Source organism: Lepeophtheirus salmonis, chromosome 11, assembly GCF_016086655.4.
Source record: "Lepeophtheirus salmonis chromosome 11, UVic_Lsal_1.4, whole genome shotgun sequence".
Taxonomy (NCBI): domain Eukaryota; kingdom Metazoa; phylum Arthropoda; class Copepoda; order Siphonostomatoida; family Caligidae; genus Lepeophtheirus; species Lepeophtheirus salmonis.
Window position 1 is genome coordinate 6,393,936 of NC_052141.2, and position 144,045 is coordinate 6,537,980.

Below are 144,045 nucleotides of genomic sequence, written 5' to 3' on the forward strand. Positions count from 1 at the left end.
GGGCAGTGTGCAGGATTGTATTTTGAGCAGGGGCTTAGTTTTTGGATTTTTATTTGAAACAAAGTCCAAACATAAAAAAATTTAAGAACAATTTGTAAAATTAAATTTCCTTGGAAAAAACTTTCAAAAAATAACATCAAATATTAAATTTTTTTAAATACAAAATTTCAATATTAAAATTTCTATTAAAAAGCAAAAATTCCTTTATATGGGGGGGGGGCTACAGGCCCCAGTCCAAACCCTTGCGGACACCCCTCCTCTCTTTCTGTCCAAGACAACGCACACATCCAAGAGGTTCAGTTCCGGGTTGCTTGAGCGCCATATTTCCTTTGCCCAAAAGACAAAGGTCTTCAAAATGTCTGTTTTTTTCTGGAATAAATCCAGTTTTCCAATCCACTATTTGTACAAATCCTGCCAATTTAAAATTCTAGCGTGACACTGGATCTATTAACATAAATTTTATGTCACTAGTATAGTAATCTATGTAGTTATTTGTGCTCTTTGGCGTGTACCCGACACAGACAGACACAATAATGGTTGTACGGCGTTTTTATTCGGAGGACATCTAAAGGCTTTTGTATTTTTTTATACAGTTTTGTGGGTATAATCCGATGAGCACACTTTTATCAAGATGTATCTTAGTGTTGCCAAAGTGATTGAGGTCTAAGCTTGTTCCGGATTTAAAATCCCCACCCTATAGTAAATCCCTGACGAAATTATATATGTGTTGCGTCCACAATAAAACTATTTTGAACAAAAGTCAAAACAAGACAAAAACCCCAATTTATTTATTTACATTCAACCGTTCAAAGGATTTTGAAGGAAAACTTTAGCATAGTTATAACGCCCCATTTTTTGGCTTTTATTTTCCATTTAAAAGCCTAGTTTCCCCTAAGTCTATTAAATTACACAAAGTGGGAACCCAAAAAATTTGCAGGTGCTTATTTTAATTAAGATAGGCCTGATTTTTATGGAATTAAAAAATAGCTCATTGTACAAATTTGATTTTGGAAGCTTTGTAAACTCAATAATCTCCTTGGGCATGCCCCCCGGCACGGGTGCACATCATAAGGGATCTAACTTGGCTAAACTCATTTGAATTTCATAGTCTTCAAGACGTCGCTCTAATACCTCAGATTCTGATGCTGTGTGTATCCACGTTCATCCTCTCAAGCCAGTTCCATGATAGAGATACTGGGGTGGTCGTCGAAAATGTCATCAAGGGCCTGCAGGAAGTCTGGACTCCATGCATACCTTGTCAATATTGTAAACTGTTTATTTCGTTCACTCAATAATCACCTTGAGTGTACGCCCGGCACGGAGGTGCATCATAATTGATCGAAGTTTGTTCAACTCATTTGACCTTCATAGAATTCATGACGTAGCTCTTGCACCTCAGGTCGCAAAAGAAGGCCGTTCTGTGTTCTGTGAATCCACGTTTATCCTCTCCAGCCAGTTTCATGATAGAGATACTGGGGGGTCGTCGGAAATGTCATGCAGGCCTTTAGGAAGTCTGGAGTCCTTTTTAATGTTTCAGACTGATCATGAGTCTTCTTTTAAGAAGCTGTTTCCGACACATCAGACTCCCTGAAAGCATTGTCAATATTGTAAACTGTTGATTTTGTATATTCAATCATCTCCTTGGGCGACCGCCCGGTATGTAAGAAAACAATAATGGCTGCATAGCATTTGTATTCGGAGGGCATCTGAAGGATTTTCTATTTTTTCTGATACAGCTATTTAGATTGAATTTGATGAGCACTTTTTTTGATTAATATAGATTTGAGGGTTGTCAAGATATTATGGTCAAAACTTGTTTCGGGTTTAAAATCCCATTTTGTATATAGGTAGAAAAGCCAGACAATGTATATTGTTTACCTTGAAGTAATTATAATTTATTAACCTATCCAAGGAAACAAATTATACAAAGGAGGTCAAAAGAAAAACCCATTAGTTAAAAAAAAAACACTTTTGCACGACATTATTCTCAAAAACAAAGTCAAGGCTATTTGTACCTAAAAAAAAATAGAAACATAAGAAACCGTATTTCCTTGACCAATGTGCAAATGATAATTATCTTATTTTCGCAAGGTCGTCAAGAATGATTTGAAGGAGGGAGGGGATATTAATATGTGTGGGTACTGGGCATTAAATTTCGATAACACAGCTACATCATCCTTGAGATTACCTTGATGATTATTTTTACAAAATATCTCCTTTAAAGAAGCTTGGTCTGTACACGGGCTCAAAGAAAAATTTGGTTTATATAAGTTTCATAGTAAAGCACGATCGCAATCTGTCTTACAAAAAAATCGGTACGGATCGGTCTCATCTACAATTCAGTCTACATCGGGGATATAAATGATTTTTTAATGACGTCAGGAGTTTTTTAAAATGGTGAACATTAATCTACAATAATGTCTTATAAAGTTAAATGCATTGTATAACCCATATTTGTAAAACTCCTAAATGAGGCTGATGGGAATTAAATCGGCAATAGATGGACACTGAGAAAATTGGTCCTATTTTTGAAAAGGGTTATATCCCGGTCTATTATCTATAATTGCAGTCTAGACCGAAATATCCGTCACAATCAGTCCAGAAAGAATCCTTCTTGAGCAAACCAATAAAAACTCAATGTTAAATCTAATTTGTAAATTGTCAAACTGATTATTTATAAGGGGTGGTATGGTACCGCGGCTCGTCTTGGTACGCCCCTTACGGTTTGTTAAGTTTAAGCCCTTTGTACGGTACGGTTACATACATATCTATGCCCACATATTCAATATTTTGGTATTATAAAATTTTGATTATAAACGTCTTTATGTATGTGTTTCATTTATGTATAAAAATCGATTTCGTTTGAATAACCCCCACCTTTACAGAATTCCAAATACACAACCCAATTTCCCTCTACTTTTCCAATAAATTGTCCGATATTGCAGCAATTTTAAGTTCAATATTTTCTCTGAGATTTTTAAGGTTGCTGGATTATTGTTGTAGACCAATAACTTCACGCAAGCCCAAAGAAAATAATCTGAAGGCGTTAAAATGTATAATCGAGGCAGCTACTGGGGTAATTTCTCGAAATAACGCGCTCACCAAATTTTCTTTGCAATGAATCGACTTTAAAGTTTACTGTGTGACAAGTGGAACTGTCTTGTTAAATCTAAATGTTTGCCAAGTCCATAACCTGAAGCATTTGTGAATTGCTGCCTGACCAATAATGCCTATTTTGCTTATTAACAAAGCAACTGGGGCAAAAATGAGCTTCATCACTGAATACAATTTTGCCATGAAAATCACATCATTATTGAACAGTTATTTTTATAATAAATATGGTTAATTTGCAATCGCTGATCAAGTGTATCTCCCTCAATGATGAAACGTATCCTAATAAAGTTTCTAAATGTCAAAGGAAGAAAAGAAATATGGCCGCTGTAGAGCCTAGAACTCAGCCCCCCTAGACTATTCCATCTAGGTGCACGTATAGTCCAAGTCCTGTAAGAGACACCATAACAGCAACTGTTCCCTTAATACCTCCTTCAACAAGGCCTGGACCTCCATAAGCCCTGAGTACACATCCAGAGAGTCCACAGCAGCTTCAGTCACTCTCTTGAGCTCACCATCAATTCTAAGGGCAGATACTTAACTAAAACATGTTCCTTTGGGTTTCAATTAATAGTTAATAAACTTCAATACTTTGTGGGTTAAAATGGGTAAATAACAACGGGTTGCCCGGTATATTGGTCCATATATAGCCCTTTTCAACCATAAAATCTATCTATTTTTCATTCTTATTTTGTAACGATCAACTTTGGGTACTTTAAATGCAATTGGCGACGTACCCCAAGGGCTATTAATAATTATTTTTCACTACAAATTTACGAATGTTTGTGGAAGAATAAACTAAACTTTGAGAAAAAAAAATTCTAGCCTGCTTTTGTATTGACCAGCTGCATATAATATCAATTTATTTGGAAAATAGTAAGAATATATTTTGACAGTATGAATTTATTGACTAATAATCGAATCAAATGAAAAGATATGTCTCTTCACACTCTCTCTTGACATATTATGTATAAAATAACTATTTACATGCTACGCCTTTGTTAATCTTTTCGTATAAATAATGTCTCCTTGAACTAAAAAAGAATTATATTTATGAATGTATTAATGTAGATAATTGTATATTTTTGAACAATTTTCGATTTAATTATATTTTACCAAATAAATAAATTATAACTTTTTCTTCTATTTATAAAATTCAATGAAAGAAAGAAAAAGATGCTATCAGGGACAGGCTTTGGTAAGAGTATTATTCAAGCTACCATAACTAGGATCTTAGTAAAATAAAATGGCGCCGAGTATCTATGGAAAATACCAAGTTCCCTAAAGTATTAATTTGTATTATATGAATCATTACTTTTTCTATAAGGTTCTTTAACCTTGAGGATTGATAATTATTAGTGTTGAGACTCAATCGGAGACTAAACTTTTTTACGATTCGGTCTAAACCGATTATTTTTTTAATGTTCCTTTAATTGGTTAGATGGAATTGTACTGATTAAGTTTAAGTAAACATTATAGTATTACAATTACTCTATTTGACCAAGGAATCTTCTTTGAAGTCCATATACAAGAAGCATATTTCCTTCTCTAGGAACGACCGGGGCGCGAACCTACGAACATTAAGTTTAAGAGAAAAATTTCCCCCAAGTTTATTTAATTTAAAAAAGTTCGGACCAGAACGTTCTTAGACAAAGATTCGATCGTGTTTGTTATTACGAAATTTGTCCCATTTAAAATTCAGCCTAGAATTCTATAGATGAATTGTTTATGGGGTTAGTTGTATTTTAAAATTGTGAATATTGACCTACAATATCGTCATATGTATTTAAATTTGCTTTAGACTGTTCTGCCTCAGGAAATTTTGACCTAAAAACCACTTTGCAATTAAAGCAATTTTGCTTCAAGGATATTTCATCTTAATATTTCAATAAATGAAGTATTTACGTCGTAATTATTGAATTTTGGTTGAAATTGATAATCTCATTGAGTATTTTTAATCAAAATATGTAATATTTATTACAATCAAACGCATTAAATATTTGTTTCCAGTTGGAATAGCAATGGTTTTTTAATTTATTCGTATATTTTGCCTGTTCGTCAATCCATGAGTCTTTTCTAGGATAAATAATCCTTCGTGTCTAAAAAAGAAAGAAAAAACTCTTCCCTTAGAATCGTTGCTTTATTAATTTTTGTTTTTTATATTGCAAATTTTATTACCTATTTTGTCTATGATTCGAATTCATTAGATAGTGAGATTTTGTTGGTGTATGGAAGGAAATTTTGAAGCATGCTTCCATCATTTTTCCAACCAAAAACAACAATTTAATGCATTTTATAGTGTTTATAATGTGTTTTATATACATATTTTGATTAAATAATTCAAAGGGAATATTAATTTTAACTAATAAAAAATACGTATAAATCTCATTTATATATATGAAACTTGCTAAGGATTACCCGGCGCTGCTCGGGATAAGGAGGGAGAAGGAAATCACATTGCAAATGGTCAAATTAATTGAGAAAATAAAAGAAATATTCAGAAATACAATTATTATAATATAAATGTCTCGTTGTTGTCTAAAAAGATCCTGATAACTCTGATTCTATTTCTCTTGGATTCTTCAGACTATATCAATCCGGTTTAAGTAAGGTTATTTACAACGTCTCATCATAGCAACTCCCCTCAAAAAAAAAAAAAAAACAACACAAAAATCTCTTATTATTTCCTCTTGTAACCTAAGTATTATTATTATGAATATAAAAAAATATTTTTTTATAAACTTCAAATACCATACCAACATATATGCATTTAAAAAATTGTATAAATGAAAAGGCAATTTTCTAAAAAATTCCAAAATCGAAATTCGCAAAGTAAATTGCAAAAAACTTTTTTGCACTACTTTTGGAAAAAAAAAAGTGAATTGCATTTATAGTAATTGTAAAAGCAAAACAAACCTACCAATACTTTTTTCGTACTTGCAAAAACAAAAAAGTTATGAAGAATAATGTTGTCGAAAAAATAACACTCTATAACTGGATCATTTTTCCAAATATTGCAAAAATTATTTAACAAAATGTTCTGGAAATTGAAAATGTTTCTTTTAAGACTCTTCTTTAGAAACTCTAAATTTAAGTCCAAAATGTATCGTTTTGTGGTATTTCTTTTAAAAATATTGAGAAGTGACGTTTGATGAAAAAAAGTGGGGGAAAAGAGAGGGAAAAAACAAAAAAAATAATTATTCAGAAAATAACAGATATTTCAGTTAAACATCCATTTTTATTTGGCAAATTTATATGCAAACCAATTTCCAGACAAATTTCTATAAACTTTATTTTATTTACTAATTCAATATTCTATTGAATGTTCACTTTTTTGCACAGGAAATGAACGAAATTGCAATTGTCACCGATTTCTTTTTTTTGCCCATAACTTTTTTGATTTGTATTAAATTTAGAAAATGTAGTTTTTCGTATAGTTGTTTTTTGAAACGCTTATTTCTATCTGATAAATCACTCAAACCCCTATCTAGTATCCATGAGCTGCAAAAAAACGATTTTTGTGTTTTGGGCATAGTATAAGTACCCAAAAATATGACCCCCCCCAAAAAAAAAAAAAAAAAAAAAAAAAAATCAACACCCCTGTCTTAGCACGTCTGAACTCAAAAGAGGGATTCATGCAAAATTTCAGCCCCTAGGCTCAACGGTGTGGGAACGTATAAAAAACAGACACAATCTTTCTTTTATATACAGATTAAAACGAAATATTTGTGTTAATTCATGAAAATGAATCAATTAAATTTTAGCCTAACTTTTTGAATGAAAGATAATCTTTGAAGCACTCTGGAAAAAAAATAAAAAATATTTCTACCAATGGGGCTACAATTTCATTTTTTTCTTTTTTTCAATATAAGGATTATATTTTTAAACATCACTTGAGAAAAGGGACTTGATTGAAACATTTAAAATTCAAACTTCTGAATCCCTTTCCGTATAGAGAATTTCGTTTAGAAATATTCATGGTCAAATACCTACAGAGATCAAAAAACGTCATTTGAAGACGGAAACTGTATTAACATAATTTTTCATTAGAATACAACAAAAAATGTAATTAAAAGGTGACCTTAAAAATTGGACACCATCGTACACATGCTAAAATTAAAATTTAAAAGAAACTTTTTGTGACATTTGACCTTTTTATGGCCTTAAAATTGTACTTTATATACTAAAAATGTTATATAACTTTTGCTTTAAGCATTAAAAGGCTTTCATGATCACAACATTCACAAGATTCTTCATATTACTTTGAAAATACATAAAGAAAAATGCATTTATGTGTGAAAAAGTAATTTTTGAGGTAAGAGGGGGGGGGGTTGGCCGGAAATTAGAAATTATTTTTTTTAGAGTGCTTAGAAGAGATGCACTTGCATCCGAAAAGTTGGGCTAAAATTAAATTTGTTTTTAATACCCTCCCCCCCCAACCTAAGGAAAAATGTCCTAAAGCGAAATGGTTTAAGGTAAAATTGCCAAGCTCCATGTTGCATAAATCCGGCTGATAGGGTAAAAAAGAAAAAAAAAGGGATCCAAGTTATGAAAATGGTTACATTTCTGTCTAACGTTATTAGATCATGGTCAGGACGGAAATATCAGTCCAAATTGGTCTAACAAAATTACTTGAGAGTAAATTGATTAATAAAATATGTTATCGGACTGAGTTTCAATAATATTAGTTACATTTAGTTGGCAAATTAGGTCACTCCTATTGGACGAACCTTTGTTTAATGGCTAGAACGGATTTTCACAACTAATAAATGTATTTAATTCAAATTTAATAAATCAGCGTTAAGATAAGGTATAAAAAGAGAGAGTAAAGTTTAAGCTGACTTTAAAAATAAACATTCAGTGTCTAAATATATTTATAAATTGTTACTTTGGAAATTTATAATGTGCATTTTCTATCTAAAGGATCAATTAATGTTTTGAGAGTGAAATAAAGAACAAAATGACTTTCTTGGTATTTAAGAAAACCAGGCTCGTGGACGAAACACAGAATTGAAAGACATTTAATGAACAGTACAGAATTTTTTTTTAAATGTTGAACGCTAAAAATGAGATTTTAGCGTTCTGTTCCAATAGTACTTATAAAAAATTCAAGAAATCAAAGTTTATCAATTTTTTTTAGTTTTTAAATATGATTGAAATGGCTGATAAAACAAAGACTATTTTGTGGCCGTGGGACAGGGGGTGGTGCTGAGGGGGCAGTTTTTGAAGGTTCTTAATGCAGACATGAAATTTTCTAGTACTCTACCTTAGTTCGAACATTTTAACTTGTTCAGTCCATAATTCTGAATCATGGGGCCGAGGCTCATCATTTGCCCTTGAATGTAAGCAAATGGGCCTCCAAAAATAATATATTATGCTTTTGTGTGTTGCAAGGGTCTCAGTATAGCCCTGCTGGAAGATAGAATTTCCCTCTAGGTAGTTCACTCAGGGCAAGACCACCTCCTTGAAAATATCCTGGTAATCAACGGCCCTGATTTTCAAGGCTTTCGGGAACTATTCCCATCATCATTGTGGATGGTAAATACTGAGTCTGGTTGACCTCTGGAATCCTCAACGAATGCGTAGGTAAAGTAGCGGTTGTTCCTGGAGTTTTCTTGGCCTGTCCACGGTCCAATTTTTCTTGACTTGTTGCTGTGCATGGCACCAATTAAATTGGCTTTACTTTGCCTTTTGCCCTCAATAGCGACAATGAATGAACCGACTTTAGTCAGTTGTAGCTCATTTGAACACTCATATTCACCGAATTATTGTTTTACATAATCTTGAAACCTAGTTCTTAAATGAGGACTCCCTGACACTTTCAAAGTGGAAGTTGCGATTTGCTGTTGTACAGTGCATATGGTACTAGCTTATAATTGGAACGCGGAGCAGAATGGAAATAGTGGCTGAATGATGAATACTGAAAGAAAACAAACATTGAATGGAACCCTGAACGGAACAACTAAATAACGGACTGCTTACGAGCCTGAATAAAACCATTAGATGATTATGACTACATGGATATGTGTGATTTCCTTGAAGCAATATACTTTAATGCCTTTGTTTTTCTTTCCAAAAATAACAAGACAAAGAAGACCGTAATGCAAAAAAAAAGCCCCACTAGGCCAGGAGGTTAATCTATTTTTGATTATGAAAAAAATGAGGAAAATATATAACGAGGTGTCATGACGGAGTATTCTCCATCTATTTGTTTTTCCTTCTCTCCAATCCATTCTCGACGAAACCTCTCAGTAAATTAAACTAAACACATTTACATAATCAATCATATTTATTTGAAAAGCTTCAACTCATTAAATAAGACTAAGGTATTTACACAACACTTAAATCAGACGCTCAAGCCAGACACTTGGAATAAAATTATCTCGAATACTCATTTATATATCGCGGATCCTTGATCCCACTGGTGTTATCGTTGTATGCTACGACTTGATTAATATCATCCTTCTTCATAAATAACGTGATCACCAACTGAATGAGCCAGTATGTCACTTCCACAAAAGTGACCAAACTCACTCCCGTAAAGAGCCCCAGAGTTCCACCGACAGCAGATATTTGATCAAAGATATTAATTTTCATTTCCAATCGAATTTCCGTAATGATGGGAGTATCAAAAAAGAAGTTAAGGATGGCAATGTCCTTCTCAAATCTGGCTTGAGCATATTCTTTATCATCCTTGAGACCAAGGGTAAGCTTGGTGAGGTTTCGTGTCAATATATCCCCTCCGCCATGGGTCTCTAAGAGATAGGAAGCAAGTCGTCCAGTCCCGGTTTTGGAGTCATACCAAAGTTCCTCATTCGTTTCAAATTTGTCCTTGAAGGAAAACTTATTCTGCGAGGAAAAAAAGTGAACCATTTCGCAGTCTGCCTTACAGCCACACTCCCCACGATCCACCAACTCATCGCTATAGGTGCGTATCTTCTCTGTGAAACATTTGAATCCATTCCCGGCACATATGGGAAGGGCCGTTTGGTTCATGAACCAAGGAGAGCAGGCACAGGCGGCGGAGATTTTGTTTAGTTTGCACTCCAGGATGCAGTTGTTTTGTGTATAAGAGCCAAAGAGGCCGAGCTCTCGGTCCTCGTTGTAGTAGCAAATCTTCTTCTCCTTGTTCCATGCTCTAAATATAGGAGAGCTGGTGATGATGTGAATGCCGTGAAGAAAGAAATTGTATTCTCCGTGGAAGGTTGTGTCCACAGTGAATGGAACTTTATGAGTGACAACTCCATTAGCCGTGATATAGATCCTGTAATGAGAAGAATAATATGTAAGGGAATCAGGTGTTGCGACCTAACATTTATGTGATCTATATAGTGACAGTAAAAATGGGTTGACATATTTGTAATGAAGATAAAAAAGAGAAATAGTGGGAGGGGAACTTGGGAGTGGGATATGTCGTACAAATGAATTTAGAGTTTTATTGATATCAGCTACTTGTTATGGTGCTATAAAGAGGAGAATCTTTTACATTTAAAATAGCATTAGTCCATGGAAAATAGCGTAGCTATAAATAAATTCATGCAAATGGTACATTAATATAACAATTTAAAACAAAGATAGGCGAGAATGCTCACTTCAGAAGGAGATGTCAACACACCCACGATTTATAAAATAATCAACAGAAAAGAAGAAAAAGCAAATAAATAAAAAAACTTTATCCATATTTCATTTTCAAAATTAGTTTTTTTCGTTTTGCGTCATATTTTAGTTGTCCACAATATTAGAAGGAATAAATTTTGTTCTAACGTCTGAGATCCAGGTCTTAAAAAATTCCATCACAACATGAATATATAAATGGTCAATTTGAATTTTTAGAAGTGTATTTTTTTTTAATTTAGATATATCAATGAATGTTATGATTGTTCGTGTACCCAACAATTTCGGTCTTTTAAAGACCTGAGGATTAATTTTTGAGTAAGACAACTAACCATTCTCCTAGTTGGACTTTGGAGATAATAACACAATTTTTTGGTATACAAAAATATATTTCAATCGTTTTGTATCTGGATTTGTCTTACAAAAAAATCGGTCTGGAATTGTCTATAGAAAATTCACCCTGGACTGATTCCTCGTTGAATTTTTAATGAAGTCAGTGGTATTTTAAAATTTAAAGCTTGGATCTACAATAATATCATATGAAGTTAAAATGTTGAACAATTCAAATTGTACAACACATAAATCAGAGAAATGGGTTCATAAATTGAGCCAGGGAATAATTTTTGAAAACGGTTAAATTTCGGTGTACAGTATTTAATTGCAATTATCACTTCAATATATATATGATTTACATCTCTGCTAAAGTACATAACAACAAGGAAAATATTATAATTATATTTAAATTCATATATATTTATGTTATTTAGTATTTTCAAAACAATTTAAATCGAAGATAGGCAAGAATGCTCACTTCAGAAAAGAAAGCGTATACGCGACAACCATTTTTCCTTTTCTAATTTTTAAGGGTTGCTTTTTATACATACATGTCAACTTTAATAACAGGCAAGGATGGGATCTTTGTAAACAAAAAGGTAAGTTTAACAATTAGATAAGAAAAAAAACAGCTATTTTTGTGTGTTTTTTTTTTTTTGTTCCTTATTTAATGGGTTGGTGTGGTGTTATTTCCTCACTTGAATGAAGAATTCAATTTATTTTTTACATAGTTTATACTGAAAATGGTGCATTTTGGTCTACGATCTAAAATCGCGGTCTGAACGGAAATATTGGTTCAAACCTATTTAAAAAAAATTATTTTCCCACTATAGTTTACATTTCTACTTTTATATACGCCAACTTACCGAAAACCCTTTGGGCTGTGCATTTGAAATGATGGAATAAGGTAGCTTGTTTACATCAATTGCCAGCTGTAGGCCCTTGATTTTACCACAGCCTTGTACTTTTCTTAGTTCATAGAACCCTGTACTTTTGAGTGTCTCCATACCGAGTTGATTATTGTTGAAGGAATAACAAAGACCATCCTCATTAATGGTATTTTGAAATGCATCACAGAATCGAATCCGGGCATCCGTTGCCTTCTCACTTAACTCACCCTAAGAGTAATAGAACCATTTTAAAATATAGGTAAAATAAAAGAAAAATATCCCATGGGTCATATTTAAGACTACACTGAAGATTATCCCATCCCTAGCTTGTATGCCTCAGTATAACATTGAAGAAAGAAACCCTCAGCCATGAAAAACAAAGGAACGACTTTAAAACAAAATAGGTAATCACATTCACAGAACCTCGATTGAAAAATTCTTAAAAGCACTTATAAATTTCTTAACATGGCACTATAAAGATATAATAAACCACATATAATCAGATTTAATAATTCAGGTGTACCGGTAGTTGCATAAATACACGGACTATTTGTGGCAAATAATTAAATGTCTAATAAAATTCGTACGACGTATTTTTTATGAAAATTATATACTAGAGAATTTATTCTGATATAAAATTTAATATAATTACTGAATATAACCGCCATCAGCTGCTATGACACCCTCCAAGCGCCCGCGGAAGGCCTTACACACATTGATGATGTGATGGTCTTCCATGGCTGCCCATTGCTCATTGACATTGGCCTTCAATGACTTCAAATTCGGTTGGGGGGTAGCACAGGCCTTCTTCTCAATTTGCCACCACACACTGTAGTCAAGGGGATTCAAATCAGGTGATTGAGGTGGCCAAATGTTTTTGTTCTAAAATGGCATATTGGCAGCAAGCCAATCCTGAGTAATTCCAGAGGTATGGGCAGGTGGATCATCCTGCTGGAAGATAAAGGGGCCCATCAGAGATCTTGAGGGCCTATGGAAGGACCTGGTCCTTCAAAATCTCCAAGTAGACGGACCTACCGTCTGCAGAGGAGAGTGGCAACCATATGACGTTTGGCCTCGTCATTCATCGTAAACGACTTTGTTTGATGCGAGTAAGAAAAACAAAAACAAAGGCACAAAGTTTACCAGTTACTTGTGATGGAATTTTTTATTTCTGGTCGAGATATTAGCGTGGAAAAATTAGTCTACGTATTTACGCAATTGCCGGTATATGTAAAAGTATTGTTTATTAAATATATATTTATAAGAATTATGGAGCATTTTTACAAATCTTGGGGTGTATAATATCCCAGTTTACTAACAGAGGGTTCAAATGTGTTGAGCATATAATTTATTTGTTGAGATTTGAAAAATGGGAATTCATTAAATGAATATTCATATACAATATAATAATATATTATAGGTTCAATATGCACAGTAATAAATGGGTTTGCAAAAAAACCAAAATATCTACTTATATTCTTATTTAAAACGAGAAACCATTCATGGCACACCTCAATTAGTGATACTTCATGCTTAGATTTTTTGCATCTCTTTCCCAGTACTCACACACAAATACACATTTACAGATCATGGGTCAAAACTAAGGCATGGTTCAAAAACACATTTTTAAGGCTAGTTCTTATCTCTATTTCATACATTCCCATTAAGTAATTATGCATAAGCCTTTTTTTTTTTTCTCAAAATACACACTCTTTTAAATCTTTAGAGCAATTTGATAAAATCATATTTATGATCCATCAACATAAAATCAATCTGGGCCAAAATTTAAGAAAAAGAGAATATCCCATTATATTTGAACTATTTTGAGTAATATTTCATACACATTTATGAGTCAATTATCGGATTTCTAATTATTATGATAAGAACAAAGCATAAGAAAATTAACTCTCTGGATATCAATTCTAAAAAACGGACGGACATCACTATACATATATCCACTTTAGTTTGACTTAAACTTGCCCAATGTTGATAGAAGTACAAGGTAAGACCATCATGTAATCGGACTTGCTTGGCACAACAGGCAAATTTTGACAAAACACGCAACCACTCATAGTCTTTGACGTCACTATGCAAGAATTTTTAATTTAATATATCATACCAACTGCTGGGCAAGAAAAACAGATTTTGACAAACCACACAATTACTCATACACTATGACGTCAATATTAAAAGCGTGGTGGAAGTCAAACATCAGTCGTATACGCGTTATGATATATCCTTGTATTTCTATTAAACTTGATATAGTCTAAAAAAATCACATACATTATAATAAAATGCGATCTTTAATATCTTAAAGGTTGTTTTATTTTATACAATAAAAATATAATTATTTGGTCCGTCAACACTTAAAGCAAGCTAGAATGATTTTTCTCGAAATTGAGTATACATTTGTATACTTGGACGGCCAAATATCGTCCATTTTGAGGAACAAATTCTTTTTAATATCCCTTTGAAAAGAAGGCCAATTACACTTACAGTAGCAAAAACTGACTGTTATAATAAAAGAGCTAGAAATAGGCGAAATATTTGGTTGAGTACAAGTTCCAAACTCTGTACAGTGGAGAAAAAAAGTAAATGACCCCTTCCAGACATTGTAAGTTTGCAAAAAAAAAAAATTATTGTATTATAGAGAGAAAAAATATCAGTACAAAAATGCGTTGAAGTCGTTTTTCCCCTTAGGGTTCGTCCATTTATTACATCCAGTTGACGAGGGAGGGAGGGAGGTTTGGAATATTTTGGAGTCCACTACATTAAGGAAACGGATAACTGTTTTATTGATCAACAAAACCTTTCAATATCAAGTATATAAGCAGGGGTGTTCGCAGAGGGGTGGGGGTTGGGGGGGGTTTAGCTAGTGTTTTGTCGGTCCTTATTTATTCATTCTAGTCCATTCTAGTCTTAGGACCGGTCTTATCGGTCCTTAGAACCGTCAGCCTTTGGGACCAGTCCTTAACTATCAGTCCTTGGAATTTTTTTTATAAAAATATTGATGGTTTATTGAGCCAAATAAGATATATAAAATATATACTAAGATTATTGCACAAATCTTGCAAAAAATGATATATTTTCCATTACAATGCGAACATAATATATTGTTACTTGATAATATAATTTATCATATTATATAACATAAGAATTAAAAGGAGGCAAAACGCCCCCACTTACGTCACAAGGGATCGATTTTACCTTTAGAACACCCCGAATGAACGAATTGTTGTTTTTTTAGTATAAAAATTTTATGAAAAAATTGAGCTTAAAATTTTTTTATAAAGATTTCCTTTCTACATAAATAAAGTCATTCTACAAAATCATGCAAATTCTGTTATTTTAAATTTTAAAAACCAAACCCTTCAACCCAAAGTATAATCCCGTGGTGACCCATGATCAGTGGTTTTCAAGATAACCCATATATTTTATTGGTTATTCATACAGGGGGCCTAAAAGTTAAGGACATCCAATCAGAGGTGAGTATCGAGTTTGGACAAACATAAACTGTTTTGAGGGTTCTACTAAGCATTTGTCATTCTTCAAGCACGGCAAAATTTGGGTATCACCTGATCACATCATTTTCTTCAAATCTTCCTCTGAACAGTTCAGGTGTTCATTAGCAAAGTTCAAACATATCTCTATGTATTTATAACATTCACGAAATGGGATTTTCTGTATTTTTATAATATTCTGTCACTCAATGGTAAAAAAAACCCCACGCTATTTAAATTACCAACTGTCATTAGAGCTAAGCTCCTTTTCTTCAAAAGATCCTTGAAATTATCAGAGTTACCAATTGATTTTCAGTTTGTTTGTTTAAAATATATACACGATTTTCATCAATACTAATAGAATTTTCTTTTTTTTTTAATGTTGGAACTGTTTACACTAAAAGTGTGGTGTAGGCCCTTATTTATTCGGTATAATGCGGTCTTAGGAGCGGTCCTTGGGACTGTTAATCCACTGGACTGTCAGTAAAGAACTGACTAAAAAAGAACGAATAAAGTTGAGTGTGGTTCATCTAGGTCTGCACTTTATAATTTTTTGGACAGATATGCAGAACTGAACTGGAAGAGACTGAGAATGAGTCTTCAGTCCTAAATAAGAACTGACACACTTAGCCCTTTACAGTACTGTACACCTTCTATCCCAATCCGAATCAAGTTCATATATTTTATGTACTAATAAGGACAATTTAATTACGTTTGTAATTAATTACAGAAATAAAGATCATTAAAAAAATTTTTTTTTTAAATATAAAGGACACAGAGTCCCATATGTTGTAAATGATCTCGGACACGATATGTTGTATACACGGCTCATTAGTCGGATTCAAGGTTTAGAAGGAATCTTTTATTTTTGATTGAATTTTTTATAGTTTATATTTGCTCTTCTCTTCCCAAAACTCACTATAAAGATGAAAACTCATTTGTGTTGTGTTATATATTCGGTCCAGTACAATCTTAGGAAATGTCCTGGAAGTTTTTGGGACCACTGCTTCGAATTTCTTCTAAAAAGTTGACGGTGTATTAAGATATACGAGATAAATACTGGGCAGGGCAGCAAAACGTCGACCGTTAACTAATGTTTATTTTCTCATTATTAGGAAAAGATTTGGTGTTTTTTTTTTTCATTCTGGTTCCACTGTCCTTTTTACGTAAACAAACTAAACTAATCAATTAGTCATTTCATCATCATGAGTGAGCAACAAGCAAAAAGGCAGTGCATCTCAGACCTCCTAGATACTCGAGTTGATGTGATGAAGATTACGGACATTGTTAATTGTTCTAGGAGCATGGCTTTTAAGTTGACCAAGATGAAAAAAAAAGTGGAGAATACCTCTTCAGGACGTCAGGAGGTGGAGAGGATAATTAAAAAGGGATATGAGGTTCTTGTCAGGTTTGTAGAAGAATGTAAAGGAGGATCCTACTAAGTCGATGAATCGCCTGGCCAACGTCAACGGATCCTAAGACCATCCGGAGTGACATAAGGCACAACTTGGGATTAGTTTCTTTCACAAGGACCCCACGCCACCGTCTGATTCAGGGCATTATATCGAGGAGGCTCGAGAGGTACAAGAATATCCTCCTATGGATCAAGGAAAATAAAAGAGGATTGACATCAGGACCGTTGGGAGGGAGGGAGGCGAGGGAAAGAGTTTAAAAGAGTTTTGCAACAAAAGGGATGGGTTTCTTTCATTGCTGGTATCAAGAGTGTGTTATTATTCATCATAAAGTTTGACCAAAATACAGGCAATTTTCCTAACTGGCAAGTTTCTCGAAGGCAATATTCCACGGGCAATTTTCCATGGGGCAGTTTTTTGCACACGTATTTGCCTGTACTTCCTTCCTCTTACGGCTGCTTGCAGCTGATCTAATAAAACCTTATGACAGCTAAGCTTCTCTCTTCCCAAACATTCGTGTAATTGTCATTTTCTGTTTCTTTTATTTTTACACACCGATATATTATCCCTCACTACTTATTGACATGTAGCATAGACGATTCTATAGGGGATACTTTGAAGTAACTGAAGTAGTTTTTAATCTATTTTGAAGTCTTACAGTTAGCCTATACAAATTCTGTGTGACTGTTGTGCAATTTGGGAAAGAATTAGGTTTTTTTGATTGTCCAAACATCTATTTTAGCTTGATCAAAATCTTGTTTTGGGGGACTCATTTCGCCCTGTTTGATGGGGTTAGAAGCTGTTCTTTGCGACATAATTCCAGCTATAAAGACTGTAGGTCTTTATTGATGACACAATAGACAGTTGAACAGGACGCTAAGTCAATGGTGTCGGCGATTGCCTATTGACCTGTACCATAGACAATTCTATAGGGGATTCTTTGAAGTGACTGAGATGTTTTTAACCAGTTTTTAGATCTTACCGTTATCCTATACAAATTACATCTAATTGGTGTGCAATTTGGGAAACAAGAAGGTTTTGTTAATCATGGAGGCTTCTATTTTCGCTTGATTTTCGTTCGGATGACCCTTTTATATATGTTAGACGGGTTTATAAACTGTCCCTTGCGACACGCATACCTGTGGTACCGTAAATCTTTTGATTTGATAACACGAAAGACAGTTAAATGGGACGGTACGTCAGTTGTGTTGACGATCACAATTATCGATTGGCCGGGATTCTTCTCATTCTTTTTTCCATAACGAAGCAGGATCAGACGATTTTGGCCGCTTAAGAGTACCTAAGCCTCCGGAAAATCAGCATCAGTTGTTACTCACCATCCTGTTCGAAATGTTGCCTGAATTTTTGGACGAATCAAGTTGTGCACCTGACCGATTTAATCAAAAACGCGTTGTCCATTTTTTTATTTGCACAACGTACACAAAAGCGCAAACACCTTTTTGTTCCTGATTATGTTGTCACGGTCATAAGGAAGTATAATAATTAACTTACGTTGTAGAGTGTCATTCATGCATTAGTGTGTTAATGTATAAAAACCGGTTTGTTGGGGGATCCGGGCCGTACGTAGGGTTGTGGAGGGAGAGGTTGACTCCCCCAAAAAAAAAAAAAAAAAAAAAAAATTAAAACAAAATTATCTTCTTTCCAGCAAATTAAATTTTTTCCAAATTTATTTTTGTGAATAGGTGTAGATTTTTTGGAATTGTTTGTCAAAAATTTTATTTTTGACCACAAGTTTAATTTTCTGTGAATAGCTATGGCTTTTGCAAAAAATTTCAAAAAATTTAAATTTTACAATTTTTTTTGCAAGAAATTTAGTTTTTTGTGAAACCCTGTAAATTAATTATTTTTTTCCAATAAAATTAATAATTTGAGATTAGCTATATAACTATGATTCTTATTTGATTTATATTTGACATATAATTTTTGAAATTTTTTGTGAAACGCTCTGAAATTTTGATTTTTTTTTCCAATAAAATTAATTATTTGAGAATAACTATGGATTTATGAATTTTTCTAAAATCTTAAATTTTTTCCAAAAATTCAATTTTTTTGCGAATGGATTTTTGAAATTTTTTTGAAATAAATTATATACAATTTTTTTGAAATATTATATTTGAAATTTTTTGAAAAATTATAGGTATTTGAAATTTTTTTCCTAAAAATTTAATTTTTTAATTAAAAAAAGCCAGTTAAAATTGCTAACATTTAAAAGAACTACCCTTTAACTAATTTTCACTTAACCAATCCACGTTCAGAACACTGATAATACCTAGAAAGAATGGATGTACAACTGACAACCTAATACACAGTATATTTCTGTGTTAGAATGCCCTGAGGTATAGTATGTAATGTTACGTGTAGGGGCGTTAGGCTCAATTAAACTTCATTACACAATAAAAATAAACGATTTCTTTCTCTTTTCTCACCTGGGCCGTATTTATATTTATGTGTTATTATTGGTGAAGGTATGATTAATTCAATATATTCTGGCCATGGCAGTGGAATGGTGATGATGCACTGGCCAATTATCCATAATAACCAATGCTCAACCTTGACTTTTACTTTCAAAATGGAGGGGTAGAATGAGACAATATTGGCTCTAAAAATTGACAGGTTTTTGCATCATATAATATAAACAAAATGATGAATTAACTATTCAATGCAAAAATGTCATTCAAATGCTAATGAATCATGCAAAAATAGGCGAGTTGAACATATATATCACTTTAATTTATGGCTATGACAGGTGCGTGAAAGAAAGAAACAAAGTGGGGCATCTATTAAATATTTCATTTCTGCAGTTTGTTAATGAGGGTCATCATTATGGAAGGCTCTTGGACAATGTAAAGGGTAGAAAGTTCAAAATTGTAGCCCTAGAAAAGACGATATATTTCCATTTCCTTTTGATGAAACCCAATTTTATTTTTTGTTGTAGTCAAACTTCTAGCAGGGGCGTCCACAGGATATATATTTTTTGAAAAAAAAAAAAAAAATTAAAATTTTTCGGAAAGAAATTTGAAAATGAATTTTTTCGAAAATAAATTTGAAAAATAAAAGTTTTGGGGGAAAAAAAATCAAAATCCCCAGCTGTTTACAAAAAATTAATTTTATAGAAAACAAATTGGAAAAATGTAATTCTCAATTTACTTTTTTGAAGAAAAACTATATTTTGGAAAAAAAATTATGAAAATTTAATTAAATTTTTGGAAAAAAATTATGAAAATTTAATTAAATTTTTGGAAAAAAAATTTTAAAATTTAATTAAATTTTTGGAAAAAAAAATTAAAATTAAATATAAAACTTTCTGGTAAAAACGATAATTCCTTAACTTGAGGGCGGCGGGTTACAGACCATCCATAGTCCCTTCCAGACGCACTTGACTAGTTGGGTAGTTGTTTACGACTCCCAAAGTGGATATGAGCCTTTGATATTAACCGATAGTGAGACAATAATCTTTAAAGGCTTATATCGAAGAGAGGTAGTACCATAAATTTTAAATGTTTGAGAGCTAAATTTAATGAAATGCAATTATTCATAATGATATCAGCACTTTATAGTAGGCCCGGACCTACCTTTTGCGGATCTGGCTTTACCATTTACGGTGGACTTTTAGGTCCTGACCAGACGAGTGATACTTGGCACAGACCTCATGATGTGCCCTTCCCCATAAAATTGGATGAGTTCATGTCCGGGATGTTTCACGTCAAAAATACGGCTTCGAAAAGTGGGGACATTTTGTGACCAGGACATCCTGAACTTTTTTGCCCTTTCGGGCTGGGTCACTGTATTGTTGGGCTACTCAACTATCCAGGGAATATAAACTAAAACTGAAAAATCAGTACTAGTACCAGGTCGACTGATTTTACGAAAGCTTCTGGCACCGGATGACCGAGGTTATCAAGAGAAGCAGATCTCATTATGAATAACTGAATGACATTAAATGTAGCTTTCAAATAATACAAAATGTATCGTTCTTAGGCCTTTAGTTCCTTCGTTATAAGCCTTTTAACATCTAGACCACCCTGTACTACCTACTCCACTTACTTAAATTAATTTTTATCACTACAGATTTAACAGGAAATCCGTAGTGTTGTTTTCTGACGAACGACAGTTATATGTTTTCACTCTGTATATTTATATATACACAAATATTGTGACTAAAACCATTAATGGAAGGTCAAGGATAATGTCCCCCAACATTCTGTTTAAAATTGAGATCACTGATGATCGTACTGATCGATCCTTTAGTCTAGCATGTTCGTGTCAAAATCAATTTTGAATGACGTGTGATGTTTTACCTATATTTGACAACGATATCATGATGTTTGAGTGTTATATGGAGGGGGGGTTTGGATGAACATGCTTGGAGGGGTGAGTATATTGACCTTTCGTATTCATTTAAATACTTTGTGTCTATCAGGTATTTATTCAATGACGTCAAGGATGACAAAATAAACTGATGGTTGTTTAATATAATTTATTTAGTTATTCAACAAGATGAAGCAATTTGAAAAAAGATGGCAATAAAAGATCAGCATATGTGGCCTTCAACATCAAAACAAGTAAGAATGTTTTTATCTTATAATTGAGTGTGTATAACAATTGAATTCTTTTACGAATTATCGTCTATTATTAAATTAGATATAAATAGATTATTTGACTACAGTTAAAGTAATCAAAGCTGAATGTTAGAGTAAAAGAATAAATAAATAAAAAAGGCCTAAATCGGCACAACTATGAGTCCCATGTATCAAATATAGGATTTAAACAATAGTTAACATTCTTGGGTATCGTAACCCATTCCACAAATGTAAAGAATACCCCTATAACTGACTGAAAAATGACTGAAATATTGAATTATACATATGGACTGAAAATTCCTGGGGTTCACCAGATGGCGCTATTTTTTATTTGCCTCATTTTCAATTTGTACTAACCTTCAATAGAGAACTGTCAAAATTTAATGATAATCTATGCTTTAAATTGTAAGTTATTGTTCAAAGTGTGACACAACTTTTATCATTTCAAAAGCAATTGATTTCTTTCTTAAGGAAGGTACTTCTCAGACCATTTGTTATATATACATTTATCAAGTTTTAAAAAATGCGAAAATTATAATTTTACTAATATTTGTTCAAAGTTATTTTTATGTTGACGCATTAAAAATATGATTTTTATTCCTGTTTGAATTATCGTCAACTCTTACTAACAAATTATTCTTATAAGCAAATTGAAGAGGCAGGAAATTGCACTTGAAAGATCAATAATTAATCATCACAATAAGATAATGAGAAATTGAACCATTTTATGGATGAAAGGCCCCATATTCGGACCAATATTTGTGCCTTTGGTTACATAACGATTTTAAACTATAAATTAAAATATTGGCTACATTAACTCATACCACAAATTCCAATGATAAGCCAATAATTGACTCAAATACGTCCATGAAATATTGGGCTTTATACATATATGATATATAGCTCATAATGATGATGTCGTGTGAAAATTATCTATAGGGGAAATAAAGGATTAATAAAATGTATTTATTAAAAAACCAGGTGTGATTAAACAGCTCCTCCACATAATTTCTAAATAAATAATTTTAACAAGGTTTTACTGACCAGGGATGTTAAAATATTGAAATTTGTCATAAATATATATTTTTTCTTGTTATTGGATATTAAAATGAAATTAGCATTAATTTAATGTTAAAATATGTGGGAAAATAAGTAACTGTATATTTTATTAATTCAATGTTGAAAACGTCATAAAACGGTTTAATTTTCAAGTTTTTTTCCGATTTTAATTACGGAAAAGTTTTCACGTAAAATTGCATTGTCCTGCTAGGTCATCTTTAGGTCACATATCTCGATTAAATTATAAAAAATTGCAAAAAATATTTAATGAATGAGTATATATATTAAGAATACATTTATAGCTGTTTTGCATTAAACAACTTTGATAGACCTTTTTATAGGCGATACAAAGTGTTTATTTCAGTTTTTATATAACATTGTCTTATGGAACATAAAAAAGGAAAAGAGATTTAATGATCCACATATAGCATGCATCTTATAACAGATTGGGGAAAACGTAATTTTGAATTTCCAGCGTTATATTTGACTAAATTTATCTGGCTTATAAATGATCAAATCGGATCATAAGATTCAGCGTTATAAAGATGTGAATGTATTCTACAAAAACTTTTTACAAAGTATTGCGTTTGGCCGTTTCAGTTGTGAATTATCATGCATATGGAAGTCTTATAGGAAGAAATTCGCCATACATTACGTTTTCACTACCTGAAAGGGAAAACGCGTCAAAAGCGACCAAAAAAATTTACAATGTTTACGGGGCCGGTACTCATTCGTTTCGTGTTGCACAGTTGTTTTTCTGTAGATACTTTTAAGCTCAATTATACCCTCTACTCTGAACAAGTCGACCGTTGGAAGCTGGTGAACTAACAGAAACATCCAGCATTAGTGAATAAGAGAGACAACAAGTTATCATGGAGACAATCCAAGGCTGCACACATTTTTGATGACGCGCCAATAGCTCTGGGAGCTCGGATGGGAAGTTATATTCCATCTACCCTACCGTTCAGACCTGGTTTGAAGGACTAACACATGTTCTTGTCTATGGACAACGCGCTTGGGGCACAAATTTGGCCTCAATAGAGACTTGGTTGTCCTAGTTTTTTTGCCAATAGGGACAAAGGCGTCTACGAGAAAGGCTTAATGAAGTTTCATTTATGTTAGCAAAAAGTTATTGAACTGAATTGGATATACTAGGCTTCTTATTAAACTTTGAAATAAAGCAAAAAATTATCTTTTTTATAACCTAAATTTATATTTTCAGAAAGGAATAATCAAAATTTTCTAGTTGGTTTCACTTTTATTGATCCATAGGATTGTTCTAGTCATTAATCATTAAATGTCATCTGTCATTAATAATGGAAAACAATATCAGCCAAATGCTTACGGTACTCTATACTTTTTATGACATTTTCCATCACCAAATCGCAAAATGGTTGTTGATTGCCCTCAATAGCCTTACAATTTCCATCTTTGAGTTATTGAATCGACGCTGGGACGTTGGCGTAGACCTTATCTTTCATGTGGCCCAAAGGACAAAGTTGGAATGTGTTAAATTACAAAATCTTGTGGCCAATTGTGATCACCTTTTCGAGAGATAATAACGTCCAGAAACTTTCCCCAAAAAATGGTTTCGTTGCTTGTGTGGCACGTAGTGGTATCTTGTTGACAGTAAACGTTGTCCAGATCCATACCATCCAATTCCGACCATAAAAATCATTAATCATCTCTCGATAGCGCAACTGTGATTTAACACCCTGGGACTTCTTCCTATGTCAAAGGTCGAAATGTTTCTCTCAAATATGTATTGGAACAGGCGTGGAGCCCTTTCTGAAATCCACAGCAGTTGTGAAAACATAAAAATTGCTCAAACTATGGGACTCGTTGAGACGTTCGTTTGATAGATTTGGAGTGAACTTGAGGCCTCTCAAGGTGATTTTGAGGCAACGCCCTATGGATAGAGCGAAAAAGTTTCAAATAGCTCAAAGACAATTTTAATGACTTCATCTCGTCAGACGATTCGCCTCCAAACTAGCCGGATCTGAATCAATTGGACGTTTGCTCTATGGGGGCGATCGAACAACAGACAAACCGAACCCCCTTGCAACACCAAAGGCGAATTATCAGTCGGATCAATAAATAATCCAGGATTTACCAAGGGACCAAAATGGCGAAGGCTCGGTTGAACTTTCGACATTCTATAGGGACTGTGATTAAGGATGGAGTTGATTTTATTTAATTAAATAATTTAGAATGAATCAGTCTTTCAGAATGTGGTTTTATTTTTTTGAATTTGATAACTAGTTGTAGATAAATTGTTGTTTAATAAATCCTCTTGCACATCCTGTATTTTCTTCTAAAATCTTTATATTAATTGACTCCAAAAACCTTCATCCGTCATGAAAAGAAAACATGTGATGAAATGCTGATCCCTTGTCCTTATAAACGTATTTTATTGGACATAAAAACATGTTCATTGTACGTAGTTCTAATGATCCTTGTTAAATTCACGGACAGTTGGTTGCATAGAGCTTGACTATTGGTATATATATTCTATACATATCTGTACACATCTTCATGAGAATAATCCTAATCTTTGAATTATTATTTGGGTGTTATAAATCACTGTCTCCTTTATAGAGAGGAACAGAGAAACAGGATTCAACGACTTTGAAGGATGATGAAAAAGATAGAGAAGGACTCATTCCTTCCTACCTTTACTCCAAATTTGGACTTTACATATGTGGCTCATCAACTTAAAAGCAAGCTATAAATATTGTTTCTCAAAATTGAGTAGGGATTACTATATTGAGGTGTGTTCAAAAAGTAAGGAGATTTTTAAAATTTCAGGGGCAACGTACTTTGTATGCTCAACTTTTCTTTTATGGGATTACTCTCGCCACAAATATATATTTACGTTTTCAGATATATAATAGGTTTCAGTCAATCAAGAGTATTATCTTGAAGTTGAAGCAATACGCAGAAAACGTTTCGAATTATGCAAAAACAATTCATGGCTTTGGCATCACGATAATCCCTCTCCTCACTCAGTTTTACTTGTGAGAGATTTTCCCCCCAAAAACATCACCAAAATCATGTTTCATCCACCATATTCACTGTATTTCGCCCATTGTGACTTTTTCGTCTCCTCAAAACTGAAGAGACTTATAAAAGAATGTAGATTTTCAACGTTTGATGAGAGAAAGACTACATCACTGGAAGAAGGAGTACATATACCGAAAAGTGCTTATGAAAAGTGCTTCGAGGATTAGAAAAAAAACATTGTATCACTTTATTGTATCAGAGAGAGATTAGTCGCCTTACTTTTTTAATCTACTTTATGTTCTTATTAGCCTTTTACTTTTGGTATGAATTCCACTCAAAGTAGCCAATATTGATTATTCCAATACATTGATTGGTTTTATTTAAGAAGGGACCAATCAAAGTCTTTTAAATAAAATAAAATACTTAATTATTGTGCCAGGTAAATTTTTCTCAGGACATTTGGACTGAAAGCCTTTTTGTCTCAAAGATATTTTGCCTCTATATATTTAAATGAAGCAAGTTTAAACGTCTTTATATTTGAAATGGATGTTCCCAATGAATTTTCAAATCAAGACATGTAATATTCATTACTATAAAATGCATTAACTGATTGTTTTCTGTTGTAATAATGATATAATTGTACTCTTGCCTCACATTATGTTTGTTCGTCAATCCATGTGTCTGTTCTATTACAAATAATCAATCATATCTAATGATAGTTATTAATAGAAGTGATTTGCTATTCTTCTATTCGAATAGTTGCCGTATTTATTTATTTTTCATTTTTTTATTATACTAGTTCCATTACTTATTTTGTCTTTAGTTCAAATTCATTATATAGTGAGATTTGGTTGGTATATGTATTGAAATTCTGGGGAGGGATTCCATCATTTTGCCAACAGACAACAACCATTTAATGTGTTTTAAAGTACTACACTTTAAATATTTTGATTTTAAAAATTCAAAGGGAACTTAATTCTAACTAAAAATAAGAAAACGACATACAATTCTCATTTATTTCTATATTTAGGCAATATATCCTAAGGCAAAATAGTTAAAGGAAAATTAGCTAGCCTGAAATCTTGAGGAACTTAAATCAACCCATAATTGCAATACAAAATTTCTATGATCTTTAGGGTGCATATCCTGAATAATCTATAAAAATACACAATAATACTTTACTTTGTCATATTTTTAGTTATTTTGGATAAAATAATCTTGATAGACATTTTTCTTACCAATAAAAATATTCAATTTTTTTTATTAAAATTGTCATACAAATCAAAAATGTGAAAAAAAATTAAATTTTTTTTTTTTACATTTTGACAATTTTTTTTCTAAAATCATTTTCTCTTTTTTCTCCATAGGTAGATTTAGCAAAATACTTAACATATATTTTTTATAGGTTAGAATAATGTCTTTCATAATTAATACATTATGTCAAAAAAGTACGGGGAATCGTTTAATAAAACACAAATTTCACATTTAATCATAAAGATTTATTTTATCCCCTTATAAGTAATTTTAATTGGATGCAATACATATATACCAACGTTTTTTTCCAGTCCTCCAAACATTTTTTATTGCCACTTTTTGGCATGACCTTTATCTCCTTCCACGAATTTTGTTTATGGATTTTTATACTCAAAACAGGATCAACGGAGTGGTAATTTAAGTTTAGGAACAAACGGAGTTAAATCAGGCGAATATGGTGGTTGATCGATGCTATTTATTGCATGCTTGGCCATGAATTTGCTCTTAATGGTGGCTCTGTGTGATGGGGTGTTATCGTTGAGTAAAAAACACGATTTGTTTTTCCTAATTCTGGGCATTTTTGACCAATTTTCAAACGCCAACACCCTAGTACGCCCAAATAGTACTACTATTTTTGACTGTTTGTCCCTTTGGAACGAATTCATGATGCACTAGACAGCAGATATAATAAAAAAACACAATGAGCATCACCGTGGCATGTCTTCAACGATCACACGGTCCTCTTTGTGCCACTTATATGCACGGGTTTATGATAAAACTGATTTTCCAAAAGTTTTTTTGAACATTTCCAACACAAAATTTAAGCCAAACTATTTGTTCAATAATTTGGTTGATTGTAAAAATCGTAGAGTACAAGTGAGGTGACTAACTTATCCTGCTGTTGCAAGCAACTGGTCTACAGATCGCACAAGATGTCAGGAAGTAGAGGGGATAATTTAAAGAGGGATACAAAGGTCTGGTTTATTTTGGAGTAGAATATAAAGGAGGATTCCAAAAAGTCGATGAATTGCTCCGCCAACGTCCTCTTTGTGCCTCATAGGACCATACCATCAGAAGGGCTATAAAGCACAACTTGTTATTAGTTCCTTTCACAAAGATCCCACGCCACCTTCTGACAGAAGGCAGGAAAGCCAGGAGGCGCGAGAGGTGCAATAAAATCTGTCATATGGATCAAGGCAAATGGGTCAATCATGAAAATTTTCTCGACCTGAAGATTTTCACAGTTGATCAACTCCACGACCACCAATACTACTACTGCTCTGTGGAAACAAAAGAAGAGGTCCAAGGGGTTTACTACACCAAATATGGGTGTAAATTGTGGCCTCTGATCGAAAGAATATGACTTCGTTCTTTTTCAAGGTTTGATAGAAAATCCCCCAGGACGCCTACTGTAAGGTCCTTTGGAACACCTTCTTGCCATGACTGAAAATCACCTAATCGGAGGTTAACTACCTGTGAACTCAGGACGATATCCCTCTCACAGATCTGCCAAGAGCCAATAGCTATTCGCAGATAGCATAGGTCGATTCTGGTACAATGAGATATAGCCCCTTCCTCAGCAGATTTGAGCCCACTGGACTTTCTATATGGGACACTTTGGAGAGGGAAACCAACAGGAGCTCACAACCAAATGTGGACCCACTGAAGTACTCCATAGTGGTTGGATTGGACAACTTGTCAGAGGAGTTTGTCATCAACTCCTGCTTGGCCTTCAGGTGACGTGTAAGGGATGTGATTGATTAGGCAGGGGTACATATTGAGTAAAATGTTTTGCAAAAACTTTTTCTACATGTTTTGTTGATTTGCCTATTATTTACAATACAAAATTATTGATATATTTATAAATCCATCTCTCGAGTTCACGTTTTGCTGCCCCATCCGGTATAAAATAATGTTAGTTAAAAAAAAAATTGGATTTTCTCCTTTGCTAAATTTTGTTAAAGATTGTTTTTATGTTGAAATACCATTATATGACAATCCCTCAACCCCCCAAAAATTGGCACCCTGTACTATCCTGACCATGTTCAAAAGAGGTACCCATGAAAAGTTTCCTCCATTTATGAATCTATACAATATTTTGATATATACATTGAGATACTATATACGAAAAACCCAGGATTTGAGGCGATGTTTCGGGTTTGAGTATCAACATAACCCATCCTATGGCGCAGATTTCCCAAAATAAGTCATTCAAAGACACATATCCTGGAACTTTTACAGCACACTTTTTGAAAAGAATAGGAAGATGTGATGAAATAATCTCAAAGGAGCCACTTTTCCATTAAGTTTCAAGTCTAATAATATTACATCCGATAAAAATAGGTTAGAAATATGAGGCATTTCCGTAAAATTATATCATGAAAAAACAGTGTCAAAACATCAATTAGAGGCCCAAATGTAAAAAAATAAAATAGCAATCATATAATTATATAAAATTACGTAATGATCCTCGCAAATATAATAAAAGAGAAGCAAATTAAATGAATTAGTCACAAAAAAATAACAATAATTATACGGGCACATTATCTTTAATCATAAAATTATGGCATGATTTCTATTCAAAACGATAGAATTGAAAATATACAACTGTGTTCGACCTTGATGAAGGTCATAATTGTATTATAATTATTTTTATTATTTTGAGTAGGTTATTTTATAGAGTTTCACATGAGGATGATGAAAATGCTACTTTTAATTATAATCAAAATTTGCTAAAGAATTTGTATAGCAAATATATTTTAATGGTTTGACTATGTTATAAAATAGATACTCAACCATGTTGTTATGAACAAAGGTCCAGTTAGACATGTTTGGAAATCTCCCACCAGGGTATTAATGATATTTAACAACCGGGGGATACATTGAAATCTGAACCATTACTAATTCAATAATTAACGAAGGTTGAGTGATGGAAATTAAATCATATCCCGATAAATTAAAACATAAATAATTAGTCAGAAAACCAACATGAGCTCATTAGTTTACGTACAAGTCGAAGCAGTAATATTGAAACTTCAACAAGTGATAATTAAAAAAAAATTTCAACAAAACAAATACTATAAATAGTATTTGTCTGAGCCCTTTTAATTATAAATATAACCGTTTTAGTGACAATGATAGCTTCCAGACTCTGGAGGAAGGCCGGGCACTCGCTGCAGATATAGTCCTCTATCAATACGTCCCAGGTCTTGCTGACAGTGGTTTTGAGGGGCTTGGTGTTTTGATGACGAACACTGCAGCCCTTCACATCGACATGCACCCAAAAGGTGTAGTTGAAGGGGTAGGGATAAGGGCTATAGGGGGCCAAAAGAGTGCAAAAGAATTCACAAGACTCATTCAAAATAGTCTCGCAACAGAGGAGATGGGTTTCTTTTATTGCCGGTATCAAAATAGGCCTCTCCATCCTGACAAGTCTCTTTCCACCCCCTTTTTTTTTAGCATTCTGCTCTGAAACTCATGGACTTGAGGGGATTAGCATGGGCTATTTTTTTTAACTTCTGCGTATCCAGTTTGGCCATTTTGACAGAGCTATTCTTCCTCTCCAACGCTTTGGACTTCCTGACCTTGAAGACCGTGATCCTGGAGACACCCAATTGCTTGGAGTGATTCAATGAAAATTTGTCATTCGCGTTCAAGTATCATTTCTTCGACTTGTACGTTAGCTTGGGAGCTCAGTTTTTTTTTTTTTTTTTTTTTTTGTAGCTAATTGTTAATGCTTTAATAGATAGAAATATGAATGAATTTCAATAGCTCAACCTCAATTAATTATTGAATTAGTAAGTGTTCCGATTTCAATGGACCTCCCGGTATAACGATATAATAACATATTAGTAATACATTTTTTGTTGGAAGGTGCAATTTTTTTCCTTGGGTTACTACATCCAGGTAATGTAAATTAAAAGTACAAAACCAGACCTGGACAATGGCAAAGCCGGATCTTCACGCGGTCATCCGAGCCTGCCAAATGTATAAACGTGCTTTATGGACGAGACTATGAATAATTGATTTCATTCAATGTAACTTTCAAATAAAAAAAGTTATGGTTTTAACCCTATCCAGTTTGTTCATTATAACCCTTACAAGAATTTCTCAATTTATCTGGAGCAACCAGTAGAGGGGATACCTTGCAGATAAAATTTTTAAGCCCATGCTTATATTTGACTAAAATATGTCTATGAAATATTGACTGAATATATTTATAAAATAATAGTCTGCAACTTTCTATTGATGACAATTTTCCCGCGGGTAATTCTACACTGACAATAATCATGACGGTCATCTTCCTAGAACCTTAATTTAATAATTTTTGTAACACTTTTACCACTAAATTTATTATCTTGTAGTCCAAGGATATATTGTAATTTTGAATATTTTTCTTAATTAATGAATATTACAAGTATTTCTAAAAAAAAAAAAACCCAAAAAATACTTAATCTAAAATTTGCATTAGAGTAAAAGATATAAATCAGACTTGTATATCCATAATTACAGCACACATATTGTAACCTTCTTTATTTTTCCTTATAAGGTCACTCCAAAAAAAAAAAATTGCAGACAATACACCTATTTATAACTTATACGTATTCATATTGAATCAATAAGTTATCCGTTTTCCTATACAAAAAAGGCTTTATGATAAAGGCAAAAAAATAAAATATTCATAAACATTCATCCCAAAAATTCCCACACAAGAATATATAACATAACAAAATTATGAATCTTATTAACAAGCTATTAGGCTCTTCAACATTGCCTTTTAATAATCATTCTATGAAAAGGCATTTTTAGATAGGTGATTACTGTATCTCAGATTTATTTTTTTCGGCAAAGATAGGTACAGGGTGTGATGGCTATTGACACCAATAAAAAAGGAAGATGTATCTACCCTTGAAAACGGGCTCTACTGGCACAACTTTAGTTCCAGCTGGTTATACATACTATGAGCTTTCGCAGGGCAATTTCGTTGGAGGTGTAACTATGAATGAAAGTGTACAGAAGGCTAAGAGATGGGTCATATCCACTGATTTCTGAGTTGGAGAGACCAATTCGGAGATCTTGGAACTCGACAATATTTTCTACAAGACAGTCAAGAACTACAAATGAGGTTGGACAAAGTGCCTCGGAGTTTGATGTGAAGAGAGCGAACAGGAAACGCCGTATTGACATATATGGCGATAGTATCGTCCATGAAATCCAGGAATTCATAAACGATATTGTATATAACAGGGGATGACGTCATGCCTTCTTCCTCTCCAACATCTTCGAATCCGATCTGATCTTAAAGGGAACCCTGATGTTCACATTGACGTCATTAAGAACGTGGTGGAGCCCTAAACGGATCAGCTAAAGGAAGGAGGCCTAGCTTTGCTATACAAGAATCTTCCCTACTACTGGGATAAGGGATTGCCGGCGGCCCTTCAGCCCCTCCCCATTTTGATCCTCTAAACTATTTTATAGAGCACAACTGAGAATACCTTATCACCTCTATCATGGACATGTTGACCAAGAACCTGCGATCATGTACAGTCCGCTTGGAGGAGCTCACAGCGATTTTATTCAATAAATCGAAACAATACATATTAGTAAATAACTTTCGAACATTTAAAGTGTCTATCATTATTTTGACAGGATATATGTAGAGTTTTGTAAAATGTTAGAAACTGTCATCAATAGCGATCGCACCCTATACCTTCTTCAAAAGGATTTGATGAATTGTCGGTGAATTTCTTTGAAAGGATTATAAAAGATATAAGGTATTAAAGGTCAAAACATGGATAAAGAAATATATGTAAGATAAAAGGTGTGTATACGGTTGAGCTATAGAGTTCATCAGACAAAAGAGGGCTGTAAATTCTATGCATTTTTAGGCGTGCGATTTTTGTTGTGATTGGTAACCTATATAGTTTTTGTTTTTTTTGTAAATCTGTTATCATTATTAGTTTATTCTCGGAGAGAGAATATATGAGTGTAACTATGGGTAATTGTTCTCACAAATAACAGAGAGGAACTCTGGAAAGGTTCAAGAAGATGTGTATGAATCACGTACTAGAAGGTGGAAACGGCTATTTATAGTTGGATTCTTTAAACAGAGGTTTCTTTTATTTTCCATTGGTGTTGTCATTATTATTTTAACAAATTGAAGACGAGTGTGGGAAGAAAATAATGATTTATAGACAGAAAGTAGAACAATTTTGAGTAAACTTTAGCCACACACACACACCTATTTTAAACTTCCAGTATCTAGTCTGCTTCAGACACTCCACAAAGGGAGGAAGATCAATAAACGCCAAGGCTACCTTGTGTGGTAAAGAAAAAGATGACTGATTCTCCAGAAAATAGTGAATAATAACCTTGCATATAATTGGTCAACTGCTACCGATTCATTGTAGGCACTTTTAACGGTTGTTTTTTGGAGAACAGTTTGCAAGATGCAATGAAAATTGCTATATAATATTTTATTGTACTTCTTGTGACAGTCAACACTTTTAATTGATTCTTATTATATGGAGCAATGGGCTTTGTGAGTGAGTCCTTTAACGTCTAGATGGTCAATTTGTCCATCACATCTAAAAAAAATTGTATCTCTTTTGACTACGTGCTTCTTGAAAGACCACGAAAATAATGAATTAACACTGATTTACTCAAAAATAAAATGATCCCACACTCAATATTCATGTCAAATCCATAGATTTTTTATTCCAATAATTAACTCCACTCTCATTAAGCTCATAGTGGGCATTGTTAAAAATACATTTTAGAAGGTCACATTAATTAATTATAGGCTCATATACAGGTAGAGATGTCCTACAGCTTTAGAAACAAAGATCAATAAACAATCATTATCCTTTGATATATATATATATGTTGTTGTTTTTTTTGCTTATTTGCCTGTCATATTATCTATTATGTTTATGCTAACTACACACTCACAAAAGCAGGATAAATGGATTTATAATTTCATTAAAACTACAGACAGAACGCCCATCTATATATGTACCTATATCCTAATTGTGTGTTGACTTTCTTTCTATTGGGGAGCAAACAAAGCGTATACTTTATTTTTATTTCTTTGAATAAATTAAAATTTGTTGATTAAGAAAATCATATTTTCAAAATGGCGGCTACTTGTACTAGTTGTAATGGTGACTGACGTCACACTTTGACAAACAAATAACTTATATTTTTTTTAAATTAAATATATCAATAGGGTTTGTATTACTCTTTTTAATTTGTGTAGTTAATATTCATCACTAACTCTTATTTGCTAATAAATAATTAGTGTTTGAACGTTCTACGTAAAATATGGCAAATTTCTGCCTTTGAGACCTATATACTCGACGAACGATTATTTGCCAATCGTAAAACTGTACGAAAAGTGTTTGTAGTATACAACTCAGTCCTTTACAACGCCTTATTGTATGATTTTATGTGACCAATGATGAACGAGATATACTTATTTTAAAAAAAGGGGCGGGAAATACGAAATTACTTTTTCCCCAAACTAATATACAATAAGAGAAATAAATATGATAATAAAGACTGAAATTATCACCATTTGATAGCTTTAAAAAAAAAAAAAAAACACTATATATGTATAAGTACATATACAAGATAAATAGATTATAATCCATCTGATAGAGCCCTTTCATCCTGTTCTTTTTGTATCATAAACCTACAACAAAAACATCCCAAAGAAAAGGGAAGGCAAGAGGAACTCAATGCCAGCATCAAAATTTACGACTTCTACAAACGGAAGGGTTATATTCATGTATCTAACAAAAACTTATATCATAGTTAATAAATGTACACCTGTTATTTAAATGTGGCCCAATGTCAAGAATAGGGTGGAGGGAATCAAACAAAAAAAAACACTAACAAATGAAAAGGATCACGTAACCATAACGAGTTATTAAATGAGCATGTTGAGCCATATTTTTGTATGTTGCTATATCCTACATACTATGTGGGGTGAGTTAACATAAAAACAATATTGAAGTAAAAGCAAGAAACACGTACCCACAGGGTGAAGGACTCCAAAATTAGAATCCTTTTCGAGGCCGTCTATCCTCAGTTTCAAAAGTCTGACAATCTCATACTTGGTGTCATTCAAAAGTGCTGACAAAAAACGACAATTCGGTGTTTGTTTTGTCTTTGTACGATCAAAAATGTCCAAACAACAAGCAAAACGGTCGAGGATGTGCAATCTCCTCCGTCCACAAGTCGATCTACGACAAGAAGCTCTTCACAGTGGACGCTGTGATCAGAGCTTTCATAACCAAACATCCAGTTCAGGTTATGGTCCTCGGTCTCGTAGCGTCCTACGGCAGCAAGCTACCTCCCTTCTACTTCAAGGATAACGAGATAGTTAACATGGATGTCTACGACAAGGTCCTCATGGACCATGTCTTGCTATGGTTGAAGAGCACGTTTCCCATGGACATTGGACAAGTGTGTGCTTACCCAAGACGGCGCTCTGGCACTTATATCAAAGAAGGTGTAGCATTCTGCAAGGAGAACATGGCTGCCTTCTGGACAATATACTTATGGCATTCGTCCTCACCTTACGTGAACCCCTGGGACTTTGCTGTTTGGTACGTCTTGGAAGGAATAAGATCAATGCTTCTCACTGGAATGTCAATTCCCTGAAGGCGGTGATCACGGAGGGTTGGAACAACTTATCCTGGGACTTAATCAAGAACCGCTGTACTTCTGTTCGTCCCCGTATTGAAACCATCATTCATAATGATGGGGAACATATTGAATACAAAGTGTAAAATATTGATGAATTACTATCTTTGCTTCAAAAGTTTGCAATAAAATTGAAACTAAATAATATTTTGTGGAAGTGAAAACGGCTTTTAAAATTTTCTAATTTTAAGACTTCCCCCTCTATGGCTCGTCAACACAAAAGCAGGGTAAAATGAGGTATCTTAGAATTGAATGTGAATGATCTTGATATTTTTCAACGATGAATATTCGTTGATTTCAATTAATAAATTACTCGATATACACTTTATACATAGATAGACTCTTGCCTGATTAAGTAATAACGATAACAGCTTTATGTAATCAAAACACTCTACAGGTTGCCAACAACCAAGAAGGCGCACGCTAAAAAATGCTTAGGATTTGCAACCCAACCCACTTGGTTTTCGACCAAACCTTATAATTGGCGAATAGCTCTTATTTAGGAGTCATTCTTGAGCTTATACTTTTGATTACATTTAATCCTTGGATATTCTCTCCTCAAAAATGAAAAAAATAATGATAACATCCTAAGAAATTGAAAAAAAAAATACACAATTCAGGTTGCCAACGACAATAAACTCGCACACTAAAAAATGCTTAGGATTTACAACCGTGTTTTGGTTTTGCATTAAATGGATATATATTGATAAAGTATCACCGTTAGGGTGTAAAATCTACATGTTTTTTCTATGGAAAATAAAAGAGAAACCGAAAATAAATAGGCCAACTCTGACTACTTGAATAATGTTAAGGAGGAAATCGGCTAAGCTCTACTAAAACTCCGAGTTACCCTTATATATAGGTAAATGAAGGATGTCTTTAATTACGAATTACTCCACTTTATATAATCAGTTGTATACTGAGTCTAAGAGGTACTTACATTTATAACTCCCCACGGCTTCTCAGTGTGACTCTCCGCCAGTCATCAGTACATAGACTCGGGGTTACTCTTTCTACTAAGGTATTATCTCTTCAAGCAAGAAATATTCAGGATAAAAGCTTTATGTAATATAAAAAACTACTTAATTTGTGAACAGCAACAAAACCTGCACGCTACAATGCTTTGGATTTACAAACTTACCAATGATCGTTCATTCATTGGCAAATATATACAGGTTGCAGTTTTACAATTAATAATTTTTTTAAACCGATATTTCTTGGGAGCCCTTAGTCTTACAGCTTTAAAAGCCAGTTTATCAGATTCAGCAGACAATTTTGTATTAGTTCTGTTTACAAAGTGTTGAAAATGTCCTCCGAGTACGGCTGTTGTGCAGCGGTCATTGTCACCCTCCGTGCAGGACCGGTGCCCAAAGAGATCCTTGACTTTCTCAAGTTGTCTTCTGCTCCTGTGTACAAAGTCGTAAAGAAGTTCAAGAAGTCTGACGGGATGGAAACACCAGCAAGGAAGAAGGCAGATCGATCTGGGTTCAAATTTGACTTTTGGACAATTTGGAGATGTTTTGGTCTAAGGAAATGTGCACCCCCCCCAACTTGCCAGACAGCAATCCTTTTGACTATTTCGTGTAAGGCGTCGTAGAAAGAGAGTCCAATCAGCGTGCTCACAGTAATTTGGCTTCCCTGAGAGCCTCCATTATTGAGGCTGTGAACAATATGAATAAAGATCACCTGATCAAGGCGGGCAGCAGGTTCCACCCCAGGTTGGAGGCCGTGGTTGAGGCTGAGGGGAGTTGGATTGAATGATCAGGTTCATGGAGGGTCCCTACGTTTGTTTATAAATGGATTTGTAAATATCTATACAAATTTAAGTAATAAAAAGGTTTATGTCCTGGCCTCGAAAATTCTTAATTGCAAAACCGCACCCAGTATTTATATATACAGGGTGCATGGACAAACCTGTCGCATTTTAAAGACGATATTACTCCATCAGATGATGTTTGATTCGTCTGTTTTTGGTATTAAAATTTTTCCCGGATCATAGGCTTCAGTTATTGTTTAGCACTTGTAGGGATAGCACCATTTTAAGGGCCCAAGAAAATAATAAATATTATGAAATAAGCTTGTAGTTGTTGTTTTTTTGAAGCGGCAGATTTTTTCCACGCACCCTGTATTAATAATGGGACGATTCCGAAAAAAATTCCAATTCTTTACTATTTTAAAAATGGTTTAAAAAATATCACATTGATATTAGGGCCGCCCACATGATTATATTTTAAGAGGGGCGGTGGAGCTTTTATATATATTTTTTTTTTGGACAAAATACCTTTTAAATTTTTAATAAAAATTTGTAGTTTGATGTTTAATTTTTTTTTTCAAAAATCCACAACTATTTACAAAAAATTTCAAAAAAGCAGGACTATCCAAAAAAAAAATGTTTTTGGAAACAAGTTTCCAAAATCCACAGTTGTTCACGTAATTTAAACTTTTGAACAAAAATTTCAAAAGTAATTCAGAAATTAAATTAAAAATTAAAAAAAAAAAAGTTTAAATATTAAATAAAAGGAAAAAATTATTGAAAAATAAAATTTCAAATATAAAATTTTCTAGTAAAAAGCAAAAATTTCTTTTTTTTCCGGGTTTGGACTATTTTGTTCATAACTTAGAAAAGTAATAAATCAGAATCGCAAATTAAAGCTTATTTTCTCGAATGCGGATCCGCATTCGAGAAAAAATACCCAAATCTTATTAATCCTCCCATCACTAATATATATCCTTTAGTCAAAATAATATGTAAACGTCTTCATTGAAACACATAAAACCCTCAATGTTCATGTATATTTCTTTCATGATCAATGCCACTACACGGACACTCACGGAAAATACAATTACATTACGTACGTCTCGAAGATTCTCTTGTACACATCGTCTTTCATTTTTGCAGGGCGAAATTATAATTCGTAGTATTACTACGCTTATTTTTGATTTTGAAGCAGTGGTAGACTCACGTACACAAAAAAGGTCAAGTTCACTTTCATGGTCCAAGGATTTCTACAGAGGGAAAAACACACCGTGGTGTCAGTTGTGCATAAATCCTACTCATTCATGGTCAAGTTGTCCGTAAATATTATAAATTAAAGATGGGAGGGTGGGTCTAACAACACCGGATGAAATTATATATACCCTGAAAACATATTTCAAATTTAAAGCAATACATTTTTAAAATATAATGTCTATTCATAAAATAAAGTTTCACTTTAATGGAGCTAGGTAATTTTCCCTCTGGGCATTCTGCATTAAATCAGGGCCGTCTGCAAGGAGTGGAGTGGCTATAACTCACCCCCAAGTTAAGGAATTTTAGTTTTTTAGTAGAAATTATTATTGTCATTTGGGCAAATTATGCAGGAGAGCAAAAAAATTAATAATTAAAGTTTTATTGTGAATAGCTATGGATTTTTGATATTTTTTTTTAAATAACTATTAAGGTTTGATTTTTTTCTCCAAGAAATTTAATTACTTTGTAAATAGCTGTTTATTTTTGGAATATTTTTCAAAAAATTTAATTTTTTCAATTTTTTTCTGAAAAATTTAATTTTTCGAATTTTTCTTTCCACAAAATATATCTTTTGGTGAGTAGCTATAAATTTTTGATTTTTTTTACAAAAAATTCAATTCCTTTGTAAGTAGCTGTTTATTTTTGAAATATTTTTCAAAAAAATTAATTTTTTCAATTTTTTCTACAAAAATTTTTTTTTTCTTCCATAAAATGTATCTTTCTGTGAGTAGCTATGAATTTTTGAAATTTTTTTTCAAAAAAATTCTATTTCTGTGAATGGTTATTGATTTTAGATCCTTTTTTCCAAAAAAAATATTAATTTTGGCGAATAGCTATGGATTAGGTATAGTAAAAATTTCAAAGAAAACCAAACACTCCTCCCCCCAACAAAAAAATATATATTTTTAATCCTCCGGACGCCCCTGTAAATCATTTCCCCTTCGTACAATTTCATCTAAATAGATAAAAAATGTGATTTATACCTTCATTTTTGTTATTTTTCGATCAAATTGATTTTCTCTTGAAAAATTTTAATCAAAATATATAAAGTGTATTACTATAAAAGGCATGAAATAGTGGTTTTCTGATCGAAAAATGATGGAACCATACCCCAGAATTTCAATGCATACACCAATAAAATCTAACTATGTAATTAATTTGAACCAGAGACAAAATAGGTAATGAAATTAGTATTATAAAAAAATGAAAAATAAATGTATACAGCAACGATTCGAATAGAAAAATTGATAATCACTTCTCCGTTAATAACTATGATTAGATATGATTGATTATTTATAATAGAACAGACTCATGGATTGACGAACAAACATAATGGGAGGCAAGAATATAATTATATCATTATTACAACAGAAGACAATTATTTAATGCATTTTATAATAATCAATATTGCATATTTTGATTTAAAAAATCATTAGAATTCCAAGCATAAATAAACATTAGCGATGTAGAAAATTCATATATTACATATTAAGGTATAATATCCTTAAGGCCAAATGGCGCTAAGGCAAAAATAATGGGCACTATTTTTAATAACATCAACCTTTGTTCACTTCAATTTAAAAGGATGTTCCATTAAAAAAAAATTGGGAAATTTCTTTAAGTGAACATGAGATACAGTTTGATTATGCAGTGAATTAATACAATTTTACTGAATTGAGTGGAGTATCTGTTGTTTTGTAATAAAATCTTCCTAAATGTCCTCAAAAGTATTTAACTTAAGAACCATTTAGTGAGTAAAAAATAATCTATGAAAGCACGTCACTGAGTGCTGTGTGAATAGTATTCCCTATTTCAATCACTAGTGCAGTCATTAAGAAGAGAAAATAGGAAATTATAATTTGCAGGGAGCACTGTATAAAATGAATGAAATCTCGCACGCGTTTATTTCAACTCATATGTTAAAAAAAAAAGGAAAAAAAGATGGAAGTACTTTAATGAATGTGACTTTTGATAAGAGCTAAGGTACACCCTGGTTCATCAATTCATATTAATTTGTGTTCTTTTTTTATTCTTGAGGAGAGAATGTCAAAGTATTGAGGGGGTAGGTACGTGTGCTCATAGAAAACAAAGTCTAACACCAAGGATTGCCCTTTGTTATATATCCTGAGATATTTTAAATCTTTGAACCTTAGAGGCCTAAAGGATGTTGATTCAAAATACATCAAAGCCAGAATTCATTTTGGATCCGGGTCTTGTATTAAAAGTGCGTGTCTTCCAAAATTAAGAGCAGAGAGATTTATTGCCCGTCATGAAAAGAATATATTTAAAAAAAAACATCCAACACTGAATCAACAAAGCCGGTTTTTTTTTTTTTTTTTTTTTAAACGTAAATTTCAACCTTTTTCTGATATATATTCAAAACATCAAACTACTTAACTAGAATAAAAAGTTGTTGCATGTGCTTTTTTTTTTTTTTTTCATTATTCAATGATTGGTTGTGTTGTTGACTTCTCCCTCTAAAAGAAGAATTCTTGCCTATTTTTGGTGTAAATTGATTTAAAAATACATGATAAGATAAATATAATATCATTTTAATATTGGTAGTTTCTCCTATTTTATATAGTAATTCATTTTCTCCTGCAAAACCATATAACGGTCAGCTGATATGAACAAGGATCTTAATTCAGGTGTACCATATGTCTTGCATCTCTTTCTCCTTGCGCTCTTTTTGTTCATAACAAACGCCTCACCTCTAATGATGACTAGAGTTAAGGCAAGGTTAATAGAAATACAAGGTAAGACCATCCTGAAATCGGGCTTGCTATAATTTTCAATATAATATATTGTACCGACTGCTGGGCAAGGGAGGCAGATTTTGACAAAACACGCAACCATTCATCTACTATGACGTCAATACTAAAAGAGTGGGGGAAGTCAAATATCAGTGTTACAAGATTTATGATATAGCCTTGTATTTTATTAACCTTGAGTTAAGGGAACAAAAGATTATTCTTCAGATACCTATCATAAATAAAAAATGGCTTGCTTAAAAATACGCACGATTTACGTCACTAAGTATCCTTGTTAGATAAAAGCTTCTGCCGTATTTACAAAAAAATAAATCGTAGTGTATTGAGATTATAGGCAAAAACAAAGGAGGAATGATTCATAAAAAATAAAAAAACCTGTGATATAAGGCTTCAAACTTGTTTCAACGGCCTCTTTCTCTGCTCTACCATGACTAAGGCCTACTCCCCCCTTTCATCGGATATATATACTTATACACCAATATAAGTAGATTAAGGCAAAAGTAAAAATGAGTCTTTGTTCAATTGCCTTTAGAAAATAATATTAATACATTTATTTGAATATGTTTGATTAATATTTGCAAAGAATCACATTAAATTATGTATGACTTGCGGAATATCTGGGGATTTTTATACACTATCATTTTTTAGTAGTAGCCGGTCTAGTTACTACATTACAAAAAGCAAGAATCCTTAATAAACGTCTTGTTATGATAATGATCAAGGGCGTCCGCAGGATTATATTTGGAGAGGAGAATGTTGGGTTTCTTAATTTTTTTTTTGAAAAAAAAGTAAATTATTTGTAGAATAGTTTCAAAAATTAAATTACAAATATTACATTTTGGGGAATAATTTCAAAAAGTCATAGATAGCTATTGACAAAAAATTAATTTATTTGGAAAAAAAATGGATTTTTTTTTTTTTTAATTTCATATACTAATTCTTTTGACAAATAAATTTTAAAATACTTAGCTATTGACAAAAAATTAAATTTTTTGGAAAAAAAAATCAATAAACGATAGCTACTTACAGAAAATTAAAATTTTTGGAAAAAAAAATCAAAAATTCGTTGTTATTCAGAAAAATTAAATTTTTTCTGGGGAAAAAAATTAAATAAAAAATATTTATATACTAAACTTTTTAGAAAATAAATTCAAAAATCCATAACTATACACGAAATTTTTTTTTTTTTGGAAAAATATTTACAAAAGTTCATAGCAATTCACAGAAAATTTAATTTTTTGTAAAAATTTTAAAAATCCACGTTTATTTACAAAAAAATCAAAATTGTTGGAAAGAAATTTCAAACATTAAATTTTTTTGCTGTGCTTCATACATTGTCCAAATGATGAAAATAATTCGATTAAATCGTAACATTTTCTCTTTTTTTTTGGGGGGCTACAACCCTCCAGCCAACCCCCTGCAGATACCCCTGATGATACACAATAAGTTACTCACGGCATAGTTACAGAGAGGCATGGAGGGATCCGGTTGGAATTTTCCATTTTCATAGACATGTGGAGGATGGTTTGAGGATCGCATGGCTTTTAAAAGAGAGTCAGAGAAGGTGAAGTTGGGGCCAAGGGATGAGTCTTCTCCAAATTGGCCGTTTAATATCGTTACAAGATCAGGGAACGGAATATTTTCGTTTGCACCAAAGTAGCGAGCATAGGCCTTTGGAAAGAGCTGGGGGCTCAAATATTTCTTCATTAATTGACTCTGTAATGAAAATGATTTATAGTTGTACATGTAATGGAATGCAGGGAAATGGACACGATCTATGAGGTCATCATCCTTGCATATATCCTCTTTCTTTTTCATTATATGGGGGTTAAGAGATCAAGGAATATGTACTTCCATTTGCTAATGATTAATTGTGTGCCTTTCACTTTTTGATAATAATATCAACAAAATTTTGTGAATTAATATTTAAAAATGTATGTATAGGCTGAGGAATAAGTTTATATATATTTTGTTATATTGCTTTTTACATTTGTCAGATGTAATTACACTGATTTAAGTATATGTAAATAATTATATTATCACAATTAGTGTTGTCTCAGTCCGTCTTTAGGACAGGAGATTGCAGTCCCGTACAGTTCATCCTCAGTACGGTCCATTTCAGTCCTAAAACGTATAAAGTTTGGTTCTTGATGATGTCAATCAACTTTATTCACTTCTAGTACTAACAGTCTGAAGGACCAACAGTCTTAAGGACTGGCTCTAAAATTGGTCTGAAATAGACACAATAGTTCAGGCCTGACAAAATAAAAATTGTCTTTCAAGTCCATACCCATTAAGTATATTTCCTTCTTTAGGAAAGACCGAGACGCGAATAAATTCACATTCAAATCTGAGAGAAAAATGTCTCCTGAGTGCGTCGTTCATTGAGCTACGTTCGCTCAAGGTATGTTTTAGCTTAAAAATTAGATATAAATTGATAAATTAGAGTACAGGGCTGAGAAAATGATTAAATTGTAATATAAATTAGCTTTAAAAAAACTATAAAACACTAAGTACTTGGGCAGAGGCGGCACGAGCAAAGTTGTTCACCATTGAGTCCATCCATAACACCCAGAATGACAGTGTTTTAGGCAAGACACTTGAAAATATCCCTTAGAATCACTGCATCATCATCAGGGAGCAGAAGCCCCAGGGTCATGGGCGTCTGTAATACCAGAAGGGAAGAAAATGACCCTCATTTTCATTGAGGAGGGTGTGAAGATCGACCAACACGTCTAAAAGACCATGTTGGTCGACAAAATCCTTCCCTGGCTTCAGGACGGTGATGCCCCTTACATCTTCAGGCAAGACGGGGCATCATCTATCACTGCAAAAAATGTGAACGACTGGTAAAAAACAAGTTTCAAGGTCTTTTGAGAAACGAATTTGTGGCCTTTTAGCAGGCCGGACCTGAATCATATCATCTGTTTTCCTTCAGGCCAGGATTTGTACCAATCACCAACCCACTAAGTCACTCAGAAGCGTTCTTTCATCCTGGATTGTACCTATATCCTTGAGGAAACTGTATCTGCTTCCTCTGCCAAAGTTCCTGTTCGTCTCCACCTTGTAATCCGGGGGCAATGGGGCTATTTCGAACCAGAGCTTTTTTCAAATTAATTTATATTACCACTTGACTATTTTTTTAAAAGTTTACGCTAACTAATCAATGTGTATTGAATGTACAAACTAAAATATATCCTTACAAATTTATTCCTCAGCCTGTTTTCCCGCCTTACTTGTTTCTTCAAATCCTTTGTATTATAGTAAATCCATTTAAGTATCTTTCCCGGATTCAAATCCTTAATTTCCAGGCTTTCATAGATGTCTTTAAGGTTCTGCAGGAGTAAGTAGTCATAGACCAAGGAGTCACATTCAATCCCTTCTTCAAAATCCCTTGAAAAGATACGAGCATTTTGTTCATTCACTCCCTCCTGGAAATGATCCCGAATAAGATCCTTCATCATCCCTTCGATTCTTTCATCGTATCTTGCAGAGTCATTTACAAAGGAGTTCATTGTAAAATAAAATTCCTCAAATTTGATAATATTTTGATGGCAGTCATCATTATCAGCATTTATAGTTTTGGATTGACAATAGAGAAAGAGACATTCACTATGAGAGAAGACGTTGAAGCGATGGGTTCGGAGGAGACGGAAGATATCGAGTAAGAGTTCGCCTTTATTAAGTTGTGCATCGGAAGATTCATCTATCACTTCTTCCACAAATCCAAATCTATGGAAGGAATTATTTAGAAAAAGTCATTTGCTGGGGATGTCGTAAACTTGTACAATAAGGGATTGACAATTAGGTCTAAAATAATAATTATTAACAATCATTTATTGTTTTTCTCATTCACATCAAATTTTATTTGGCTCAATTGACGAGTCATTTCTTCGCACATACATTTAATTGGCACAAATAATTATATATAAAATAAGGCCTCTTATTTACAAAGGCATGAAAAGTCGTGACTCCTTCTGTAAGTATAACACACATTCACAAAAATAAAACAAAAAAGCACAAACTATAAATGACTAATTAATGCTTAATAACTTTTCTTACAAGTAATTGTCATAAATGGGATTATACGTGAAACGTGAGTATTTGACGTCGAGATGCTGAATACAGAATACTGTAGGAACTTTAGGGATTATAAGATTTGTAAATAACTTTGGGGGAAAAATACATTTATCTTAATTGTTGGTTACTCTATGAACGAGGGTGGGCAGACTACCGCCCACATGTGACTCAGCAAATACTTTGGTGTGGACCACCAAAAATAAAATATAAAGAATTATGAATATGAGTATGCTTCTATATTTATAATTGAAATTTTGCCCCCCTCCAAAAAAAAATTATAATATATAATCCTGCGGACAGCCCCTGCTAAAAGTGGCGTTTGTGAAAAATTCAAAGGGTTAATCGAAATACTTAATTGAGATAAAATAAGGATAATTCCTCGAAAATCAAGTTATTTGTCGTACGTTAAAATAAAAATAATCTTGTAAATTACTATTTTTTACTTCAAATATCCATACAGGTCAATATTTCATTGACATATTTGAGTCAATTAAAGGCTTTTTACTCATATTTTTCGGATGATTTAAGATACACCAAAAATTTAGTGATAGTTTAGGACCTTAAAGAGACTTATATTGATTCCGATATGGCCTCATTCAACGATAAAATCTTTCAAATCCATCAATTTTGGCTCCTTTAAGAGAGCAATTTGCGACAATGAATTCGTGGATATAAATTGTAGATAATTTGTATAAGAATACAAAAGTAATCCACACTCATTTTTAAGAAAAATCATTATAGCTTCATATTGTGTTGACGGGTCACATATGTAAATGTATTGACCTCGCGATTACTATTTTTTATTTCTTTTCTTGAAAAAGACCTCTAAAAGAAGATTGAACATGTATTCACATTAAAAAATCATGACGACAACAACCCTAGCTTCAAGGAATTTCAAAGTAGAAAACAGGAATACTTAAAGTGAGATACAAGTATCATAACAATGATCTTTATGCTAAAATTATTATGAGTCATTTTGAATATCAATATATTTTTGTAGGATGATATCCTACACACTTCACAGTCCATTACGTGATCATTGTATTTTTACATATTAGTATACAGCACGTCGTTACCTTCACTGTATTACAAAGCCTTTTTTCTAAAAAGACCTATAAAAAAAAGGCTAAAATCATTTGGTAGCTAGCCAATCATCATTAGAAAAAAAAATTTAGTCAAAAAAAACCTTCATTTGGAGAGGGGGGTTAAAGCCTCTCTAGCGTGTCCCCTTTGGGACGCCCCTGATATATAAAGAAGTATTGCTTTTCCGGTCTGCAAATCCGAGAGTGGTCTGAGGGCGTTATGTTTTTTAGTGGTCCAAACAAATTTGTTTATTAAAAGAAGTTTGAATTGGATTGGTCTCTAAGAAAAGTTCGATCTGGATCTGTCTTTTAAAAAATCCCGATAATTTAACACTATCCAAAAAATGTACAGTATATTTTGTTGCCAGCTGTCAATGTGTCTCCTCATTTTCTCATAATCAGCGTTCTGTACGTTCATTGGTTGAATTAGAATTAAAGGTGAATTGACATAAGAAATATCGGTATAAGTGGGGCAACTAGTTGTCGGATTTCGGCTATTCCTCGGGAGAGATAAAGAAAGCTAAATATATTTACATCATCAGCATGTAATAACTAATTCATGAAGTCAATTACCACGCAATAAAATTTCAAAAAAGGCTTTAATTTTGAATCTTTACATATTAATGAACATATTTAAATGTGTAGAATACTTTTTGTTCTTACAAATAGGCCTATTTATTCAATTTCTAAAATTAGAGGTTGATTGATCAGTCATTTTAGGTGTTTAACGTATGTAAGTAGAACATCAATCATAGAAATACATTCAGAAAAATAATATAATTTCTAATAAGTCAAACTTTAATTTAGTTTCACCGACGATATTTTAATTAATCTATCGATATTGTATTTCCATAGGATTCCACAAGTTTGTTTCGACCAGGAGATAATTAAATACTCTGTATAAATGGTATTGTAATTAAAACATGAAAATACCTCTTTACCTTCTTATTTCTTCATAATTTTTCGTCATTTTTGTAGGACAGTAATTTTACAAATAATCAATAACGTAATGTTTTCATAAGGTATCAAATCGAGGATAATGCAATTAATTAGTTGAAATGGAATTATTTTACATTAGAAATAAATATCGAGCTGGAAATTTTTGGAACTGCGGACTCATTGCTGTACAAGTAGAGCCACTAAACAGGGATGTAATTCCAAAGCCTTTTTTAATTTGTCAGTATTGTTGTTATTGGCAGTCTAAAGAGGATTTTTATTCTTTTTCAAAATTCATATTTCATAATTCTTTCAATCTTGAGGGCAGATAAAGATGTACATAAGTATCCACTTTAACTACGAATGCGTCTTCTCATGAATGAAGTAGATTAACACGAGGGATTTGTTAGGAAGTTATAAGTGTAAGTTCTTGCCAGACCCAGAGTAGAATTGATGATCGAAAACAGAGTAATTCCTTACAACGTAGCTCAATGGACAACACGCCCGGAAGAAATTCTTCACTTGAACTCAATGTGCGTAGGTTCCCGTCCTGGTCATTTGTTGAGAAAGAAATTTACTTATGTATACGGAGTTCACAAAAGATTCCTAGGTCAGATGAAGTAAATGTATTACTATAGTGTTTATTTATACTTAAGCAGCTTAATGCAACTCCATTTGACAAATTAAAGGAACATTCACAAATCAGGTTTGGATGGTAGGGTTTCAGGCTTCGGGCTAGGCCTAATCCATCTCCAATTAGAATTAGCTCTTATTAAGCTTTGAAGAACTATTGAATAATAAATATATAGAATTGAAGAATTTGCCAATCTATCAACTGATTTTGGGTTTTTTTTCAGTTTCTTTTCATAGGAAAGATTGTGTTATAGAATAAAGGTAAGAACACGTTTAAACTTAGTCTCGACCGATCCTATAGATGAATTGTTGATGTCGTCTGTTGTGTTTCAAAATTGGCCCATACAATAAAGTCACATCAAGTTAAATGGTTTGCATAAATTATATTTGTACAACTCATAAATGAGGCGGATAGTGGAGAAAATCGGTCGATAGATTGAGACTGCAATAAGGAATTTTTGTTTGTTCCAAAATATTTAATATTTGTAATGTTTTGTCAATAACTACGAATTTGAAGGCAAAATTGTCTTTCAGCAAGACAGGAGCGCACTTAGACTGCAAAAATTACGCAGACCTTCTTAGCTAACAACATCGCTTTCTGGTACATGAGAATGTGGACGTCATAGAGTCTGGATGTCAATCTCCTCTACTTTTCTTTCGATCTGCACATCGAGATGAGGGGCTGTAGCATCCGTCCCTCCAACGTTGAAGCCGTAAAGGCATCTGTAGACCTTCATGAGCTCGAACTTCAATCGCAATACATACAACTCTTTTCTGAAGGGGATTGTCGCCATCTGTGAGGCCAATGAGGGCCAAATATAATAATTCAATTTCAAATTGTCTATCTATCAAAAAAGAATCATAAAGATTTTTGTTCAATGTATAATTAAAGAATCGGAGGTTATTTTCTTTTTATCATTTCCGAGAGTGTAAGTTTCAAGTTTTCACCCAGTATGTGGTATATTTTCTCTATAATCTTGCGTTTATATGAACGATGACATCATGAGTTATAATTGGAAATGAAGTTATCATACCTGGTTGTTTCTGAAAGATGAGAATACATCCCTAATATTAAAGAATATCAAATAACCTAATAGAATCATGTAATTGGCTACCTATCAACGAATAACAGGGCCCTATTATCTATATGATTGAAGGTAAGGATAGAATGTAAATCAATTTGCGTTCCAGGAACAATAAAATCCAAGAGGCTTTAGAATATAAATTTAACAAGACATATCTGCAATTTTGATATTATTTTTATGCCATTTTTCATTAGAATTTATTGAAAAGTTTATATCTGTTGAATCATCATAAAAACAATCTTGAACAAAAATAAAATAATTCATAGATGTATTAGAGTCAGTTAAAGGCTTAGTACTCTAATTTGATGGATGAGTTAAGATACCCACATATTTTGAATATAGTTTAAAGTCTTTATTTGATTTAAGTGACTGATATTTCCCCGATATTTTAAACAAAATCTACCAATTTTTCATTTTTTATTTTGATAATCAATTCTGTCTACTTTAAGAGCAATTCGTGGCATACAAATAAAGAATAATTATAGGAGCCATATGTGATGAGTCATCATAAAACAATTTCTGCAAGAATCAAGACGAGTATAAAACCCCACCTCTTCCTTTTTTATTTCATAGACATATTTCAGTCAATTATAGGCTGATTATTCAGATTTGTAAAGAAAGTTAACATACAAAAGAATTTAAGCTAAAGTTTAGAACTTTTATTTGATTAGTGAGACTTATATAGGCCCCGCTCTGACCCCCTTCAACAATAAGATCTATCAATCTATTCTTCATCTTTTCTTTTCTTTTTTGTAGTGATGATCCATTTTCCCTACTTTAAGTTCAATTTGTAACAAATCCAATGGTTTAATAAGAATAATTTGTTAATATCAATTGAGTAAAATTCGTCAAAGACTACAAATGACGTAATCCAATAGTTTTAAAAAGTACCTTTATATCTTGCTTTTGTGTTGATAGGACACAAATCAAACATCTCATAACCTTCCTATTGTAAGGAATTAATTACTTAATGCTTAGGTTACATTTGTGGTGTTTCAACATAAAAACAATCTCTTGAATAAAAATCAAGAATAGGAGAAAACCCCACTTTATTTTTGTACATCCTTTTATAGGTATTTTATAGACCTTGTACACAAATTTCTGTTTTGATTTAAGATACCTATGAAATTTATCGATAGTTTATATCCTTTATTTCATTAAAGAGACTTAAATTGACCCTAATTTGGAACCTTTCGACCCTAAAATCTATCAATTTATTATTATTTTATTGTGAGAATCAATTTTGGGTACTTTAAGTGCAATTTACAACACATCCCCTATGTAAACCAGAACCATTTCTTGATATGGATTGACAGTAATTTTTCGTATAAGAATGCAAATGTAATTTAATTGTTAGAAGAACCATTATTATTATAGCTTACTTTGTGTTGACAGGCCACATGGATAACGTTTCAAATACTTTTGTAAGAAATTAATGACAAGGTGACAAGGATTGTGGTAAGTCCCTTAAAAATTGCAATATTGCACAAAAATCATGAAAATGAGAAAATTCCAATGAATCTTTTACTTTATATATACAGGGTGGACAAGGTAAATCCAAAATAACTTTAATAGCTAATGGTGTCACTTGTATAGGTTACGTGATCAACATTTTAATACTTGCGGAAAGCTAATTGTGTTAGCTATCGAATTTAATAACAAGATCCTTCGTATTTCGTCCTTCAAGCATGGGTAAAGTCAGGAGAATTTCCATAAGCGAAGCTTGCCACGCGGGACACTCTCCTCAGGAGATATTTTCTTCTTCAAATATCCCAAATCAACAGTTTACGACGTGATTAAGGCCTTTGATGAGGAGAGAAAGACTGGAAGAACAGCTCATTCAACAAGATGTCATAAAATCTGCATTAAAAGCTTCATAGCTGGCTTGAAACGATCGATTGACACGCATCCAGAAACTTCAATTGCTAAGCTTGCCAAGGACCGTAATCTGATCAAAGGAACCATCAAAAATACCATCACGATTGCTCTGGGTTACTTGTCGAGAATCAGAGCCTCAAAGCATCTGCTAACAGAGCAGAATCAGGCAGACAGAATCAGCATAGGTATAAATAATATTAACCAAATAAAGTGAAAGGTGGTTACGTGCAATTTTTTTGGGACAAGAAAATCTTCACCATAGACTCCAACCATAACCGCAGAAACGATAGATGGATCTGTTTAGACCCTGATGAGGTCCAACCAGTCATGAAAACAAAGAATCCAGCTTCGGTTATGGTCCTGGCGGTCATCAGCTCGGAAGGACAAGTTATGCCCCTACTTTTTCCAAAAGGTCTAGAAGGTTACCAAGGAGGTCTACAATGATACTCTCAAGGACGTGATCATCCCATGGATGAATGTGGTCACTGATGGGAAGCCATATACATTCCAGACTCAGCACCTGTTCATAAGGCCAAGATTGCCCAAGAGTTATTGTGCCAGATTTTTTGTCTCCAATATATTGGCCAGCCAACATCCCGTACCTCAATCTATTCGATTTTTACTTGTGGGGTAGGGGGGAGAGGATCGCTTGCAAGAATAATCATGCTTCAATTTGCCTCCATGAAGGCCTCCATCCTCAATACAATGAAGGACATGGATCTGCACTAGGTAGCAAGGGCGTGCAAGGCATTCAATCGCCGTGTAGAGATTTTGATCGAGAACGAAGGCTTGCATTATGAATAATCATATTACTTTTAATGTGGCTTTTAAATGAATAAAAAATATTCTTTTTATCTCTTATACAAGTCTCATAATTAGCTGTTAAAGTTAATCCGGATTTATCTTGTCCACCCTGTACATAGAGCCCAAAATTTCATAATATATTCCATTTATATTCAAATTACTGGGATGAATTATAATGCCCAATAAATTTTACTAAAGCTTAGAGCTTTTACTTGATTTAATCCTTAAATACTTTTTTTTTTTAAATAAAAATCAAGTATAGGAGAAAATCCCAACCGTTACTTTTTACTTCATATATCCAAACTACAGCCAAATATTGGTATTTAAGTCATTTATATGCGTAATTATTTGAACTACTGGAATGAATTAAGGTACCCTTGAATGGTACCTACAGTTTGGAGTACTTTATTAATTATAAATCCTTATATCGACCTCGCAATGGCCCCTTTCAAATACAATATTTGAAAATATGATTTTTCTATTTTGAATAGCAATTTGCGACTCACACAATGCCTAATAATTCATAAACATAATGTGGTCAGCTAAAGGCTTATAAATTAAATTCGTGGGATGAGTTAAGATACACAAGAGTTTTAAGGATAGCTTACACACTTTTATTAATTTAAAAGACTTATATTAGCCTCGATATGGCCACTTTTAAATATAATCTATCAATTTCTCATTTGTTGATTGTGATGATCATTTTTGAAAATTTGAGTGCAATTTGCAATACACCCAATGCCTTATCTTTCATAGAAATATAATATTAGTAAATTTTGGGGATATTATTCCAATTTATAGGATGAGTTAAAGTTTTATAGACAGTTTAGAACCTTTGTTTGATTTAATAGACTTATATTCCTTCAGATATGACCCTGTTCAACCATAAAATATATCAATCTTTTCATTTGATTATCGTAAGGACTAAATTTGCAAATGTATGTGCTATTTACTCTACCTACAGAGTGCTAATCCTAATAGTTTGTATATAGAAATGAACGATTATTTGCAGAAGAATACAAATTTTCAATTTTGAGCAATATATTTCTAACTGTGTTTTGTGTTAACGAACCACATATATAATATTTAATGCCTATTAAATGTTACATTTGTGACTCTATTATCTATGCGTAGAGAGATACTTTTAATAATAAAATAGACATATCCCAAATAACGATCCATTAACTCTGCATAAAAAAAAACAACTTATTATTCCTTCAAATGAACACTTCATAAGTTTTATAAGAGTCCTCCTTGCTATTCAGATACTTAAAAAACGAATCATTTAACTGCAGATACATTTTTTCTATTTTAACCTGTATTAGTGTTGGGTCGAAGCCTTTTATTATTAAGGAACTTATTCAATCCTTAAAAACGTTCTCTCGAGTGTGTTCTCGCATAAACAAATTAGATCTTCATCAATCGTAAAGAAAAATCGATCTGGTCAAAATCATTTAAAAAGTAAATGTGGTGCAATTGAAGAGGGCCAGTAATTGACGGGATTTAAAATCATTTTTTTATGTCGGCAGCATTGCTTTTTATTAGTATGCTAATTTTGAGGGCGATCTGTAGACCAGATTGCTTGCCACACCTGGATAAATCAGTCTAACTCACTTGTGCTCTACGATGTTTCCATTCCGATGGTTCTTGCCTTGTTTGCATGTCATGCTCAAAGACACACGTCCCTTCACTAGTTATGATATGGTCCATGAACGTTGGGTCGGAATTTGCACGTACAAAAAGATGTCCGAAGAGACTTGCTCATGGTACAATTTTTTGCAGAAAATTCACTCCTTTGGAACAAGCCGTACAACGACGCATCTCACTCCCAAATTTTACGTCAGAATGGTACAAACTGAGATGTTAAGGCAATGTGGTAACTCCCTTAAGTTAGTATGAGGATTTTGTTAAATAAATGCGTTCATTTAAAAATTGTGGAGCACTAGTGAATTATCCAGCTGTTGCCAGTAATGAGATCAATCCAGACTTAATTTTTCTTTGAGGCTTGTCCAAAACGAACCTCTATAAAAGGACTAAATTATTTTGATATCAATGAAAAATATATCATGACAGCTAAGTTAATCATCATTAATTTATATTTGAAGGCTAATATCCTTGAGGCACAATGACTTTAAGCGAAATAGTTTAAGGCAAAATAGTTTTAGGCATAAATACGGTCAAAGACAAATCCTACATCAAATGGAGTAATTGTAATAATATAATGTTTTCTTAATCTTAATCACTGCAATTCCATATGACCATTTAAAGGAGTATTTCAAAAAGAATCACCTAAGACTGAACTGTAAAAAAGTTTGATCTGTAACTGAGTCTCAACACCAATAATTATCAATCCTCAAGGTTAGAGAACCTTATAGAAAATAATGATTCATATAATACGAGGATACAAATGAATAGTTAAGGAACTTGGGACTTTCCAAAGACACTCCACGCCAATTTATTTTGCTAATATCCTAGATATGTTTGTATGAATTTTACTCCTACGAGAGACCCTGCCTGATAGCATCTTTTTTGTTCTTTGATTCAATTTTATGTGTAAGAGAAAAAATATATAAATACAATGTAATTTATTTATCTATTTAGTTAAATATAATCAAATTGAAAATTGTTCAAAAATACAATTATCTACAATAATACATTCATAGATATAATTCTTTTTTAGTTCAAGGAGACATTATTTATACGAAAAGATTAACAAAGGCGTAGCAAGTAAATAGTTATCCTATGAATAATATGTCAAAAGAAAGAAGAGACACGGATCTTTATTTGGCTATTTTGTCAATCAATTCATGTTGTCATAATATATTCTTATTCTTTATCTGGCTCGTCAGTACAAAATCAAAATAGAATTCTTCTTCTTTAAATTAAGTGTGGCCTACATTTGTATTCTTCGACGAAAATTTGTTAATTTGTATGGTAAAATAATTCTTGTTAACCCTTTTGGAAGGCTGCAAATTCCTCTTAAAGTATACTTAATTGATCTTCAAAATAAAGGAGTTAAAAATTGATAGACTTGATGGATGACCGGGCCAAATCCGGGACAATATAAGTCCCTTAAATTAAATGAAGATTTTAAACAATAGATATAATTCTTGGATATATTAACTCATTCCATAAATTATTGAGTAATAACTCTATAATTGACTCAAATGTGTCTATAAAATATTGAGCTTATATACCCAAAACTTGTACTAGCATTTATTTGCGATTTTATCCCCGTTATTTTAAGTAAGGATGTGTCATTACGCAACAAGACAACAGACGATACAAAAATAAACAAGTTTTGTTTTTGTCACATGTCTAAGTGCAATAATGGGGGGGCAACGCGTGAACAATCTCCTCATATCCAGCTGAGAAGGCTTCAGGGACCGTTTGCATCTAAATCCGTACTGCCTACAAAATCAATAAGTCTATCATACTCCCAGAAAGCCAAAAATAATCAAAATTATTAAGCAACAATATGGCTCACTTCTGGCCTGTTTCCATGTAGCCCTCATCCACCCATCACCTCGGTCCTCTATCCTTCATCCATCACCTCAACCCTCTGTACTTTACAGGCTGGGGTGTCTTGGAAAAGAATGTATCATGCACCTCTTATCCGAAAGCTGCCATTATGATAGTGTGTTTACCCAATAATACGTTCTTCATCGTGAAGAGCTAACAATTTGTTCGCCGGCATTGACAGACTCTTATTACTTATATCTAATTGTAGTATTTAAACACTAGTACGATCTGAAAGATGGTCAATTAAAAATATGTAATTAATATTTAGCTTGTTTATGTTAAAATTCAAAACTAAAACGATCAATTATAAACTATAATTATATAACAGGTAACTATCTAGCAGTTGCATTTGAAACTACCACTTTTTTGACGTTTGACAGCTGTAGTAACATTCTCATTGTGTCTAATATTTTGTAAAAGGTCTTACAAAAACTTACTTCCAAAATGGAGAGTCTTCAAACGAAACTGCAAGAAAATTACGTTGGTCGAAATAAACCGCGTTCCAGGCAGTTTGTGGGTAAATTTGTGAAGTGTGTGCGCGAACCTGGTTCGTTAATGGATAAAAAACGCGTTCCCGTGTTCGTCCAGTGCACTCAATCGAAAACATTGCTACTGTTACCGAAAGCGAAAAAACGAGAAAACAAGGAAGGAGCTGCGGTTACGGTCAATGGTGAGCGCTATTGGGCCATGTTGGAATACTTTTTTTTCCCCCAAATGGAAAAGGAAGATAACGACAACATTTAGTTCCAACAAGGTGGCGCTACGTGCCACACAGCCAAAGTTACAGTGGATCTTTTGCGCACTGTCTTCGACAATCGCATCATAAGCCAAAACAGCAACGTCAACTGGCCACCTTTTAGCTGCGATTTGACTCCGTTGGACTATTTTTTGTGAGGAACCGTCAAGGATAAATGTTACGCCAACCATTCAGAGACGATTGACGATTTGAAACACGAAATTGGAGTCGCCATTTCAGCTATTGAAGCTCACACAATCGAAAGTGTATTGAAAAATTGGGTCGACAGAATGGGCTACTGTAAGGCCACCCATGGCGTCCATATGAATGACATTGTGTTTGATCAGTAGCCAGAATGTTAAGGCTTTCAAATAATAAAAAAATATTGAAAAATATCCATTTGTCTTTTTTTATAGTGATATCAAAAGAAAAAAGTTTTGTGGGCCACTCTTTTAATTTATAATTTAAAACTTCCTTGTATTCAAATTTTTGTTGTTATTTTCTGTCCATTTTATAAAAATATAATCAAACTTGCACCACCTTATAACATTCCTGAAAATCCAACATATTTGACTATGAGAAAATACTGATTTGTTAAATATAAAGCAATTTTTTCAACTGTTTATTGCCAGCTTGCCATGTATGTTTCTTCTTTAATCATAATGAAGATGATTCCATACATACTAAGATTAACTTGCTAATCCTCTCCTTCCTATATTGTATTATTTTTATTCGTATGTAATATCCATTCTTACTTTTTTCCCTCTTTACATAATTTGTTTTATGGATTTTTTTATTTTTTGGTGCATTTTCGAATCGACAATCCATACCTTAGAAAAACTTTGAGACACGGAGAATCGATCTTCTTGTATGAAAAAAATCAACTTACATGCAAAAAAAAAAAAAAAAAATCTTGCCCTCCAGAACGCAGGAATCTAGTCTGATCAGAATTAAATATAGCCTTATGAATGTACCTCGAAACTCTGAACAACTTTTATGTTCTGTCTAAAGTCGGTATCCGTCTCCGTTTTTGAAATAAATGCCTTTTTATCATTGTTTTTCAATGTCAGACATATATCACACACACACACACACGAACGAATAAAATATTTTAATAATATCAAAGTTTGGTTTAGATTTGTCTTTTCTTGATTCAGTAAGAATCACTTTTTTGTCATTTACTCAAAAGTTTTGACTCTCCACTCTGTAAATATGTTTTCCTACATTTTTTTATTTTTGTTCAAGTTTGTTTTAATGTTGATACATCCTTTATCTTTAACTTAAGCTCCTGATAAAACGGATTTCACGGTTTCAGCTCCCCCCTTTCATAATTCACTGAATTCAATGTCTGCAATGGAATGAAGCATCCTTGGAAATCAGAAGATAAATTCACCGACCTAATCACCCGTCTTTAATGTATTCATGTCTACTAATACCTATGTACTATACACATACCTGCAAACTTAGATATTAGTGTTGAGACTCGTTCGAAGACAGATATTTTTCGAGTTTGGTTCTAAGTCAAATTTTTTTAAGAGCTATTTGTTAATATTTTGCCACAAACCGCGATTGTAGGGTGTTAATTCGAACGTTTTTAAATCGTGAACCGATTTTTTCGGTTTTAATCTACGTACCAATTTTCTTTATTATCCTACTTTATCAGTATAATTGACATTTTTTGTAATTAAAAACAAAGTATATGGATTAAAAAATGAAAAACTTTTTCTATTTTGAGCATTATTTAATGGGTGGTCTTGCTATTAACTTCTCCCTTCGAAGTAAGCATTCTCGCCTATCCTTGGTGTCAATTATTTTAAAAATACATAATCAAATAATGATATGTATGAAGGTTGTGCCCTTATCTGTATAGCGGTTCCGGTTCTTGACCCACTAGAACTGGAACCAACAAATTCGAACTGAGACCGGTATAAATTGCTGATCGGTCTCGGTTCTTGTGCTTTTGTTCCTATATAGAATATATACAGAAAATGCAATATTTATAATAAAAAATAAATTAGGTTTTTTTTCTGCAATTGAAGTGGTCTCCAATGTTACTATTTTTTATGTCGCCAGGGTGATACAGTTGTATCTGTGTTCCAAATAGCTAAGGGTTCCTATGGATATTGAAGAGTGGTTTTAGGGACCAGACGGTGTAAATAAAAGAGGGAAGGGGGCGGACAGATTATGGATCTAGGGTCCTCTACTAAGCTTGTCGGGGTCCTACAATATGATAACTATAACGTTTCTTTAGCCAGGGATTTCAAAACTATACTATGTCAAAAATCCCTACACTAATAAATTTTTAGATGAGGTTCCCTTCATACGAAACATGTGTACTATGTACACGGTCCCCATTTTGAAACCATTGACTTAAGCAACCTTAGTTAACGAGGCATCTGCTGGAACTTGGTAGACTAGGTACTCTGCGTAGTAGGTAGCTGCGGCCATAGTTGTATAGGAACCAATTTTTTAGTCATCCCACATGTTTTAAGTGTATGTTACCGAACTGAGCATGTATAAAGGAGAACAATGACCAAAAGCTAGAACCAAGACTGAGATCGGAACCGAGACTAAGACTGCAATTGTTGAAATAAAAGGACCGAAACAAGGACCAATAGAAACCGCTGAACCTGAACCGGGCACAACCTTGTATGTATATTTAAAAATAATTTTATAATATTTTCCCTGCAGTAACGCTATTTTAAATGTAGAAGTCCCTCCTTTATGGCAGAAATTCAGTTAACTACCTCCAAAATCATATAAAAGACAGCTGATATTTATATGTCAGTAGTACCACATGGTTCCCTCCAACTTTCACCTCGTTTTTGTTAATCTCTTTATAAAGTATCAACTCTATTATTGAGTTAGACAAACGAACAGACAAAAAAACCAGGCAATTTGATATCAGCTGTCAATGTTTCCACTCCTTTTATAATAATCGTAGTAACCGTTGAACACTTTAATTAAAATGAACTCTTTTTAGCCTGTGAACAATTCAACTGATGTTAGTCTATTCTCTCTTTCTTTTCTCATAGTCAATGTTCTGAACTCTGATTGGTGGAATTATAATAAGAGGTTTCTAAGCTGTAAGCAATTTTCTAGAGTTAATGAATAATTGAATTGAAAAATTGGCTAACTTTTAGCTCTTCATTTTGGGCCTATCGTCTGTTTCTTATTTCCTAGTCATATATTCAGAATATTGATTAGTGGGATTAGAGTTATTTCTTATTAAGCTGTGACAATTCCTAACGGCTATTAAATAATAATCCCATATTTTGGAAGAATCGGCCAACTACTACACAATTGACTTTGGGGTTTTTTCCCCTCTTCTTTTCAGATGAGAGGTTGCGTGCGGATTTAAGGTGACGCTATGATATATATATTATTATATTATGGGATTTAAGTGATTTAAGATGTTTGGTGACGTCATGTTTTCACCTTTATTACTATGTCTGATATTTTCATTTATAATTCATGACGTCATATTAGGTAGATGCACCCCATTTTGAAACACAACTGACCTTATCAACAATTCATCTATAGAATCAGTCTAGACCGAATTTTTAATGGAATCAATTTTTGAAAAGACTGTTTCAGACCGATTCTTTTTTTTGAGAGTGATCGAGATCGAACTTACTTATAGAATTAGTTTGGTCCACTGAATATCATCATAGTCTCGGACCGGTGTAGGACTTTCGGACTAACCTCAACACTAATACGTATATAGTAGTTGAATGCCTAATTCAATATATTAATGTAGCTTTCTCTCAAATAAGGGCTTCTTCTTTCTGGAACTAATTTGCATATCATTTGTGTGAGTTCATTAAATGACAATTACCTCTTCTTGTTTGCTAGTTCATTCATACAATTTATAGATAATTTACAAGCAAATCAAGTCGCATCCTTGAGTATATTTTGTCAATGGTATATCAAGAGTGACCACAGGGGTGGGCTGGAGGGGCTGGAAGTCCCCCACCCTCAAATTAAGGAATTTTTGTTTTTTATAAGAAAATTTAATATTTGAATGTTTTATGGAAATAGCTGTGAATTTTGGAAATTTTTTTACAAAATATTTAATATTTGTAATTTTTTTTTTTTTTAAATTTAATTTTATAGAATTAAATACAGCTTTATGAATATTTTCTGATTTTTTATTTAATTTTTGTAAATAATTATGGATTTTTTTTTTTTTTTTTGAATTATATAATATTTGAAATTTAATTTTTGAAAAAAAATTTTTTTTTGGGTAAAAATCGAACTTTAAGATTTAAAAAAAATTCAAAATCCAAGTCCTTCCACCTAAAAAAACAGACATCCTGCGGACGCCCCTGTAAATGCCACTTGGAGTCAATTAATTGTAATTATGTATATTGTTTTATTCGCATAATATATTTATGACTAATGCAAACCCTCTTGTCAGTGCTGCGGCTAGAAATTTTATTTAGAAGGGGTGTTGGACTTGTGAAATAACTTTTTTTCGAGAGAGGTTTGATTAATAAGTTTTTTTATTTTTTAAATTATAGTTCATTTTGACTATTGAAAGACATTTTTAAAGGAACACCCTAATTTTTAAAAGAGTTAAATTTAATGTTTAATTTCCATAATTGTTGAGAACAAAAATATATATGTATAAAAATATATGTATTTTCTTTCTGTAAATTCGTAATCAAAATTAAATATCAAATATATAAATATATTTGCTATCAACATAAAAGCAATCATGAACAAAACTCAGAAGAGGCAAAATTCTTTATTTAACATTTACGTACCCCATCATACATAGACCTAACTTCGGTATTTTAATACCCGATGATTTTTGTTCAGTTTTTGGTGGTCTCATTAAAATATTTTCTTTAGCCGGGATATTGGACTTGTCAAATACTTTTTTGAAGGGAAACTTTATATAAAATTTAGAGGAGGGAAAAAAACCTTTTTCTAAAATTTTGAATAATGTAAATCACTAATTTTCAAAATTGTGACAACAAAAAAATACATCTATAAATATTTTCTCGTAAATTTGTAATCAAAACTAATTAAAAAAAATATTTATTTATGGTACATCAACAAGAAAACAATCTTGAAAAAAAAATCAAGAAAAGGAGAAAATCCAAACTATTTTTTTCCTATTCTTTTACTTTTTAAATAAATTTTCATGAAAAGTTTTAAGAGCATAATTATATTATACAAAAAAGTTCAAAACTTAATTTACAAAATATCTTATTCTATAACAAATGATAATTAGTTTATACAAAATTAAGTTATTGGTAATTTTGCAAAGATCTTTAAAATGTGGGTTTTTCCAGAATAAATCCAGTTCCAATTACCAAATCTGGCCAAACCTGACCCGTTAGAAATCTTACATCACACTTAATCTGATGGCATACAAGAGTTCAAGTATAGTTTAGAATTTTTATTTGATTTTAGTGGCTTAGATTGTGCCCAATATGGGCCTTTCAAATATAATCTATCAATTTTGGATAATTTTAATGTGACGATCAATTTCTACCAGTTCAAATAGAACTTTACAACGCTCTTAAAGACGATAACGCGTCGAAGAATACAAATGTGATCAACACTTAATTTTTGGAAAAATCTTTTTATTTTGATTTTGTGTTGACGGGCCACATTTGTACTTAATATTTGATTTACTCAGAGGTACAGTCCTCGAGTTGAGACACATACTTGACTTTGACTGACTCAGAAAAGGCTCACCTGAATTCAAAACTCTGGCATCAAACTAACCACCAATTTTTGATTTTTGTATCAGGTCATATCTTTGAGCATTTTCCATTTTTTTTTCTTTGACTAATATTATATTTTCATCAATATAGATTTGAGACAGTTTTATAAGGAGAATCTATTTAGGTTATCACTTAAAATGGACTTGTATCTAACAAAATGTAATATTATATAGGTTTATATTTCAGAGACTTAATATACAAAATAGATATTTTATTTGGAATTGAATAATGAATATAAATTTGTATCTTTTCCTTGGAGAGTTCAAGTGGCGTATTTGAAGCATGAATCTTTTGTTCTAAAAAATATCCATAAACTGACCAAAAGAGATGAATAAAACTCAGTCATTCGTTAGTTTAATGCTTTTAACGTTCTGCGTCACAGAACATTAAACCTGAGTTTCTAAAGATCATGTTATCTCAGGAATGATTTCCATTGATCCATTCATAAATACATAAATCAATAGCAATATTTATCGATCTCATGACAATGCGTTTATTAAATCACGCAATCTTTAGCTCAAAAAGAAGCAGAAAATTGGCCGAAAATTAGTTGGTAGTGGGATACAAATTCTTAGCAACTATGGAATGACTATTCAACACCTAATAGGAATTGTTCAGAGCTCAAAAGGAGTTAATTATGATTCGAACAATCAAGGTTCATACATTGATTAGAAGAAAGGAATAGAAATATTGACTGCTGACAACCAAATATACTGTACATTTAGCAATTTTTATCTTTGTGAGATAACATCCTGATCGACATACATATGTTAACCCATGAGGAGTTCTCCTTAAAAAAATGAGCAAACTAATAATCTGAAATGATGGGGGGGGGGAACATTAACTAATTCAATTTTGTTTTGTATTATTCATACAAGTTTATTAACACCCCCATCAGTCTGGCACAAGAGAGCTCCTGAAGAACTTCAACCTAGCTCAAAAAAAGTAACATTAAAGGATGTAATCTTCAATGTAAAGAATGAACCTCGACTCCGACAAAAGAAACGCAATTAACAAAGATCCTTTCATGCATTCATCGGACGTTCGTACTCTTGCGTACAAGTTTATAGTCGAAGACATCGTCACAAGTGAGTGTGGAACGATTGTTCTCTGCTATGGAATTCATTTTAAGGAATCAAAGGGCATAAATGAATCTTCTGAATACCATCCTTTTCTTCAGAGCAAACTGGGATATTATGTAAACCCTTGTTTGCTGTTTTTTTTTCTTATATAGTGTTTGTAAACATAAGTACATTATCGAAACAAAAATGTTAAAAATAATAATTTTTATTTTCCGTTTTTATGAAAATCAAAACAACGTTATATTAACTACTTAAGTTTCTATTACTTAAATACTTTGGTATGTGGGCCACTTAGAAGAGCAGGAGAGTGATTTTTTATCTCTTTTGTCATTCATGTTCATCAAGATTGATAGACAGATTGCAATATACGTAAATATGTTTCTATACAAGTCTGTGACTTGCCAGACTCGGACTTGAAATTCCCTTTAGATTTGCGGCTGGATCTTGAATTACAAGTCGGAGTCGCACTGAAATTTCATCGAGTTCTGATACTTGCCTATATAAATGTTGCCATTTTTCGAAAGGGAATTAAAAAAATTACATCAGGAACAAGTAACGAATAAAATTGTAAAAATTAAACAATACTAAATTAATGTTACAATAGTTTACTTTTTTTAATTAAAATTAAAAATATTTACAAAAGTCTTTGATGCCACAATATTAAATCCCAGAAACAAGAGGTTGATTTTTCTTAAGATATCATTAATAAGGTGTCGTATAGTTAGCCAAAAGAACATAGTTAGTGCAATTAATTGTTGGCAATGGAAATGAACTTATGTTTTAATTGAATAAAAGCACAGATTACACTTCATCGCGTGTCTCTAACTATTTAACCATAAAAAACCAAAGTTCACACTTGGGCAAGTGTTAATTAGGGATATGTTTACCATAAAATAGTTCGAGTTGAATAGATTACACTGCAAAACACAAATATGTGGTGGGAAAAATTGGTTGAACTGGAAGTTCAAAAAAATGATAAAGACAGCTAGAAATGAAAAAAAACAACAATTTTCAATTTTATCTCTCAACCTTTGATTTGAAAAGAAATTGAAAAACGACCCACAAGAAAGCTTCTTTTATACAATTTTACTACTCAGTAGAAATCCTTTGTTTGTTAAAATTGAGTTTAGAAGTTCAAAAGATATGACTATTTATGAAATTTGGTAAGTATATTTATAAAGACCGGAGACCGAAATTAATTTTTTTCTAAGTAGTGGAGATATTTCTTGGTTCTCAATCTTTGGACTAATATTCTCCCCTATCTCCCGTATTTATAAACTCTACAAACTTGATTTATGAGCGGTTGTACCCGGCATTGTCTGAGGTAATTAGGCGTTGGCTATGAAACGAGAGATTTTGTTAATATATTTATTTATCAAAATTATCTTAACATTATGTTCTGCACAACTTTTATTCAATTTGTGAGCCATCAGCTATAGTAATTGCTTCAATACGGGGCACTCCTTCCTGATTGAAGCCTCTAGAGAATGCACACTTCTGTGAGTCAAACTTTAAGTAAAAATAAATATGAATGTTTTCTAAACTGATTTTGACAAATATTTTGATCTATATAATATCGGTCATTGTGTGCTTTATAAATGCCTTTAAGTAATCTATCAAGTCGGACTTTATTGAGATTCAGAAGAAGCAAAAGTTTGCTCATGTTGATCAATGGTACATCCATTCACACAGCCCGTATATATATATATATATATTGAGATTTAATATCAACTCAACTTAATCAATATGATATACCTCAGACTTCAGACATAAATTTAATTGTTTTAAAATCGGTGACTGACATTTTTTTGGCATCAAAATAAAGAACAATTTTATTCAGTATGGATAATTGGACAGATTTTCTTCACGATTCTTATTGATGAGATGTAGAAATTTGATTCAGGAAACACTTTATATTTAATGTGACGTCATTGAATGTACCATTGCTCACCATTTTTAGCACAACTGACGTCATTAAACATTCATTTATATAATTGATCTAAACCGATTTTTTTATATAAGAACGATCAAAACATCTTTAAAGAACTCAATAAATTCGATCCTCTAAATATCATGCTGATTTCAGACCGGCCAATAAACTCAAATCCATAAGAAAGAGTTATATTATAAAATCAGTTATTTCCATAGATTAGCCACGGTGATAATCAAGTCGTCCTTTTCTTCAGCACCAAATCAACCTTTTAAACAATATCAATCCAGATCGAATTTCTTTAAAAGAACCCAATTAGCTTGATCTACTAAAAACCCTAACGATCTCAGATCGATCAAGGATTATAAGAGCGAAACCCATCACTAATGAACATCTTATTACAACAACCATGTGCATTATTCATAGATTGGCTCCAGAAAGAAAATTAAGTCATACTCTTCATCAACATCACATGAACCTTTATAGTGTTCCAGACCGAGTTTTCTCCTATTTCAGTCCCATCGATACTTATTTATACGACCCAATTAGTTTATTCCACCAACAAGGATAAGAGTATCAGACCGGCTAGGAATAATACTAGGTGGTCCATTGAAATTTGAACACTTATTTATTCAATAATAAATGAAGGTTGTGTGATTTCAATTACTTCGTATTTCGATATACTAAAGCATTCACAATTAGTTTAAAAACAAAACAAATCTGAGCTCTCTAGTTTACGTACAAGTTGAGTAAATGACACTTGAACGTGATCCACAAATTTCCATTCGTCCACTCCAATCAGTTGAGCGTCTCCAGCACCACTGTCTACGCCGTCAGCAAGTCCAAAAAGAAGGCCTCTGTCAAAAAAGGCCAAACTGTACCCGAAAGAGTTAAAGAAAAGAGCCCTGGTCAATTCCCTCAAGTCTATGAGGTCCCTTGCAAGAGATCTTGTGGTTTCACACCAGACGGTCCAGAGATCTATTAAAAAAGTGGATGGTAAGAAGCCTTGTGAGGGTGGAAAGGTCACTTTTGAAAACAAGTGATGAAAGAAACCCGTCTCCTCCGTTGCAAGACTCTTTTGAATAAGTCTTTTGAGTTATTCTGAACTCTTTTAGACAATTTTAGCACCCCTACAGCCTTCATGCCAACCCTCAACTACAGCTTTTGGGTGCCTGTCGAAAGTGTCCGTCATCCAAACACCAAGGCCCTCAAAGCCATCGTCAGTCAGCACTGGGACGCCATGACAGAGCATTCCCTCTAAAGGAGGTGCCAGGCTTTCCACCATCTCCGGTAAGCCATCATTGACGCTGAAGGTTGCTACATTAATGATTAAAAGAGCTGAGGCACTCATCTATTTATAGTATAATTTTGTTCAAATTGTATAGTTGATTACTAAATTATATCTTGTTCATACTGTGGTTATCAGACCGAAACGCATCACTTGTATGTATATAAGCTATTAGAACAACCATTTCTGTAGATTGGCCCCAAAGACAATTAATTCCTTCTCCTCCTCTTGCCACATCAACCTTTTCTCTACGATTAAAATAACTCTATTTTTTTGGCATGCATTGGATTCGATAACATTTATATGTGGTAAGTTTTCAACCTTCCTTTCAATCTTACATAGGTAGTTAGTTAGTATTGAGCTGGTCGGTTATAATTTATTACTATTATTCTTTTCTTTATTATTTGAAGTCATGGGTTTATCATTATTACTTTGGCATCAAGGGATTCATTTTCTACATTTAATGAGATAGTGGACCGTGAACACACACACACACACACAGGAAGAAACAGAAGAAGGGTGGGAAAGAAAATGACCTCAAGTAAATATATTATTTCCTATAGATAAGAGCTCTATAAAAATGAATCCAAGTGGACTCATTCAATCTTCTTTTGTTTCTACTCTCCATCTTCTGATTTAATCAGAAGTCGTTGTCCTGAAGAAACAATACAGTATTTTATATGTACCAATATATCTGTGGAAGGAAGTCCTACTGTGTTTGAAACATGGATACTTTTTATAAATCACCTCTGGATTTGTGAGCACCTTGAAAATACAAATCACTTCAATCTATTATTAAGGGAGATATTTACAGAGCTAAGTAGTGTAGTGTTTGTCTTATTTAGACAGTGGAAAAAAATTCATCCAAAAATTAAATTTTTTTTCAAAATAATTTCAAAAACCATAGTTTTTCACAATTTTTTTTTTTTTTTTGGAAAAAAACTCAAAAATTAAATCTCAAATATGAAATTTCCGGGGGGGAAAATTAAAAAATTCATAGCTTGTACAAAAAATATAATTATAATAATCCATCGTTGTTTGTGACCTATTTATTTTTAGCATTTCATAAATTGTAATTAACTTGTCCTTAATGACTAATATACTATTATTAGTATATATACGACACTCGACATGCAATAAGATTAGATTTATTGGAATTAAAAATTTTTTAGTTAAAATATTTAAATATTAATATTCACAAAAAATTTAATTTTTTGGAAAAAATTTTTAAATATGAAACCATTTGCTCTATTGCATAATTGGCCTGAATTTCCAAAAAAATTTATAATAAAAAGCAAACATTCCTTAATTTATTTTTGACCCCTGCAGATGCCCCTGCTAGGACTGAAGACTGGTGTACAGTCCTGTTCAGTCTCAGTACGTTCTTGCTCAGTCCTATATATTAGTCTTAATAACACATAAACTTCAGTCCTTCATGACATCACTCAACTATAATTCATTTTTTAATCAGTTCTAGTTTTGACAGTACTTACACTGGACTGAAGATTCCAGTACCTTTTAGTCTGGATTAGGTACAGTTCTGTCCTAAAAACTCGGCGCTGAAACTGCCCTTGAGAAAATTATCATGGGGGAAAATTGGGAGTTAGGATGATTGCCCGTATTTGGTTGAAACTTCATTATAAATTCTCTTAATATTACTTGTAACAAATATCTAAATATATTTGTTTCTTCCATACCCCCAAGGGAGTTCCTTCAAGTGTGAGTACTATTATTGCAATATAAGAGGGGAATAAATAGCTTAGGGCCTCTTAAAATATGGTTGAATACTCTCCGCCCTTGGATTGGCCAATCTCCTTGGTAGTGTGGGATTGTTAAAAACCCACGTCAATTCATCCAGTACATCCGAGGACCCCATCTAATACCACAAACTAGTCCAAAGCCCTTGGGTTTTCTGCAGCCAGAGGGTAGTGTGAGATTGTTAAACACCATTGCGAAAGCATTACACACCTCCAAGTAGCCCCTCTAATATATATAAGACTTCCAATCCCTCGTGGTGTGCGCTGTGCTTGAGGGTTCCCCTGAATGATACCGGTGTTTTTATGGATCCAGGAGTACTCTCAAGTGCACCGTGCATCCCAAAGGCTTAAACTATTTATTGGTATTAAAGGGGTTCCTTGGATGTATTGACCGTTATTTTAGTATGCCATCTCATTCTATCTCCGGCTCAATCCAAGGGGGGAGGGTATTCCACCATATTTTAAGAGATCCTAAGCTATTTATCCCCCCAAACCCCCGTCCCCGTCCTCGCTTTCTTACCAATCTTTTCGCTCAATTTCTTATAAGATTGGATTAAATTTAAAATATTGCTAAGAAAACGTACTGCAATACTCCCATTGGGGGGATTGAACAAACAATTTTCCTTCGATATTTGTCATAAATAATATCAAGTGAATTTATAATGTGTTACAATTCATTATGAAGTTTGATCAAAATACGAGCTGTTTTCCTATTTGACAATTTGTCTCCATGGCAACATAGTCCAAGGCAGTTTGCCTAGTACCCCAAAAAACTTTTAAAGCTCACTTTCAGTACTGAAAGTTCCAAACACCGGTCTTAAGACCAAACTGTAGACAGCAGTACAGTTTATTCTCGATCCAGTCTAGTTCAGTTCTGCATTTCGTTACTACAGTTTTATAAAATTTGGTCCTTATGACGTCACTCAATTATTCATCATCTTTTTGAATCAGTTATAGTACTGATAATCCCAAGTATCACTACAAAGACTGAAGACCCATTCAGTCTCGGTTTGGTGCAGTTCAGTCCTAAGAACATGTAAAGTTTGCTACTTGATGACGTCACTCACCTTTAAACTTTTTTTTTTATCACTTATATTATTTAGAGTCTTATGACCTCTCCTAAGGCTGGACTGAAGACCGCAGTACAGCTCAGTTTTGATCCATTCCCATTCTGTCCTAAAAACAATATAAAGCTCGCGTTGTAATGACGTCACTCAACCTTAAATCTTCTTTCTGAAGCAGTTGTTGTACTGAGAGTCCCAATCACCGGTCTTAAGGCTCTAATCCCATTAAGTCCGGATCCAGTTTATTGTAGACCTAAAAGCATATAAAGTGTGTTTCTTGATGACGTCACTTAACTTTACATATTCTTTTTTACTCAGTTATAGTACTGACAGTCCACCAGATCCGTCTTAAGACTAAACTAAAGTCTGCAGTCTCATTTTGTCTCGATCCGGTCCAGTTCCGTCCTGCAACTCAGTTCTAAACCCAATAAACTTTGTTCCTTCATGACGTCACTCAAATTTACATCTTCTTTTTTCATCAGTTCTAGTACTGATAGTCCCAAGGACATGTCTTAAGATGGCACTGAAGACTCAAGTCCCCTTTAATCCCGGTCTTGTCCACTTCTGAACTAAATATCAGTTTAAAAACGTATAAAGCTTGAACTAATAACACCGGTCTTAATATTAGGCCAGATTGGACTGACTTAACACTTCTACTAAGTGTTATTATGCATTTACAAAGACACTTTCTGCGATTATGTTGAAATATTATCTTTAGTTTCATTACAAGAACTATTATAAAGAAGCTTTGCCTTAATTGAATTATTAACAATATGTCAGACACACTCATTGTATCATCGTATAAGATTTCTTAAAGGAAAAAATATATATATAATATTATTATTTATTATTTTTTGTTAAATCCAATTTCCTAACTTTTTCCTTTTTGAAGGTTGACCAATAGAGGGCCAACTTTTGAAGCAACCAATCTACACAAATCATTATGTCAATTATTATTTAAAATCTCAGATGTACCTTTCATTTTTTCCTTTACTTTGTCTATAAGTAGGGGTTCTTAACCTTTTTTCAGTCATATACCACATGTAAAATATTTAACGAGGATAAAGCATTTTTTGTGGAAAAAACCCCGTAAAATACGTTGTCATCACTGCCTGTTTGATTAAACATAGGACACAAACAGGGCGGATACTCTAAATCCGCCACAAGTTTGTACCTCAATACCTTGCGAACCCTAAGATCTATGTTTATGAATGTGTGCTCAAGGACAATATTGAGGGGACGGAGCTACCAAAATACACTGTTTACGATGTTGGAAACAAGGCAAGGAAAACTCATGATCGTTCTGAGAAGAAAAAAAAACACAATCCAGACCTCCTGAAGAAAAAAAGTGAAGAAAATGTGGCCTCCTAGCTTTCAGAATCTGTACCACTTGGACTAACTAAATGGAGAGAGATTCCAAATAAACGGGCACATAACATTGTTGATTCCTTGAAGGCTTCTATTGACGAGGCAGTGGCCAATTTGGATAAGGAGTTATTGATCAAGGGTTGCCAGGCTTAGGGCCTGGTTGGAGGCTGTGGTTGAAGCTGGAGATGTGTGGTTTGAGGATTGATTCATTAGAGAATGCTACATGTTGGAGAATTAAATTTGGGGAACATTTGTAATTTTAATATAACTTTTCCTTCAACTTCCCGGCTTTAAAAATTTAAAAAAGAAACTGAGAAAAAAAGACACTAATCAAATGATAGTAAGTTGGGAAGAATTGATCAAAAAATTGTCAATGATATTATTCGTCAGAATGAAAGAACAAAAAATTGACTGAGTTAAAAAGATAAAAGGGGCCATGTCGGGACCAATAAAAGTATTTTAGACCAAATAATAGTCCTAAACCATAGCTAAAATTTTGGGGTATCTACTTCTATCCCAGAAATTTGAATTGCATGCATATAATTGACTCAAAAATGTAAATAAAATGTAGGCAGTATGTGTATGAATTAAAAAAATTAATAGTTATTTTCTCCATTTTGATTAAGATTGGTTTATTATTGACGCACCTCATATATTAAAATATATACATAATAACATTTAAGTTCATAATTCATTACTTAAAAGTTGTCCACTTCAAAAAAAAAAATGAAGAATTGTTATTTAACGAACCTTGAGAGTCCTTCGTTCGTTAATGTCATTAAAATTATGGAAGAAGGGAACCGGGGTGAAATAAAAGCCCTTTAAATCTTATCACTTTTACTCAATGAACTACTACTTACTTTTTGTATAGAGTAATAATAATCAAAACTCTAAAAATCATCAGATGAAAAGTGATCAAGAATTTTTTCATATTTTGCAAAAAATAATTTTCATTGTTTGTTGTTTTTTAAAAAGATAGGTAAACTCCTTTGTCAACCCCATGCCGAGCATGGGGATAGATAATTATATACATCTACACCTTAGGCATAATTAATATTCAATGATGATTTTAGGGGTCGGCTACACTACATGGATCGTCAGTAAACCTTGGAATGTTAATTAATCTTATTTTTCTCATTAATGTAGGACGGTTTAGTGACTATTTTTTGACACTCATCTTCAGACATCTCTTTTGCATTAACAAACTAACATAAACTCTTCGTCATCTAATCATCATAAGTGAGCAAAAAGCCAAAAGAACGCGCATCTCACATCTCCTTGATGCTGAAGTTGAGGGGGCGGGAATTATGGACCTTGTAAAGTACTCTGGGAATTTTCAAGGTGGGCAAGATGAAAACTGACTCAGAAGACCTCTCCAAGAAAGCAAGAAGTAGAGGGCACCGTTTAAAGAAGGATCTGGAGATCATGATGGCCTGGATTGTCGACAGGTAGGAAGACAAAGTGATATGGCACCCTTCCTCGCCAGATTGGAACCCACTGGCCTTATATGTTTGAACCTTTTTGTAGTAGGAAACTAATAAAACTCAGCACGCAAATGTGGACTCACTGATGGTTGCTATAGCGAGTGCATGGGGTAACTTGCCAGAGAAGTTTACCATAAACTCCTACAATGCCTTTTGGGGTTGTATCATGGCTGTAATTGATGCTGAAGGTAGCCATATTGAGTACCAATTATTGAATAATAATTCTATAGATGCAAAGAACTGTCTCAATTCTACAAACTGATTATAGGCCTTTTCTGCTTGTTTTTTTTTTAAAGAAGCGGTAGTGTGATAAAATAATATGTATATACAGGTATTTTTTCTTTAAGCAAATGAACGATATTGAAATGAAACCGAATGGGTTAAACTTAGAGCACTCTCCCAGACCGGTCTATTCTACCAACTGATTTTGCACTTTTTTTCCCTCCTTTATTTTACAGGAAAGGTTGCGTGATATAATAAAAATAATGACGTATCTTTTTCTTTAAAAAAATTACATACGACCGGACCAAGAGTGAGTTTTAGTTCGAGTCTGATGTTGACCGAATTTAGACCAAATTAGTCCATATTAAAACGCTCGGAGATCGGTCCAAGATTTTCAGACCCACATCCAACACTATTTTTTTTTTCTTCATATAAAAAAAAAAGACTTCTTCGAGGACATTTTGCTTCTTTTTTGTATGCTTATTTTGCCTCTGCAAAAAGTCTTTAGCTCTCCTATCAACCAACTTTAAATTATGAATAGATTTATAAAGAAGCAATTCCTTGAGGCTAAAATATAATGATAATAATATATATCTTCTACTGTTTTGGCTATTTATTTTCTCTTCTTTTTTTTTTCTTTCATAGTAAAACAAAAAAAAAAAAACCATGTGTAGTACTGCTTAATCTTTGTGTGGGCAACTGAAAAAATACGTATTTAATCCTTGAGAATTGAAAATTGAAAAGTATTGATCAATTTTGACTGTGTTGTTATTATCCCCAAATAAAAACAATCTTGATTTAGGTTATGATAAAGTTCAGAGACATACATTGGTGTTGGGCTTTGGTCTAATATTTCAGACCGGTCTGTGACCATTGTGATTGATAATAAATCTAACCCATTCGGTTATTAAAAAAAATCGCTCCACAAAATAAATTTGGCCAGAATGAGGCTGACTAAAAAAATTGGTCTCATTCTAAATTCAGTCTACATATAATGTTGGGGTTTTGGTCTGAAAATCCTAGACTTGTTTGTGAATTATTGTTAGTATAACGAACAAAATCTGTCCTTTTTTTAAAGTTTGTCTTACATCGTTCTTAAAGAAAAATTCGGTCCGCATCAGTCTTATGGACTCAAATGAAATTCAGTCTGTCTGTTAATGCTGGACTTTGGTATGATAATCTTAGTTTTTGTCCGTTATGATTGGTAGTATACCGAACTAATTCTTTGAGACGACATTTGGGCAATTTGCTGAATGACATTTCTTCGTAAGATAATTTGGCAAAGGAAAATCTGCCGTTTATACATTTTTCCTAAGGACAATTTGTCGAACAGATATTTAGAGATAGGGGGGGGGGCTAAGTACAAAAGATTCAGACAAAAACAAATCGGTCCACGATTTAAAACAAATAGAATATTGATCTGAGCTCACGATCTGGAGCGAAATATCGTTTATAATGTGTAAAGAAAAATTATTCAAGTACAAACTGGGGTAAAAATTCGATCTTGGGCCGAGTCTCAACACTAATATACACACATTTAAATACGATAAATACAAATTAATGGCTTATGAAGGTATCATAAACAAACAAAAAAAATATTTGTTGCAAAATACAAAAGGGAAAAATATCGTCGATTAATAATAAAAAAGAACGCTTCTTGCAAATTCAACTCTTTATTTGTAAAGAAGCACAAAGATCTTAAATCATAGACAGACAGTTATTAATTTGCTCCTTAACAATATCCATTGTCTAACTAAACCAAACAGTATCCTTCATAGAAGAGCAAGATTAATTCCAATATATTTACATGTAGCAAGTATGGACTCTATGAAGAGATGGGTACTTGGACAAATGACTAACGAATCGAATTGATTCCATATATTTAAAAAAATTGTAAATGGATTTAATCTAGTGATAGATCTGTTTTAAAAAAAGGTGGGAGAAGGATTAGGAATGTAGTTTAGGACGGATACAACATTACTTTAATCTTACACACGGTTTAACCTCGCTAACACAAAAAATACCCTATGTATTTGTTTGTCAGCTGTTGATTCCCTCCTTTGACCATGATGTATCATGGTCAAAGAAATCCAGGTTGGAATGGGCAAAATTAACATGGTAACCCTGACAATTTGGAGAATGTTTTGGAGGAGAGAAAGAATAATTCTCATGACGTTTCATTTGATCAGCTACAATCAGCTGTGACAGGAGATGAATGAGAAACAGATATAAACAAGGACATATGCTAGAATATCTACAATATCGATCCCCAATTCTACTCTGAATCCAATAAGTACTTATGGTCTTTTATTAGCGCACACTAATGTTCAATCTCGTTTTGAATATAATAGAATCTATTTTGGAAAGGATGTTCTCTACTCAGGAATTAAGTAATAATGACAACTGCTAAGGAAAATAAAATTCCTTCTGCATACTACCAATCACAAATGAACGGGCGAGCTAAAAACACCCACCGGATTTACATGTATGATCATGGCTATTTCATAATTGATTCTTTTTGATCCATCAACAAAGTAAAAAGTTATAAACTTATACAGCGTTTCTAAAAAGGATAGGTATACAATTTCTTGTTCATCTCTCGTTGTATATACTTATAAATTTTTGCTATCTTATTATTTCCTTTAATAAACTTCGGCTATCATAGAAAAAAAAAAAATTATTACGCTTTGAATAAAATATAATCAAGAGCATTATAGACAGTATCGAATAAAATACTATGTGGAATTTTAAATTAATAGCACTAACGTCTGGAAGTGCTAACGAGATAAATAACAGTTGGCATGATTGACTTATCTGTCTAACCACCAGATGATTTTGGACCTTTTTTCTGTTTCTTTTCGGAGGAAAACTCCGTGACACAACAAAGGTAAGGACGTGTATAATCGGAGACCAGGGGCTTGACTTGGACTCGAAGATACTGAACCCAAGAAAAACTTTAATATTTTGACCCTATATAATAGTAATGGAATGGAATTGAGCTCAAAAGAAATTCTAATAGCACTCGATATGAGCACGATGAAAATATTCAAGGACATGGACTTTTGAGAAAAGGCTTGAGCCTCGATTTGGACTTGTAGTATATTGAATCATTCTCACCTTTGGTCCCATGTCTTGTATATACTTGAGCATGACTATTGTTTCTATAATTTGATCAATTGAGACTCAAATTGGAATTATATTTAAATTTGAGTCCTTCAACTTGAAAAGTTCTGAGAAAAGATTCTCAAGTCACACGTAATATATGTTTTTAACATAGAAGGACAATTATTATGCTTTCGGCAACTTTATTTTATTTTTTGCAATTCACAAGTTTGTGAACAGGTTTAAAAGTAGATAATATGTACATATATTCACATACTTGAACTAACTAACAACTTGTTATTGATTTAATGTCTCACAAGGTGATAGTATATATGCATTTCACTTAAATATAAGCCCAAATTTGTTTAATCGTTAAAACAATCTATTTTGTAAATATAAATGTTACTCTTTGCATAGTAGGACATGATGTAACTAACAAAACAAGATAGTACAAATGTCCTTAGTCTAGTAAAAAGAACAACTAAAATTAACCATACTTATACCGAGTGTTATATCGGTCCTAATTGGTTTGGTCCAGTACAGTCTAAAACAACTAAATAGTGTTAGCTAAAAAGAGAAGACACACTCAATGACCCCATTAGGGATCGAGTTTTATTTTAGGTCTACAAAGTAGGACTGGACTACTGTCCTTACCCGAATGGAGTATGAACAGTTCAAAACACACTCATAGAAAAATGCATTGTATATTTGTGTGTTAGCTAGATAACAGCGTGATTATATTCAGATACTTTCGTTACGACACGCTTTTTTTAACTCTCAAAATGAAAAGGAAATATTTAAAAAAAAAACATATGATAGCAAGTCTTCTGTATTTTTAATATTGCCAACTGTTTATTATTATTTAAACAATAATTATAAGCTATTATATATATACATTAAATAGATAATCTTATCAATTATAAAATAAAGAAGGGGCAGGAATCATAAACGAAGGTACTTCACTTATGTTAATTAATATAAAAATACTAGGTAATATTTTTTTTGAGTCCATAGTTCATAAAGTCAGCTGTCTTATAAATACAAAAGTGAATTAATGAAAACTAATGGTAACAGGTGAAAGAAAATACAATCAGGGGTGTCTGCAAGGGGAGGGGGGTACTGTTACCCCCCTCAAAAGGATTTTTTGCTTAAAACTTGATATTAGATTTGTATTCCCAAAAATAAAATATTAAAAAAAAAAATTTCAAAACAAGGAATATATAAAATTTTGATTAATTTTTGATTTTTTTTTTCCGAATGAACTTAAATTTTCGAATTTGTATAAAAAAAATTTATTTTCTTGAATAACTATGGATCTTTAAAAAAAAATCCCAAAAATTAAAAATCTTTAGAATAACTGTTAGTTTTTGATATTTGTATCCTTAACTTTAGTTTTTTGAGAAAAGCTATTGATTTTCAAAAAAGTTTTGATAATTTTTACATGTTTTTTTAAATTTAATATTTGAAATTTAATTTTACTATTTGAATAAAATTTAATTTGACAATTTTTTTTTAATTTTATTATCTGTGAAAAGCTATGGATTTTCTAATTTTTTTTCTTTATAATTCTGGATTTTTTTAGTTTTTTTGAAAATAGTTTTGTATTTTCCAAAAAATTTAAACATGATTTTGTTTTCAAAAATTGTAATTTTTTGATCATTTTCACTCAGTTAGGATAAAGATATTTATATCTTAACATATACCCCGCGTTTAAATCATATTTTATACAACTCTTCGTAATAAATATAAAAACACGAATAATTATCCGTTTACAAAAAAAAAAGGGATCTTTTAGCCCAAGGACAGGAATTGTCTATGATGATTTACTCACATAATGGTGAGTCTACCTATTTATTCATAAGAAAATTGGCTCTGCAAATCGTAAAAATAGATAAAGACAAAAAGAACAACAATTGCAAAAAGAGTAAGAAAAGGAAAGATTCGCGGAAACTCCCTAACCTCACAGCTTAATTTCCTATTACTATTCGTAATAACTTTTTTCTGCGTTTCCTTCATGGTCATCATTGTAAAACGTTTGGTAAATTCAATATATGTATAAAAGATTCGCTTCCTGCAAATTATATATCTTGGTATATAATAAGTGTACCATAAATGGTTTTTTATAGACCCGAATGGCTTAGGTTTATGATCCTTCCGTTGCAAAAAAAACAAAATGTATGTTCTTTGGTTAATTACAATCCTTAGTTTCAAAGGAATATTGAGTCAATAAAGATTAGCCAGTCCTTTGAAGGGGAGTTGGTAAGGATGCAAAGGTAGTTTTTTGTATAATTAGGGGCGTTTGCCAGATTATAAAATTAAAATTTTTTTTAATAAATTTAATTTTTGGAAAAAAAAAAAATTTAAAATTTTTTTAAATTTTCAGTTATTTTCAAATATTTTTTACTTAGTTGAACAATTTTTGAAACACCACAGCTGTTGACAAAAAAATTTAAAAATATACAGGTCACAAAAAAATAATTTTTTATGAAAAAAATTTCAAAAATAAATTTTAAATATTGATTTTTTTTGAAAAATTTAAATTAATTATAGTTATTCACAGAAAAAAAAAAATTTAGAAAAAAATTTAAAAAAAATAAACCAATTTTAGAAAAAAATTTTGAGGAAAAATTTCTAAAATCCACAACCATTCTCCAAAAATTAAATTTCGGGAAAAAATTTCAAAAATTCACAGAGTTTCATAAAAATTACATTTTGTGGAACTTTTTGTTTTAAATCTACTTTTCATAACAATTTTTTTTTTTTTTAAACTGATTACAAATACTTAAATTTTTAAGAAAAATTTTACAAAATTCATAGTTATTCAAAGAAAATAATTTTTTTTTGGAAAAAACTTTGAAAAAAATTGAATCTTTTTGAATCTTTTTTTTTTTCAAATATTAAATTTTCTAGAAAAAAAAGAAAAAATTTTTAATTTTCGAGGCTACATTATGATAAGTGCACCTTAAATGAAAATTTTTGGTTTATGATCCTTCCGTTGCAAAACGAATGAATGTTCTTCAGTTAATTACAATCCTTAGTTTCAAGGTAAATATGGGTTAATTAAAGAGTAGCCAAGGATTGAGATGGGAGTTGGCAAGGACGCAAAAATAGTTTTTATATACTCGTATAATTTATTTTTTCCAAGAAAATGGGTCAAATAGCTCAACATACAAGATAAAAACCAACACACAAACAAGCGATTACATTTGTGTTCTTTGACGAATTATCGTCCACTTCTATATCATTAAATGATACTGATTAACCCCTTGTGCAAATTGTAGTGTTGCTGTATAATTTGACCTAATTACGAAGCAAAGATTTCTAGTAATCAGCGAAAATTCCTTTATTTTTTTAGGGGGGCTACAGCCCTTTTCAGCCCACCCACTACGGACGCCCCTAACACTGTACTGGGGTACTTTGGATCCAAGTCCAAGGCATGTCCTATCTCTAGTCATTACCTTTATTGTATCATACAACCCTTCCCCCAAAACGAAACAGAAAAAAGGGCCAAGATCATCTGGAATTAGCCATCTAAGTCAACTCCTCTTTATCTGTTAAGCAATCCCGTACAATCATGGACAAATTCCTCCCCACAATTTTTAAAAAGAATTAATATCTTACTATTTGACATTGTTTTAAAATATTGTTTAGCAATAATTTATTAAAATTGTAGCTATCCATTTTAAATGCATATGATAGCCAAAATTTCTTCATAGAAATGATAAAATGGCTAATATTTATATATAATATAATTCCCTACCAGGAAGGGATGAGAAGAAGTGACATTTGTAGGAATATCTTCTATGGTGTCCAATAAATTTTACTACTTACTTTTTAATAAATGGATTTCACTGTTCAAATAATAATTCCTTCAACAAAAGGTTTGAAGGCCAATGGTCACTAAATCTTGTTTATTTACTTGTTTATTTGATCTTGAAAAAAACGTGAAAATTAATAACTGGTTTTTTTTTTAAGTCCTTCTTTTTCCCATCTCATCATCTGTAATTCAAATTAAATACATATAAATACAATTTTGGACCTTGTATCATTCATATATTTATTTTGTTATGGGGCTTAACCCAAGGAATAAGGAATTGGTGCATCCTCCTTTTCTTTATTAATGGATCAAAGTTGCAGTCCTGAGTATTTGTTATTGAACTTGGTAACTTTACTTGAGGACATTTTGCCTTCAAGCCATTTTTCCTCAAGGACATTTCGCCTTAATATACATATATATATTTATAAATAAATGAGATATAAACGTTGTTAATATTTATTTTTGGTTTAAATTTATTGTTCCTTTTGAATGTATGATTGTTCGTCAATCCATGCGTCTTTTCTAGTATGAACAATCCATCATGTCCAATGATAATTAATCAGGGAGAAGTGATAAGTAATTATTCTGTACGAATCGTTGTCCCTACTTTGTCTCTGGTTCGAATTAATTACATAGTGAGATTATTGTTAGTGTATGGACTTACATTTTTGGGAATGATTCCATCATGTTTAAAAAGGGAAACGACCATTCAATTCGATTTATAGTACATATTATGATTAAAAAATCCACAGGAACATTTATTAATAACATATATAAAGGCCAAATATTGGGGAAAATTGCTTAGAGGCAAAATGTCCTCAGGCAAAATGGCATGAGGTAAAATATTTATAGACAAAATTACGTAACACCTTTGAGTTGAGTACATTTTACTGAATTGAGGGAAACCTCTGTTCTTTAAAAATAAAAATGGTGCTAATTGTCGTGAAACAGTATTTTGAATGGTAAATTGATTCTACCTAAGAGTCATCTAGCGAGTAAAACACTTAATGGATATACGAAAACATAACATTACGCCCACTGTCTATAGTCCTCTTTGCTTGTTATACCAATACAGTGTTAATATCAAAGAATGAGTGTAATATTCAGGGAGCACCGTATAAAATGAGATAAATATCCCAGGCTTCAACTCATACGAGGGTGGTCTGAAAAATGTATGACCTCAACGTGAAGATGGCAGTACTCGTAAATAGAAGCAAGTCACCTCTATCTAGCATCTATTGACAGTTACTCACCAAAGTTTCAGCTAACTTTGGACGAGCATGTCCTATGTGATTGTCGTTTGATTGAGTTGATGTGAGTTTCTTTATGAAAATTGACAAAATTGAGGTTCTAGATGTGGTTATTATTATTGTATTTTTTTGAAAGTGTAACCTTGTAATAGATTCAAACAATAGCAGCCATATTAAATGTTTCTGTGTTAAAATTGACACGTCTAAGTCAATCCAACTTGGAGCAATTGAGCACAAAAAAAAATTGTCTCGCGATCATTTATTGGCAGAAAAAAACGACGAGTACTAACGGGTGGTCCATCTAGCAGTTGCATTTTAAACTACCACTTTTTTGACGTCTGACAGCTGTAATAACATTCTTATTGTGTCTAATATTTTGTAAAATGTATCCGGTTTACGAAATAGTTCAGTCTACGCTCGAAAAAAATTGGGAAATACAAAAAACTTCCTTCCAAAATGGAGAGTCTTCAAACGAAACTGCAAGAAAATTCGGTCGAAATAAAACGCCTTCCAGGCAGTTTGTGGATAAATTTGTGAAACGTGTGTTCGAATCTGGTTTGTTAATGGATAAAATAACGCGTTCCCGTGCTCTTCCAATGCACTCGATCGAAAACATTGCTGCTGTTGCCGAAAGCGAAAAAACAAGAAAACGAGCAAGGAGCTGCCGTTACGGTCAATGGTGAGCTCATTCGGGCCATGTTGGAAGATTTTTTGTTTCTCCAAATGGAAAAGGAAGACATCGACGACATTTGGTTCCAACAGGATGGCGCTACGTGCCACACAGCCAGCGTTAAAGTGGATCATTTGTGCATTGTCTTCGACAATCGCATCATAAGCTGAAACGGCAACGTTAACTGGCCACGTCGTAGCTGCAATTTGGCTCTGTTGGACTATTTTTTGTGGGAACCGTTAAGGATAAAAGTTACACCAACCGACGATTGACGATTTGAAATACGAAATTGGAGTCGCCATTGCAGCTATTGAAGCTCACACAATCGAAAATGTATTGAAAAATTGGGTCGAAAGAATGGGCTACTGTAAGACCAGCGACGGCGGCCATATGAATGAAGTGGTGTTTCATTATTAACCGAAATGTTGAGGCTTTCAAATAAAAAAAATTATTGAAAAATATCCATCTTTATTTGGATAAGTTAAAGAGGTTGGAACAATACGGGGAGAAGGGAATAAAGTTACAGAGAGACTATGTTGAAAAAAAAATCAGTAAAAGGTCTTATATCTTTGTTAGGTCGGATACTTTTCAGACCACCCTCATATCAAAAAGAAGAAAAAAGCGGGAAGTTCTTTGTATAAAATTTAAAAATATAAATGTGTATTTAAATGAGACTGAAAAACGAACTAAGATACTCCCTGGCTCATCAAATCATATTTAAAAAAATGAAGAAGCTGTTAGTATTGTTATTGATTTATTCTTGAGGAGAGATCATATAAGTATTGAGTAGTTACGTTTGAAAAACAGAGGGTGATCACTGAGGATTTGTTGAGGTACTATGTTCCATATTAAAATTTGTATATTCGTCAACGCCTAATAACTCAGGACAATGGCAAGTTCCCTTATTTATGCAGGAAATATAAGGCAATATTTAAATCAGACGGAGATTTAACATTTTATTTAATTGATTTATACGATTAGTAGATTGCATATTTAATATCCCAAGTAATAAATAAATCATCGAAATGATGGACTTGAATATCCGTAATGATAATGCGGTCAAATATAACTTTAATTTAAATCAAATTTACTTGTCATCATGGAATCACTTCGCTTCACTAAATTATGCTTGAATATTATATTGAGTAATAAATAGTTTGCAAGTACCTTTTTCCATTTCACAATAGATGAAGAATTCAATAAGAATTCAATCACCATCGTTTATCTCAGTCCCTTAATATGTATATTTAGGATTTTTTTTTCATTTCGGTATTAAATGTCAAGATACATCTGCGTAAAATGTATTAGTTAATCAAATCAACGCTGCAGGAGTGAGAATCTCTGTTTCCCCAGCTATGTATATATCCACTCTAAAATGGGAAAATCAGTAACGGAGATCTACACTAAGCTCTCCAATACCAAGCCAAAAAACTGCCCAACACTGTTTTAAATTGAACTACAGTCATGGAGGATAGCACTTTCAGTCTTGAGAAGAAAGTTCATCCAGGACGACCTTGAATGTCATGTAGCCTTAACAACAACACCTGTGTTCGTAACCTTTTTTAAGTCAAACCTTCTTTTGAGCACTCGACAAGATGCAGCAAACGTTTGTCTACCGCAAAAAACTTTGGCTTCTGATAGACGATCTAGGTTACAAACAGGTCTTCAGACCTCTGATCCCCCACAAATTTTTGAAGAAGAAAAATGCAGACAAACTTACACACAGGACTTCTTGACCAGTTAACATACCCACACCAAAACCTAAATGACCGTTTCCCTCTTCAGGAAGATCAAACATCTACTTAGATAGGAAAATTTTGACGGCCTGAGGAGGTTCTCTCTGGTAATGAAGAAGGTGAGAGAAGAGGAGCCCTTGGACCAACTTAAAAATTTATGAGACAACTCCCATAACATAATATCATTCCAGGGTTACTCTGTAATATTTTTGTAATGTCGTTTTTGCGATTTAATAAGAAAATTGAGTTCTTATAAAACACGCGAATTATTTATGACTCAACCTAATATTTGTATTTTATCATTCCTTATATACAGGTGTGCACGTCTAAAACTGAACACTCCATTAAACTTTACGTCATGCACATATTCGTGATTCTATTGAGTTGAAACCGATTTATACTTCGAGACAAGGGTCTTGACTAGTTATAAACAAAATTTCAGCAAAATCTAAATAGCAACAGTGAAACAACAACCGATAATATGGAGAGACGTCGAGCTGCAATTTTGCAACAAAAAAAATTAATTTTTTATGAATAAATGTGGATTTTGAACTTTTTTTTTCCAAAAAAAAATTAATATTTTAATTTCTGAAATGTTTTTCCAAAATATTTAATTTTTGTAAAGAGCTGTGGATTTTTGATTTTTTCAAATTAATGGATATTTGAAATTTTTGTTCAAAAAATTTGATATTTAAAATTTTTCTGCAAAAAATTTAATTTTTGAAATTTTCCTCAAAAAATGTTAATTTTTTGTGTATTTTTTTTTCAAAAATAAATCCAAAAGCTAAGCCCCTGGATTTGGGACCGATGATAATTATTGTTATTGAAATAAATATAATATTTCTACATATTATAGCTTCTTAAAAAGTCAAGAAATTATTGTTTACGTCTCCTTTCAAGGACAAAAAGGAATTAAAGCATGCATGTAGGAGTGAAGGATTTTACTATCTGTTAGGCCTAATTATAAAGTTCCATAATGTGGTTTAATACAAGTTTTTTTATTTATTATTTTATTTAAATAATTGTGGTTTTTTGTTATTCATTAAGATTTGTAGCCTATAAACATTCTATAAGCATAGAAATAACATAAAAACACAATATAGATCTTTTAAAGCACAAAAAGTCAAGACACTCTTTATCCACTATACAGTGTTTCTCAAACTCTTTTATGATACGTTATTTAATCTTTCAAATCTTGAAAAAAATTTATGCAAAAGAGTGTGGTAATCTCTTTTAATAAACAATGATTAACGTAATTCATGTAGAGTTTCTATATTCGAATGTGTGCACGTAGTATTGTCCGCAGGAAAAATGCCATCAATGGAATATTGCCCACGATTATACCATATGATATTGATTCATAATGATGAAAATCCTGTGTTTTTAGAACTTTCTGTATCAAAAGAAACAGAAAAAAAAGGAAACCATGACACATGATAAAATGTTTTGAAAAGAAAAACAGCTAAGCTGTTATGACGTTTTATCAGATACACTACAATCAGCTGTACCATGGAGGAGGGGGAGATGGAAATAAACAAGGACATTGGAACGAATTAATTCGACGTCGATCCTCAATATTACTCTCATTCCAACAAGGACTAAGAATTATTATTCTCCAATAAATCCTTGAAGTTACTCTCCGTCTTTAATGAGCACTCAAGAATGTTCAGTAAGGTTTGGAATATAAGTTGACTGCTCATAAGTTATATTATAATGACGCAGAACAACGTAGATCAATGGACAACGCGCTCGATATACATAAATTATTCAATTCAACTCAAGATAAATACTATCTCCAAACAAAATTAGTGATTATAATACTCTAATGTTTACTTTTAGTCAAGGTTAATAGCAACACAAAGTTAGACCATGATGTAATCAGGCTTACTAGAATTTTCAATTTGATGGATCATACGGAATGCTGGGCCAGATACGCAGATTTTGACAAAGCACGCAACCACTCATAGTCTATCACGTCACTATTGACAGAATTTTCAATTTAATGTATCGTAACGACTGCTGGGGAAGAGAAACCGATTTTGACAACACACGCAACCACTCATCTGCTATGACGTCCCTATTAAAAGCGTGGTGGAAGTCAAACATCAGTCGTATACGCGTTATGGTATATCCTTGTATTTCTATTAACCTTGCTTATACTTAACCGGTGAAGCTCAATCTGACCAGTTACAGAGGGTCCACCTCTTATCATGGGTTTTTTGGAGCAAGAACAATCCGTGTTATACAAAATCTGTGTAGTACAGGGACTTTTTAGTACTAAAACCCTTAAAATGGAATTTTTTTAATGGGACAATCAAAATATGTTATTCATCATAAGTTATTTAAATAATATGTATTCCAAATAAGAAAAAATTTGATTCAAGATTTAATTTTCATTGGGTCATTTCAATTCTTTAAAATTTTAATAATTAGAACTAAAGTAATATTTATTCAGCAACTTTTTTAGTTGCAAATTTGCATAATAAGTAATAACCAAAGTTTTACGTTTAGATATCTTATCAAATACTTAGAGGACACTCATCCTAATCAAAAATTATACAGTTCTATTATGGGAATATATAGGCATGGTATGAAAAAAAATTTAACATCAAGTACAGTTTTTTTTTTGTTTACTTCATAATACTATCTTTCTATAATTTACAATTTACTATAATAGTATAAAATAGGATATGAACTGCATACGGGAGGGAGAATAATTCCCAGCACAGCGTTGTGCAAAATCTGTGGTACTTGAAACAGCGTTATGCGAGTACCTTCTGTAAAGAGCTTTTTTATTTATACAGGATGACTTTTTGATACACAACCATTCAAAACCACTGCGTTCCATAGTCTGAGAACTACTGCAGTAAAGAAAATATAACAGAAAAATTATACTTGCATTTGAATAGGGCCTAATACTTATGGGGGAGGAGGAAAAAATTGAGAAATCACTGAAAATAAGCCTGAACATTTATTTCTTGTATAACTAAAAGCAAGGTCATATATTCATCCTTATTAATAAAGCAAAGCTTATCCCTCTATCTGTGAAGGACTCATTTTTAACAATGAGCGTGTGAAGGTAAAGGCTCAGTGCCTCATATTAAAAAAAATGAAAGAGGAAAGTACATTTGTAATATATAAAATAATGAATATGACTTTAAATAATGTGTAGCAACGAGCGTGAGTACTTAAAGCTCAGCGTGACATATTAAAAAAGAAAAAGAGGGGGATTATTTATGTTTAAATTTGCAAATCCTCTGCATTTTTTAGCGTGTTGTTGTTGTTGTTGGTAACCTGAACAATGTTTTTGTTAATTTTCTCCAGCTGTTGGAGTTATCATATTCTTTCCTTTTGGAGGAGAAAACATATCAGTATTGAGTAATTAGGTCTGAGTGTCCTCATGAAAAATGTATCGTAAGACTAAGATTAGTTTAGGAGTTATTTTTATATTAATAAAGCAAAGTTTTCCTCTTCACTGATGCATAATAACTCCGAGTAAGGCTGGGTACTACAGCTGGTATTTAATAATTTAAAATTAGTCTATGCTAAAGCTAAAATTAAATAAATAAAAAAGTATTAAAAAAATTCGGAGTTAATAAAAAAAAGTCATTATTTTTTATATATTAGTTAATCAAATTTAAAAGTTGTCAAACTTAAGACAAAAAAAAAAATCTACAAATTAAACTCTGTAAAAAACAAACAAAGTATCACCAATATTTACATACACATGTTTGTGTGAAATTTGAGCCAGATTTGTGCCCGATCATTTAGCTACTAGGAAATTTTGCTCCATGACATATTCGCCGCTTTTTTATGTTTTTATATGATAAGTTCGAACTTTACCTTAAGTATTTACTGCTGCATCTCAGCTATAGATCAAAAGAAGTAAAAATCGGGGTGTTGAAATAAATAAGCAACAGTGTATACAAGGACAAAAGTGTAAGAGACTCGGATTTGGGATAAGTAGTTAATCTGGAAAGGACTCACTGACTAGTAAAATATTATTCATGACTATGGTCTTGTCTGAAGGTTGAATAAATGTAAGACACTCCGTAGATAAGGACGATGGAGTAAGGAGTCAAGGATTTGGGATCAGAAGTCTATTTCGAAAGGACTAAGTGACTAGTGGCACCTTACTCAAAGTGATGATCTTAGTTGAGCCTTCAAGAAATGTAAGAAACTTCAACGATGGAGATAAAGGAATGTTTTCAACATTAGTGAAGACTCCTGAGATCATGATTTTGAGGAAGGGACGACTAGTTAGTCAGTCCCTTCAACCCCAGAAACGTGACTCCCTACTCCTTCTTCCTTGATAAGACTATTTCTTCTTCATTCCATGCCTATACTCTTTTTCTACTCTGGATCTATTGGATAGATACAATAGTTAAGACTAAAGGAAAAAGTTCGAACCGGGGATGTGTCCTCCCTACAATTTCAGAACGAGTTCCGGCCCTGACTTGAACTTCAAGACAGAGTCCCGATTCCGACATGACATTCAAGATCCAGTTCGATTATGCATATTTACAAAAATTATTTAATAAAAAAACATCAAATAACTATTCACAAACCCCAGTTTGCCCTTAAGAAAAGGATTGCAATCGTGAGGTCAGAGTGCACTACACATAACCTTTAGGTTTCCAAAAAGGCACGCCCCTGCATGAATAGAAACGTACTATTCAGCATCAGACGGACGAGGAACTTCATAAACTTTTATGAATAAGACAAAACAGAAGAACATGGGACTTGCACTAATTTTAGACAAGTCTATGAAAGCATCGTCAGTCTGCGAGTCCATGAGTCCAAGTTCCAGTCCACATCCCTTGTTATAAGTAGTGTTATGTCATTCCTTATTTCGTCGGTCCAGTTCAGTCGTAGGACCGGTCCTATTAGCCCTTGGGACCGGACATTAATAATATAACTGATTAAAAATTAATTAATAAAGTTTAGTGACGACAACAAGTAACAAATTTTATAAGTTTTAGGACTGATATGTAGGGTTAAACCGTACCGAGACTGAACTGAACAGGACTGCAGTTTTTCAGTCTTAAATAAGGTCCAACACAATACTATTTTTAACAGGTGAAGTCCAAATAATGCATACAAAATCAGCTAAATGTACAAATAATAATGTAGGAAAAAAAAAATGGAAAATACAAAAAAAAGCAAAATAAGGCCGTAATTAACCAATATGACTCATATTCTCAAACACTGGGTTCTTCTTGAGAATCTTCTCCAGCTTGTGGGAAAACTTGGTGATGGTCCGACTCTCACGGACCTTCTTAAGGATGGAAAAGAGGAAAGAGGGAATCTTTCCTCGAGGTGAGTGATGTTCTCCCTAAGGACCTTGAAGTTTGACTTATTTAGGGGAGGTCTTGGGGAAAAGAGGCAAATGGATTGTAAAAACCTAAATTGCATTGGCGGCAAAATGGATCAGATAAATGGGAGTTGAGAACCTAAGAGACAGACTTGGTTTTGGAGGGCAAAACTTAGAGAGAGATTGCCCTAGTACACATTTTCTACAAAAAAAAAAATTAAATAAAAGCCAAAAATGCAAATAAATCTTATTTACATAATCTGGACATGACTAGTGATAGTCCATAGTATTAGAACATAAAAAGACCTCAAATATTTCATGCAGCAAAAATGTACAAGAGGCAAAAAATGTCGCAGCAGAATTACCTTAGACCGCCACTGGTTGTATAACCCAACTACATACCTGTTGTTATCCAGTGGACAAATGGTTATGGAGGGAAAGGGTATTTCTTCAATGGCAAGTTGTGCCACGGACGTGACTACCGGAGTCTCTTGCCAGGCCTTGAAGGAGTTATTAATGATAAACCCCGAAGACACAATCCCTGTTATAACAACTCCAACCCAAAAAAATCGCCAAAAGTTGTTTGTATTCTCTGTCCAAAAATACGTTCCATGGATCGTAGAGGACTCGCAAAATTTCTTAAAAACGGTAAAGAGATGAGAGTTGCTGTAGGAGTCATCGTCTTTTTTATTTTGATTACTCATGTTGTGATGATCTTCATCGTCTTATGCGCACTGAATAATCTCTGAATTGTTTTGAAGGTTTCTACATAAATAAAAATATATATAACTATATTAAAAAGCTTTGTGACATTTTGCATCTGACTACAAAAGAAAAAAGGAGTTGCTTCTTGGAAACTTGGGTGGAGTAATTTCAGCTTTCTTAAATCTATTCACAAATATGATTTTTTTTATGTATCATTTTTACTGATCAAATGTCAAGTGAGCGATAATAGTATATACAGTCCCCCATGAATAATAAGTAATCTACCAGGAGGGATAATCAATTATTAAAAAGATAATAATTATCAAACGATGTTTGATCGAAAAGAAACCGGGTTATTATATTTTCGAACTCAATAATGATTCGATTTGCAAATTTATGTTTTCATTACGTGTGTACACATGTCATAGTAAAATCCTTGTGTATCTTAGGTATTTAAATAATAAGCCTATACTGCCTTCTGTTTGTTAGACCTATTATCTGGTACTAAGAAAACTCTGTGTAAGATTCCTCTGGAGAAAATTGCCATTTAGGAAAATTGACCGTATTTTGTTCAAACATTATAATGAATAATAACACTTTATTAATGTAATAAATATTATTTATGAAAAATATCTAAATATAATTGTTTGTTCCATCCTTCAAGAGTAAGTAATATACAGGGAGCGGGGATCAGATTGTCGCCTACTTTAAACCTTGATAACTTGAAGACGACATTATCAAATAAAAAACCGGTTACCAAATAGGAAAGCTATTCTTGTCAGCTGACGATACGTAGTTCAGCTAGCATCATGCCGTCATCATATGAGGAGATAAAGAGCTATAAGTGGAACGAGGAGCTTTCGAGGTCCGCCGTAGTCATGCCATTGGTTAATAATGGAGTTGAAATCTCCAATTCAACGATTGCTTCAACCTTAGGAGTGAATTTATGGACTGTTCAGCGTATCCGTAAGAAGCTAGAGGACACCTGGGATGTTGATGCCACCATAAAGAGGGCACCCAAGGAGGAGGGCGCCGACAGGAAGGTCAGGGACACCGACTTTGTCGACAAGCGGAAGATGATGGTTGAGGATGACCCTACCAGGTCCATAGAGTGGCTGAGGCAGGCCCTGGGTGTGGCAACAGGACTCAGCACCCTGCCATGTGTCCAAAATCTCCATGCAGTGGTTAACCGAGAACTGTTATGACGTCGTAACCAAGGATTTTTGGCCTCCTAACTCTCCCGACCTTAATCCTTTGGACTATTTTGTCTGGGGCTATGTTTAGAAACATACCAACAGACATCCCCATTGCACCAAGGCCAGCCTGATGGACTCCATCAAGGAGGTATTCGGCAACATGGACATTGAGATGGTCAGAAGAGCCTGCGGCCGGTTCAGAGGCCGTATTGAGGCTGCTATTGAGGCCAACGGTGACTATATCGAATGAGTGGCTACTCTATACCTTTACGCTCGTCAAAGTTTTGATTTTCAATAAAAAAGTTAAAAAATGTATATTTTGTGTTGTTTTTTGTAGAAAAATATTTTGGCAACAATTTGATCCCCGCTCCCTGTAATTGCAATACATTTTCTTTGCAATTTTTTAAATTCTATCCAATCTTCTAAGAAATGGATCGAGAGGATTGATAAGGAAGGATGAATAAATAGCTTAGAGCCTCTGAAAATATGGTTGAATACTCTTTGCCCTCAGATTGGCACGGAGTTAGTGTGAGATTGTTAAAAACCACCGCCAATATATCCAAGGAACCCCTTTTATACCTCAAAATAGTTTAAGCTCTCTGTTTGCAAATTGAAAACCACATTTTTTCTTTGTTTTTACGCCATTTAACTCTCTTTTTTATGGATGTTATGTTACTTGGAAAGTCCATTATTTGTATTTCAGTAGTCATAGTGATAAATGTTTTTTACTTTAATTTTGTTAGGTGGACACTTAATTTTAAATTACTTTTTTTTCTTTTGGGAAAGGTTAGAGTATCTAACCTATTTCTTTTGGAAATGATTTATATAATCCCGTGAGTGAATGGTAAATCAAAATAAAATTTTAATAGTTATAATTTTGTTTTTACAAATATCTATATTTTATAAATTCTAACATAAAATAATTCAATAAATTTATTACAATAATTTCTAAAGACCTAAAATGAATGCTAATTGTTTGGTAAATCTTTTAAGTATATAATTTTATCATCACATTTGTCATATTTTCTAACAATACTGATAAAACGCTTATTATTTTCTATATATTTTTTATTTTTAGAAAATATGACCTCTATCGGGTGTTATGGATCCAGGGGTACCCCGTGTAACCTGAGGGCTATTTTTATATATTAGAGGGGTCCGTTCATGTTATGGTTCGGTGGTGGTGTTTAACTATCCCACGCTGCCCGGGACCCCAGCCAACCCTACTCATTTGAACAAGTTTGTGGTTTTAGAGGGGCTCCTTGCATATATGGGGCAGAGAGCCCTAAGCTATTTATTCCCCCCTCTTACTCACACTTGAAGGTACTTTCTTGGGCGATGGAACAAACAAAAATGTTTAAATATTTGCTATAAATATTATTAAACAAATTTATAATGTGTTGTTATTCATCATGAAGTTTGAATAAAATACGGGCAATTTTCCTAACTGGTAATTTTGATTCATAGCAATTTTCTCCAGTGCAGTTTTTCTGTGAACGCTATTATCCACATGTGAACAACCACCGTATTTTAATATAATTATAATAAAAACTATTTAGATAAATTAGATAACTAATTAGTGGGGATTAAGTGAAGTTACTTTGTTTGTTTACCAATAGAGCTTAAGACTAATTATCAAAGGAAGCATATCTGAAAAGCATCTTTTATTCTATGGAGTCGAGGCAAAAGTCTGAAAAACATGTGGAGAATAGGTTATAAAAATAAGGGCAGTATAGTTTTTGTTTTTGAACTTGTTGGATTGGAAAAAGTAGGGGTTCCGCAGGCCGCAGGATTATATTTGGGGTGGGGGAGGGCTTTGTTTTTGGAATTTCTTTGAAAAAAGTTTAAAAATCCAGCTATTCACAAAAAATTAATTTTTTATGGAATTTTTTTGAAAAATTAAGTTCTTTGGAACAAAATTTCAAAAATTAAAATTTTAAAAAATCCTCAACTTTTCAAATAAAATTTAACTTTTTGAAATAAGATTAAAAAATTAATTTTTATGGAAAAAAAGTTTAAATAATTAAATATTTTGGATACAAATTTCAAAAATAAAATTTCAAATATTCAATTTCTGGAAAAAAAAAAATTAATATTAAATTATTTCCTAAAAAAGAAAAGAAATCATTCAAAAAATAAAATTTAAACCTTTTTTCGCGTAATTTTTTTCATCCTGAGTAAAAAATATCTAATTTTGGGCCCCTCCAGCCCACTCCCTGTGGGCATCCCTGAAAAGTGTCTTTCTATATGGGACAATCTCACAAATGGAAGCTAAAACCCCTAACATTAAAATCTATCTTCTACAAAACCTCGAAAATTTACTTTTTTTTTAAATCAAAAATTAGCTGTAAAGATCTTTCTGCGATTTGCTGACGCATGGTCTAGTACATCAAATATACCTTGAAGCCTTGATTTGAAGAGGAGATGATATTTTTCTTTCAAAAGGTACTCCGAGTTATGTAAATATGCTCTTATAAATATATTATTTTGAGTTCATTGTTAGTAGAGAAAAAGTCTTGTAGTGTTTATGAGTCATTTTATGAATGCCAAGACAATGGACAATGCTGCACTATCATTGTGTGAGTCTACAGATGTAAGTATAAGCAAGGCCAAATTATGGCTATAACATGTTGTTTATACTTCGATTCCCTGCTTGTTTGTACGAACCTAGTTAAAACATATTTCCTTTCACCCCCCTCCCAATAATAGTATAATTAATGAAAGATCCTAATAAGAGGAAGTGGGATGGATCTGTCGGAAACCATTCTCATCATCCTTATTCTATGTAAAGGGGTTTGTTTTGTTTCCATCCTTAACCCCACATAGGTAGCTATGAAAAAGATGCAGGGCAGACTGAATTAAGTTGTTGAGGAGAAGGGTAAGTTGGATTTTAGAAAAAATGGAAGGGGAAAAAAATTGAGAAAATTATTTTATTTTGTGGTCAAGAGGCTAGACTTTATTCATACATTTAGACGTTCAATTATAAGCTTCCATAAAACATAACAGTGCCCGTCATAAGCATTTACACAAAGGTAATGTTAGGTTAAAACGACTTCATGAAAACAACATGTCCACATAATGCAAAATGCAGATATAAGTAACATCAATAAAAACTATAAAAATGATTAAATTAAGGGCCTTTTTTTTCTTTTTTTTTTTTTGCTACTTTGATTGACATCTCCACCATTGCTAACATATTTTTGAGGGTGGTATCGTTTTGAATATTTCTTAATAATGTAAGGACTTTTCCTACTTTGTTTCCAGTGAATTGAGCCAAGAATTCCTACCAAAATTATGGACCAAATTATCCACTACCTTTTAATATAATTATTTTAGTGCTCTACGGCTCCAAAAAAATATGGTCTGTTATCTCCTTCATGTCTGTGCAGTAAATAAAGAGCTGATATAATTGTGTCAGGGAAAAATGGCCAAATTCTTTGAAATATAAAATATATATTAAGATAAAAGAAAATTAAACAAACACAACAGCGTTTTGAGTGGAAGAAGTGTTAATTACTTAATTCTCTGTTATCCCTTATAATATCATTAGACATGATTGCTTATTCATATTGGACCAGACTCATGGATTTACAAACAAACATAATCAATATATCAGACCAGACCAGTGATTTCTTCTTTGTTATGTTCCAGGATGTGTCAGACAAAGAGGTATTTGGCTGTAACGAGAGACGGAGAACATTAAAGTCCAATGAAGTGAGTATCGAATCTACAAATACTAAATTTAAATAATACATTAAAGTGGTGATCATAAATGGCGTTACTAAAGACCTATTGCTTATAGCATGCTCACTGCAGAGCTCTAACAGAAGAATTTGGACAATAGGTAAGCCGTCTGAGGTCATATAATTATTTGTCTGCCGTCGTTAATTTTGGCCCTTATGAAGATTATTTGAATATAAATTTACTTTTTCAAAATTATACATAAACATTCATTTAGGGTTGGGAGCTCTATCAAGATATGCACTTTTTTTTACCCTCTTTAAAGAGAACAAAACCTGAAATACGGTCCATTTTTTTCAGATGGTTACGTATCTGTATCATATTTAGGTTTCATATCGATACAGAAGTATCCATTTGATACGGAACAGCACGGCTCTATTGAGAATGTTTTATCATAAATTTGTTATACGGAACGATAGAACATTCGCAAACACGTTCTGATGATTCTGAGCAGTGTTTGGCCATGTTTAAAAGTAACAAAACGGAATTTTTGCATCTGTATAGGACAATGTATCCATCACTTCACTCCGAATCAAAACAATCATCATCTGAGTGATCAGCAACCCGTGAACCTCGTCCAATGCACCCAAGAGTACAACAATCAGATGGAAGGTTTATGGTATCGATATTTCTGCATATGTGTGGCACAATATTCATAGACAATCTTGAGAAAGGAAATACCATTAACATTGAATAATATATAGCGTTATTACAGCGTTTGAAGGACGAAATTATGGGAAAACGGGCCCATTTGATGAAGAAAAAAGTGCGGCTTTACAAGGATAATGCACCGTGGCACAAGTCAATCAAAAGAATGGCTAAAATACACGAATTAAACTTCGAATTGCTTTGGTATCACCGTAATTTACAGATACGGCTTACAACGACTCCTGTCTGTTTGACAATCTCATAAAAAAAAATTGAAAAGAAACTGAGGACTATTTTTCAGTCAAAAGATAAACAGTGCAATATAGAAATGGCTTTGAAAGGTTAGAGCACCTTGGTAATGATTGTGTTGCTTTTAATGGAGATTATATTAATGAATAAAGACAAGTTTGAACACAATAAAATGTATTTTCTTTGATAAGCCCTGAACTTTTCACGCAATGAGTTAAATGGGTAATTTATATATACCTTCCAATAGTCAGAGAAGGAACTAGCAGAGCCATTCACCATTTTAACCCTTTAACCCCCTCCACAACCGTTTGGTAGAGGACATTTTGTGTCACCATATCTTCGAAATATGCATAGAAATATATTTTCTTTTATCCGAACGTGATTGTAAAAACTCCTTCAACATAACCCCGTCTCCCCTACTTATTTCTTCCAAAAGGGGGGTGATATTACATATAATCATATAATATCCTTTATATTTTATCTGATTGTTCGTTTCATTAATATCATTATACAATTCATTATTTTTTTATTCTTATTATACTTGGAACTGAAGGTAAGTAGACTCCTCGGGATGTTGAAAGGATCTCCAATATCTGTCCTTCAGGAGTTGTATCTGTCTTAAAATTAAAGGCGCATTTCGTGGTGGGGGATTAGGGGTAGGAGTTCAAGTACTTAAAAGAGTATTACCCTCCGTGAGTTAAATGTATTTGGGAAGACTTCAAGTCAATTCTCCAGGACACAGGGTCTTCTGCCCAATATTCCAGGACAAAATGTCTTCTGGGCTCAAAATTTTAATTTTGTCAAACAAACTCAGTTCTGTTGTGAGCTTAGATAAAGCCTCTGTCTTGATTCAGATCATTGCCTTATTCAAATTGTTTTCCGATTTTGTAACTTTGTAATTATACTTTGCTCAGGTAACCACCAACAACAAAACTTGCACAATAAAGAATATTTGAATTTTTATCACAACATTATCTGCTTAATTAAAAGTAATATGCTTTGCAATCTTTCTACCGAATAGAAACCAAAAAAAAAAAAGGCCAAAAACAGTTAGTACTTGGTTGTTAGCCATTTTTTTCTAACTATAGCATTATTCTTCAATATTTGTTGTGGATTGTTCATGGCTGAAATATAACTAATAATAATTCAACAAAAAATAGACAAAACATCGACTAGACAAAACGTTAATCGTAGAATATAAAATAATAGGCTCCTCCAAATGGTGTTGTGATATAGTCTATTCAGACATTTTCCGTCTGAAATATACCCCCGTCGTTACTCCTCCTTGATATACTACCAGTAAGGCCCCTTCCAACCCCATTATACAACCCGAATGTCGGTACTGTTTTAGTGCACGCCCTGACCCCAAAATGGGATGAAAACCACTGCCACAATTTAAGTATCCACTAAAAGCCCCTCATAACCCCACATTTACACTCCAAATGTCAGAATTTATATTTTATATGCTTAAGAAAATGATTGAGTAAATAAAAATATTTAATATGTCTTAACGTTATAACTATTAATTTTTGAGGAGAAAATTGGGGTATTGAGAGGGGCCCTTAAAAGTAATTTAATTAACAGTTTTGGGTTGCATCTCATTTTGGGGCCTGGTGGTATTCGAAATAGCCCAAATTTTGAAGTATAAATGGGGCTGTTTGAGTGTTTCTGACTTTTGGTGGGGTAAATATCTCGGGTGGGAAATGTCTGGAGGTACATTTCGCTGACACTGTTTTTCATATATTGAAATGTAATATTTTCCTGTCAACATTCTATCGGTTGACGTTTTGTACGGTACCATTCTAGCTTGATTATGTATTGCCGGCCCACATACTAACTATTTCAGCTTCCTTTCAACATTTTGTTCCCAAAACATCTCTTTTAATAGTTATCAACTTGTTGCAAAAACTATACAACGTACAAACATCAATACCATTCTAGTACAAAGTATTCTTTTATGTAGTCTATTGTCAGTCCTTATTTATTCTATCCCGCTCAGTGCATGCATTAGATAAGCCCTATCAGTCCTGAGAACCGGTCCTTCGGAATTGTCAGTAGAACTAATTAAAAAAAGAAAAATTAAAGTTTAGTCAAATCATCAAAGCTCGATCATTATATGTTCTAGAATTGAACTGGACGGGGCTGAAGTCTTCAGTCCTAAATGAAGGTCGACAAAGCACTAATTTCAAGACAAATTCAACAGTTTATTGCCACTGTAGAATTTCCCTTGTTAATTCAGTTAAAAGGGGTAATTCATAGACGGCGCATATTTAGTTATAGAGTCGTAGTCAAGCATGGATTATCCCAGAGAAGGATATCCACCAATTAAAATGTATTTTTACATGCTAGTTGTCTAAGTATTCCTTTCTTATTTTCAGAAACTTAATATGTATACTTACTCACTTGACTATACTATGGATAGATAAGTTAATAAATTATTTTGAGAGATGTTACACCCTTAAATTTATTAAACTTTATATTTTAATTTATATGAGAAGGGCGGATCGGGGCATTAAAGGGGGATGTACAACAGGTCATCCGGGTGATGAAAAAACAGAGAATATGCAAGTTATCTTTTAATCCCAAGAAGAAATAAATAGATATAGATAATTTAATAATTTATAAAAGATTATACTTATCCTTCAAATACCAGGAAACCATTAAAGCTGAACTTCTTAAAATAAGTGTGGGTGATTTATAATAAATTTATTATAAATATAATCTGAATTCAGAATGCTGATTTAGTCATAGTTTCCGTGACAAAGCAAATATCATGTCTTTGTAAATGAACTCTGTATTCATAAGAAATTTTTTTTATATAAATTTTTATAAGAGAGTAGCAAGGCTACCATGGTATTTCATTTGATCAGCTACAAGCAGCTGTGGCAAAGGGGCAGAAGGAAATAAATAAGGAGTCATATAGACAAGAAGGACTCCAAACCTATCCTCAATTCGACTCCGAGTCCAACAAAGACGTACAATTACCGAGAGGTCTATTAAAATCTAAACACTTTGAATTTTAAACTTCAACAAAATATAATTGATTCATTACCAATAGAATTTTGAACAATAATCAATAATAAGAATAAATGGTTGAGCTCTCTTAATCAATAATGTAGCCGCCCTGAGCGGCAATTATGGCTTCCCGCCGGCAGCGGAAGGCTTAGCACCTGCTACGGATGTAGTCCTCTGTAATGAAGTCTCAGTGCTGGCTGATAGTGGCATTGAGGCCCTTGGTGTTTGTACATGTTGGGTCCTTGACATGCACCCAAAGGGTGCTGTCGAGGTAGTTGGCATCAGGGATGTAGCGGGGCTAACAGCGTTCAAAAAAGCATTCCAAAGTTATTGAAAGAATCATTCAAAAGAGTCTTAGACCGGAGGAAAGGATTTTCTTTCATTGATGGTGTCAAAAGCTGCCTCTCCACACTCACAAGGCTCTTACCACCAATTATTTTAAAGCTCTCTGGACAATCTGGTGTGACATCCCAAGATCTCTTGCGGGTCCTCATGGACTTGAGGGAATTTCCTGGTCAATTTTCTTTAATTCCTCCGAGGCCAGTTGACCTTTTTGACAAAGCTCTTCTTCCTTTCTAACGTTTTAGACTGGATAACAGCGTAGATGGTGGTCATGGAGACGCCCAACAGCTTGGAGTGCGCAAATAGAAATTCGTCAATCATGTTCCAGTGTCATTTTCTCGACTTGTGCGTAAGCTAGAGATTCAGGTTTGTTTTGTTGTCTAACTAATCACTTCATCTTAATTGATTATTGAATTATTTAGTGTTCAGATTTCAATGCATCACCCCTATTAACTCAGCAACAAATCCTTAAGCTTCCTCTCCGTCATTCATGAGCACATGCACATGTTCATTCAGGTTTGGAACATATCAATGATATGTCATATATCGGCGTAAAAGATTGTTTACTCCTCAGGATAAAATAATAATGATATCAGCTTAGGAAATGTAAATTCAGACCTTGGTTGCCCACTGCAAAAACTGGACTGATAAAAATGCAAGTCATGATTAGCATGAATGATTATACTTATTTAAGGCGTTTTGTTCTACGAGATTTTTTGCTCCAGAGCCTACGTCAGCACCCAAAAACTTGAACAAATCTTCATCTTGTATGAAAAAGGTCTATGAAAAGAGTTGAGGGAGTGTTAAGACCCCATTTATGGACTCTTACAAATCATTTTTTCTTTGTAATGGGTTTTAATACTATTCATCAAAATCCTTTTCTTCGATGTTCTTTTGATTCATGGTTTACTATGGTATTTTTGTATAATAATGGGCTTCGCCATATCAAATTACGATGCTCAGAATTCCTTGAATAGAAGTTGCATATTTGATAATCAAAGGATCCATTATACAAAGGGTTGATTCGTCTTCGTCCTCAGTGTCATCCAAGCAAACATGAGGAACAAAATTACATTCATTATTTATGACAGTTGGACCAAGAATAATTTGATCTCCCTACTTATTTATCGTCAAACTCATGGGGATAAATATTCGCTAAAGCTATGTTATACTCATCATTATTGATGTGGAGATCCTTAATTAGGACAGAGGTCCAGTCCATTTTTTGGTCCTGAAATACAGTAAAATGGATCCCTTGTTACGTGATTGACGGTTCTTCCTTTTATGAATATTCAGTTATATATTAAAGTAGAATCGATTACAGGGTGTTAAGATCATATTGGCGTTGCAGGATTATTTTTTTAACCACCAGAAGTATTGTTTTATCATCAAAGTTTAGGCAACAGCTGCTCCAAATATATAGAAAATTTAATTTACAAGGGAAGAACGGCGTTGCTCCGTCACAATGATTTATCCAGAACAGCATGGAGATTTGAAATCCAGAGGACCAACAAATCGCTGAAGATCGGCCCTGGGTCTGGCAACAAGACTAAGCACCTTGTCATGTCTCAGACAGATTGCTGAAGGGGTCAAGTGAGAACTGATATGACTTCATTTATGGAAATATGGGCCTAATATTCCGAAGCTTAATCTGGGCCTACGTTGAATCTGAAACAAATCGAACATCTCATCCCATCAAGGGCTCTTTACTTGCCTCCACCAAGGTGATAATAACCAATATACCAAGAAACTATTTTGTCAATGCCTGTTCCTCACAGCAGCCCCAGATCCATGCCGTGATCAATGCTGGAGGTGGATACATCAAATGAGCTTTTTTCAAACTTCATATGTACAATTTAATCCAATTTTCTACTAAATACCTAAAAAAAATGTGCACAATTTAAAGATTTTTGTATAATGCACCGATTTGATAATACCAAACTGTTTATAAGTGGGCGTTGACAAAACATCGAATAGACTAAACGTCGGCCAACAGATCATCGACTGTAGAATATAAAGAAATGAACTCCTCCAAATGCCGTTGTGATATACCCCATTCAGCCATTTCACCCCCGAAACATACCCCCACACCTACCACTCATATATTAACTACCAGTGAGGGACCTTACTATCTCGATTATACAACCCGAATGTTGGGCTGTTTTAAGGTACAGCCGTGTCCCAAAATGGGATGAAGGCAACCATCAGTGTTTAAGCAACCACTAAGAGCTCCTCACGACCCCTATTTACGCCAAAAATGTTGAAGCATTTTCGGGTACGTCCTGGCCCCAAAATGGTATGAAATCCAACGCCACTACCTTACTAACCAATTAGAGTCTCTCAACGCCCCTTATTTACAAATCAAATTTTGGGGCTGTTTTGTACGCCGCCAGGACCCAAAAATGTGATTAAACCCACCGCCACTATTTGCTCTTCCCTTCCATTTATACCCTAAGGGCCCCCCGAAATTGGAGGTTGTTTGGGGTTTCATCTCGTTTTGGGAACTGGCGATACCCAAAAGTACTTCCTGGAGATAAATTAAGGTCTTGGGAATGGTCTTTGATGGTAACTTATTTGATGGTGGTGGTTCCATTCCTTTTTTGGACCTGGTGATACATGTAAACATCCCAACTTCCGGGGTAAAAATGGGGGGGTTGAGGGGCCATTACTGTTCTGGGGGAGATGTCTCGAGTGGGAAATGTCTGCAGAGTAAATTTTGCAACATCGGAAAAAATAGTATCATAAAATATATGGAGCCATTCATTTTTTGGCCATTCTAAAAATCCCAATATTTACCTCAAAACACGGGGTCAGAATTAATAATTTTAAATTTCTTATTTTATATGTATAAGAAAATAATAAATTAAATAACACTATTTAGTATTTTTATGAAAAATTCCAAGTGCCCATAGGACAGGTCCTTAGACTGACTAGACACAACACTACTCATAATCTAAGAGACCCACAGACGATTTTAAGCTATCTACCGTGTCGTCTATTAACATCTGAACACTTTGAATTTTAAACGTCAGATATAATTGATAAAAAACACTGGAATTTAAAACAAAATTTATACTATAAATAGATGTGTATCTGAGCTCTCTTCATCATTAATGTAGAAGCACTTAGGGGCTACTATGGCTTCCAGGTGGTGTCAGAAGCCCTGGCACCTGCTGCACATGTTGGCATCTGTCGCGGTGTCCCAATGCTTGCTACAGTGGCTTTGAAGGACTCAGTGTTTGGATGAATGACACTGCAGGCCTTCAAAAAAGAAATTCAAAAGACTAATTCAAAAAGAGTATTGCACTGAAGAGATGGGTTTCTTTAATTGCTGGTGTCAAAAGGGGCCTTTCCGCCCACACAAGGCTCTTTCCACACACTTTTATAGCTCTCTGGATAATCTGGTGTGAAACCACATATATTTTGAATGGGCCCTCATGAATTTGAGATCCTCCGGGTGAAAGAAACCCATCTTCTCCGTAGCAAGACTCTTTTGAATGAGTCTTTAGAATACTTTTTTGACATTTCTGCTTTCCCCCCTCTCATGCCAACTCCCTCGACTACATCTTTTGGGTGTATGTCGAGGTATATAACTGCAGTGCGCGTCATTCTAACACCTTGGTCCTCCTCAAAGCCAAGCCACTGTAAACAAGAACTGGGACCCTATCACAAAGGGCCCCATCTGCAGTGTATGGTAGGCCTTCTTCCACCACCTGGAAGCCATCGTTGCCGCTAAGGGTGGCTAGATTAAGGATTAAGTGAGATCAGACACATATCTATTTATAGTATTAGTTTTGTTGAAATTAATCAATTATATCTATTTGAAGTTTAAAATTCAATGTGTTCAGATATTAATAGACCACTCAGTTATAGGATTTAAGTGACGCCATGATGCTAATTTATTCGTATAGTAGATTTTAAATGAAATATATGGGCTGAAAAGTCGCCGTCTTAACAAAGAAAACCCTTTTTTTTTTTGTTCAAAATTGGCTTTATTTTAAGTTCAGTCTTATTGATTTTTTCTACACTCATTGGGATTGATATTTTGGTCCAGACTATAATTTGAGATCATATTCTGAAATGCTATAGTTTACAAACCTTGTACCCATTTCTTTGTTATCAAATTATGAACCAATTTTTTCCGTTATCCACATGAGTTAGGAGTTGTATAAATATGAACTATGCAAAACATTTAACACATTTCAATTACGTTTCTTTTTTTAAATTCAATTTTTTTTTTTTAATTAACATTATATTTCGCTCTATGAAGTGGAGTCCGTATAACAAATTTCAAGCCAGTGTTTAGCTAGAACAGCATTTTTAACATCAAAAGCAGTGTAAAATTAGAAAAGGAAATTTTTTTTGATCCGTTGTTTTGGAAATAACGAAAGAAGACGTCATATTTAGGACAATAACTAACAAAAAAAAAAGAACAGATTGTCAATAATTTTGATAGCCGTCTTTTGAACTTTTCAGGCAATGTGTTATGTAACCTATTCCTAGACAATGATATAAATACAATTATCATTTTTCTAGCGTCCAGAAAAATGAACACTCTGCATTAATGGGATAAATCAACTATTTCCAACGTCATTTTAATCATGATTTAATCAGCATATCCTTTCATATAATTGTATTATGATTAACCAATTACATTTAAAAATTGACAACAGTTGGCCTGTTGACCACAGGATTGTCCTTCTAATACAAATTAAATGACGAAAGTAGAAACATGTCATCAAAAGATGTTTCATTGAATCATTGAATGTAATAATTAAGTTTCAAAGACATTAGGATAATTAAATAAACAGCACCACTTATTTTGAAATTAGAATTGATATTTTGTAATTATACTTGGACGTCTGTTTATGTACATTAAAACGAGTTTTGTCTGAAAAGTGTCCGATCTAACAAAGATACAAAAAAAAAATTCACATTTTATTTATTAATTTTTCAACATAGTCTTCCTATAACTTTACACAGTTCTTGTCCCAGCCATGCTCCCATTTCTGTAATCCAAAGAAATAGTACTCGGCGTTTTCTCTGCAAAAATAATATTGTTCACGAGACAAGTTTTTTTTTTTTTTGTTTTTGGCTGAATTACTCCGAGTTGAATTGATTTAGATACGTCAAATTTATACACAACAAGCCATTATCTGTATGATTAATGTTTTGAATCTATTACAAGCTTACACTCTAAAAAACAAACGTCTAATGACAGCTTGAACCTCGTGAACACTCAAACGACTTTTAAATAACAACTGTAAAAGTGCAAAATGGTGCATAAAAGTGTCGGGGAAAAAAAAGAGCAAAATGAGCTATTTTTGAGCGATTTCTTACAAATCCTATGTCTAATTATCATCATTACCTAAGGAACTGCTTTGTAACTCCAACAGATATATTACTCTGAGATGCTCATCATTGATATGAATATCCTTTTTACAATTTTCTTACGATCTCCCAAGAAATGAAAAAACTTATTTACAATACCCATCCTTTCCTCTGTTGTAATATAATCATCAAAATTTGATTGTAGTCTTGAAGATTCAACTCTTATGTCTGAACTTAAAATAAGTTCAGGGCTCATAAGACAATTGCAAACGATTTTTAATTCTTAAAAGTTGATTCCTACTAGGACTGGTACGATAATCTAAGCGTATGAGTCAGTACGAACCGTTGGTTATTTGGAAAAAGATTGGAGACAGTCGAAAAACCCCTTTTGCTTGATACAAATGAACCTGAAATTGCGAGGTATTGTGAAACTAACTTGGAAACATGGGGAAATGTATCTAAATTGTCTTGACAAAGTCATCTCTGAACTTTTCTCTGGCCCAGAAGTTCGTTATAAGTATCTGCTTTGAGACGTTCCTTCCTATATACAATAATAGTAGGGCTGACTTCACCTGTGATGGCCACAACCCCCAAGACCATCGTGGGGTGAATAAGTACCTATCACGATAAACAGTGATACGGCTGCACCAATGGATATGAGCATGGGGGGCATGCTGCGTGAGAAAAGCTTCAAAATTTCAATCCTTTGTTGCTCCATTTATCTCCTTCTCGCTTGTTATGTTTTTAATTGAGTCCAAAATCTATATAAGGTATCTTTAATCACAAAACCTATCCTTCACAGAGTTTACAGACAATTTGACAAATACATTTCTGATTTATTTAAATTTAAATTCAGTATACCACTATATAAAATTAACCCTGTAATAGCATTTTTGATATTATGGAACGGTGGTGTCGCTATCTCATTTTGGGGGGGGGCTTAAGCCCCTCTCCCAAGCAATGTGACCATATTATATTATTTTTCTTTTTAAGTAAGGGTAGATGTGTAACAATAAGGACTATGTTTTGCCAGTGTTTAAAAATAAAACAAACCAAAATCGACGTTACAGTCCAGACAATTCAAAGAATGTTGGAGAGGACATGAGAAAAGCTTAGCTTAGATCAGCTGCGATCAGATTATAACATTACATCTATATAGGTATGCACATACGTGTTATTGAAAGACATAAACATCCTATATGTATTGATCCCAATAAATATAAAATAAGATACTCTTGTTATTTAGATACGAGTAGTATTTTAGGAATATTCGTTTTGAAATGTGATGTTGTTTTTTAGACGATGTCCAATGCATACATTTTATATATACGTCTAACTAAAGTACTTACAAATAAATATAGCATTTAATTGTATTTTACTTATTTCAAGTGTCATAGTTTCGTCAGACACATATATTAGACACCTTTAAATATTGTTATGTGAAGACTAAGAATGTGTGATTTGACTTTTGGAACATTTGATATAATTTGACCGTTATATACTAAAAACACATAGTAGAAACTTATTTCATGGTCTAAATACTTAGCGAATACATCAATGTTTTGAATGGAAGATTATTAAAAGTTAATCTGATAAAATTGTCACAGAACCTTTTTAGACACACACTTTAACATATTTCATAACGAAAATATCTACTAAAATATATTTTTTAATGTCACGTAACGTTTTTTTTTTTTTTTTTAAATAAAGGCTTCTCTACCCTACAGTTTATACAATAACTTCTCACAGAAATGACATAATCTGCCACCCTCAACCCTCACGTTCAATGTTAGTTTCGTAAAAGAGGTCATCACATACAATTCAAGGTTACCTTTTTATGTTTGGAAAAATGTGTACGAAATTCAATGTACCTATGTATGTTATAAAAGTGTGAGAAACGGTGTACTTCCTTGATTTTATAGCCTATTGTGAGAGACTTTTAAGTATCGGAATAGTGACACTTTTCTTTAATGATTATATATTTTTTCACATCTTAAGATATATGGATCAATGAACTACCTCCGGCACTTTTATGCTGAGTGCTCAGTTTTATTCTCGTTCGTATTATCTTTATTATTAAATTATACCTTGTAACAAATTTTAAATATATCTGGGATATTTTATTTTGACAATATTTAATGACTACTAGAAACTGCCTTTAGAAACCTATTCAAGTACTTCGAGTGACCTTCCTCTCTCCCTTGACTCTGCTGAAAATGTGAGTGAATGCATGATGGGATAACTTACAAGCCTGTTCACTGAAGTAGCCAAGTCCCCTTCTTCACACAGAAATTACTAATATATGGCTCAAGATCATTTGGATTTCTTGGAGTGTTGCCCCGCCCAAGCGCTGTGTAGGCTCTCCCAAAGCCAGTTGAACATAGTCAAGGTGAACTATTGATTCATTTAATGGTGAGAAAAAAATATTTCCTCTAAATGAAGTAATTAAACCCTTGGTTTTTTGTATTTTTTTAATTTTCCTACTCCATGGGATTTTGACCAAAAATTAAATTTAAAAAAAAGGTGTTTTGCTTCAACTTCCATGATTATAATATATTTATTATCTTTGAAATGGACTGTGGGTTTCATAGTCCAATCATCATTCTTATTTTAATCATTATTTAGAAACAAAGAAAATTAGAAATAACCATATTTGGTCCTTAAAACAAGGATATGAATACTTACATACTATACAGGGTGCGTTATTGAAAACTACTCATTTTTAATTAAGGATTTGAAAAATTTTAGTTTTTGAAACTAGGAGAGATACTGGGCAAGGACTCAAAAGTTAGACAATTTTAAAAGCCGTTTCCACTTATACACAACGTTATTTTGTGCCGTTTTCATGGTAATCTTTTGAATCAAAAGTTGTTAATTAAACAATTTTCTACACTTTTACAATTACCTTAGCTGGATGTTTGGTCCAGATGGTTCCCTCAACTTGAGCTCTTGATTCAGCCAAGAAGAAATCATTCTCCTTTCATAGCAGCGTCCACTGCCTTGTGTGCGAAGGAGATCGCACGCCCTCTGTCATTTTGCTTCTTGCTCGCACATTTTTGATCGCATAAAAACAAAGCAATCATCCAATCGTACTTTTGGTTAGTTCTTTCGAATGGCGCAAGGTACAACATTGTCATACTTTTAGAACTAAGCCCAGAGGGCATAGAAGAGGATTTTAATTTTTGAGTCCTCACCCTGTACATTAGCAAAAATTTTTATCGATGCTGGCAAAAATGTTGAACCTATTTCTGAACTTCCATGGTGCTTCCATCTACTTTGATTATGGTTTCGATGACCGTTGGAAGCATTGCCAGGTGATAATAATGTACTTGGGTCTCATGGTGTTCTAATACTCACCAACAGAAGCCTTAAGAGCTTTGAAATTCGGTCTCTTTAGGCCTGGCCTCGACATGCAGCAATAAGGAAAAGTGGAGCTGGTTGACATCTGGCGAGTATGGTAGCATTCATTGGGCAGGAATGTTTGTCTCTAAAAAGGAATGTGTAACCTTTGCTGTTTGTGCGGTGCACCATCCTGTGGAAATACCACATTAATTTTCTGAATCAACTCAGTCCTCAACTACCAGGGATGCATCTACACACCGTTTACATTCTTCTTATGTAATTGGTACAATGACAGCATAACAATAAGGGACTCATTAATAATGGCAACATTTCAGAGTTTGGACAGTGGTTTATCAATTCTTGGGGGGGGCATTGCAGTAGTCCGGCAACTAATAAATCAGCAGTCGGGAATTAATATTGTACTCTTTATCCCTTGGCAATTGAAAGTTCAGAACACTTCTTCGTCCAATGTCCGTCCGTGCGGCTAAGAATTAACAGAGTGAAGAAGATAGTTCAGAAAAAATGGAATTGCAGAATCACGAAGAGTGATTGGGTACTGTCAATGGCGTCAAGTTACCCAGAAAAATTCAAAATAACAGCCTTGATAACAGAAATATAGTCAGTCATTACGCAGTAAGGAAAGATATTACCCAGTACCTCAAGGGATGAAGAAGATGTCAAGAGATCAATATCAGTAATGGAGAGTTTTGATGAGAATGGGATACTGTATGAATATATATGTATAAATGAGTCGAGTGTTGAAATTAGAATAACTACGATCCTATTCATAACTACTGTGTCTGTATCCAACATAATTTTTTTGTCATTTCGTCATAGTTTGTTTTTTTAAATAGTGATTCTGTGAGCATTTTTATTAGTTGAAGTAATATTGGATAATTTAACTACTATTTTTATAATGAGTATTTTACGTGAATAAATTGAGGTCTTAAGAAAAACATGTATACGTAGTCAGTAGCTGTTGTGTCTCGGTTGTAGCCATTCTCTTAATGCTAAAACTGTCATTAATGTCCTTTTTAACGTTGTAAATAGTCTGCCTGCTTGCCTTAGCCAAGTTTCGGATCTATATTGCTCTGAGTTCAGCGCGTAGTAGAGAATGAATATGGATTATTTCGTCTCTTTGTGAGGCCATTTTTTTAAGAGGGAAGTGTCAATACACTCCAACTTGTCACTTGACGGGAGGAAAGATTAATTCCTCTCTTTGTTGAGTGACCAGATTTCAACTACGCACCCGGTAGTAAGAACTTTGTAAATCATCAGGACTCTTCATCTATCTAGGATCTCTCAAAAATCCTCTATATGATCCTACACATATTTATCTATGTAAATATGCATCAGTATTCAGATCTTTCAGGAGCTAAATGGCCCTTAAAAGATGAAAAAAGTAATTATCTTTTTCTTTCCTCAAAGATGGAATAATAATTATTCTTAAATACATATATTATATTATGTATTTTAAAAGGTTCACTCTAAAATGATTGTGGTAAAAAGGTTGCGGACATAATCATTGCTGTACATGATAAATGGGAGATAAAATTTTGTGTGGGTAATATCATCGTAAACAAATTTCATTGCAAGCAATATATATATATGATTGTGAGTAATTTCATAGTAAGATAATATTATCGAGTCCAGTTTCTTTGCAGTTATATTATATTCGGGTAGTCAAACTATTGAATAATAACCACAATTCCACTACAGCTTCTTCCTCGAGCATCATTGACCCCTTCTAATATCCAAAAATGCACACAGCCATCCAGATGTACAAGTGAATTGTATGGCCCTATGGCAGTTTATACTCCATTAATGCAGCGTTTCTCTGAGGCAAGTACCCCTTTTTCTACACTATAATTAAGGTCGATAATTTTGGTAAGGATACAAAAGTGTGCGAACAGGAGAAAAGAAATACTATTGGTATCATTGTCCATTGACTAAAATAATAAACATCTTCCTCTATCAAGAACGTTATCAATTCCCACCTTTATTATTCAATAGGAGATACTGATAGTCGATAGAGAACTGAATAAAATGCCTAAAATAAGTCTCCTTCTTCTCGCCCAGGAATTTAGAAATATTTACCGGACGAGAAACAGATGGCTGTCGGATTTGTTGATAAAAATGTGCCTTTAGTCCCCCCGTCTAGAATTAAACGCCATTCATTATCCTCATGTAATATCAAGAGCATGGGTATTCATCTAAAAATTCAAGTTAATAATGAATACATCAAGTCATACTTTAACTCTGATCTCACAAACATGCTTATTGCATTCATTGCTCATCATCCTCCGTTTAATTTTTTTTTTGGAGTAATACACGGGTAAACCCATCCCTTCCCAGGGAACCATCATTAAATTAATGGAGGATGCTGGTAATGATGTCATTCATAGAAATACCCCCATTGTAAATTGTGAAGTTGAGATGATTTTCAGCATGTTTTGAGCCATCCAGACCATATTACGATCAAAGTTATCAATAAAAAGTATCACTAAATCAACTAAATCTCATCAACTGTTTTGAGTACCGTCTCTAAGGAAATATGTAATCAAATATAATTTTATTTATTTATTGAATTTTCACGTCACATCGTCCATTTTGGATGAATGAGCAACCAAGTTTTCTGGTAATGAAACCCCTTTTTTCACTAATATGAAGGAAAATAGTGAACTATTGGATGTCAAAATGTGGCCAACAAATTGAAGGACTTAATAGAACTTGCGTAGGAAAATTGTATACCTCAATTGCTTTGTTTTGTTATATATCTGTCCCTAAAATTTATTAAAAAGATGTGTTAAAAGTTTATTTCCATAGTTAAAGTTCCATTTATTACAATTGACCGAATAAGATATTTTTTTTTCATGGTGTCCTACTTTTCTCGTCCCTAATCGATTTATATATCGATTTTTTGTACAAATATAAAATTTCTTTGGGTGTTTCAGTACATATTGCTTGGATTATATTAAAATATAAGGGTTTATCATTGTCATCAAGTTGTATTCAATACACTTTTGAGTTTATCAATGTTTATAAGGAGTTTCTCCATTTTATGCAGTAGAAATATCTACTTCGAGCCTAAAAAATGGCATCACCTTCAACTATGATGCAATTTATGACGTAAATAAAAACTCTCTACAGATCACATTGTCCTTCCAGATCGTGGTGCACATTAACGTTATTGCGCCGAAGAAACTAAAATACCACGTTATAGTCTGTTACAGTATGAAACCCATCAACACTATTCCCATTTTCAGCCACCTAGCATACGTTTACCCTTGTTCGACGAAAAATAGTCAAATATTGCGTATGTTCCCATTGCTGGCTTCTATCTTTAAGAACCACTCGAATAATACTGAAACAAACGATCACAAAATTGTCTGAATAGATTTTTTTAGTACGAAATCTTATCTTTATAGCACAGTCCAGCTTAAAACGATCAGATTAATAGAACGCCAGAGACACATTACTAAATCCATCTATAGGAAAAACAATAGATTTCCTTTAATACACCTATGGTTAAAATATAGTATGTTTATATTATATATATTGCAATATAATAAAAATATTTAGTGCAAAGACATGGTCAGTTAAATAAGGAATAACATAACCCTAATTTTAAATTAATTTTGTGGAGGTTCTGTGATTCCCATTGTTCTTTGTAAATAATCCGAATAGAATAATATTATATGTATATTTATAATTGAGTTACATTCATTCACCATATTTTTATTTCCAAATTACAATCTATTTTCATTGTATTCCATGCCTCTTCTAACAATGATTGGACCCTTCATATTCACCTTCAACTTGGGCGCCTATGAGTCATTTTGGCTTCATCATAATGATTCTCAAAAATATAAAGTCAATAGTATTTACTCATCCATAAAAGGTATTGTCATGATCAGGGCACTCTGATGATTAGTCAAACTCTAAGTGTATTTATAATTAAACTCAAGGAATAAGTGAATAAATTCCCAAGATCATTTACATTCAAATGGTTTTCTTAATGAAAGTGAATGAGGGCTTGATTTGGCCTCTAGATTTTTTTTGTTGGAAGATGTTTGTGTTAATCATGAGAAGGTCTTATTTAATTCCAACGAAATAAATAGGACTTGGCTGAACTGTCTTTAGGCCTCACTACTTCGATACTGATGCCTTTTACGCTCTTGGATCCATTTGTTGAGGGAGTTGAGAGTAAAACGTGCCGTGGGACGGGATGAAGGATTGGTTTGCCAACATTTTTTAATGAGTTTCGAAAAGCCCTCAGGAATAACATCAGAAATGAGGGGAAGAAGGTATTTGGCTTTTAAGGAGTATATCTAATAAGGAAAAAAGCTTATAGTTAGTGAAGAGTTAGGAGTGATGTGGAGAAAAATACCTTTGCTATATCGCAACCAGAATACGGCATCTTTAATTCAAATAGTGCCCAAATCAGCATACCATAGGAGTACATGTCTACTGCAGGGGTTAGAAATTTGTTCAGGCCTTCGTTCAGCAACTCAGAGGCCATCCAGGCAGGTGTTCCTCTAATACATTCAATATCTTAAGGGGATAAATATATAATTTTTATGATTGTTTTGTAACGAGTAGGGATGGGCATTTTGAGGAGCGCGAGGAAAAGGCGGAAGCAAAATGTGTGGTAATATTGTCTTAAGACCTTTGTTAACATCATTTGACTTTTATATGATTTTGATGGAGAAAGTGTGTGACTGTTAGAAAAAATTCTATGTTTAAAATATTGTGAGATTACATTATAATGGTTTTTTAATTACCATAAAAGTAGGTGGGAGTTAATTATTCAGAATGAGAGGCTAACATCATGGCAATCTATTAAAGAATTGACGAAAAAGAAAAAATAACGACAGCATCAACTGTTTTTCCTTTTTTTTTTTTTTTTTTTAATTAAACCCCTTATTTTTCTTTACGTTCACGACAATGGATGGGATTTTTGTATAGAATAAAAACAAGATTGTTGCGTGTCCTCTTTTTTTCTTCTTTGTTCATTATTTATGAGATCGTTGTGTTGTTAACATCTTCTACTGAAGTAAGCATGCTCTCCTATCTTTGGTGTAAATTGTTTTAAAAATGCACAAAATATATGTATTTAAAGATAATTATGGGATTTCATTGCATACATCCTATGTAAATGTAGACCATTTTCCCCTATAAAGAAGTAATTCATTTTTTTCTCCCAAAATCATAAATGTCGGTCCCGCTTTCTCCTCTATGATATGCCTCGCCCTAGTTATGTGATACTTACACGACTCAGGATCATTTGATGGTCGGACTGGAAGTGCTAGTCCTAAATCTCCTAGCTTTGCTGTGATTACTCCATCCGTCTCTGACATGAGAAGCACATTACTCATCTTTAAATCCATATGCACCACAGGTATATCATGCAAATAAGCCAATCCATCAGCAACGTCCCGCAAAATGGACACAATGAATTGCCTATTTATGGATTTTTTAAAATTACAGACGTAGTCTTCCAAACTTCCCAAATTCATATTTTCGTAGACAAGGGAGAAATTATTTTCTGTGCCATTAAAAATAGCTCCAATGAGGAGAACCAGATTTGGATGATGAAGTTGAAGACTCAAAACGGACTCATGGATGAAATTATGTTTCTAAAAAGATGATATAAATGTTTTAATTAAGGAAGTCGACAGAAAAGAACTTACATTGGCCTCAATGTTTCGAGATCGATTAAAGCGCTTTACAGCCACTTCATTTCCATGGAGATATCCCTTATAAACATTCGAGAAACCTCCTACCCCAAGGATGATCGGAGATTCATCATATTCAACAAGGTTTTCCGCAATAATGGAAGTACATATGATTTTAAATTGACTTTTAAGCTTAAAGTCTTCCTGAGGATCCTCTGAAAAACTTTGTTTAAGTGTAGCTTTTATCTTGACTAGATCAACCATGGTTTTTTTTTTAGGTTATCTTGAGCAATTTTCCTTCAGGAATTGAGGTCCTTATCACCTTTGACCTCTCATTATATAGATATACATGACATATTGGACATTTCAATCCTATGTGTTAAATATTAATATAGAAAATTCAAGGATTTCATTTAATAATAGTTAAATTTTGTCAATCTGATATTTTTATTATTTCTTTTTCCCCTTCAACAGTCAGGTGTGATCTTTTTTATTTCTGCACACCTCATTGGTGCAAGAATATCATTAATCATCTCTTAAACTTTTATTATTTATTCATCTTAAAAAAACACCCATAAATATTTGAATGTATTGACTCATTCAAGACATCATTTTATTCAATTATTTCTGCCTTGACTTTTTATATTGAATGACGTATTTTTTTCCTCTCTTTGGTTTAATTTTTCCAAACGTACAGATTGTTCCTTGAGGCAATACATCTTTTTGAGCTGATAGTAGTATCATTTTAATTGAGCATCAAATTTTTGTCATCCACCAAACATTCTGAAGAGCTCAAGTCTCTTAAATAGTCAAACTTTAAAGCCGGCAGGTATCCTGTATAAGTTTGCCTGCACCTCACAATTTCTCTTTGTATCTCAAAATTAGAGACAACGACAGAGGACAGTTGAAATTCAATTATCACAGCCTTTTAATAATAAGGAAATTACTTTGGTACGTCAAGCGAAGGAACGTGAAGTGAAGAGGAGAATATGAAAAGAAGAAGGATCTCGACTTTTTCGAGTTATTCGGATAATTAGGATTTTGAACAGTCAGAAAATTAGATGGACGGTCTGCTTGCGGGCAGTGTAAAGCTATCATATTTGATTGTTTTTTTCATTTTTCTTCTTATTCTAGGCATTGAAAGACTATCTGTTTTTTCGTGGTTTAATATTTAAAAACTTTTTTTTAAATCTTTCAGATAAAGAAACTTCCTGACTTTTGGATACTTCAATTTTCAATGCATCATAATAAAGTGAGCATAATCTTTCTTCAATATGATGTCTACAAGTAAGGTAGAACAACTCTCTCTCGCTTCAACAATTGTTGAATAGATATGCAAGCTGCAGAGAGTTTCCCGGTGTTGGATGCTGTTGTATCAAAAAACAATTTCCACCAACAATCACTCAATAAACTAAAAGTAGTCTTTGCAATTTCCTACTGATTAAATCAATTGTTTCGGTTTTTAATGCAGGGCCACCAAGTAATTTGACTTCACCAATTCTCGAGACAAGTATGAGCGAACTTTTCCCCATGAATTAGGATTTCCAAGGGTGTCCATCAGTTTTTAATACCCGTGCAATTGATGAAGGTTTCCCGGAACTTTTAATTTGTTTTGAAATACTAGTAAGGCATTCAATACGATATTTCTAGAGTTGAGCATTACTTAAATTAATCTTCTTTACATAAGTGTTGCTAGCTTTAATCGATGCTGACCTTATTTATGTCAAGGCTGTGACTGAAACATTATTCCTGAGGAGAGACTCAACAACTTTGGGATTTTAAGAAGAACATGTGACCAGAAACTGGTAGCTTTAGATTTAAAAATTCTACAATGTTTTCAACCTTGGCACATAGTTAAATAACAATTAGAAAACAAGGAACGTAAGATTTTTTTTTTTTTTTTGCAAAATAACACTGATCGAAAATAAGAATGTACCAAAGCTAGATATTAGCCAATTTTTATGAAATTCTTGATTTAGGTTCATTATATGAAACCTAAAGACTATGCAAATGGCCAGCAACATCGAAAGAGGTTGGGGTAGGACGATCACCCTAGTATTTGTTTTTATTTACTCACTTCTTTTTAATATAAACAGCTGAACTTTAGCTAAAGACTCTCTTTGTTACATTGTTATTTCCTAAATCAAGTTGTAACATTCAAAAATTTGGTTCTGGCAAACATTTAGACAATTTTTCCTCCTATTTTATGAGTAAGTAGAGCGTGTGTTGAACGTTAATACAGAATCGGAAGTTGTGTTGCCGCACACTATAGCCCACAGGGGAAGAGTCAGTTTGTTCAAATGAATTTAAGCCAAGAAAGGAATTTATCTTTGAGCGCAGGATCCAAAATTGATCTCAATTTTCTCTCAGTCAAATGAATTCTAAATTATATAGAATTAAAATAATTGGTACCATTATCGTTAAGAGTCATTTTTTACCCTTAAAACAATCCCCAAATTAAAAGTAGGTTTAATAATACTTATCTCAACGTGTTTTTATGATAATATAGTATTTTGATTGATTCTGTATCTTGTTCTGAACTCGATATATTTCTATTTTTAGGATGAAAAATGATCCAAAACGACACTCTTCTTTAGACCCTTATAACTTACTCATAATATATAGTGATGAGGAATGTCATAGATTATATTATAGAAAAATATTAAATGTATAATTCAAAAAATATCCATCTCGAAGGATTTCTGCTCCGTTTTGTAGTCATCCCATTTACTTTGATGCATTACTTCTATCCCAGATATGTCCGAGTTCAAAGAACAAAGAGAAAAACTGAGATCAGTCTCGGATTCTGCGCGCTCAAAGATAAATTCGATTATTGTCTTCAATTCATTTGTACAAATCCCCCCCCCCACACCTAATTCTTCCCCTTTGTAATCAATAACTTGGAGTGAAGGAAGGCAAAGAGACTCAGGGTATAGATGTCAGGTGGACTCTTTATTACTTATTTTAATATATAGTCTAGTATTTGTGTAATGAAGGATTTTTGCAATTCAGCAAAATTTGATTATGTTATTTGTTTTATATGTTACTATGTATATTATGTTATTTGTTTTGATCATTGGTACTTATTTAAATTATAGGTCTTACTGTATCTTACAAGGTGTCATAACAGTGGGCCACCACTGATTTGGTTAACTGTTAAATTGAATCTGTTTCATTGTTGAAGGCATGAGTACTGAGTAGGTACTTCAAATATGGTTTTCCAGACACTTTGCCGAAAACCTTACTGACGAAAGCCACTTTGCCAAATGTCATGTTGTTGCACAGTCACTTTAGTAAATGAACACTCTGCCGATGGTCACTGTTACAGTGGTCACCCAGAGTGTCATAGCAGCTAGTACCGCCACTGATTTATCTAACTGTAGAATTTGAATTTGTCTTACTGTTGAATAAAAACATGATTAGGTACTTCAAATATGGCTCCCATACACTTTGCCGAAACCCTATTGCCAAAATTCCCTTTGCTAAACGACCACATTGTCAAATGGCCACTATTCTGAAAAATAAGATATATATTTGATGATGATTCATACTGAGCAAAAATTCAATGTTATCCAAACTTTTCTAGTGACTACATATCTTAGTATTAATAAAAAATGGGATGCTGAACCCCTTCACCTAAAATTACTTTTTCAACAATGAATGCGTGTTTTTTCAATCTATTTTCAAAGTGATAAGAAGAAATCATTAAATCATGAAAACCCTATTGTTAAGGTCATATTATAGGTCAAAGTTCAAATAAAAGGTATATTCTTCTGTATTTGTATTTCAGTTTGTGTGCCGTTTAATTCGATTCAGAAGTTTCATTTTTAAAGTTATGTTGCTGAATTTCAAGAGTTTCATTAAAGTTTCTTTTCTCAAGTGATACATAAGAATATAATCAATATTTTTCATCTGAAGAAAGAAAATTGTAGACCAACGAACTACTTCGGATACACAAACGATCAGAAATACTGTTTCAGTTGCTTTATATTCAATGTCAATATATAGAAGAAATATTATAGTATCAAACAAAAGTTACCATCACATTATAGTTTCCACTCCGTATGACGATTACCTATCAAATTGTATTTAATGATACTCTCATTATTTTGTCTAAGAACTCCTTCAATACATTTCGGAAATTCTTTTGGTTAGATATGATCAACTATCGAATCACATCAAAACCTTCAAATCTAAGAGCATATGTCCTGTGTCGTAGAATCCTTTTGTTATTTGAAGAAGAGCAATGAATTTTACATTTCAGTCTGATTTAATTGAAAGGCCTGCTCGGAAGTATCTAAGATATCTCAAGGATCTATTGTTTTCAAATCAAGAATAACTTTCCTCATTTTCAGATCTAATTTATTGTATCAAACATTTGTAGGTGTTGCTAATCGTAAGAAAGATTTTATTAAATAGATATCTATTAATACATATTAATATTAGATAAATCACGGAAATCACAAAACATGGGTAAGCCTTACTCTAAATTTTGTTCAAATTCAAATGAATTGATTCCCTGGTTTACTGTTCAGGAATAAGATATTAGTAATACAATAGTTTAGTTGTTTTTGTCTGCTATAGTGTTGGCTCATGGATCGTCAGAAACTCAATATATATTTTATGCTTATATCCAGAAACAAAGTATAGAACGTTGTTCTCTGCAATAGATGCAATTGTTTCCAATTCCTAAGGCAGTCTATTCGTCTAGTCAGTAAGTATGATTTCAAAATTAGAAATGACCTTGTCCCCAAGGAATTCCTTAATTTGAGTCACATCCATGTTTGAAAATTTCACCTGTGATCAGGCAAATCTTTTTTTCTAGTGGACCCCATTGAAACATTGCAGGCAGAACATTTTCAAACTCCCCCGTTTACAGGAGGTATTCTGAGAGCTCTGGAACAGCCAATAATGTATTCTTTGTTGCTAGGAATGTTTCCAGACTGACAAACAACACAGCTAGCCAGGTTATGCATCTAGGCTCTGTGAGCAGCGACCTTATACCTAATAATTATAAGGCAACCCGATGCTACATAATAAAATTCATTTTTTATAATTAGATTACTTTTTCTATCCCAATATCATCTTCTTTTTTTGGTTGTTGTAGAAGTCATTCGACTAAATTCCCTTTATAATCTGTATTCAATATATATTCTCCCTCAGTACGTTAGTACAATATTTCGTTTTTGGTTAATGTTTTTTCTTCTTTTTTTGGTACATTTTCGAAGTGACAATTTATATCTTTAAAACTTTGAAACTTGGTGAATTGATCTCGTTTTATGAAAAAAATCAATTGATTAGCAAAGAAACAAACTTTATTTCCAAAGCGCAGGAATCTGGTCTGATCAGAATTAAATGTAGCCTATCAGTTATAACTCCAAATTCGTTACAACTTTTATCTTATGATTAAAATCTGTATCTATTTCTGTTTTGGCCAAACTTTACGAATATGATTTTATTATAATATATAGGGGATATACTTCTTGAACATTGCAGTTTGTTGTAAATAATCAAACATTTTATGTTATAAAATTGGAGTAACATGATTTGGAGTTATAATTACGTAGTATTGGAGCACGAATCATCATCAAACATATACTGGGTGTCCCGAAAGTCTTGACCGGTACCTTCGAGGGTTTTTTTCGAGATTTCAGAGACTTTTTACGCACACAAATATTGCGTAAATATAAGTTAAAAATCGTTTTCAGATTAACAAGTTTTGTTTCAATAACATTTCAAAATTCATAATTGTTTTTGACATGGAGGCTAAAAGACATGAAGTAGCTGCTCTGCTTCGTGCAGGAATCAGCCACAAGGAAATATCTGGGGCCACCAGCATGTCTGCCAGCACCATTGGCAGGATCAAGAGGAGGTTGGACAAGGGGGAAGGCCTTGAAGACAAGCCTCGAAGTAGGAAACCTGTCTTAAAGGCCACCAAGGCCACTAAGAAGAAGATCAGGACCCAGATCAAGATAAACCCTCTTCTGAGCATCAGAACAATTGCCAAGAAGAACAACATGGATAAGACTACTGCTGCCATCATTGTCAAGGACATTGGGGGCAAGTCCTTGGTCCGCACCACCCGTCCCATGTTGTCCATGGCCAATATGGAGGCCAGATACATCCGATGTAAGAAGATTTTGAACAACATGAAAAGCTATGGGGACAGAATTCTCATTTTTTCCGATGAGAAAACTTTTACAGTGGATCCAGTCTTCAACTGCAAAAATGATCGCTACATTAGCCTTAATGGTTATGTGGGATCTGAGAAATATGTGTCCATGACCAAGCACCCAGCCAGCATCATGATGCTTGGAGTTGTTGGCTCAGATGGTAAAGCCATGCCTCCAGTCTTCTTCCGAGAGGGCTACAGGCTCACCTCGGAGGACTACATCAAGGTGCTCAAGACCAAAGTGGTCCCATGGATCAGGAAGGAGTATCCTGGCAAGAAGGTGTGTTTCTAGGAGGATGGGGCACCCGCACACACAGTCAAGAACACCCAGAAGTGGTTTAAGGAGAATGTGGAATTCTGGCCTCAAGACTTCTGGCCCCCTCCTCCCCCGACCTGAACCCCTTGGATTTCAGCATCTGGGCACACATTGAGAGGCAGGCTTGCAAAAAACGCCACATCAGTACCAAAGCTCTCAAGGCCAGTATCACCATGGCCTGGGCCATGATGGACCCCATCTACATCAAGAACACCTGCTCCTCCTTCCGTCCCCGTGTTGTGGCTGTTACGGAAGCTAAAGGCCAAATTGTTAAAAACATATTATATATTATAACCAAACGAAGTTTTTTTATTAAAAATTTTTCTCTGTATCTCTACTTTTAGTCCTTGTAGATCTTAATGAAGTTGGAAGTTAGAAATCAGTCAGGACTTTCCGGACACCCGGTATCGTATTATTTTGTCAATTTGATCATTCTGCAATAAGGTTTATAACAAAGTGTCACCATACGTTCAAATACATTTGGAATCTGTGTGTTAAATGGCTGCTATTGTTCAAAACTCTCCATTATAATGCACCTTCTTCATAAAATGACACTATAATACATATATACATATGTATATTAATAATAATTAATTCAAAAAACTATAGTAATGTGTTAAGTAATTACTTGGCAAAAATACATTATTGGTTAATGTATAAATACTTGTCATTTTTTCATATTTTTACATGGAATGAAAAAAAAAAATCTAAGAGGAAATTTTGTTCCCATATCCGATATTCAAAATTTTATATTATTTTTATGTTGATATAATTAGCATGTAATTAATAAATGCATTTAAAGTATAAGTATTTATTACCTGGAATTTATACAACAAGGAAGTAATTAGTAGTTAATAAAAATACATTACTTAAGAATATAAAAATATCTTTATTACTTTGAAAGCCACAACTATAAAATATTCACTCTCTATAATCAGTAAAAATGATTATTGGTTTCGAGTCTTACACGAACTTGAAAAAAAAACCTAGACTATTTTATGAAAATTATTCAAAGTTTCTCGAAATATTATCAGAAAAATTCGCCTAAACTCAATTTTATTTGAGAATAAATTACTCTCTTTCGTAGGTATTTCTACATTGATATTGAGAAATTACTCATGAATACTTATGGAAGGTATTTTCGATTGTCTTATTGGTGCTTAGTGTTTCTGCTTTATTAATTAACAAAAAAACAGTCTCTGGATTGCAAAGAAGTTTCTTTCATTTTGTCATGGTCTTATTTACAGCTGGGAAATTATACCGGCAAAGAAGAAATATAATCGAAACTGATGCAGCTACGATGAGTATAACTACAGAGTCGGGCTCCAAAAATTGTATTAACATTTAATAGCAATTTTATCACCTTAACTTTCACTCTGAGGTTTTATTACGCTACCAAATGACATCTGTAACAAAAATAAGCAAGTTTAATTTATTCCATGTCTCTAAATATAGAAATATCGAAGCGACAACAAAAAGGTGTCCGTACAGAGAAGGCTACATATACTCTTGACCTCTCCGTCCACACTCTCTTTGAAGCCAAGAAGCCAATCACAGCACACATACACCCAAGAAGAACCAAAAATTCTACAGCAACAATATTGCTGACTTCTGACCTGCCTCCATGTGGCCTCATTTGGACCTGACCTCCACTCCCTTGACTTTGCAGTTTGGGACGTCTTAGAGAATATTGTAATTCCCCACCTCTTTTCCAAATTTAGATTAGCTCCGAGCTGCCATCATGAGAGCATGGTACATTATAGACACGGCTTTTATCTTCAAAAAGCCGCCCATTTGTTTGCCGGTGTGTTCAGGCGGTTATTACTTGTGAAGGAGGATATACTGAATAAAAACAGAGTTAAATAAAGGTAAACATATCACAAATCGTTTTTTTGTCGTCTTTTCTTGATTCCATAAGAATCAATCTAGTCACTGCAAGTTTTGGGTATCACTCTTTATAGATAGGGATGAAAAAATTGTGAAAGCCTCGATGGGACCGTTCCTAAGACTTGACTGGATCGAATAAATAAGGACCAACCCAATTGTACTTCCTACTATTATTCATCTTATTTTTACAAAAGAAAATTGAAAATCTCTATTTAAATAAAATTTAAGATAAAAAATTATCAAGGATTCAATAATGAAGTACATTCAATTTTGATTTAATGTATTTTAAATTATTCAGTATTTAGTGTCTTTATATATATATATATTGTAGATTGATTAGTTGGTTTTATGCTCTAATATGTTAAGAAATATATTTAAAAAATGGAATATTTCAATTTCTAGACATCATCATTAAAAAAGAGGTTTGTTGAACACTGTTTTTGATTCTTGAAATTTCGCATCAAGTCCTTTTCATTACCAAAGTTTCAACTTTCAAGTTTCCATGTTGTAAAATTCTGCGAATTTTACAACGCTCGTTTTGTTAAGTTTGAGCCTATTATGTGTGAGGCTTTTTCTATAACTTCTACTGTTTTTGGGGTAGGGTGCCGGAGGCAAGGTTTGCCCAGGGCGTACTAACAGCAAGATCTCCGCTGAGTCCAATCGAGTGTTAACTAATTAGGTACAGGCAGTCATTATTTTAAATGAACCAACCAATACTTTTCGTAACATTTATACATTTTTAAATCACAAAACCTATCATTATGTTAAAAGTATGAATAGAAAAATATCTTTGGTCTAATAGGTGGTTGATCAAAGAATAAGGGATACATAATATATCATTCGTATAGTTGATAATATTGTAGAGAAAAACGCGTGCGAGGAGGAGGGGGGAAAAAAGACATATGGTATCATTGTTTAAAATACGGATGTGATTATCATCTGCCTGCTTTATTATGATTTTTGAGGGTATAACGAATGTATTTATTAGCAAAATGTTTAATGAAGATATACTACGTATAATTGACTTCGACGTTTTTATCCGTTACAGTAGATTTGAAAACGTCACACTCCATGAAATTGTAATTCATTATGAACCTTATTCTCAGAATAATAGCTAATGAAACGACAAAGTAGAGTATTTGAAATATATTTGAAGCTCAAAGTTTAAAAAAGAAGGCTTTAATGAAATATAATCTACATACTAAAAAATAAACCATTAAACATTTAAGTTAAATATACAAAATTAAACAATTAAAATCATATAACTATTAATAATAAAAAATTATAAATAAAGAATATTGAAATAATAGATTGATCCAGATAATTTTTTCTTGTTCTAACATCGGAATTCAGTTAAATATGTCATAACTTTAGGTTGCAATACACAAGCAAGACGTGGAGTTTAATCAAAAAGATAATCACCCCTCTTCTTCATGTGGAAGTTGCTATATACAATTGTACACAGGATAGATATATCTCTACCGATGAGATCTAACTAATTATTAATAATAAAGTAAATGTCAAAATCATAAAATTAGACAATAAATATACTAATAAAAAAATGTTATAAATAAATTCATCGTAAAGATTTAGAGCAAAAGCTAATTATGTAGTAATGTCCGGCGATATTACTCCCTATTAAGAGCATCAAAAAAGATTTCCCCCCCGTTATTTAGGTATGCTTATATAACAACATACTATTATCATGATGGATATACACAATTGTTAATTATAATGCAACACCCAATGTAACTACCCTCGTTGTTGTGACCATTTAAACAGTTGTTTTTGCCTTTTATGAGTTTTCTGAACACCATTTCTTGGAGCCCATCAACCATAGCTAAGCCTTAAGTGATAAAAAATTAATATTTAATGACTATGTAATATTGGAAAACCTAATTATCATACCCAAGTCTTAAAAAGAAGTAAGTAGTCTCAGACAAACTTGTTGCAAACCATCCAAAGCTACTACCCCCGTTGTTGTGACCATTTAAGCAGTTGTTTTTGCCCTTTACTGAGTTGTGTATCATAATTCTTGATATGTTTAGCTAAAATAGAATCATATTTTATGGTTAGATTTAAAAAAAAATTGAATACTTACTGTGAGATAGTACAAAATTCAGAGTTCCATTTCGATATTCGTAAAACTTTTTACTGATAACTTGATCGTCATTTGGTGTGGATGACTCAAAACATTTTATATGTATTTCTATAAATGACATCAGTAACAACATCCTCCATTAATTTAATGATGGTTCCTCGGGAAGGGATATGTTTACCCTTGTATTTCTCCATAAATTTTTTGAACGTAGATGATTAGCAATGGATAAGGTTATATTACATACAATAAGCATCCTTGTGAAATCAGAGTTAAAGTCTGACTTGATGTATTCATCGTTAAATTGATTTTATAGATGAATATCCATACTCTAGTTATGAGATGAGGATAATGAGTGGCGTGTAATTCTAGACAGGGGACTAAAGGCACATTTATATCGACAAATCCGACAAACCATCTGTTTCTCATCCGGTAAGCATTTTCCAAATTCTTGGGCCTCCATTTTCAGAAATCCAGACAGAAGGCGACGTTATTTTAGGCATTTTATTCAGTTCTCTATCGACTATCCCCATCTAATATTATTATATTAATATTGAATAATAAAGGCGGGAATGATAACGTTCATGATTGATAGAAGAAGATGTATATTATTTAATCAATGATGCCATAAGTAATTCTTCTTTTCTCCTCGCACGCTTTTGTATTCTTACCAAAATTATCACCCTTAATCATTCGTCATCATTAACTAGAGCGCTTCTATGTAATTTTAAATCATTTAGACTTCAAAACATTCTTCAAATTATGAGAGATACAACGTTGATTTTTGGTTTCTTTTTTTATCATGCCCATTATACAAACGAGCATGTGCTCCTAACTAGTTATATCCCATACCCTAATAGGATCAATGATATTGGCAGGAGTGTTGATTAAGTTGGAGGGGTAGGGCTTTATTGGGGTTGTCCTGATAAACTCATTTTTTTTGACAACTTTTACCAAACTAATGGTTGTGTTAGCCCTAGTCATAATGTTCTGCGTAACCCAAATTGATATTAAAGTTATTATTGCATACTCTTCAGTATGCCACATAGCCACATCTCTATAGCTTCAGCCCGAATTTCCAAGGCAAGGACATAAGGGTCATTACAAGTCAAATCATCGAATTTTTTTTTTAAATTTACCCCATGGGGCTTCGATTTTTTTTTCCATTTTTAGATATGTTTTACCCCTTACTGTAAAAACTCTTCTGCCAAAATTTGAAGTCATTACGATGAGGCATTCCCGGGTTATTGATGTTTTCGTTAAGGCTCAATTTCCAAATATGGACTGTTTCACATAAGAACTCGTAGAAAAAAACTAAAAAGTGACATATTTGATCATTTTTGAAATAGAATTTAAAAACAACGACATTAGAACACTCATAAATGAAGGCATTACCTTCAAAAATCACTATTTATGTTTCAGTGACTGCATCCTCCTCTGCGGTCCATATATGTATAACAAAAATTTTTTTTTTACAAATTTATTTTCAATATACTTAAAACGAACTATTTGGAAATTTTGGTGTTTGGGAAAAGTCTATTAAAAGTAAAATTAACAATTTTCCATCAGGTTAAAATTTACTCAAAATTTTCACTTCAAAGGATAAAATCAAAGTCATTTCTTCAAGATGTTTGAAGAAAAATTATCTGTTTGAAAGTAAATTTGTTTCTAATTATATATTTAACTTGTAACATATGATGAAAGTCGTTTGTCATAACATTAAAGTCACAAGCATTGAAACTTGGAACAAAATAAAATAAATTTTTAACAACGAGGAAGAGCACGTCGTTATCCTTATTATATTGTGCAACCTTTCCTCCGAATAGAAATTGAAAAAAAACCCGAAATCATCTGGTAGTAAGCCAAATAAGTCAATCATACCAAGTGCTACATATCTTTTATATACTCCCAGACTATCAACGTCACAATACTTCTTCGCCTTTTTCAAAATGATTTTTATATATATTTCGTAATATTTAAAATCTACATTGTATTCTATTCGATACTATATTAAAATATTCCTTAGGAATATTCTATTGAAAGTGTAGCTATAAATTTGTATTACAATATGATAGCCAAAATTTATTTATATAAATAAGAAAATGGCCAATCTATATATTAAATAAACGACGAGAGATCAACAAGAAATTGTATTCTTGTTCTTTGGGAAACAGAGCATAATTATAGAATAACTTATTACTTTGTGTATATATGAAAAAGAATAAATTATGAAATAGGCATGACGTATCCAACGAGAAAAGGGAATCGACAGCTGACAACAAAATAAATGGCGTATTTTTGTGTTAGCGAGGTAACACCGTGAGAGAAGGAAATAAACAAGGATGATGGGCAAGAACTCCTCTCTGGATCCATAATTTCTACCCTGAGCCCAGAAGGACTTACAATTATAACTCTCAGGGTTACGTTCCTTAGATTATGAGCACACACAAACGTTCAAACAGGTTTTGAACAGAATTGAATGAAGTTAACTACTGGGGAATTAAATATTAATGACGGTTTGTATTACTATATATATGAGTAATTATATTTTATTTTTATTTTCTACAAGTTCTTTGAGAATCATGCACTGAGTAATAATTTAAATCTGGTCCTGATCTTTGATTATTTTATTTAAACTATGATAGTAATAGTCTCCCTCTGTGGTAAAAAAAGTACAATTGGAAAGTACAATTTATCGACTTTCATACATTTTTTTTTGTTTAAATTAAGATATTAGCATTTAAAACCTTCAAATGATCATATGAGTAATGATTACAATGTTTTCGTTTATTTTCGGAAGTTTTAAAATAATATTTAGCAACCTCTTTCATATATTTTTTTTTTTTTATCCTTCTTTAACATATCAAGGATCAATCATTAATTAATTATTCATACTATATCATTATGACTGAGGCATGTAGTATTGCTGTTATTTATAATTTAAATTGCCAATGCAAAAATAATTATTTAAGGGAAATATTGTTATTTATTTAATCACCAAACAATATTTAAATGTTAGTTTGGATTGCATTCAATAGTCCATTTAAATTTAATCATTGACAAAATTTGCAAAGGTCTTAAAAATGTAGATATTTCATTCATAAATTAGGTTACAATGATCCGATTTGAATAAATTGCACCAATTGAGAACAATTAAAGGACTGCTATTCGGATATACTCTTCAGATATGCTCTTCTATTCCTTTGCAATGAAGACTTTAAGCTATTGACATTGTGATGATAAGTGCGACCATTTCTAGCCTCCACATGCTGCCATAAACTGAAGTCAAGATGATTAAGTTTTGTTCTTGATGGTCGCCATGATCAAAATCATGTTCCCTTGAGATATTTTATCAAGGATACTTGATCTACGTTGCTGGTATGTGCAGGGGGGCCATCCTGCATCCAAGTACAGATCCCTTAAACATAAGTAGCCTCAAGGAGTAGAATCACTTCTGGGATAAGGAGATTTGTGTATTTGAATACATTTAGTATGTCTTCAATAAATATTGGAGGGAAAGATTCAGAACCAACAAAACCTAACATTATGACTCTGGAAAGTTCTTTGGACTATCCCACATACTTTACTTATGTTGAGCAGACCTGGCCAATGTATATAGTTACCTCTTCGTACTAGAATTTAAGATCTTATACATGACAAACATCTTTACACCATTAAATACGATTATCTTTGATGTATGCTGATTTTTGAGACAGTTACAAATCTGCCAGCAATTTTCAACATTCAATTTACAAGATTTTGCTCTTTTCAAGGCTTTTTAAACATGAATCTTTATTCATCAAGCCTCACCCATTGTCCTCCCAGCGATGTTATTGCATCTGGCAAGCTTTTTTGCACTAGTTGAAGGATTAGATTGAATAATAGAGTTTATCTCCTTGATCTGAGCCTCGGTACAGACTGTGAGGGGTCTTCAACTCCTTCTGCCTGTTTTGAAGCTTCCAGTAGCTTCAAATTTATGTTAATGAAAGTGGTCATATGAACTACAAAGATCTTGGCACTCATTACAAGTTTATCTCTATCACAAATCCGTACGTATGTTAAAATGTCGAATTTAGTACTAGTAGAAGAGGAGGGAATGAGTATCTTTTTTGGAAAATAATTCCAAGATTGAAATTACAAATAATTTCTTTAAGATGTTTTATTTCGAATGCTTTGTATTATTCCTAAAGGTTTCATCATTCATCTGAAGAAAACATGAAGCTAGGATAAACTATAGTTGCGGTATTTAACAGAAGAGGTCAAGGAAATATATGTCAAAACATCATAATACTCCGTTTCCATCGAATAAATATTGGAAATATGGGCATCACTGAAATTAGGAGAAAAAGTTGAATCAAATAAAGTGAATCATCCCCTTCTGATCTCACTCACAAGCCAGTATGACGCATATGGAATATTTTAGAATGATATTTATATATGTAAAATATTCAGCTTATTTGCACAGATTATACCGTGTACAGGGTGTCCACAATAAATTGGAACTACTTTAAACTTCATTCAGATCCATAATATGGGTATTTGGGGTTAAATCATACTAATATAAAAGATTGTGTGAACAATACACTATAACTTCCATCACAATTGTTTTGACAACAAACAGTAGTCATCATAAAAACAAGCTAGGAGAGACGCCATCCTCGAATTGGCTCGCGCGGGACACAAGCCCTCTGCTATCTACAAGCTTCTTAACTACCCCAAGACCACGGTGTACTGGGTCTTCAATTCCTGGGAGGTTGAGGGGAAGGTCAGCTGCAAGGCCCACAACATGAAAAGTGCCCCAATACGCACTCCCCGCTTCCGTGAAGGCCTCTGGAAGTACATCAAGGCTTCGCCGGGAACTTCCTTGTCCAGGTTGGCCAAGAACAGTAGAGTGAGCAAGCAGCTGGTCTCCAGGGCTGTGAATGAAGACCTCGGGTACTGGTCATACCGAATGGCTAAACAACACATCCTCACGGCATCCATGAAGGCCACCAGGCTCACCAACGGTAAGCGTCTCCTCAATTACCTGAAGAGCCATGGAGGAAGAATCATCTTCTTCTCCGACGAGAAGAACTGGACTGTCCACAGAAGCTACAATTTCCAGAATGACAGGTGGCTTGCCAAGGAAAGAGAAGAGGTCCCTGTGGTCTTCACCACAAAGTTCCCGGCTCCATTACGAGGGAGTGGAATGCTGTCGATTCTGCGGAAGTCATCCGGACATGCAAATACTTTAGAGCAGGATGGAGAAGATGGTGGCTGCTGAGGGAGGACATGTTGAATAAATTTATTGTTTAATATCATGTTTAACTTTTTCATATTAACAAATACAATCCAAATTCCATTTTCATCAAGCAGGTTGTATTTTAAGATAGTTCTAATTTATCGTGGACACCCTGTACACATTAAAGTAAATAATGTTAAAACAAATAACAAACATGTGTTACAACTTACGAGAACGTCGTCAATGTAACACCATGACTAAGATCCCTTTATTGTTTTCGAACCTTTCCCCGCGTTAACACTCACACAATATATGTAAAGTATGAGGCAACAAGTGCTCATACTTTGCTTTGTTCTTTGCTCACGTCATAGTACGGGACTAAGAATCCACAGTTCATGCTCAAAATCCTCAAATTGGACCAGGAATTCAGGAGATGAAATCAAATCCTGGCTCTTCAGTATTGTCCCATCATCCAATTCCGTCTCTCACCGTTGTAGTCTAGAATTTAAAAGTGGGAAAGACTTTGATAAACTCAGAATGATTTACTCGTTGCCATCAAAAATAAAATGGAAAGCAATTGATGATTATAAATTAGATGGATGGTTTTATGGACAGACAGATGGATCTGGTAATTTTATGAAAGACCGCACTTATTTCCTATATCCAGACTTCAGAACAGCGCTCATTGGTACGTTTGAGGATCAAAGACTCATTCACGGAGTTGAAACAAAAGCAAGTCACTTTAGGTAATTATCATCAAAGACTATATATATCTATGGTCAGGGGTGTATAAAAAGATTTTAAGTAATTTTAACGCAAACATTTTTGCTGGCAGTCATCTTGCTCGCAGAATTTTACCCTCTGGAAATTTTTACTAGATCAGGTTTTGAAGCTCTAGATATTCCCACACCTTGCTATGTTGTTATATTATTGGTTCGGACAGTAAAGTTGTATTTAAATCATATTAATTATAAACGTCGTAACCTTTAGCATGACACGCAACCTTTCCTTCAAAAAGAAAGAGAAAAAAGCTTAAAATCATTTGGTAATCCTCCAAGTAGCTCATCTATTTATCAATTTTGAAATCTCAGACTATCAATTATTTCTCCTCCATTTTAAAAAGAATCTGATATATTTCACACTATTAAAATCCTATTTTATTTCATATGGTATTGTAATATTGCTTGGTAATACTTTAATAAAAGCGTAGCTATACATTTGGGATTATTATAAATACAAAAATTGTACAAACTCGATATGAATTGACCACCAGGAATTTCTCATCCGAAAATAGAGTAGTTGCTTGTCAGCTGCATTTGATTCTGCTTCTTTTTCTCAGTTCAATGTTTTTCATATTGAATAATTGGATTTGAATTAGTTCTTATTCAGCTCTGAACAATTATTATTTTTTATTTTTGAGTAATCATTCTATTTGTGGGAAGAATTATCTAACTACCAATTGATTTTAGGGCATTCTTCTTATTTCTTTTCGGATGAGAGGTTGCAAGATATAATAAAAGTAACGACGTCTCCAATGTTATTATGATTAATATTCTTATTTTAACTAATAATTATGTTTTAATAGTAATAACAATGGGTTATTTAATGTTTCGGAAGAATCAGTAATCAGTAAAAATATAAATTTAATCCAAGTCCTATTTTATTGTTGTCCAAACTTTGGGTAAAATCTTCATCAAATTCAAGATAAGAATCCAACTAATTTTGATTTAGAATCTGAATTCCAAAGTTCAGGTACGCGAAATTACTCGAATATTTACTCGAGATTTAACCGACCCGGATCTGAGAAAATGTAGATTCCTTCTATATTAGGGGTGTAGTACGACTTTTAATTTGGCCGCCCCCTACGATAAAGACTTAATGTTGGTTCTTGTGCTTCTTTTAGGATGTAAAATTATGATCGTTTTTCGAATAGGCGTTACTTGCCAATCTCTACGCACACATAGTTTTAATATTTTGAAATTACAGATGCAGAAATGGAATCCTGGAGTTAAAATTCTCTCAACCAAAGAATGATTCTCCCATATATAAACATATAGAGAGATCACGTCATACTCTGAGTCATAATCCTATCCTCCGCGATCCTTTAGAAAAAGAAACGTATATGTGGGATCAGGTCGTCTCATTCCAGAGACATCCCATCAAGATTCACTCTTTGCTAAACGCAATATACCCCCTTTTAACCTCATTTCCTATTACGGAGGAAACTGGGAGGACCTTTCTACGCCTCATTATCAATCCAACATGACAATTGATGAGATGGAAGAGCGATATCAATATCTCTTGACATTTAATAAAACTCATTTGATTGATATTCCACCTGATATGTCGGATATCCGAAAATATAGATCAACCCTTGGTCACAAAGCCAATCATCATTTCCTGGGAGCAAATGCTGCGTTTGAATATACAACCCACCCAGTGTAAGCTAAAAGTGAGGGATTGATCAAGCCTCAACTAATATTTTTTCATTGATATATCAACAGTTATGGTTCAATTCGATGTTTGGAATCTGTAAAGCAGATAGAGCAAGGAGAGGAAATCATAGTCAATTATAGGTACAACATGCACTCACCAGGTATACCAAGATGGTATGAAAACTTATATAAGAAAATATACCCTAATGGAGAGGATAGTCATGATAGTCAACCTTTATAAAACATACCTATTTATACTGATGAAAATCGTGTGTATTTTTTTAGCCCTTCAGTTTTGTTTGGAATTGGGGTAATCTGAAGAGTAAATTTTATTTTATAAGCTGTCGGTATTATTATTTAACTCCTGAGAACTTATCTTCCTATTCTCAATTATATTCAAAACTTGACAGAACATTAGTGATTTCTCAAAAAAGACAGAGAGTAACCTTGAGGGTTTGTTGCGGAGTGATAGTTGTAAATTCATGTCGGACTCAGAGTAGAATTGAGGATTGACTATTTAAAATTCTTACCAATGTCCAGAGTATTTTTATTCTCTTCTTCCTGAGTGTTCACAGCTGATTGTAGATGATCTAATAAAATCATATGACAGCTAAGCGTCTTTCATCCAAAACAAGCTCCAAATTGTCGGGGTTACCATATTGGTTATCGTTAACATGCCCAATATAAGCTGGGTTTTCATAACTAGTTATAAAATATATCTATAAGCAGTGGTAAAAATCGTTTTTATTTTTTATCTTGCCATTTGCATGGACTTGGTAATCTGAACAATGTTGTCAAATAGTTAATAGTTTGTGTGAGTTTATTCAAAAATAAAAAATATAACTAATCAAACACCCAATCCTTTTTCTTCGAGAGTAAATATGACTAGAGGTGAATGTCCAGGGGGTCTTGTAACCGATACAAAGAAGGTATTATATTTTAAATTAACATGTCAACTTCCATTCATGAGATGTGTATTCAAATTATATAAAAAAATAAGCATGTAGAAGATTTCTAACAAACGTGTCAGAGAATGTTTTGAAAGATGTTGACGAATGTATTGTATAATAATAAAAACTAACTATTTGTAAATTTTGGTGCTTGAAAAATGTCTATTAAATGTAAAATTAACAATTTTACATCAGGTTAAAATTTACTCAAAATTTTCACTTCAAGGGATAAAATCTAAGTTATTTCTTTAAGATGTTTGAAGAAAAATTATCCGTTTGAAAGTAAATTTGTTTCTAATTATATATTTAAGTAATATATTTAACTTGTAACATATGATAAAAGTCGTTTGTCATAACACTAAAGTCACAAGAATTGAAACTTTGAACAAAATAAAATAAACTTTTTAACGACAAGGAAGAGCACGTCGTTACCTTTATTATATTGCGCAACCTTTCCTTTGAATAGAAATTGAAAAAAGGTCCAAAATCATCTGGTAGTTAGCCAAATAAGTCATTCATACCAACTGCTACATATCTTTTATATACTCCCAGACTATCAACGTCACAATACTTCTTCGCCATTTTCAAAATGATTTTTATATATATTTTGAAATATTTAAAATCTACGTAGTATTCTATTCGATACTATATTAAAATATTCCTTAGGAATATTCTATTGAAAGTGTAGCTATAAATTTGTATTACAATATGATAGCCAAAATTTATATATATAAATAAGAAAATGGCCAATCTATATATTAAATAAACGACGAGAGATCAACAAGAAATTGTATTCATGTTCTTTGGGAAACGGAACATAATTATAGAATAACTTATTACTTTGTGTATTTATGAAAAAGAATAAATTATGAAATAGGCATGACGTATCAAACGAGAATAGGGAATCGACAGCTGAAAACAAAAAAAATGGCGTATTTTTTTGTGTTAGCGAGGTAACGCTGTGAGAGAAGGAAATAAACAAGGACGATGGGCAAGAATTACTCCTCTCTGGATCCATAATTTCTACCCTGAGTCCAAGAAGGACTTACAATTATAACTCTCCCTCTGTGGTCTAAAAAAAATAAAAAATTGGTACCATTGGAAAGTACAATTTATCGACTTTCATACATTTTTTTTTTGTTTAAATAAAGATATTAGCATTTAAAACCTTGAAATGATCATATGAGTAATGATTACAATGTTTTGTTTATTTTCGGAAGTTTTAAAAAAATATTAAGCAACCTCTTTCATATATTTTTTTTTTTTTATCCTGCTATAACATATCAAGGATCAATCATTAATTAATTATTCATACTATATCATTATGACTGAGGCATGTAGTATTGCTGTTATTTATAATTTAAATTGCAAATGAAAAAATAATTATTTAAGTGAAATATTGTCATTTATTTAATCACCAAACAATATTTAAAAATTAGTTTGGATTGCATTCAATAGTCCATTTAAATTTAACTTCCAGTGGCTTCAAATTTATGTTAATAAAAGTGGTCATATGAACTCCAAAGATCTTGGCACTCATAACAAATTTATTTCTAGCACAAATCCGTAGGTATGTTAAAATGTCGAATTTAGTATTAGTAGAAGAGGAGGGAATGAGTATGTTTTTTGGAAAATAATTTCAAGATTGAAATTACTAATAATTTCTTTTTAGATATTTTATTTCAAATGCTTTGTATTATTCCTAAAGGTTTCATCATTCATCTGAAGAAAACATGAAGCTAGGATAAACTATAGTTGCGATAATTAACAGAAGAGGTAATGGAAATATATGTCGAAAACATCAAAATACTCCGTTTCCATCGAATAAATATTGGAAATATGGGCATCACTGAAATTAGGAGAAAAAGTTGAATCAAATAAAGTGAATCATCGCCTTCTGATCTCACTCACAAGCCAGTATGACGCATACGGAATATTTTAAAATGATATTTATATATGTAAAATATTCAGCTTATTTGCACAGATTATACCGTGTACAGGGTGTCCACGATAAATTGGAACTACTTTAAACTTCATTCAGATCCATAATGTGGATATTTGGGGTTAAATCATACTAATATAAAAGATTGTGTGAACAATACACTATAACTTCCACCACAATTGTTTTGACAGCAAACAGTAGTCATCATAAAAACAAGCTAGGAGAGACGCCATCCTCGAATTGGCTCGCGCGGGACACAAGCCCTCTGCTATCTACAAGATTCTTAACAACCCCAAGACCACGGTGTACTGGGTCTTCAATGCCTGGACTCCCCGCTTCCGTGAAGGCCTCTGGAATTCCATCAAGGCTTCACCCGGAACTTCCTTGTCCAGGTTGGCCAAGAACAGTGGAGTGAGCAAGTAGGTGGTCTCCAAGGCTGTGAATGAGGACCTCGGGTACAGGTCATACCGAATGGCCAAACAACACATGCTCACGGCATCCATGAAGGCCACCAGGCTCACCAATGGTAAGTGTCTCCTCAATGACCCTGAAGAGCCATGGAGGAAGAATCATCTTCTTCTCCGGCGAGAAGAACTGGACTGTCGACAGAAGCTCAACGCTCAGATTGACAGGTGGCTTGTCAAGGAGAGAGAAAAGGTCCCTGGGGTTTTCCCCACAAAGTTCCCGGCTCCATTACGTGGGAGGGGAATGCTATCGATTCCGCGGGGGTCATCAGGGCATGCAAATCCTTTAGGGGCTGGATGGAGAAGATGGTGGCTGCTGAGGGAGGACATGTTGAATAAATTAATTGTTAATTATCATGTCTAACTTTTTCATATTAACAAATACACTCCAAATTCCATTTACATAAAGCAGGTTGAACTTTAAGATAGTTACAATTTATTGGGGACACCCTGTACACATTAAAGTAAATAATGTTAAAACAAATAGCAAACATGTGTTACAACTTACGAGAACGTCGTCAATGTAACACCATGACAAAGATCCCTTTATTGTTTTCGAACCTTTCCCCGCGTTAACACTCACACAATATATGTAAAGTATGAGGCAACAAGTGCTCATACTTTGCTTTGTTCTTTGCTCACGTCATAGTACGGGACTAAGAATCCACAGTTCATGCTCAAAATCCTCAAATTGGACCAGGAATTCAGGAGATGAAATCAAATCCTGGCTCTTCAGTATTGTCCCATCATCCAATTCCGTCTCTCACCGTTGTAGTCTAGAATTTAAAAGTGGGAAAGACTTTGATAAACTCAGAATGATTTACTCGTTGCCATCAAAAATAAAATGGAAAGCAATTGGTGATTATAAATTAGATGGATGGTTTTATGGACAGACAGATGGATCAGGTAATTTTATGAAAGACCGCACTTATTTCCTATATCCAGACTTCAGAACAGCGCTCATTGGTACGTTTGAGGATCAAAGACTCATTCACGGAGTTGAAACAAAAGCAAGTCACTTTAGGTAATTATCATCAAAGACTATATATATCTATGGTCAGGGGTGTATAAAAGGATTTTAAGTAATTTTAACGCAAACATTTTTGCTGGCAGTCATCTTGCTCGCAGAATTTTACCCTCTGGAAATTTTTACTAGATTAAGTTTTGAAGCTCCACATATTCCCAAACCTAGTTATGTTGTTATATTATTGGTTCGGACAGTAAAGTTGTATTTAAATCATATTAATTATAAACGTCGTAACCTTTAGCATGACACGCAAACTTTCCTTCAAAAAGAAAGAGAAAAAAAGCTTAAAATCATTTGGTAATCCTCCAAGTAGCTCATCTATTTATCAATTTTGAAATCTCAGACTATCAATTCTCATATTATTTCTCCTCCATTTTAAAAAGAATCTGATATATTTCACACTATTAAAATCCTATTTTATTTCATATGGTATTGTAATATTGCTTGGTAATACTTTAATAAAAGCGTAGCTATACATTTGGGCTTATTATAAATACAAAAATTGTACAAACTCGATATGAATTGACCACCAGGAATTTCTCATCCGAAAATAGAGTAGTTGCTTGTCAGCTGCATTTGATTCTGCTTCTTTTTCTCAGTTCAATGTTTTTCATATTGAATAATTGGATTTGAATTAGTTCTTATTCAGCTCTGAACAATTATTATTTTTTATTTTTGAGTAATCATTCTATTTGTGGGAAGAATTATCTAACTAACAATTGATTTTAGGGCATTCTTCTTATTTCTTTTCGGATGAGAGGTTGCGAGATATAATAAAAGTAACGACGTCTCCAATGTTATTATGATTAATATTCTTATTTTAACTAATAATTATGTTTTAATAGTAATAATAATAGGTTATTTAATGTTTCGGAAGAATCAGTAATCAGTAAAAATATAAATTTAATCCAAGTCCTATTTTATTGTTGTCCAAACTTTGGGTAAAATCTTCATCAAATTCAAGATAAGAATCCAACTAATTTTGATTTAGAATCTGAATTCCAAAGTTCAGGTACGTGAAATTACTCGAATATTTACTCGAGATTTAACCGACCCGGATCTGAGAAAATGTAGATTCCTTCTATATTAGGGGTGTAGTACGACTTTTAATTTGGCCGCCCCCTACGATAAAGTCTTAATTTTGGTTCTTGTGCTTCTTTTCGGATGTAAAATTATGATCGTTTTTCGAATAGGCGTTACTTGCCAATCTCTACGCTCACATAGTTTTAATATTTTGAAATTACAGATGCAGAAATGGAATCCTGGAGTTAAAATTCTCTCCTCCAAAGAATGATTCTCCCATATATAAACATATAGAGAGATCACGTCATACTCTGAGTCATAATCCTATCCTCCGCGATCCTTTAGAAAAAAGAAACGTATATGTGGGATCAGGTCGTCTCATTCCAGAGACATCCCATCAAGATTCACTCTTTGCTAAACGCAATATACCCCCTTTTAACCTCATTTCCTATAACGGAGGTAACTGGGAGGACTTTTCTACGCCTCATTATCAATCCAACATGACAATTGATGAGAGGGAAGAGCGATATCAATATCTGTTGACATTTAATAAAACTCATTTGATTGATATTCCACCTGATATGTCGGATATCCGAAAATATAGATCAACCCTTGGTCACAAAGCCAATCATCATTTCCTGGGAGCAAATGCTGCGTTTGAATATACAACCCACCCAGTGTAAGCTAAAAGTGAGGGATTGATCAAGCCTCAACTAATATTTTTTCATTGATATATCAACAGTTATGGTTCAATTCGATGTTTGGAATCTGTAAAGCAGATAGAGCAAGGAGAGGAAATCATAGTCAATTATAGGTACAACATGCACTCACCAGGTATACCAAGATGGTATGAAAACTTATATAAGAAAATATACCCTAATGGAGAGGATAGTCATGATAGTCAACCTTTATAAAACATACCTATTTATACTGATGAAAATCGTGTGTATTTTTTAGCCCTTCAGTTTTGTTTGGAATTGGGGTAATCTGAAGAGTAAATTTTATTTTATAAGCTGTCGGTATTATTATTTAACTCCTGAGAACTTATCTTCCTATTCTCAATTATATTCAAAACTTGACAGAACATTAGTGATTTCTCAAAAAAGACAGAGAGTAACCTTGAGGGTTTGTTGCGGAGTGATAGTTGTAAATTCATGTCGGACTCAGAGTAGAATTGAGGATTGACTATTTAAAATTCTTACCAATGTCCAGAGTATTTTTATTCTCTTCTTCCTGAGTGTTCACAGCTGATTGTAGATGATCTAATAAAATCATATGACAGCTAAGCGTCTTTCATCCAAAACAAGCTCCAAATTGTCGGGGTTACCATATTGGTTATCGTTAACATGCCCAATATAAGCTGGGTTTTCATAACTAGTTATAAAATATATCTATAAGCAGTGGTAAAAATCGTTTTTATTTTTTATCTTGCCATTTGCATGGACTTGGTAATCTGAAGAATGATTTTTCTTTTTCCAAGTTGTTGGTATTCTGTTATGTATTGTCTTTTATTAAGTTTTATATCATGACGTTGGGATTTGTTTTAAATATATAGGTGTTTTACGAGTTAGTATATTTTAATACTCAAATGTATGTACGTCCTTTTAAATGTAATCCCTTACAGAATATATGTTTTAGTGTATGATAGTACCCCCAATCCAAAGGTATTCTTATTAACTTTACTCCGGTCCATTGCTTCCGTCTGTAAGTGGTGTTCGCGGAACATTACAAGTGGCGACGAAGATGGTGAAACTACTACCAAGGCTCACGCTCACGGAGCTGAGACGCGAATGTTCCAGGTTGGAACTAGGAAGTGAGGACGAGTTGAGGGGTAAAAAGAAATTGGAACTCGTGGTATTGGTGAGAGAGTACATGAGGGTTGTGGTTGTGATCCTAAGTCCTTCGACTTCAACGATGGGGCTCAAGCCTCTGGAGATGGTGCTTCAGGCATGACGGGACAGCTTGGGGTACGGCAGCCCTCTCCATTTGTGATGGATGGTCCACGTAGAGGCCATAGATGGTCGTCATGGTGGGACAAATTCGAAATATACGTGTCCTTGTTTGGGGAATTGTCCCCGGAACGTAAAAAGTATCTCCTGCTTCACTGTGCTGGGACAGAGGTCCAACAATGGTTCAACACCATACAGATTGTTGCATTGCCTGAGGAGGACGTCTTCACCTCGACGGTAAGGGCAATTCGGGATGCTTTCTCCCCAACGGAAAGTCTGTTGTTTGAACGCTTCCGGCTCTCTGAGATGAAACAGGGAGTCGGGGAGCCTGTGGATGATTACGTGACTCGGTTGCGTGGCCAGGCAAAGTTTGGTCGCTTTGCGTGTGGGAGCTGCAAAGTTTCGTTCGAAGACGAAATTATTCTAGACGTGGTGGTTAAGAACACGTCGTCCCCACGGCTCCGCCAAACTGTCTTCGAGAGAGGTAGCACGAAATTGACAGACGTGTTGGCATTAGCCAGAGCATTGGAAACCTCCATCAGCCACGCTAAAGAAATGGAATCGAGTAAAACTGTAATGGCATCAGAGTATAAGGGGCCAAAAGGTCTCCGTCGCTCCAAAGGGACGTGGTCGACGCCAAAGGCTAGTCCAAACATGGACAGAGTGAACTGCAAGTTTTGTGGAAGAAGCCATGTTTTCCAGAAGGCAAAATGCCCTGCGTTTGGCAAGGAGTGTTCCCAGTGTGGGAAGATGGGCCATTTTAGAGTATGCTGTCCGTCATCTGCGCTGTCTAGTTCTTCCATCTCTTTCCAGTTGAATGATGGAGTAGGGGATAGGGCCTATGCCTTCCTGAGGATAAATGGGAGAAGAGTTAAAATGTTACTCGACCTTGGATGGAACGTAAATATTTTACCGAAACATCTGGTGGATATGTCAAAGTTGATCAAGAATACGGGTCCAATAGAGGTTTTTGGTGGGGGAAAGGTCAAGACTCTGGGCTCTATCAGGTTGTTGGTTTCATTAAATGGTTCTGACCCGGTGGTTCGTAGGTTTATTGTATCTCCTATTGGGCAGCCAATCCTGGGTTTCCGTGATTGCCTAGATTTCGGGTTGGTGAAATTGAGCAATTCCATCAACGCATGTACGGCTGGCGCTTCTACAGAGTCCCGTGTGGAGATTCTAAAGAAAAAGTATAATATTATATTCGACGACTCCAAAGGAAGTACAATGAAACATACACAAGCAGTGATCCACCTACAAGATAATGCTCGTCCCTGTTACATCAGAGCACGTTCAGTGCCACTCGCACTCCGTGAGAAGGTCGCTGTGGAGATCCGAGAGATGGAGAAGTGCGGTACCATTTCCAAGATTGATTTTTTTTGATCGTTTCAGTCCTTAAACCAGATGGAAGTGTTCGGGTTTGTGCCGACTTTACTCAAACCATATCTCCAGTTGTCAACAAGATGTTGCACCCACTCCCTCATCCAGATGAATTGTTTGCAGACCTTGCTCAGACCCGGTTCTTCTCCAAATTGGATTTTTCAAGGTGTTATGAACAATATGAATTAGAAGAAAAATCAAAATAGTTTTTGGTTATAAATACACAGTTAGGACTTTATAGATATAACGTCTTACCTTATGGTCTGGCCTCGGCTCCTGCTATTGTGCAGGCAGCTCAAGAGAGGCTATTAAGTGGTATTCGGGGTGTCAAGATTTATATAGATGATGTCCTCATATTCTCCAGAAGTAAGGAGGAACACTTTCGTATTTTAAATGAAGTGTTCAGTCGAATCTCGAATGCTGGAGGTCGTCTGAAGCCCGGCAAGTGTATCCTGATGGGTGAGGAGTTAACTTATTTAGGGTTTCGCATATCCCAAAGTGGCCGATCCCTGGATCCAGAGTTGATTCGACCGGTCCTGGACTTTCCTGTTCCTGCATCGTGTACTGAGGTGAAATCGTTCTTGGGCCTTGTACAATACTATGGTCATTTTATACCACATCTATCAGAGGAAGCTTCTCCCCTCCACGAACTGTTGAAGAAGGACATTGTCTTCTCGTGGTCTGAAAAAAAAGACAGGTGAGTTTTCAAAATATAAAGTCTGCTATAGCTAACTCACCTGTTCTCACTCATTATGACCCGTCTCTGCCGTTGGTGTTGTCGACGGATGCCTCCCCTATTGGTCTTGGAGCCGTTCTAGCACAGTTGGAAAATGGTATGGAGCGCCCGGTGGCGTTTGCTTCAAGAAAGCTATCAAAGAGTGAAGCTAACTACTCGCAAATTGACAAAGAAGCAACAGGAATTATTTATGGATTGAAGAAATTTGAAAGATATTTGATTGGTCGTCATTTCAAAATCAAGACGGACCACAAACCACTCCAATATATTCTCAACCCATGTAAAGACTTGCCAAGTGTCGTCTCTGCCCGTCTTGCTAGATTTTCAATGTTGTTGTCGACGTTTGATTACTCAATCGAACATGTGAGAGGCATCGACCATTCCCACGCGGATGCTTTTTCCCGCGTACCAGTCGACGATCCTCCGTGTCTGGATGATCCCACGGAATTATTACAATGTAGAGCTATCTCTAGCTCATGCTCTTCTGAATCGTCCCTCCTGTCTGCGTTACAGGAAGATCAAGAGCTTTGCAGCGCTGTGGAGGCTGCTAGAACGGGTGTATGGGACAGTACCACCCTCAGGGCCTACTCCCAAAGGAAGAATTGTTTGTCCCTCAAGAATGGCTTGTTGTTTTGGGGTATCCGCCTCATCGTTCCTCTTCCCTTGAGAAGAAAGTTTATGCAAGAGTTGCATTTGACGCATCGAGGCGTTGTTAAGATGAAATCTGTTGCTCGAAGTGTGATTTGGTGGCCCGGTTTCGATAATGATGTCGAGGATTTTGTATCAGCGTGTCGTACATGTCAGGAGAGTGCTCCAGCCCCGGCGTCACAATTCACTCCCTTTTCGCCTGCAAATGTATGGGAAAGAGTCCACGTGGATTATGGAAAAATAAAGGGGAAAGATTTTTTAATACTAATGGATGCTGGGTCCAAGTGGATAGAAGCGGCGTACATGACGAATACATCGTCAGAGGCTACACTTAGGCAACTTTTTGCGTGGTTTTCGCGTTTTGGATTCCCGAAGAAAATACATTCGGACAATGGGTCACAATTCGCTAGTGATCTTTTCAAAACTAAGATGTCCGAATGGGGGGTAGCCCATTCCTTCTCTCCCCCATATCATCCACAGTCCAATGGGCAGGCTGAGAGAGGAGTAAGAATTATTAAAAATGGAATAAAGAAGAACATAGGTGCTGCATTAGAGGAAATCTTGTTTGCCTACAGGGCAACGCCGTTAGAATGTGGGAGCACGCCGGCTGAGCTGTTGGGCGCACGCCGCATTCGCACGCGATTGGATGGATACCTTCCGTCTCCTGTAACTCTTCCTTATCCTTCGTCTCCTTCTCCTCCTTCATCACGAAAGAAAGAATTTAAAATCAAAATGACCGTGTGGTGCCGTTGGTACGGCCTTCGCCAGCCCAAGTGGGTAGCTGGAGTGTTAAAAGAAGATTGGAGATGTGCTGTGGTCTGTTCAGACCCCTCAAGGAATGGTGAAAAGACACATGAATCAACTTCGTCCTCAAGTACAAGTTGAATGAGGGGTGGTGTTATGTATTGTCTTTTATTTAGTTTTATATCATGACGTTGGGATTTGTTTTAAATAGATAGGTGTTTTACGAGTTTGTATATTTTAATACTCAAATGTATGTACGTCCTTTTAAATGTAATCCCTTACAGAATATATGTTTTAGTGTATGATAGTACCCCCAATCCAAAGGTATTCTTATTAACTTTACTCCGGTCCGTTGCTTCCGTCTGTAAGTGGTGTTCGCAGAACATTACAAAGTCCCAAACATAAAAGTTTGTCTCCGAAGATGAATCAGTATTTCCTGAGCCTGTAGAATTAGATGAAAAGACAGAATGTCCCAAACGAATTTTTGGGCCTCAGAAGAAAAATACATTATGTCATTCTCACAGTATTAGAACAATGTTGTCAAATAGTTAATAGTTTGTGTGAGTTTATTCAAAAATAAAAAATATAACTAATCAAACACCCAATCCTTTTTCTTCGAGAGTAAAGTTGACTAGAGGTGAATGTCCAGGGGGTCTTGTAACCGATACAAAGAAGGTATTATATTTTAAATTAACATGTCAACTTCCATTCATGAGATGTGTATTCAAATTATATAAAAAAATAAGCATGTAGAAGATTTCTAACAAAGGTGTCAGAGAATGTTTTGAAAGATGTTGACGAATGTAATGTATAATAATTAATACCAAGTAACAAGTAAGGAGTCATGTATGATATATTCACAAAATAAGCATGAGAATTAGACAATATTTGGGAATTGATAATGCAGGGGATATTTACTTGTTGTGGGACATAATGAGGTCTAATAGTATTGTACTAAAATTTGTATCTACAAGTTATAAACTATAATCGATTGACAAGAAACCCTAAGCTCTGACCCGTAGTTTTATTGACTATGAATGGTCTAATTTAAATGATAAACTATTTTTAGATATGTCAATATTTATTTCGGCATTTTAAAGCTTATGTTATTTTAAATATATGTATGTTGGTTATTTGAAACGTTTGTCTGTTTGGTTGTTGCTTTTAGAAAGGATTGCTATTACTTATATGTATTTACTATGAGGATAATAAACCGCCCGAAATCCAGGCCAAGAAGAAACAAACAAAAAGGAGTGAAGTATTGTGAAGATTTCATTATTCCTCAATAAAAACAGTATTGGATCTAAACTTTCCAAGGAGCTCTGTTTATCACTTTCCTCACAGCTTCGAGTTCCTCTCAGTCATTGGACCGTCATGAGAGGACCTCATGTCTCTTTTATTCATTTCTTACAGTCTAAAACAATCTAAAAATAGGAGAGACAAAAACAAAAAGTAATTTAAAAGACAGCACACATCCTGGATATATCCTTTTTTCCTTCCTCTCTTGTAACAGCTGATTGTGGCTGATTAATGAAACGTCATGAGCAATATTCTTTCTCTCCTCCTAACCATTCTTCAAATTTTTATGGTTACCCTGTTAATTATCGGTTTCTTTTTTTGAGCATGCACATTGCAGACTGGATTTTCACCTTTGCTCATGACCATACATGTAAATCCAGTGTCTTTTTTAGCTGGCCAGTTAATTTGTAATTGGTAGTACCGGGCCGTGCAGAATTATTTACCGATTTTTGTTCAGAACATATCGCGGACAATAATGACATTTGAATGACTTGAGAAACAATTTATTCATACATTTTTAGAATCATAAAATAGTTTGTGATCAAATTTAATCAATGTAGCTACCATTTGACTCAATGACACTGGTCAGGCGACGTCGGAAGCTCCCACAGACTTGCTGGATGTAATCGGCGTCCATGGAGGCCCAGGCCTTGTTGACAGCAGCCTTTAAGACATTTATGTTCTTGTGTCGTTTTTTGCAGGCCTTGGTCTCCACGTGCGCCTAGATAGGGAAGTCTAGTGGGTTCAGATCTGGGCTCTGAGGGGGCCAGTAGTCCTTGGCCAAAAGTTCATGTTGTCCTTGAGCCCCTCCTGAGCTTTCTTGGAAGCGTGGGTGGGTGCTCCATGTTGTTGAAAAACCCAAGGAGAGTTGCCTACTATGGATTTGATCCACGGAAGGACCTTGGACGCCAGAATCTTCACCTAATCCTCAGCTGTTAAACTGATCCAGTGGGGAACCATACCGGCTTCATGGCCTTCCCGTTGGATCTCCAAACATCTCCAAAGCTCACAACACGGTCATTTTGCCTGTTGAAAACAGGATCGACCGTAAAAGTTTTCTCATCTGAAAAAATGAGGATGCGTCCAGATGAGCTCTTGATATCATTCAAGATTTTCTTGGCACGCTCATGTCTGACTTCTCGCTGACGTTCAGTTAGCAGAGGGCGTTCAGTACGCCTCAGGGACTTTCCTCCTGCCCTTTTCAATGCCCTTGAAACAGTTGATGTCGACGTTCCCATCTTTCTGGCCATGTCGGCAATGGACCTGTTGAGAGTCCTCTTGAACACTGCCTTTACTTTCCTTGTTGAGAGAGTGGGCTTCCTGCCAGCCCCAGGGGAATGCTTGAGATCACCCCCAGCCTCCAAGCGCTTGGAAACGTTGTAAATTGTCTTCAAATAGGCCCCAACCTGTTCCTTAATGTTGTTATGAGGCACTCTTGCTCGGAGGAGGGCTGCAATTTTGATCCTCTTTGTTTCCTGATTGGACATGGTTTCACGTGTGGAAGTTGTTACGCTCTCACAGGAAGGATTTTTGTTTATTTTAACAGTAAAAATACGAAACAATTAGATTGGTTGCCACAAAACCTCTTAAAAAGTATATTTACATCATCGGTAAATAATTTTGGACGGCCCGGTATAAAGAACGAATTATATTTTCCTT

General features: G+C 33.5%; 3 protein-coding genes and 2 long non-coding RNA genes across 5 annotated transcripts; 2 read left to right on the forward strand and 3 right to left on the reverse strand.

Moving 5' to 3' along the window:
* Nucleotides 1-9,381: 9,381 nt before the first annotated feature.
* On the reverse strand, nucleotides 9,382-88,670 carry LOC121126317 (uncharacterized). The gene is made up of 5 exons (XM_071891752.1): nucleotides 88,251-88,670; nucleotides 44,504-44,999; nucleotides 42,723-42,983; nucleotides 11,925-12,176; nucleotides 9,382-10,375 (listed from the first exon to the last, which is right to left on the reverse strand). Exons 1-5 carry the CDS (start codon nucleotides 88,550-88,552, stop codon nucleotides 10,358-10,360), a joined length of 1,329 nt encoding a protein of 442 aa, XP_071747853.1. The 5' UTR covers nucleotides 88,553-88,670; the 3' UTR covers nucleotides 9,382-10,357.
* A 21,474-nt stretch (nucleotides 88,671-110,144) lies between these two features.
* LOC121126189 (probable serine/threonine-protein kinase DDB_G0267514) lies at nucleotides 110,145-112,387 on the reverse strand. The gene is made up of 4 exons (XM_040721498.2): nucleotides 112,111-112,387; nucleotides 111,690-112,056; nucleotides 110,808-110,971; nucleotides 110,145-110,748 (listed from the first exon to the last, which is right to left on the reverse strand). The coding sequence occupies exons 1-4, from the start codon at nucleotides 112,357-112,359 to the stop codon at nucleotides 110,557-110,559; spliced, it is 972 nt and encodes a 323-aa protein (XP_040577432.1). The 5' UTR covers nucleotides 112,360-112,387; the 3' UTR covers nucleotides 110,145-110,556.
* Nucleotides 112,388-121,601: 9,214 nt separating this feature from the next.
* On the reverse strand, nucleotides 121,602-123,255 carry LOC139906598 (uncharacterized). Its single transcript, XR_011782233.1, has 3 exons — nucleotides 122,572-123,255; nucleotides 122,379-122,518; nucleotides 121,602-122,316 (listed from the first exon to the last, which is right to left on the reverse strand). It is a non-coding gene; the product is annotated as an uncharacterized lncRNA (long non-coding RNA).
* A 4,804-nt stretch (nucleotides 123,256-128,059) lies between these two features.
* LOC121126049 (uncharacterized) lies at nucleotides 128,060-130,564 on the forward strand. Its single transcript, XR_011782174.1, has 3 exons — nucleotides 128,060-128,535; nucleotides 129,776-130,230; nucleotides 130,294-130,564. It is a non-coding gene; the product is annotated as an uncharacterized lncRNA (long non-coding RNA).
* Nucleotides 130,565-133,525: 2,961 nt separating this feature from the next.
* On the forward strand, nucleotides 133,526-136,642 carry LOC121126321 (histone-lysine N-methyltransferase SETD7). Its single transcript, XM_040721651.2, has 3 exons — nucleotides 133,526-134,604; nucleotides 135,854-136,309; nucleotides 136,373-136,642. The coding sequence occupies exons 1-3, from the start codon at nucleotides 134,180-134,182 to the stop codon at nucleotides 136,542-136,544; spliced, it is 1,053 nt and encodes a 350-aa protein (XP_040577585.1). The 5' UTR covers nucleotides 133,526-134,179; the 3' UTR covers nucleotides 136,545-136,642.
* The last annotated feature ends 7,403 nt before the right edge of the window (nucleotides 136,643-144,045 follow it).

Excerpts from the sequence above, each read along its gene's own strand:
- LOC121126317 (XM_071891752.1), bottom strand. The coding sequence starts at position 88,552 with ATGAGTAATCAAAATAAAAAAGACGATGACTCCTACAGCAACTCTCAT. Across the intron at positions 45,000-88,250 it reads TGTCCACTGGATAACAACAG|ATTTGGATTTGTGGAAGAAG; the intron begins GTATGTAGTTGG and ends TTCCTTCCATAG. Across the intron at positions 42,984-44,503 it reads CAAAGGATTTGAAGAAACAA|AGTCAATTAATGAAGAAATA; the intron begins GTAAGGCGGGAA and ends TTTTCATTACAG.
- LOC121126189 (XM_040721498.2), bottom strand. The coding sequence starts at position 112,359 with ATGGTTGATCTAGTCAAGATAAAAGCTACACTTAAACAAAGTTTTTCA. Across the intron at positions 110,972-111,689 it reads ATCAAATGATCCTGAGTCGT|ATATTGAATGTATTAGAGGA; the intron begins GTAAGTATCACA and ends TATCCCCTTAAG. Across the intron at positions 110,749-110,807 it reads CTGGTTGCGATATAGCAAAG|ATATACTCCTTAAAAGCCAA; the intron begins GTATTTTTCTCC and ends TTTCCTTATTAG.
- LOC121126321 (XM_040721651.2), top strand. The coding sequence starts at position 134,180 with ATGAGGCAACAAGTGCTCATACTTTGCTTTGTTCTTTGCTCACGTCAT. Across the intron at positions 134,605-135,853 it reads ACAAAAGCAAGTCACTTTAG|ATGCAGAAATGGAATCCTGG; the intron begins GTAATTATCATC and ends TTGAAATTACAG. Across the intron at positions 136,310-136,372 it reads GAATATACAACCCACCCAGT|TTATGGTTCAATTCGATGTT; the intron begins GTAAGCTAAAAG and ends ATATATCAACAG.